This window comes from Canis lupus, chromosome 6, assembly GCF_048164855.1.
Source record: "Canis lupus baileyi chromosome 6, mCanLup2.hap1, whole genome shotgun sequence".
NCBI classification, from domain to species: Eukaryota; Metazoa; Chordata; class Mammalia; order Carnivora; family Canidae; genus Canis; species Canis lupus.
The window spans coordinates 79,471,755-79,591,895 of record NC_132843.1 but is presented as its reverse complement, the minus strand read 5'-3'; the positions used below and the strand labels follow the sequence as shown (position 1 = coordinate 79,591,895).

The following is a 120,141-nucleotide window of genomic DNA, read 5'->3' as shown; positions in this document are numbered from 1 at the left end:
ATTATGGACGTGTTCAGTTATCTGAAACATTTTTTTTTAAAGATTTTATTTATCTTTTTGAGAGAGAGAGAGAAAGAGAACGCGAGTGGGGAGGGGGGAGGTAGAGGGGAGGGGCAAGCAGATTCCTGAGATCATGACCCTTGAGATCATGATCTGAGCCAAAACCAAGAGTTGGGCCCTTAACCGACTGCTCCACCCAGGCGCCCCTCTGGGACATCTGCTCTCATGAGTCTTCCCTCGCTCTGTGTCCCGTATTCCACTGAAAGATCACCCCAACCCTCTCTCTTCCTGGGGGCTGGACACACGGAAATGATTCAGATCCCAGCCCCCGAGGGGCCCGGAATCGCCCTTAGTCCCCTCAGGCTTCGCACCCAGGCGGGTTGCATCCTGCCCCTTGGAGCCTCAGCAAATTCTCAAAAATGCTGTTGTAGCATAAGCATGTGTGGGCACCAGGAGAAGGGGCTCCCCCAGGGTCTAGGAGCGAGCCGGGGCTTCCGTAGCCATCCCCCTTCTTCCCCAGGCCTTCCAGGGAAAACAAGGAGCCTCTCGCACCTTTTTTTTTTTTTTTTCTCTCGCACCTTTGAGGCTGTTCCGGGGTGCCTGGCCAAAGAGTAGACGCAAGGGAAACTCAGGGGAAACCGAGAGGGGCCACGGGAGTCACTCTGGTAGTCAAGGAACACAAAACAGATCAGAAGCTAGTTGAAATATTTTTTTTTGAAAGATTAAATTTACTGATTCATGGCAGATACACAGAGAGGCAGACACACAGGCAGAGGGAGAAGCAGGCTCCTTGCAGGGAGCCCGAGGTGGGACTCGGTCCCGGAACCCCGGGGTCACTCCCTGAGCCCAAGGCAGACACCCAACCGCTGAGCCACCCGGATGCCCTTGAAATATTTTTTGAATCAAAAATCCAGCTGGCTCCACTTTCTGCTGTGTTCCCGGCTTGAGCTCTCGAGATGGTGGGTTTTCCTTTGCTTTGAGGACTTGCCAGCTCGTGAATTTTAGGGGGTGGTGCTTGAGATACAGACCTTTGGATCTGGGACTAGCCTGCCTGCCGCGCACGGTAGGATTTGGCCGTGACTTAACAAAATAATGAGTTCTCTGCCGCGCGGTGGACCGAGCTCCGTGGAGCGTGTGCCTTGCTTGCCGTGAATGGACTCCACCCGCCTCCCGCGGAGTAAGACCCTGTGGCCTAATGACTAAGAATGGGCTCTAAGTGGGTGACCCCAAGCCTGCAGGGTGGACCAGGCCGTGTCTCTTCCTCCAGGAGGGAGCGGGTGGTTTCTGTAAGCTCCGTCCTGGGCCCCCCCTCCCAGCAGGCGGCGCTTCCTTCAGGCAGACGGAACGTGCCCGCGCCAGGCGCTCCCGTGGGGCTTGCGGGCCTCTGGGTCCTGAGCAACCGGACGTGTCCACGGGCTCCCGGGGGCTCGTTCCCGGTGGGTGCGCGGGAGGAGTTTGAGGGCAGTGGGTCGCTTGCAGCGTACCCTTTGGGGCGCCCACAGGAGTCGGCCCGTTAGCGCCACTGAACGCTTCCCACGCGCCGGGTGAGCGCGGGTCCGTGGGCACCAGAGATCACCTGTCATCTCACCCGCGGGAGTGAGGATGGTCATGTCCGTTTTACGGACAAGGCGCCCGGGAAGCTGCTGAGAAGCGAATTGCCCAAGTGGCTCCGAGTGTTGCATCGGGCACTGGAGCTGGAGCTTGACCCCGAAGCCCACGCTCAGAGCCACGCGCCATCCCGCGCCCGTCCCTGTCCTGCTCCCAGACTAACCTGTCTCGCTTCTCCCCCCTGCTGCGGCCACTCCCTGACCCCCAGAAGAGGAGGACTGGAGAGAGCACGACGACGGTAGTACAGCTTTTCCTTTCCTGTGCTTTCTGCTCCCTGCTGTCTGGGGCCTGGCCCGGTGGTCGGGGCCCTGCTCTGCGCGAGCGGGGCGGGCGGGCCGGGGTCCGGGGGCGCGGGGCGGCTCCCTCACTCCCTGCCGGCCTCGGAGGGGCCCGGCCGCTGCTCCTTCCCCCGGGTCCTGACCTCTGTGCTGCGCTGGGTGGCGGGAAGGCCCCGGGCTGGCTCGTCCCCTAGCCTGGTCCGCATGTGGCCCAGAGGGGCACTACTGTCTGGAGCGGGTGGCCTCTCTCTGCCCCCGCGGCACCTACTGGGCCCTCCCTCTGAGCTGGACGGCACCCAGGCGCCGCGGCCGGGGCGTGAGGGGCCTGCGACGCAGTTATCCGAAGAGCAGCTGGGGGAACTGGAAATAGCCAGAGCAGAAAGGACATGACGTCAGCCTTCACATGTGCACTGCGGTGGGCGTGGGGGGGCCTGGACTCTTGCCAGCCCCCGGGGACGGGACTAGGGCAAGGGGGACACACTTGGGCTGAGTTTAGAAAGCTTTCTAATAGTGATGTCTCGAGCCACGGTGGGTGGTCTGGGCAGCCACGGAAGGTGGGGGGCGTTGCACAGAGAATTGGCACATGGGGTGGGGTTAATCAGGTGGCCTGAAGAGCACCCCCACACTGGCCATACTCTTGCTGCCAGCCGTCTACTCTCACCCCTTCTGGAAGGACCTTCTTTCAGAGAGGCACCCCCAGGCCCAGACGTGGGAACGGGGGACCCAGAGCACCAGGCAGGCTGATTGGTGGCCAGCCCTGAGGCTTTTTCGCCTCCCTCTGCCAGGAGGCCACCACTTGTCAGCCCGTCAGTCAGCGAGCATTACCAGGCACCTCCCACAGGCAGAGCCATGGGCCTGGCGTCATCCCGTCTTATCTGTCTTCTCCAAGTGCCTGACTTGGGTGGGGTCCATATCCTGCCAAGCCGAGGGGTGAAAATAGAAAAATCCTACTGACTCTCCAGACAGTACAAATGTCTACACGGTGGGCATCTCACCCACCCACCCATAGTCTTGCTGTTTTGGTTTCTCTTACATACACATGAAGGGTCCCTAGAGTTACTGAGTCCAGGACAGGCGCTTCTCCAGCAGTAGGATAAATCCCGTAGCTCCCGATCTTTGGGTAGAACATTCGGGGTGGGGTGAGGGGACTGGGGTGGAGTCGTGTGATTGCCAGGGAGGCTGTTGGGGAAAGGCGCTAAGTCAGGCAGCAGCAGCTGAGCCACCAGACCGTCCCCACCCCAGCGGGGTCTCGCCAGGCCTGCAAGCCCTCCTCTGCCGCTCCCCGCAGTGCCCACTACACCCTAACTACACCCTAACATGCTCCGACCCCAGACTTCCAGCCCTCCTAGTGGCTTTCAGGGGGAGCACAGGTCTCTAGGCCCCATTTCCAATTCCCAAACTCCGGCAGAGGCAGGTCTGGAACAGCAGGACTCTGCCCAAGCCACCTCAAGCCCTTCCATCGGGGCGCAGCAGGGTCGGCAAGCATTTCCCCTAAAGGAGAGCATAGTAAATGTCTTAGGCTTCGCGGGCCACATGGTATCTGCTGCAACGTCTGGACCTGCTGCAGGGGGGCAAAGGCAGCCGCCGGCAGGATATTGATGCGGCTGTGTTCCAATAAAACTTTATTTCCTGAAATAGTCTGGGGGCCACGTTCGGCCCTTGGGCCGTAGTTTGGCAGCTTCTGGTTCAGCCCCGGAAGTGAGCAGCCCCGTGTTGTTCATATCGGTGGCCCCAAAAGTCACCCAGATGGGGGAGGTGCCGACCTCCCTGCCCTTGGTCCCCGGCACGGGGCTGCCTCCCGGTGCAGGCCTGGGTACTCACGGTGTCTGGCTCGCCCTCCAGAGCAGGAAGAGGAGGCCGCAGAGGAGGCAGGAGGTGAGGCTGCGACGGAGGAGACCAACGCGGAAGGTAAAGCCTGCCTGCTGTGAGGGCTTGAGGGGTTTGTCGCGGTGCCTCGAGGCACGGCGGGGGCACCCAAGGGCACCCCTGTGGACGTAGGGCATCCGCCCGGAGCCCACCCTGCAGCCTGCGCACCAGTGCCACCTGCCCGGGCCGGGCCATGACCCTTGTCGGGGTGCTCCCTTGGGTCCAGGGCCATGTCTGTGACCCCAGGAGCCGGCAGGGTGCGCTTTGGTTTAGGCCCCATGTGGGGAGAAGCCTCTGGGCAAGAGCCTGAGCCTAGGACGAGGCTCTTACTGATTTCTCCTGTTCTGTGCAGGAGATGGCCAGGAAGGCGAGGCTAAAGAGGCCGAAGGTGAGGGCTTAAGGCCTCAGGAGGGACGTATCAGGATGTCAAGGGAACCCCTGCAAGCAGCTCTGGGGGAGATTGCCCACAGGACTCCCTCCGGGGAGGTGGGCAAGGAGGCCTTCGGGGGGGGGGGTGAGGTCAGAAGTTGGTGACCTCGCAGGTTTTGGGTGTTGGGCTGCAAACCCGTCTCCCTCATTCCAGAGAAGTTGCCCGGGTGGTGCCCCTGGGAGAGGGGACCACTGTCCTGCCCAGATTGGGGACCCACACCTTCCGGGCTCCTGGAGCTCAGGCAATATCATCTGTGAAGCGTGGCGTCTCTGGGATGAAACCCCAAGACACAGATGGGGGCTGTGGCACGTCGCCGCGGTGCTCACTGCCACGGGGGAGGCTTTACGGGGTGCCGTGGTCCTGGTCCCGTCTCTGCAGGGGAGGGGCAGCAACTGGGTCTTGGCATCATGCCTGTGTGCGTCCGGGCCCTGGTGGCCAGGGATCCAGGGAGCAACCGGGGAGGCAGAGACCTGGGCGGGGACTGAGGGGCCAGGACCCCCTGGGGCAGCCACGGGGTGGGGGGGGCCCTCCTCCCTGGGAAGCAAAGCTGCCTTGCCCAGAACTGGTGAACGAGGAAAGGCTGGGCATTTTTCTCTGGGCGTGTGTGCTTCCTGTGGGGACCCCGCTGTGCCCCGAGATGTCCCCCCGGGAGCTGCTATGGCACAGGGGGTGTGAGGTGTGACCTTTGTGACACTCCTGGAGCCAGGGATCTGCGGGGCTGGAAGGAATTCACTGTGCACATGGGGAAATGGAGGCCCATGGGGGACAGAGCTGGGGCCAGGTCTGGGGCCTCCTGACCCCGTGGCTTTGGGCTTCTCTCCTCTCCAGATGGCCCGGTGGAGGAGTCCAAACCAAAGCCCAGGTGAGTGGGCCGTACCTGTGAAGCCCTGTGGGCGGAGGGCCAGTGAGGAGGACTGACCAGGGCAGGCAGGAGGGCAGTATGGCACAGTGGGCATGGGCTGGGGGTGCAGCAAGCACAGGCTGCCATGTACGGTTATACGGGGTGTGTAACCACAAGAATGTGCCTGAGGGACGGTGGAGGCTGAAGTCCGCCCCGGGCCTACACAGCCAGCTGCGCACCCCGTCACGGGGGGGTGGTGGGGCGGACTAGTCATGGCCCTGGACAGAGACCCACCGCCCCCGTCCCTCAGCATGGCTGGAACACCTTCCTCTGTAGCTGAAGTGGGAACTGAGGGAGGAAAGAGGATCTGCGGGAGCCAAGCAATGAAACTGGGACGGCCTAGGGGGCTTCGAAGTGTGGCAGGGGGGTGGGGCGGGGCGGCGTGGTGCTGTGCATGCAGGGGTGCAGGGGGACTGGGGTGCTGGGCCCGCGGGCGCCTCCCCTGGGGTGGTGCTCAGCCTGTCCCAGCCCACACGGGTGGCCTCGCCCCATGGCCGTGGGTCCCCCTGAAACAGCCCCAGACACAGCCCCAGGTCCGCTCATCCGTCCAGCGCTGTCCGCTTTCCTGGCGATGGATGCTGTGGTACCTCAGTCCAGCCCTGCATAGACCTGAGGGCGAGCGGGGAAACTGAGGCCCGGCCCCACTGGACCGGGTGCCACCCGGCAAGCATGCGTTGGGGCGGGGACCACAGCACAGGCCTCCGGGCTCGTGGGGAGATGCCGTGGGGTCAGCCGCGTGTGCCGTTGAGCCTCTGTCCTGGTGGACAGGCCGGCACTGCCTACGTCGTGGGTGCACAGGGACGACGGAGGGGGGCACCTGGGACAGAGCTCGGTGTCCCGGCTGTGAGACCTGACGTGGGGTGCTAGCGCCATGGCGGCCGTGCCTCTGCAGGAAGGAGAGGGGCCCCGCTGCTCTGGGCACCCGTGGTCCCAGGGGGCCGGGGCGGGGGGGACATTCCCCAGTTTCCTCCTCTTCTGTCCCACAGGCCATTCATGCCCAACCTGGTGCCACCCAAGATCCCAGATGGAGAGAGAGTAGACTTTGACGTGAGCGTGCCTGTGGGGAGAGCGGGCCTGGGCTGGGAGTGCTTGCAGGGGCCCCGAGGGAGACACCCTGTGACCTGGGGGGGGGGCATGGCAGGCGGGGAGGCGCTCAGCACCCCCACTGGGCCTCCTCCTGGGCCTGGGCCACTGTGGCTCCTGCCGGCTGGGCGTCCAGCCTGCCCGTCCCGTCTGCTGCAGAGGGGGCGCCCCGCAGCCGCTTCCCCGGCCCGTGGGGGCCTCTGAGCCCGCCGTGCGTCCGCAGGACATCCACCGGAAGCGCATGGAGAAGGACCTGAACGAACTGCAGACGCTGATCGAGGCTCACTTTGAGAACAGGAAGAAAGAGGAGGAGGAGCTGATTTCACTCAAAGACAGGATTGTGAGTGTCCAGCCTCCCGTGGAATCGCCCCCAGAGGCCCCCGTGCCCGGGCAGCCCTCCCTGGGGCCCCTTCCCCACCCGGGGTGGGCTCTCTGTCAGGGTCCGGGTGCCCGGGAGCCCCCGGCCCGCACCTCCTGGGGCCCTGCTCACTCCACACCCCCTGGACGGTCTGGGCGGCTCGCCTCGGGTGGCCCGGGCTCCAGCTGCGCCCCCGCCCCCGCCTGCCTCCCCCTGGGCGGAGCTCCTGCGCCGACACGGGTGACGCTGTGGCCTCTGCGATCCCGAATCCTGCTGGGGGAGGGAGGTCATCTGGTTTGCTTTGTTTTCCTCTCCACCAAACTGGCCGCGCGGCGCTGGCTGGCAGCTGAGGATTTGGCCACCTGTTGGGGGACACAGAGCAGCTGCCAGGGCCGGGGTCAGGGGCACAGCCCTCGGGGAGACGGGACGAGCCGCCTGGCATTTTTCGAGTGGTTGAGGACAGCCCCATGACGAGTGCTGTTCGGTGTCGGCCCATCTTTATTTAGCAGGGCCCCGGGAGCTGGCCCACCTGTCCGCCGACTCTGCGTGCGTGCAGCTGGCGGGGCCGAAGCCCCGGGAGGAAGGGCATTCCTTGCCCTGAGGCTCGGGGGGCGGGGGATCCCGTGAGGGTTCTCTGGACGCCTGTCCCCTGGGCGGTCCCTGCACCTCTGCTGACACCTCGGCCTGTGCACGCCCTGGGCAGGCTTGGCCTCTCCCCCGTAGGAGAAGCGGCGGGCCGAGCGGGCCGAGCAGCAGCGCATCCGGAACGAGCGGGAGAAGGAGCGTCAGACTCGCCTGGCTGTGAGTGACCCTAGTGCAGGGCCCACCGAGCCCCCCACCCTGCTGCCAGCGCCTTCCAGCCCCCGCCCCCTCTGCCTTCACACACCCCGGTCCGGTCAGCGAGCCCCCGGTGAGTGCTGCGCCTTGTCTGGGTTCTGGCGATAAGCGGCCGGCAAGACACAAACGTCGGGGCCTCACGAACCTAGAATTTTATGAGACTCTCCGTCCAGCAGCTCCACCTCTGGGTGTTCACCCGAACACGAAACCCCCAGCAGCAACACATCTGCATCCCGGTCATTGTAGCCTTATTCACGGGAGCAAAGACCTGAAGGCAACCCATGTGTCCAGCGACGGAGGAGGGGATAAAGAAAATGTGCACACACACACACACACACACACACACACGGCACACGGACACATGCACACACGCACACACACACATGGACACACATGTACACCGACACATACACACGGACACAGGAATATTACTCAGCCATGAAACAAGAAGGAACCCTTGCTATTTGTGAGAACGTGGTTGGACCTAGAGGGTGTTACACTAAGTGGAATAAGTCGGACAGTGAAGGGCAAGTACCGTAGGATTTCACCCACTTTATTTTTTTGTTAAAGATTCTATGTGTTTATCTGAGACAGAGTGAGCTTGTGCAAGCATGAGCAAGGCAGGCGGTGGGAGGAGCAGAGGGAGCAGGAGAGGGAGAAGCAGACCCTTCACTGAGCGGGGAGCCCGACGTGGGCTGGACCCCAGGACCCGGGAGTTGAGGGCAGACGCTCAACGCGCTGAGCCCCCCTGGGCGCCCCCGCGTGATTTCACATATATATGGAATCTAAAACGAAACAAAAATGAAAACCAAAGCAAGCTCGTGGATGCAGAGAACAGATTGGTAGTCGCCAGAGGCAGGAGTGGGGGAGAAAGGTGAGCCACAGAGTGGGGGGGGGGCCAGGTGAGCCACAGCGTGGGGGAGCCAGGTGAGCTACAGGGTGGTGGGGCCAGGTGAGCCACAGGATGGAGGTGAGCCACAGCATGGGGGGGCCAGGTGAGCCACAGGGTGGGGGGGCCAGGTGAGCTACAGGATGGGGGGCCAGGTGAGCCACAGGGTGGGGGGGCCAGGTGAGCCACAGCGTGGGGGGGCCAGGTGAGCCACAGGATGGGGGGCCAGGTGAGCTACAGGATGGGGGGCCAGGTGAGCCACAGGGTGGGGGGGCCAGGTGAGCTACAGGGTGGGGCCAGGTGAGCTACAGGATGGGGGGCCAGGTGAGCCACAGAATGGGGGGGCCAGGTGAGCCACAGGGGCTGAAAGGCACAAACTCACTACAGGACGGCTGGTGTCTCCGGTGCCTCCGGGCCCCGTGCCAACTCCGCGGGAGCAGAAGTTCCCCTCCTTGTGCCCCCAGAGCAACAGGCCCCCTCGGGGGCTCCCCGCCTGACGGGAGCACGTGACCCTCACTTGGGGAACCCCCTCCCTGGTGCCAGGCCCTGTCCTGGGGGGTCCGTGCGGGGGGCTTCTTGCCTGGTGGAGAGAAAGCTCCACTCGTGGGACCGCGGGGACCCCAGTCTTCAGCCTGTGCGGGGGTTTGTGCCTCCACCCCTGATCTGCGCTCCTGCTCCCCCTGCTAACCAGGAGGAGAGAGCCCGACGAGAGGAGGAGGAGAACAGGAGGAAGGCTGAGGACGAGGCCCGGAAGAAGAAGGCGTTGTCCAACATGATGCACTTTGGGGGCTACATCCAGAAGGTGGGCCGGGAGCAGCTGGCTTCAGGGCACTGGAGTGGGAGGGGTGGGGTGTCCGCCGCCCTCGAGCTGGGTCCCCACCGTGTGAGACCCAAGCGTCCTCCTCCTCCTGCCTGGGCCTTCCCCAGGAGGGGCTGCTGGCGGTGGGGCTGCAGGCAGAGGCCCCGACCCTGTGTCAGCCGTGCCCGGGGCCCCGGGGGGGACAGTGCGTCTGGAAGAGCCCTGCGCCTAGGATAGGGGCCCTGGTGGGAGCCCCGGATGTGCCCCTTCCGGCCGTGGCCTCAGGCCGCTCAGAGCCCAGCCCGCTCACCTGGAGACAGGTGCGAGGCCCGCCCGCCTGCACCGAGGTCACGGGAGCGCCCGAGCACCCACAGAGGCTTTGCTCCTGCACACGTGCTCATGCCCCCTCCCGCTGGTACCCCGTTCTCAAGGGGGGACAGGAGCTACCAGATGGGTTTTCTCCAGGCAGTGGAGCCACCAGGACGGTTCCTTAGGCCTCCCACGTCCCCAGCTCAGAGCGGCCCCCCCCCCACCCCGGGGCCCTCCAGCCGCCCCGGCCGGCCCGCTCTCCAGGCAGCGCCTCCCGCCACCGCGGGGTCTGAATCGCCTTCTCCTTCTCCCCCTGTGTCTCCTGCCTTTGCCTTCGGCCCCGGGCCCTGCCCTCCCTCTGTGTCTCTGTCCGGGTCTCCTTCTTTCTCTCTGGGTCTTTCTCTCATGGTGTCCTGGCTCTGCAGGCCCAGGTGGGTACAGAAACCTCTAACCCTCTTCCTCCTCGTGGCCCTGGGGGCTCCCTGGGCGGAGGGGGCTGGCGGGGGGAGGAGCGTGGACAGTGGGCTAGTGGGAGGAGGGAGCCGCCAAGGAGTAAGGGACTGAAACGGCCCTCCTTGCCCCTGCCTCAGTTTCTCCGGGAAATCCAGGCAGTTGGTGGCGTGTGGGTGTCTCAGGAGAAAGAGGATAAGGGCCTGGTCCTGCTGGGGGCCTTGCCCTTCTCCCTATCGGGGTTTGGGAGGGGCGGGGGAGAGGCAGGAGGTGTTCTCTAGCCAACCCCCCACCGCTGCTCACCACCCTCTCCAGACCGAGCGGAAAAGTGGGAAGAGGCAGACGGAGCGGGAAAAGAAGAAGAAGATTCTGGCTGAGAGGAGGAAGGTGCTGGCCATCGACCACCTGAACGAGGACCAGCTGAGGTGGGGACTGAGGGTGCAGGGCAGCATCTGCGAGGGGAGGGCGGGGGGGGAGGGGAGGGTGGGGGAGCAGAGGGGAGGGGGTGGTGGTGGAGGGGAGGGTGGTGGAGGACAGTGGAGGGCAGGGGGGAAGGCAGGGGAGCAGAGGGGAGGGCAGGGGAGCAGAGGGGAGGGCAGGGGAGCAGAGGGGAGGGCAGGGGGGAGGGCAGGGGTGCAGAGGGGAGGGCAGGGGTGCAGAGGGGAGGGCAGAGGGGAGGGCAGGGGTGCAGAGGGGAGGGTGGGGGAGGACAGGGTGGTGGAGGGGGGAGAGAGGGGAGGGCAGGGATGAGGGCAGGGGAACAGAGGGGAGGGCAGGGGGGCAGAGGGGAGAGCAGGGGGGAGGGCGGGGGTGCAGAGGGGAGGGTGGTGGAGGGCAGGGGAACAGAGGGGAGGGCAGGAGGGCAAAGCGGGAGTAGGGGGGCAGAGGGAAGGGTGGGGAGGACAGGGGGCAGAAGGGGGGGAGCAGAGGGGAAGCGGGAGGGGAGGGCAGGGGGCGCATTCTCACCACCCACCTCCAGGGGGCGCGGTCACACCACATATTTTCCCAAAGACCGGCCTGGTGGACGGAGCTGGGCCTGAGCGGGTCAAGCCGGGTCTGCTTGGCCAACAGGGAGGGAGCACTGAGTAGACGCCCTCTGGGGGTGGGGGGGACACGGGGATCGGACTGTGCTCTGCGGTGCTGCAGGGCCTTGCCCCTCCCCAGACCTCGGTCCTCCGGCCTCTGGTTGTCTCCCCAAGCCCCGGGCACTGCCATCTGGGCGCCACACTGAGTGGGTGGGCTGGGGACCTAGGCCGGCCTGGGGTGCAGGAGGGCTGGGGCCTCTGGGGCCCGGGGCCCTTCGGGAGGAAGGCCCCCCCTTAGGGCCCCCACCCCGCCCCGCTCCGGCCGCGCAGGGAGAAGGCCAAGGAACTGTGGCAGAGCATCTACAACCTGGAGGCCGAGAAGTTCGACCTGCAGGAGAAGTTCAAGCAGCAGAAATACGAAGTGAGCTGCTCCCCCCAACCCTGACCCCACCACGCCCCTCCTGGGTCGGTGGGTCCCCTCGGCGCTGTCAGTCAGGCCCCTTCCCCGACCCTGTCACCCCGCACTCGGGGTCTCATCCCTGACAGTGCTCAGGGTCCACCACCGGCCACTGCTCGCTGCAGAGCTCTGATGGTTCACTGGCGGGGCCGGAGCAAAAACCCATGTTGGGGGGGCCTGCCCTGGGGGGTCCCCCTCCCCTCCTTTCTGAGGCCTCGAGGCAGCCGCCCAGACAGACAGGGGGAGCCGGGTGCACAGAGCAGGGCTCCGGGTGCAGAGGAGGCCCCTCGCCCCGGCAGCCGCATCTCCCGTCCCCACAGACTCTGGGCCCTGGGGTGCACCCAGCCCGCCGAGGGGTCCCAGTGTCCCGGCAGCAGGCTGGAGTCAGCTGGGCGGCGCGGGTCTCCACAGGCCCGTCGGCCCCAGGAGCGCAGCTTCCCCTTGGGGGCTGCCTCGGGCACCTCCTGCGCAGGGTCCCTCCTCTGGGCACCGCTCAGGCCCCCGTGGCTGCATGGATGTCCCCGTGTGGTGACGGAGCGTGCACGTGGTGGCTCCGCGTGACCCTCACCCGCGTGACCCGGGCCAGTCGCTTAGCTCTCCTCGTTTCTGTTTCCCATTGAAACGACGAGGATGCCCGCAGGCCACGGTGAGGGTTGGGGGGGCGGGGGGGAGTAACGGTGACAGTCGCAGTGATGGCTCTGCCGAGGCCCCTTGGAGCGCTTTCGCGTGGATGAGGTCATACCTCGTGATAATCCTGCGGGTGAACAGTTGGGAAGAGTGCTCATGACGGAACAGAAGGTGCCGGGCACCCCGCGGGCGCAGGAGGTGTTAGCTGCTCCCCAGCCCCCAGGCCCCGGCCTCCCTTCTCCCCTGGGGTCCAGGGCGGGACGGCTGGGGCCCTGGGGGCTGCGGCTGCCTGGGGGCTTCCTGAGGCCCGGCCTTGCACCGGGGCTCAGGCCTCTTTGTGCCACCCTGTCCCGAGCCCTCTGTGGCTCTGGGACCCCACAGCGACAGCCCCGTGGGGTGGCCGGGAAGCCTCTGCCTGGCTTCTGCTTGTGGCCCCGGGGCCCTCTGGATCTCACAGCGCTGCTGCTCGGCCCCCTCCCCTCCTCCCTCTCCTACCCCCTCCCTCATCTTTCCTCTTCCTCCTCCCCCTCCTCCCTCCTCCTTCCTCCTCCACAGCTGTGCTAAGCCAGCTTCCCCCTCATCCCCAGCCACCTGGGACCTGAGTCCCTGAGCTCCGAGGTTACTCTGTCTTTCTCACTTACAGATCAATGTTCTCCGGAACAGAATCAATGATAACCAGAAAGTGTAAGTTTCTAGGTCCTTCCTCCAGCCCGCCTGCCTCCTCCTGCCCCGGGTCCTAGCCATCCCGCTCCTCCTCTGAGGGCTCCGGCTCCCACCCCTGCCTCCTCCGCTTCAGGGCACAGGCTGCTTCCTCCTTGGGCTCCCCCGGGGTGACTGCTCTGCGGGGAACGGGGTGCAGGGCCCGTGGGGACTCACCCCAACCCGAGGCTCGGAGGCAGCTCCAGGCCACCCTGTCGACCCTCCCCGTCGGCCACCTGCGCCCCCTCCCTGTGGAGACCTGCTGCCCGGCCTGTGTCCCGCTTCTGACGGCGCCCCGCTTCTCTGGCAGCTCCAAGACCCGCGGGAAGGCCAAGGTCACCGGGCGCTGGAAGTAGGGGCAGCAGTCGCCTTGACCAAAGATCCTCGCCGGCGCCCCGTCCCGCTCGCCCCCAGTCCCTGGGGCCCCCCGGGTGCTGGAGGCAGGCTGGTGTCTGGAAACCAGGAGCTGGCCCGGCCAGAAGCTGCTGTGCACCTGTCCCCCCACGTGCCCACGCATGCACCCCACGTGCCACGCATGCCCATAATAAAAGCCAACACACACTGCGTGCCTTTTCTGTCAGCAACTCTTCAGAGGGAGGGAAGCTGAGGTGAGAGCCTGTCTCACAGGGAGTCAGGGCCGAGAGCAGCCCCTCAGGGACTCGGGCCCCTCGGGGACACACGCCCCTTGGGGACACGGGCCGCTGGTAACTGCCAAACTCAAAGGAGCCCCGTCCACCTGCTCGGGAGGCGAGAGGGTGCTGGCCCCGAACGCGAACGCGCGGGCTCACCCAGGGCCTGGGCCTCACACCCAGCAGGAGGCCTTGTGCCGGGGCTGCCGTGAGTCACCGCCGTGAGTCACCGTGAGGCCCGGGGGGACGTGCCGAGCGTCCTGAGCGTCAGGACAAGGGTTCCCGTGTGAGTCACTCCTTGGGAACAATGGAGGCCTTCTTGGATGGGCCTGTTTTCTTTCTCTTCCTGGCCGGGGCCTAGGAAGCAGGCGTCCGAGGGGAAGGAGGGCCGGTGTCGTCAGGTGGCCCTTCAGGCCGAGCTGAGCTGCTGAGAGGCGTGGGCTGCTCCGAGTGCTCGGCTTTCTCCCCTCCCGCCACTTGCGCGTCCTCTGGGGCGTGCGCGCGAACCAGGGACCACGGGCTCCCTGAGTTGAAGACGGCGTGGCGGCCTTGGGCCCCGTTGGCAGAAGGGGAACCACGTGAGATGGGAGAGCACCCGGCTCAACAGCTCCCTAGGGGAAGCCCCGAATGCGGCGCCCCCACGCCTCTGCTGCAGCTGCTCCCTCTGCCTGCAAGGCCTTCCCTCAGTTCTCCACTGGCCATCCACCAAAGGGAGCCCCACGGTCCCTGGGAAGGCTTCCCACGCGCTTCCACGCACAGTGATTCATTTTTCCTTACTCTGGGCACCCCGGGCCCTCCTGTAACTGCACCCACACTTCTACTTCTAGCACCACAGTGTCCCTGGTGTCTGTGCCTGCAGGCACCGTCCCCCGGCTCTCAAGAGACAGTAGAGACCCCCTTCCCCCGCACCACGGGCCAAGCGCAGTGATAGATGCCGAGACACAGAGATGAAAGGGGTATGGCCTCTGGGCAATGAACAAGGGCTTAGCCTGGGGTCTTGGCCTCCTTTCCTATCCATCCGTCCGACCGTCCATCCATCCATCCATCCATCCATCCGTCTGTCCATCCACCATCTATCCACCCATCCATCCATCCCTCCATCCATCCTTCTGTCCATCCATCTTTCCACCCATCAGTCCACTTGTCTGTCCATCCATCCATCCATCCGTCCGTCCATCTGTCTATCCGTCCATCCATCCGTCCCTCCATCCATCTATCCATCCATCCATCCATTCGTCTGTCCATCCATCCACCCATCCATCCACCCATCCGTCCACCCATCCGTCCATCCGTCCGTCCGCCCGTCTATCCGTCCATCCGTCCATGTCTCCTGAGCACCTCATATGTGCTAGGCGCTGTGTCAGGCATAGGTGATACTGTGACTTGAACAGGCACATGCCTGCCCTCGTGGAACTCACAGCCCAGTGGGAGAGAAGCAGCAAACAGAAGACTCCAGCTCTGAGTCACAGCAGGCAGGGCGGGGGTGCTGGGGCAGCACAGACAGGAGCCACCCCACCTGGCACTGGAGGGCAGGAGGGCTTTCTGGAGGAAAAGCGTTCTCCACTGAGTCTCCGAGGATGAGCAGAAGGTCAAGGACAGGGATTGGGGATGGAAAGACGGAGCAGCACAGACGGAGCCCTAGAGGGAGCACCGGCCCACTGTGCGTGAAGAGCCCTGTCATCCCAGATCCAGGGGCTTCTGGTGGGGAGCAGAAGAGCCTCTGGAAGGGCCCCAGACGAGGGAGGCGGGAGGCTGGGTCTTACGCCCAGAGAGGGCTCCCACTGTTGTCTCGGGGAGACGCACGGTAGCCCCACCCACCCTGCTACCCGCGAGAGGGGCGTTGGATCTAGCACTCCAGAATTTTCCAACTGCCAAATCCCCATGGGGGCTCCACGTCCTCTGTCCCTGCCTCTGGCAGGAGGGGATGACGCTGCAGTCCCGGGCCCTGCTCCCTGCACCTCCTTTCCCAGCAGGGTCCTCGTGATCATCCCTCCACCCTAGTCGGTGTTGTCTCTCCGTCAGTGACCCTACCCTGACCCTACCCTGAGGTGGCCTTGCTGACTTCCTCCTAGGGCCCCTGACGGCAGGTCCCACTTATCTCTTTTGTCCTGAAGTCACTCGGTGTTCAGGGAAGACCCTGTGAGTGCCCTGTACACCGTCCGCACCCAGCGCTTGCCGTGCTCTGGCTCCGTGGCGCCCCGTCTGGGTCCCTGTCACGGCACCTGGACAAGAACGCTGCGGGGTGACTCGCTGCCTCCAGACGGGACCCCTCCCCGGTCATTCCTAGGGAACGGAGGGACCACGGGGGTGTGCCCCGAAGCATACGGTGATGGACTCACATGGGAGGGGCGTGGGACAGCAGGGTGTGCACACGTGCCCCCTGGTTCATTCACGACGCTGTCACCCTCGTGCACAGTTACACCATGCAGCGGGAGCTGAACCAAATGCTGAGGGTGAGAGGATGGCCAAGAGTTGGCTGGGCCCCCTGAGCCCAGGGAGCTGGGTGAGGCTGCAGCAGGGTGGTGTGCCCCGGACCCCCGATGCCCCCTGCACCGTCCCCGGCAAAGCCCCAAGCACCACCGTCTCCACGAGGCTCCCACCTCCCCCTGCTTTGGGCACACCTGTCACCTGGCAGATCTCGGATCTCAGGGAAAACGTCCTCCAAGCTCTGCCCGACCCTGGGTCAGAGAGAGAGACGCCCCTGCCCCCCCCCCCCCCCCCCCCGCCCGCCATCCTCCTGTCATCAGATTTTCTCTCTAAACAAACTCAAGTCATGAAAGGCATTCACACGAGAAACCCGCTTCTGAGGAAGAGAAGCCAAGAGAGGCTGATGGGTCTCCAGGGGCTGCTGGCCTGGGGACCAGCCCCTCCAGCTGGGGACCCCAAGCTCCGAACCCACAGCCTCACTTTCTCCCGTCAAACTCAGGTCCTGCGCTTCCCAGCTCTGTGGCCTTGGCGAGTGACTCCCCTCCTGGTGCCTGAGCCCCCTGCGTGGTGTCAGGCCCCTTAGTGAGACAGTGGCTGGCAAGGGCTAGCGCGTGTGGGCCGCCGGCGCTGCTGTTTTGGTCGTAGCCCGTTGCCAGCCCCTTCCAAGGGCTCAAGGTGTGGGCAAGCTGAGTGGCCCATGTGGGTCCTAGCTGGCTCCTTGTCTGTGGCCTTTCACAGAGCCTCCGGGGGCTTCTCTTCCCTCCGTGTTCCAGGGTCAGGGCTTCTCCATGCCCAGACCACTGGGGACTGGGGTGACAAGAGCCTGCTGCTGCTGCTGACTGTCTCTCGGCTGTCCCAGGTCCGTGCCACTGCCTGGATGGAGATGAGCAGAACTTGCTCCCAGGTGCAAGCTGCTGACACCGCAGCCTGGTTTCTGGAAAGGGTGGAGCAGTACCCACCCTGGCTCTCCTCTGTGCTGGGCTCACCGACAGGCCTCAGGGCCAGGCTCTGGGATCAGCCCGAGCTGGGGTCCCTGCCAGCCAGGAGGGCAGGCCAGACCACTGTGGCGTCCATGTCGCCATGGGGTGGCTGTGGGTCATCACCATTCTGGGCTTGGCTTCTCCTCTGAAAGTCCAGCCTGCCCTGTTGGCCCTACAGGAGGAAGATAGAGTGGGAACTGGGGGGAAATGCTGCTGACTGGGGCAGTGGGAGGGTAAGTTCACCCCTTCTCCTCTGCGACATCCCCGCACATGCCTCCCTGTCCTCTGTGCCAGGCCTGTGCTGGCTACGTGACACGTGTTCTCTTTGGCCGATTCTGCCCCCCACAAGGCCCTCAGGTCTCCTCCCCATGTTCATAGGACACTGAGACTTGATGGCTTGAGCAACATGACAAGGGCCGTGCAGTTAGCAAGTGGAGAAGCTGGGATTTGAACCCAAGCTCATGGCTTTAGAGCCGGGACTCCTCCCAGCACACGCATGTTGCAGATGGAGGAGAACCTCGGATCTCCCGGAGTGCGGGGCCTGAGCTGCAGCCAGAGCTCCTGTGAGCCAGCTGGAGGTGGGCCCAGGGCCCAGGCCGTGAGGGAAGGGGCTGGTACTCTCTGCCCCTGCCCGGCCCTCCCCTCGCCCGCCCACCTGGGGAAACAGCAGCCCTCACAGCAGCACACCTGTGTGCTCTGCGCCTGTCAGCCTGCGAGGCTGGCCCTTCTCCCCACAGGGAGCCCCAGGACCCAGTCAGAGGACAGGTGACTTGTCCTGCATGGGAGGCTTTGCCCCGAGTTGGAAGAGCCGCTTCCTCCTTCTGGGGGGTGATTAGAGCCCACGCTCCTGGCCACAGGTGCTTAGGGGACCTGGGGATGGTGGAAGCACCTGTTGTTGCTTTGCCAACAGGTCACCCCTCAACCCTGCAAAGAGAGTGAGCCCGAGAGGGGGGGACGACAGAGACTTGGTGTAACAATCAGCAATAGGGTTGGGGTGGCGGGCCTGATCCAGGGACTGTCTGCCCGCCCCTTAGTCCAGCTGCGATCTTACTCTGCCGTGGGATGCAGCGAGTTGTCCTGTGAGCCCCAAATGCATGCCCTCCGCCTCTGCAGTGCTCTTGCTCCCTCTCTGCCCACCAACTGTTCCCCACCCCTCAGGACCGGGTTCAAGGTGCAGTTTCTCCCAGAAGTCTGGGGGCGTCCCCCTGGGCACCCCCGGCTTCCTCAGGCCATGCCCCCGTGCTCCCCTGAGAGCCCCCCACACAGGCCCTCGCGCCCCGGGACTTGTGATTCACAGAAACCAGGTCCCCGAGTCAGCATCAGCCGCTGTCCCTCCCTCCCTCCCAGGCGGGTGCCCAGCCCCACCCACTGCCCGGCCGTTCTCAGCCCCCACCCCGACAGCTACAGGAATTTCAACTGCTCAGGGCTGGAGGCTCAGGAAAAGGGTGTTTCCATCTTGTGCAAAGGCCCGGGGGAAGCAGCCCTGCCCGTGGCCCTGCCCTCCTGCCGCCTGGCCACCCAGCCATGCCGTCTGCCACCCAGGCCTGGGCGACAACGCAGCTCAGAGAGGGGCTGTGTAGCAGGGGCTGTGTAGCTGGGGCTGCACCTCAGGAAAGTGGGGGGTGGAGGGGGCAGGGACTCTGGATAGCATGAGCTGCCCTACCCCCCACCCCCCACCCCGACCTGGCCGATGCCCCAGAGAAGCCAGCGCCCTGGGGGGGAATGGGGGGCGGGCGAAGGAGGGGTTTGGGTGCTTGGGGGTAGTGGGCAAGCCGTGTTCTCCCCTCTGAGCTTGAGGGGGGACCCCTCTCTGGCCCCACATCTCTCACCTACGGGGGCCCAGGGTAGCCGGTGAGGACTGGACTCTACTGGGAGAGGCTGATCATACTAACGAATGATATTAGCCTCCACCTATTAGGCACCTGCTGCGTGCCAGCCGTGTGCAACACAGTTCACGTGCACTCGACAATTACAGCAACGTGCAGAGTGACGCCTTAAGAACTCTGTGTGTGGGGAAGCGGGGGCTCAAAGCAGTTGGGTGACTCACCCAAGGTCACTCAGGGCGGGATCCCGATTGTTCTGCTTAAGATTTTTTATTTGCGTGGTATGCTTTCTACCAGATAAAATTGGCTATCTCATAGAAACAAAGAAAAGCGTATCTTATTTTTATTTATTTATTTATTTTTAAGATTTTATTTATTTATTCATGAGAGACAGACAGAGAGAGAGAGAGGCAGAGACACAGGCAGAGGGAGAAGCAGGCTCCATGCACGGAGCCTGATGCAGGACTCGATCCCGGGTCTCCAGGATCAGGCCTTGGGCTGAAGGCAGGCACTAAACCACTGAGCCACCCGGCGATCCCGTATTTTATTTTATTTTTTAAAAGATTTAATTTATTTATTTGAGAGCGAGAGCAAGAGAGAGACAGAGCGAGAGGGCACAGCAGGGGGAGGGTCAGAGGGAGAAGCAGGCTCCCCGCCCAGCAGCTCCTGTCCTGGGATCTCGGCCTGAGCTGAAGGCGGCCCAGACACCCCCAAAGGTGCATTTTAAAGAAATGGCTTCTGTGTTTTAGCTAACATTTATTCGAATCCTTTCTGATACTACAATGCAGAATGCGCGTGCAACGGTCCTTGTAAGAGAACGCGTGTAAAATGCTGTTCTATCCCGTCTGTGGCAACTGTTGATGGCTCGCCGGCAGCCCTGGATGGCGACTGCGCGACCTTACCGACCACCTTGCCGCTGTCCCTTGTGCGGATAAAACGACTCGCTAACGAACACGGGCCTCTTGGGGCTCAGCTGTTGACTTCCTCACTGCCCTCGCTGTCTGGATGGGGTGCTTCGTGTGGCGGGGGGCCCTGGCTTGTTCACCCATGGGTCCCAGCGCCCCATACGGGTTGAATGACTGCAGGAGGAAACCACTCTCATTCAGCAGATCTTGTACAGGATTTCGTTGTTTGACCCTCAAATATTGACAGAGAGGGAAAGTGTGCTAAAATAGTTACGTTATCTTTGTATTGACTTTGATAGTTGTCAAACCACTGTGAATAAATCTAAAAAACAACCAATGGGACCTAGAAAAAGAAAAACTGATCTTAAAAGGTTCAGGTGCTTACTTCACTCGTGCGGTATCAGTGTTAGCCCTGAGTTAGCTTGGTGACTAAGGTGTCTCCTGGCAGGGCTCATGTGTTCATTGGTTCCGTCGTCCCATAAATCCGACACATAAATAGTGAGCACGTACTCTGGACCATGGTAGTGGCCAGCCAGTTGGATGTGGGCTCCTGGGCCCTGTCTGGGTCCCTCTGAGTTAACAGACAGCAAAGCAGAGTTGGGGCCTGTGCTCGGGGCGATGGTGTGACACACATGGGAACTAGTGAGCGTGGGCTCCTTTCCTTTCCCTGGCACCATCGCAGCCTGAGGGGGGCCCGACTGGAAAAGGGGGTGTATGAGAGAGCTCAGCCCCACCCTGCCTCCCCGAGTCTGGTCTGTGCTGGGTGAGGGGAGACAGGGAGCCAGCCGTGAGTCAAGGACGAGGGGGGGATTTGAAGTGGGGTGAGGTCAAAGTCGTAGTCACTATAATGGGGCTGTTGAAAGAATTTCCAGTCGGCATCAAGTTTTGGAAACTTTACTGGAGGAACCCACCATCCGGCGGGGAAGGAGCTTCCCCAGAGCACAGGTGGCAGCAGTGATGGAGAGAACATGGCGATTTTCTAGTCAAACCTCCCTTTGTCCAGGACTTTCCTCAGCCTCCTCGGGGAGGGGAGCAGGAGGTTTCCTTGGCCAAGAGGCAAACTTCCTTGCACCCTCCCTTCCACCTGGCACTTCCGGTCTCCTCCCCCTGGTCTCGGTTGTGGTGTGTCTCCTTACTGTAAGCTCCAGAAGACCCGGAGTTAGTCGGTTTTTGTTCACTGCCGAATCCCCAGCCCAAGAGCGTGACTGGGACCCCGGGGCACTCAGAAACTGCTGAATGAAGGACTGGCCGTGGATCCCCAAGGAGTCAAGGCTTCACCCTGGACAGGCGACACGTATACGGTATTTGAAAAAGGCCGGGGATGATCTCGCTGCTTGCAAAGAAAAACAGAGAGATATGGGAGCACTGCGGTGGGGGCTATTTGGCACCGAAGTTGGACACCGAGGAAACTGGCACTCCGAAAACTAGCAGCATTTTCAGCTCGTGGAGATGAAGAGGGCAGGGCTGCTGTGCCCTGCACAAGTGACCAGGGCTGAGGGGACAGGGGTGGGGAAGCACCAGTTGGAAAGGAGTTTTTCCCCCCGAGGAAGAATCAGGCTGCCTTACCACGGCTGACAGAGTGGTACTGGCGGTCTGGCCATCGACAACCCATTCTGCACCCTACTTGGCCAGACGAGGGGGTGGGGGGTGGTGGAGAGTGAAGCCATGTGTGCCCCAGAACCTGTTGTCTTCTGGAAAGTGTTTAAGGGCAGCAACTCTGAGGCCAGACTCCCCGGATTCCATCCCCATCCTACCATGTATTCGCTGAGTCATCTTGGCCAAGTTAGAGTCTCAGTTGTTGTTGTTGTTTTCTAAGGTGGGGATGATATTAGCAGCTGCCTCATTGGATTTTGGAGGATGAAATGAGCTTATATAAATATAAGTGCTTGGGGCGCCTGGGGGCTCAGCAGTTGAGCGCCTGCCTCGGCCCAGGGTGTGATCCCAGGGACCCAGTTAGAGTCCCGCATCCAGCTCCCCGCAGGGAGCCTTCTTCTCCCTCTGCCTGTGTCTCTGCCTCTCTCTCTCTCTCTGTGTCTCTCACAAATAAATAAAATCTTTACAAAAATAAATATAAGTGCTCAGAACAGTGCTTATCCCTGTGGCACAAGCCTGTGAGTGTCTGGGATATTGTGGCGATCAAAAGGCTCCCTTCCCCCTGTGTGTCTCCCTTGCCATTCCCCATCCCTGTGGTGTCTGCTCCCCCTCTTCCTCTGAGATGCCCCCAGTTTAGGTCGCCTGTCCCTTCCACCCTACACGCCTTAGAGCAGGCCTTGGGCGGCCCCTCCTTCCTGCCCTCTCCTTCCTGGGGGGACGTTGGACCCGTTGTCATGGGAAGATGGGCCTGGCCGGGTGAGTGAGCCCATCCTGCCTGGCCTGCAGCCACCAGTGACAGTGACGGTGACGGGAGGCCGGGGGAAGGTGCTGAAGACACTCCTACCTCCTGCCAGGACGTCAGAGATCTCTTATGCAGAGTGGGGAGACATGGAGCCCACATGGCCATGCTCCTCTTCTGGGGATTAGCGCTCACCCTGGGGTCCCTAGGCCCTGCGCCAGAATTATGGTCAACCTCCCCCGTGTGGCTCCAGGGCTGGGGGCTGCGATGGGGCGGGTGGAATTTGCCAGCAGCTGGACCTCGGTGTCCATCCCCCAGCTCTCGTCGGTGCCTCTCGTCCCACACCGCGCCCTAGAATCTGAGCGCCAGGCCGCACTGGTTTCCTTTCCACACATCCCTGTCTTACCTGCGGTCTCTCCCCACCTCCTCAGAGTTCACATCCCCAGCTCTGTGCTCTGCTAACTCCACCCTCGGGTCTCCCCTCTACCAGAGGCTGATCCTTCCAGAAAGCCTTCCTACACTGGCTAGCACCTTGCTGCTCAGAGTGGGGTCCGTGGGCCCCTGACTGGCAGCAAGAGCATCCACCTGGGAGCTCCCGGAAGTGCAAAAGCTCAGAATCTGCAGGTTAACCCGATCCCCAGGGATCCGCATGTGCCTTGCAACCCTTGCTCGGCAGACCCTCGGGATCCGCGTCAGCTGCTATCAGGCTGGCTGGAGGCAGAGGGAGTGCTTCATTCTGTAAACGCTGACCCGGGCCCTGCTCTGCTCCTTGACCCCCAAGCCGTCTTCTCCAATGGCCTCCCCGCCAGCCTGTCCAGCTGGCTGAAGGCCAGGCACACTGGGATGACCCTGAGCCTTGTTCAGCTGGGACAGAGGTCTCTCCCGGGCCATGCTCATCTGGTTTGCCATTTACTGTCCTAGAAGGGCCTTTGTCTGGGGTTCCAGAATCTCCCTTCAGAAGTCAGCGTAAGCGGTGTGAGCATCACCCAGGCTGGCACAGGTGCTCTGCCCAGAAGTGTTCCTCCTCCAAAGAAGCACAGGAGGGGCTTCCCGTCACCCCCACTTCCTCTCCCTTTCTCTCGTCCTCTCTCTGCTGTGACATGCAGCAGCACATTAAAGCTTCTGGGGAACATGAGTGGAACAAAGCTGTTTAATTTCATTTAGCCCAGAGTCCCTAAAACTTAGACTTCTTTTGTGGCACTTGGGGGGCTCAGTGGTTGAGCATCCACCTTTGGCTCAGGGTGTGCCCCTGGGGTCCTGGGATCGAGTCCCGCATCCGGCTCCCCGCAGGGAGCCTTCCTCTCCCTTGGCCTGTGTCTCTGCCTCTCTCTCTCTGGGTCTCTCATGAATAAACAAAATCTTAAAAAAAAAAAAAAAGAACCACTTAGACTTTTTTTTGTCACTTAGCGTTTATGAATGTCCTGTAGGAATAACTCCGGGAAATGCTAACCTAATTCCCTTCTACTGTCACATGCACACTCATGCACACTTGCACACACGCATAGACAGGCACCCCGACACTGAAATTTCTATGTGAGGCTCCCTGGTGCTAAGGGGTCCCTTGCCCCCGTTGCCCGAGGTGAGAAGCTGAGTCTGTGGTCTGGGGGGAGCTTCTGGAGGGGTGTCCGGTGGAGCTGCTGTCTCCAGGCCCTTCTGGGCCGTGGCTGAGCGGGTCCAGACAGCGTCCCCTCGCCCAGAGTCTATGGGCCTTTGTTTTGAGTCTGGAATGCTGGTGTCTCCCCAGATCTGCCAGCCCAGTGTGGAGTTGGCATCCCGTCCCATCCTGTCCCGTCCCTGCCAGCAGGGAAAAGGCTGTTCCCATGGCCTGATGACCATTATAAAAGAAGGTGTGACTCCCTCCTGAGGGAGAGGGAGGGAGGGAAGGGCTTTTGCAAATCCGGCAGCTGCTGGGCTTCTGCAGGAAAGCTCTATGCCTTGCCCACCTGGAGAATGCGCGACAGCAGCTGGAAGAGGTTTCGAGCCCAAACCTGGCCTGGGCTTTTGCTGACACTGTGGTTAGATGACACGTGGAACTGGCAGGGCCAGTTCTGACAGCCTGACTCACCAGCTTCCTCGGCTGCCTGCCTCCCTCCTGCCACCGGCACCGTGTGGGAATCTGTGTCAGAACAAGACTGTGGGCTCCCCAGCCCCTGCCGGGGCGCTCGGGCAGGCTACGGCCAAGGTCTGGGCTCCTGGAGACCCCAGAGGAGCAGGAGGGGCCGCGGGGAAAGGGGTCTTGGAGGTGTTCCGAGAGGCAGAACTCGGGGGACCCCACACACCTTATTTTAGCGGAAAGGAAGGGGGTGAGGAGGCTTTCCCAAGGCCGCCCACTGGCTCTGGGGCAGAGCGGACGTTGCCTCACAATTTTACTGAGACGTCACTTTTTGTGGCTTCCGACCGCTTCCCCAGCTGGAACGAAATTCCCTGAGAATAAATTTATCCCAAAGCCGGATCCGTCCACACTGGAGAGTTCCAGTTCTAAACACCAAGAGGCCCACGGCCAGTTTCCTTGCTCCTTTCGAGATCCCGCTCTCCGGGGAGGCTCAGAGTAGGAGCCGCCACAGGCCGGGGGCCCCTGCAGTCTGGACCTTTGCATGACGTCCAACGGGGGCTCAGAGAGGCCAGGAACCCAGCAATTTCAGGGCTGGATGACAGAGGAGACTAGACCCGTGTGCCCCAAATCGGAGAGGCCCCACTCCACGGGCTATGGTGCCATTCGGGCCACATCTGGTGTCCTAGGCCCCATTCAGAGCCCCAATTCTTAAGCGGGATGAGGACAACCTGAGATGCGTTCAAAACCCGGTGCCCCAGAGAGCGAAGGGGAGCTAACCCATGCCCAGTAAGGAAAGTCAGAAGGATCCAGAAGGTCTAGGCTGGGTATATGGCTGTTCAGGTACTGAGAGAACTGTCTGGAGGAGGACACATAGCCCCGTGCCCCAGGGCGCCGGTGGGTGAGCCGCGGGGTCCGACCCCGGGGGCTCAGGGGCCGCTGTGCAGAGAGCGACGAGGGAGGCCGGGGCCGCTTGTAGGGCCGGTGCAGCAGGAGACCGCCCCGGGGTCCCCTCAACTCCGCGTCCTTGCAACCGGAGCTCATGCTCCCTGCTGGACCCCGGCCGGTGCTGAGGAAGTTGCCGTTGGGCCCACAGGAGCTCCGCGTGCACCGAGGGCGAAGTAGACCTGCGCGCAGGTGCAGGACCCCGGGGCCCGCGGCCGGAGGGCACGTCGAGTTCGGGAGATGCCTCCAGGGGCGCAGAGGGAGTGGAGGGGCAGGGCCAGGGGGGCCTCGGGGCATCTGGGACACTCCAGCACGTGAGACCCAGGTTTCTCTGCAGAAAATTGGGAGCCGGGTGATGTTTGTGTGCAGAGGAAGGATGTTGTCGGGTCGCTCTCGGGGCACACCGTGGTGCCGGCAGGTGGGGGGAGCGGAGGCGGGGCCCGGAAGGCGCACCTTGAAACGGCCAAGGCCGGGCCTGGGGCGGTCCCGTGCAAGACTCTGGTTGTGGCTGTGGGGTCGAGGTGCCATCTCAGAGCTGGAAGGGCTTGGGGACCAAATGTGAAAGGAGATATGAAAGACGAGTTCTTGCTGGGATGACTGGGTCGGTGGTGACTTCATTGACCTTAGTCCTTTGTTTCTCAAAAGCAAACAACCCCAAATACGGGTGGCTCAGGTTGGCTTTAAGCTTGCGGAGCCCTGAGTAGAGAAAGGCAGGCCCCGGGAGGTGGCAGGCAGCTGGCAAGCAGCAATCTGGAGAGCCACCGGGGGCCTGAGGCTTGCTACCTGCTCTCTCCCGGCGTGGTGCCTCAGTTTCCTCTGCATGACAGACAGGCAGACCCAATCTCCTCACTTTTTAGCAAAGCCCCAGATCCTCTCCTCTGCCTCCCTCCTTCCCTCCTGCATCTCTTGCTCCATCCCACACCTGTCTGCCAATTGTCCCAAATGTCACAAACCTCCTCTCAAGATGACCTGGTAGGTTGACAACCAAGTGAATTGGCTCTGCTCCCTGGACCAGCCCCACCCCCATCCCAGCCGCTGTGAGTCAGCGTGACCACCAGCGCGCCTGTGGACCCGCACGGCTCCCACCCGCCGGCAGTGAAGGCGGGGGGGCCCTTCCCACTGTAATCCTAGTGGTTCGCTCTTGGGTCACCTTTGCCAATTTGGGAGAGAGCTCACCTTTATCACTGGAAAATATTTGTGCATTGACTAGAAGCTACTACAGGCAGAATCCAGGAAGAGAAGGTCTGGGGCCGCCCTGGAACTTCACTTCAGTGTAGACCATTGCAGTCATCTCCGGGTCTCCGGGCCACTCCCCTCATTTCCCTGCAGACTTTAGCTCCAGTCTGCCACCACTTTCTCCATGTGGGTTCTCTCCTAATTCTTGGTGATTTCAACGTCCAGGAGGACGATCCTTCCAACAGCCTGGCCTCTTGGTTCCTTGATCTCCCATCCACCACCGAATTTGCCTCTGTCCTAGCTCAGCTACTCACTCCCTCGGTCAGCTCATCCTACTGTTACCAAGGATGACAATTTTCCCATGTTTTCCATTTCAAGCGTCACGCTCCCTGACCACCACCTCCTCACGCGCGGCTCACTCTCTCAAGTCGTCTGCCTCTCATAATTCTTCAGACCCTATAATTTACTCATTCTGTCACCTTAATTTTAATCAGCTCTCAAACCCCTTGTTCTCTCCTTAGTTGCTGGGGTTAAAGTTCTCGGCCCATCTCTAAGCACTCCTTTGCACCCTGCCTTAACTCCCTTACTTTGCCTCGTCGTACCTTCTGGGAAAAGTCTCTGGTTAAAAACTCTCCACCCATTCTACACCTGCACCTGTGTGGTAGCGAAATGTGGGTGGAGAACCTCCAGGTCTATGCTGACCCCTTTTAAATTCCTGACACCAATTCGAAGAGGGATCTTAGTGCTGCCCAGCCTTCCTATTACATTGTTGGTTCTTTAGTTCTACTTTCCTAGAGGAAGGTTTCATGCCTCCTCCTCTATCCTCACTCTCAGATGATAATTGAGTTTCTTATCTCACTGAGAACATGGAAGCAAAACAAAGAGAACTCCAACCAGCCTGCTCCTCCCCACCTATCCACTCACCTGCCTCGTTGAGTGAGGATGAACCGTCCACGATCTATCCAAGGCTGAGCCTCCCCTTGTGCATGTCCTATCTTTTCTTGTCTTTCAAGAACATCATTCCAGCATCAAGAACATCCATCCATCATTCCCTCTTTTCCTGTGTTATCAGCTTTTCCTCCTCTCCTAGATTACTCTCATCAGCATAGAAGACATGCTTTTATCTTACTCTTGATACCACATCCACCTCCAGAAATCACTTCATTTCTCTTTCCCTTTACAACAAAACAACTCGTGAAACTGTCAATATTTACTATACATAATTTCATTTTTTCCCCATTTTCTCATGAACCCACTCTAGTCAAGTTTCTACTCTTACTATGTAAACATTGGTGCTCTTATCAAGGCACCAGTGACGTTCATGTCATTAAATTTGATGGTCAGAAGCTTCCATTTTCAGTGATGGTGGAATAGAGCCTATTAAGTCATCTTTCCTACAGATAATAGCTTAAAGCTGCACAAAAAATGAAAAGCAGCAACTGCATGAGGGCATTAAAGCATGACCAAAAAGCAGTCAGGAAATGAAGAGGCGTTGACTCTCAGAAGAATAACAATGCATTGGGTAAGTTTTCTATTTTCATAACTTCTCTCCCAATGGCCAGCTGCAGTTGGCTCTATGCAGACTGTCAAAAGCTTGAGTAAACGCTCCTAGTCTTACTGATTGAAGAACTAGAGGCAAGAGTCTGAGGCATTTGGAACGTGGAGGAGGGAAATATTGAAAAGAGAGTCACAGAGAGAGTTCCATAAATCCTGAATATAGACTCTGCTCAAACCTCTAGGTGACTTTTGAATTATGCATGTGTGGGAAAGGATCCAAACAGCCCAACACAACTAAATGAACTGAACGGAGACCTTAGCTGGTGCTCACCACAAAGGAAGTTTGATTTCAGCCAGTTAATTTCCTTGAAAAAGGAAAATACTAAAAAAAATTTAGTGTTCCTCAAAGAAATATAACACAATCTAGAGGCTGCACAACTTATCATTCATGGTGTCCAGGATGTAACCCAAGCTTACTAACAATAAGAAATAAGAAAATGTAACCCATACTTGAAAGAAAAAGCAATAGATGGAGACTGATCATGAATGCAGATAAAGATTTAATTTCATGAGTTTTAAAAAGGATTTATTATTGTTTTTTTATTTAGAGAGGGAGAGAGTTGGAGAGAAGGGGCAGAGGGAGAGGGAGAGAGAGAATCCCAAGCGGACTCTGCACTAAGCGTGGAGCCTGACATGTGACCCAGTCCTATGGTCCTGAGATCACAACCTGAGCCAAAATCAAGGTTGGACGCTCAAGCCACCGAGCCACCCAGGCATCCCAGCAAGACGGAGATTTTATTTTTTATTTTATTTTATTTTATTTTATTTATTTATTTTTAAGATTTTATTTATTTATTCATGAGCAACACAGCAGAGAGGAGAGAGAGAAAGAGGCAGAGGCACAGGCAGAGGGAGAAGCAGGCTCCATGCAGGGAGCCCGACGCGGAACTCGATCCCGGGTCTCCAGGATCACGCCCTGGGCTGAAGGTGGCGCTAAACCCCTGAGCCACCCGGGCCGCCCTAGACGGAGATTTTAAAGCAAAGATGGTAACTTTGCTCAAAGATAAAAAGGAGCTTTCTGCCCCTGGACGCCGCCGAGTAAGCATCATTACAGTCTCCCCTCCCACCGCCGTCATGTCTAAGTCAGAGTCTCCCAAAGAGCCCGAGCAGCTGCGGAAGCTCTTCATCGGAGGTTTGAGCTTCGAAACGACCGGTGAGAGTCTGAGGAGCCATTTTGAGCAATGGGGGATGCTTACGGACTGTGTGGTCATGAGAGAGCCCAACGCCAAGCGCTCCAGAGGCTTTGGGTTCGTCACGTAGGCCACCGTGGAGGAGGGGGACGCGGCCAGGAACGCCCGGCCGCACAAGGTGGACGGAAGGGTCGTGGAACCAAAGAGGGCTGTCTCCCGAGAAGATTCTCAAAGACCCGGTGCCCACTTAACTGTGAAAAAGATTTTTGTCGGTGGCATTAAAGAAGACACTGAAGAACATCATCTAAGAGATTATTTTGAACAGTATGGGAAAATTGAAGTGATTGAGATCATGACTGACCGAGGCAGTGGCAAAAAGAGAGGTTTCGCTTTTGTGACCTTTGACGACCACGACTCTGTAGACAAGATTGTCATTCAAAAACACCACACTGTGAATGGCCACAACTGTGAAGTAAGGAAAGCCCTATCGAAGCAAGAGATGGCTAGAGCTTCGTCCAGCCAAAGAGGCCCAAGTGGTTCTGGAAACTTTGGTGGTGGTCGTGGAGGTGGTTTTGGTGGGAATGACAACTTTGGTCGTGGAGGGAACTTCAGTGGTCGAGGTGGCTTCGGTGGCAGTCGAGGTGGCGGTGGATACGGTGGCAGTGGGGATGGCTATAACGGATTTGGTAATGACGGAAGCAACTTTGGAGGTGGCGGAAGCTATAACGATTTTGGCAATTACAACAATCAATCCTCAAATTTTGGACCCATGAAAGGAGGAAATTTTGGAGGCAGAAGCTCTGGCCCCTATGGTGGTGGAGGCCAATACTTTGCCAAACCACGAAACCAAGGTGGCTATGGCGGTTCCAGCAGCAGCAGCAGCTATGGCAGTGGCAGAAGGTTTTAATTACTGCCAGGAAACAAAGCTTAGCAGGAGAGGAGAGCCAGAGAAGTGACAGGGAAGCTACAGGTTACAACAGATTTGTGAACTCAGCCAAGCACAGTGGTGGCAGGACCTAGCTGCTACAAAGAAGACATGTTTTAGACAATACTCATGTGTATGGGCAAAAAACTCGAGGACTGTATTTGTGACTAATTGTATAACAGGTTATTTTAGTTTCTGTTCTGTGGAAAGTGTAAAGCATTCCAACAAAGGGTTTTAATGTAGATTTTTTTTTTTTGCACCCATGCTGTTGATTGCTAAATGTAATAGTCTGATCATGACGCTGAAAAAATGTTTTTGTTTTTTTTTAAAAAAAGATATAAAGGAAAATACACCTACAATTAATGAATAAATTGAAAATTATTATGAAATATTATCAAAGAAATACAGAGTATTAAATAGAGCCAAATGGAAATTCTAAGACTGAAAAAATTCATGTAAAATAGAAATTCACTGGATGAACTCAACAGCACATTTACAATGATGGAAAATTTGTCAGTGGACTTGAAGGAAGATCAATAAAAATGAATTAATCTGAAGAACAGAGAGAATAAAAATAAACATATTCAATGATCTGTGGGAAAATCTATAAAGTTGAAATCGGGGGGCCTGGGTGGCTCAGTTGGTTTAACACCCGACTCTTGATTTTGGCTCAGGTCCTGATCTCAGGGTTGTGAAGCTGGGGCTCTGTGCTCAGCAGGGAGTCTGCTTGAGAGTCTCTCTCTCCCTCTCCCATCCATGCCCCAACCCATGCAGGCACTCTCTCTAAATAAATAATTAATCTTAAAAAAAAAAAAAAGACCTGAGCTGAGATCAAGAGTCGAATGCTTAACGGATTGAGCCACCAGGTGCCCCACCTTTTCTCTTTTCTACTTACACGCACTTCCTTGGTCATCTTATCTAGTCTTATGATTTAAAAGCTCTCATATCCTTGCTCAAAGATGTCTGGCATCTGCCTCTTTAGGATGGGGGACACTTGGCCTCAGTTTGTCCCCTCCAGCATCCCGGTCACCAACACTGGGGTCATAAGAGGAGTCCTACTTAATCATACAGCAGCACTAACACTGAGCGTCTGCTCTGTGCCACATGTTGCCTGTGCTGTCACGGATCCTTCGACCAGCCACGCGGCTGTGTGTGCCTGTAGGGCACCTGGCCTCTTCTCTGCGCCAGGTGCTGCGGGGATCACTGCCCGGAGGTGCTCACCCTCTAGTGCAGGAAGAGACGATGGGCTGCCACCATTCCCTGGGGGCGAGTGTTGTGCTAGGCTCCAGCAGAGCCCCCAGAGAGCACCAGAAGGTGCCCTTGGTCCAGTGGGGGAGGCGAGAGCCCTGCAGGCAGACCTGGTCTGCAGTTCAAGAGGCCCGAGCTCCAGGCCTGGCTCTGCTGGTAGAGCTGCTTGCGACCCCACCTGGGTCTGTTTGCTCAGCGGCAAAACAGGGAGGCCGGGCTAGACCAGAGATTTTCCAACAGCTCCTTAGAGCCTGGCGTTCTGAGGGCCCCTCTCCTGGGAAGCAAAGGGGTGGGCAGCGGGAGCCCCTACCCCCAGACGCTTTCCCCAGGGCTGCTTTGATCTTACCTGTTTGGTGTTTCAGCCTTCCATGATAGGATTCCGGGGCTGAAAACGGTGCGAAGATCACCTGACAAGGGGAATCCTGAAGACGCTTCCAACGCTGACAGCCTGAGACTCTGATGTGGGCCAGTTCCCCAGGGTGGGCCCAGGATGCTGGAGGGTGAGGCCAGGGTGCCACGTCCGTCCTGCTCCCTGTCCGCCCGCCTTCCAGGCCCTGGCTCCGGGGCCTACAGCTCCCCATCCACAGGCCTGCTCTGGTCAGTGAGGTCGAGAACAGACTCTGCTCCCAGGAGGGCCCAAGCTCAGGCAGGGTGGGGGCCGGTGGGTCTGGCTCTGGGCTGGCAAAAGAAAACCGGATGGAGAGTTTGGGCAAGAAAGGTTTCTTTCAGAGTCAGGCCTGGCTTCTTGTCCATGAAACGGGCCTTTATCAGCTTGGAGGCTCCGCGAGGTGGTGGAGGGGGGTGCGGTTCACTCCTGGGTTTGTCTAGAGATCCTTTTCCAAGGACAATAATTTTTTTTTCCCCAGCAGTTTCTTGCTCCAAGAGGGCACGACAGTACAGGACGGTCACTCGAGGGCAGGGAGAAGTCAGCCTAACTGCTGGCAACTGCTGACTAAATGCAGGTACAGCGAAGGGGGAAGAGCAACAGCCTCGGCCTCAGACCTGGTCCAAATTCTGCGTCTATTGCTCACCGGCTGTGTGGCCTGAATAAGTGACTGAGCGTCTCTGAGCTGTAGTTTCACTGTCTGAGAAATGGGAATGGTCAAACCCGCCTTGTAGCATCGATATGAAGACTAAATGTAATTAATATATGCACCCTTAGGTGCACCCCTAGGTCTACACCTGGGCCCCACAGTGCAGCCATACCGTCCTCCAGGAAAACTCTGGGTCCCAGAACACAGGAGTGGAGCTTGGGAGGATCCCGAATGGCACATGGGGCACCGTGGGGGTTGGAGACCTGCTTGAAGGGTTCTTTCCTTCTTTCCTTCCTCCTTTCTTCTTTTCTTTCTTTCTTCCTCCCTTCCCTCCTTCTCCTCTTTCCCTTCCCTCCCTCCCTCCCTCTTTCCTTCCCTCCCTCCCTCCTTTCTTTCTTTCTTTCTCTCTCTCTCTTTCTTTCTTTCTTTCTTTCTTTCTTTCTTTCTTTCTTTCTTTCTTTTTTTCTTCTTTCTTCTTTCTTTCTTTCCTTCTTTCTTTCTTCCTAAGGTTTTATTCTTTATTTGAGGCAGAGAGAGAGCACGGGTGGAGGCGGGGGCACGATGGGCGGGCAGAGGCAGAGGGAGAAGCAGGCTCCCCGCCGGGGCCCAATGTGGGGCTCCATCCCAGGACCCCAGGGTCACGTCCTGAGCCGAAGGCAGGCGCTCACCCCCTGAGCCAGAGGCGCCCCAAAGCTTCCATTCTGAGCGAGGTGTATGGGGCAGGAATTTAATGGCCTTGTGTACAGGGGTGAGAATTAGGGCCCAGAGATTTGAACCGCCTGGTTAGCTTGGGGGTATTTTCTTAGGGAATCCACTGCCCGTGGAACCTGTCAGCAGCTGACTAGCGGGTCCGGGGCAGTGGGAGCACGCAGTCCTTTCGTGTCCGGGACGTGTCTGCTGATGTGCCAGTGCGGGGCGTCCGTTTGACAAAGTCCCCTGGGAGGCTGCCGTGGTGGCCTTTGTACCTGCTGGAGCCGTGTGGCCTCGGGGTGGGGGGTGGTGGCGGGGAGGACCAGTTGGGGAGCCGGTGCACCTGCGGGACACTGCAGCATCTTGGGGGCTCACTAGTCCCATGTTCTGACCAACCACGGGGTGATGTTGACCGCGGGTTCTGCTCAGCCCACGTGGTGCGAGTTGGAACTCTCCGGATGGCTTGTCCGCGGAGCATGTGACCCCCCCCCCCCACCGTAGGGCCCCGTGCAGCATGGCCTCCGCGTGGGGGTTGGCTTGCGCCCCAAGGCCCCGGCACTGGGCAGGCACCCACGCCCCCAGCGGCCCAGGGCACGGGGTGGGGATGGAGGACGCCGGGGCTGCTGCGCGCTGCTGGGGAAGCCGCTTTCTCTCTTCACTTCTGCCTCCGCCCGTGTGGCCCCGAGCTCTGCTCGGTCACTCGCCTGGGCCAGGGCTCAGAGCAGGAGACGAATCCGCCAAGGCTCTGAAAGGTAAAGGGATTATTATTTGGCCGCTCCAGGAAAAACACTACTGTTATTTTTAAAGACTTTATTTATTTATGAGAGACATGGAGAGAGGCAGAGACACAGGAGGAGGGAGAAGCAGGCTTCATGCAGGGAGCCTGATGCAGGACTCGATGCGGGGACCCCAAGGTCACGCCCTGGGCGGAAGGCAGCCCCTCCACCGCTGAGCCTCCAGGCTCCCCCAAGCACCACCAAGACTATTGTTATTGTTAACGACTTCTGTTCCCTCTTCCTCTGCATTTTCTTTTTTTTTTTTCTTTTTTTCTCTGCATTTTCACAAGTGATGCACAGAGCCTTTGTCTCTGCAGGAGCTTGGGCCCCCGGGGGGGGGGGGGTGGGAATCAGTGGGACAGGCCAGCTGCAAAGGGATAGAAGGAAATGGCTTCAAGGCTCAGGGACAGATGGACTCAGGCAGCCTGGCTGTGGGGTTGGGGAGACTCCGCCTCCAGGACCTTGGGACCCTTCCCTTGGCACCATCTAGGCTTCCAGCTGTTCCCACAAACAGGTGCCCCCCAGTTTGGTCCTGCCCTCTGCTGCTGGGGCCCAAGGCCCTCCCAGGCTCATAGGCTAGTCCTCTGAGGGGCCAGGAAGGCCTGTCACCCTCTTGGTCGGGGATGCCCCACTGAGGACCTCAGCAGCCCTTTGCCGCCCCTACACGTTAGAGGCACTTGAACCCGTGTCGGGTGAAATTTCTCTGCTGTTACTTTTAATTTCCCAGAGATCACACCACACGTGAGAACTTTTGGGACGTGAGACGGCTGATCTGTCTCGGTCCCGACTATTTGGAAATCCTAGATGTGCGGCGCCCGTGGGCTCAGTGGCGGAGCGTCTGCCTCTGGCTCAGGGCGTGACCCTGGGGTCCCCGGATCGAGTCCCACCACGGGCTCCCTGCATGGAGCCTGCTTCTCCCTCTGCCTGTGTCTCTGCCTCTCTCTGTGTGTCTCTCATGAATAAAGAAAGAAAATCTTAAAAAAAAAGAAAAAGAAAGAAAGAAATCCTGGCTGTAACCGTGATGGCGATGTCAGGTGCATGTTGCACTGTCCCGTGTTGGACGACCCCACGTTCCCAGCTGCGAGAACGTGGCGTGGACAGCAGGGGATGACCCAGGGGAGCCAGACACGAGCGAGCGACATCCCGACTCTGCTACACCAAGTGCAAAACAGGCAAGACCCCCGTGTGCTGTCATGAGCAGGATGGCGGTGACCCTCGAGAGGGGACAGTTAAGGCCGGGCCCCAGGGGGGTTGGTCCTCGGTCTGGGCGCCGCCTGTCGGGGGCATCAGAGGGCAGCGCGCCGTCGCGCCATGTGTTTCCCGCGTGACTGTGTGGTCCTGGAGGACGCTTAGCGTCAGACATTTCTTGATTTTGCATTTGTCATCCAAGCTCGCATATCGGAGCCACTGCATGTTTTCAGGTCTCAGGATGTCCCCAGGGGCCCCAGACCCAGCATGTTGACAATCTGGGCCGCAGACAGCCCCAGGCTGAGGAACAGGCTGGGAACAGCCCTTCCTCCCGGGTCACGCTCAGAGCCACCGAACCAGAGGCCCGGAGCGCGGGGGCCCCGAGGCCGGGAGTCAGCACGCGCCCCAGCTGGGAGCAGCGCGTCCGGCCCGGCCCTCCGGTTCGCAGCCCTCTGCCGCCGGGTGGCCCTGACGCGGGCGGATGTGCAGACCAGCGCCGGGAACCGTCCTCCTGGTCTTAGAGGGTTCCTCACGCCTCTCACCCTATAAGCCCGTGGCGGGCCCACGCACCCTCCGCCTCTGTGCGCCTGAGCACCTCGCGGGATGCAGGTGAGGTGCACCTCCGGGAAACGGGCTCCTCTCACGTCCTGAGCTTCATCTCCTAGAGCAGCCCCGGCCGCCGCCCTCACGGGGGCACACGGGGCATCCGGGCTCCCCTCTAAGCCTCGCGTGACTCATTCGTGGGACTGGGTAGTGATGCTGGCACCGCGGAGCCACCGTGGGGCTCAAGGGCACGGACGTGGCGCCGTCTCCCTCGCCCGGCGCAGGCTCAAGAAAGGAGTGAGCGGCTCCTCTTTCCTCAGCGGCACCCCCAAATAACTCACGGCTCACAAGGTTCAAAGAAATGCCAGCAATTTATTGATTTCCTATATTTCCAAAAAAAGCAAATACATAGTGCATCACACAGGGGCCCCGGGCCGGGCCAGCATGACGTTCTTACACAAGCAGGGCGCAGAGGGAGGGGTGTGCTCCGGGGGGTCCTGGGTGTTCCAGCATCATCCCCTGGGCTTCCCTCGCCCATCCATCACCCCGGCCTTCCCCCTCCCAGCCACCCCAGCCTTCCGCCGGGCTCTGAGGCGGGCAGGACGCAACAGCACCGTCTCCGCGTGTCCAGAGAGAGCCCTTCACTGCATCACAAGGGGAGGCGCGGGGGCGGCGGGGTCTGGCCCCCACTGGACAGGCTGCCGGTGGCCAGTGAGCGGCTCTGTCTCAAGCACAAGAGATCCTGGGGGCAGGGCAGGGCCAGGCAGAGACTGGGTGGTCTCCGTCCTGCCTCGCTGGCCCCAAATTGCAATGTCTTGTTTGGGGTGTCAACCGAGTCGCGTGAGGCTGCTGCGTGCTGAGGCTACTGAGCCGTCCTGGGCAAGCCCCGTCCTCCCCGTCTTTAGGAAATGCACCCTCAGGACCCTCTCCATTGTGCCTCTTCCAAGGTGACAGCCGTGGGTCAGAGGCCCAGACGACAGTCCCGAGAAAGCACAAGAGAGGCTACAACATCAGGCCTGGCCTGACCTTTGCCCTCGGCCCATGGCTCCCCGCCCGCCGCCACCCCCTGCCGTGGGCCCCCACACTCCCTGTTTCCCTCCCGCCCTGACAGGACTGGGGGTCCCCAAAGCCCAACAGCCCGCATCTCCTGCTTCCTCCCGGAGAACAGAAGCTGCGTGAGGACAGGGCCGGGGGCTGTTTTGTTCACTGACGGATGCTGAGTGCTGAGGACGCTGCCTGGCACCTCTGGGTGCTCCGTACATATTTTATTCTAAGGAGTGAATTCCTCTGAGCCCTGGTGGCGGGCAGAGGACCCTCCTGGAACCCGCGGCCAGGGCGGGAGCCAGGAGTAGGCCTTCCATCACCAGCAGGCAGGGCCCACAGCAGCCGGGGACACGGGGCAGGTGGCCTGTCATCCCACGTCTGGCCCCGGTCTGTCGCATGTCTTAACAGGCATGTCCTCAGTCCAGAAGGGGGCTTTCCGGGCCTGACTGCTGGGGTGAGGGGTGGGGCCGGATTAGGGGGGTAGCATGGGCCGGGGCGGGGGGGCACGGGGCCTGAGGGGAGAAGCAGAGAGGCCGTGGGCCACTCCGGGCTGAGGCCACCAGGGCGAGGGCAGGCGGTGGAGGCGGACAGCGGGGAGCCTTGGGAACCTGCTCGGCTCTGGCTCAGTGTGGACTGAGCATTGACAGCGAGCGCTCCCCGGAGGCCCTGACCCCAGGAGGCCCCGCTGCTGCTTCCCCTCTGCAGTGGGCAGCCGGCTGGGCGCCCGGGTGTGGCCGGCGCCCCTGACAAGCCTCTTATATCACATCCCCCGTGGTTTTCCCCAAAGACACGGTGGAGGCAGGGTGGCTGGGGGTTCGGGGAAGGTGGGGCTGGGGCTTGTAGGTGCCCGGAAGTGGTAGCTCCAGGGACCCAGAGCACACCCCCTCCCACTCCGCAGACCCTCCTGCCTCATTTCCCAGCGGCCACTGTCCCACCGGAGCCTGGGGCAGGTGTCTGTCTGTCCAGCCCCAGCCTGTCCCCTCTCCCCTGGGAATAGGAAGGCCAAACAGCCACTCCCCCAACAGCTCTTTGGCTCTGAGCACCGTGTCGCCTTCTTTCTCCTGAAACAAATAGGTGCCAGGCCCCTGACGGCAGATGCTTTCTAGACTGAGGCTCCTCTGACTGGTACCCACCCCGGAGAATGGCCAGCCCCGTCTGCTGCTTCCTGCTCCCCCGGAACAGGCGTCAGACAGCAAAGCAAGCGTGACTGTCCTTGCCCGTCCCCTGGAGCCCAACCCTGTCCAGCCCCAAGCCCCGTGGCGACGCAGGAGGCGCAGTCTCATCAGACAGCTGTGTCTTGCCAGCCTCCCTTCCTGCAAAGCTGCCTCTCGTAGGGGTAGGTGGGCCTTCCCCACCCCGGAGACGGCTCCCCTGTGATGCTTCCCTGCCCTGGGCGCCCGCCCCGGCCCCGGCATGACACATTTGGGAACCGCTCGAAAAGCACAGGTAGCGTAGAAACATGGGACAGTCCTTTTTCCCACCGCAGGACCTGAAGGAACAGCTTAGCTTTTTGCAGTTTGTGGTCATGCTCTCAGGCGCTCACACCAAGCGTGCACGCGTGCGCGCACACTTACATCGTACATACATATATATATATACCATTTCTCAGCGGAAGAAGTATTGACATGAAACATAAGCCCCTTTAACTCAAGAAAAGTCCCCCCCACCCTTCCCAACCCTCCCTCCTTGCTTGCCAGTTCCCCCAAGGAAAAAAAAATCTAAAAATATTTCCATCATCCACAGTTTTCAGGGTTGCTTTCCATTGCATTTGAACCTTTCCAAACACTGCACCGGGTGGACAGAGCCACCCCTCCAGCAAGGCCTGAGGTCTTCTCAGCTGGGTTGTATCATTTCTGGAAAAGGAGAAGGCGTCCGGTTAGCACGTGGAGGGAGACACCGCCACACCGGTAGGTCTGGCCCATCCTGCCACCCCCTCCACCCGCACCTGCCAGGAGAAGGTGTCTGACATCTTATTTATCTTCATCTGCGTCAAACTCACAGCCCTCTCCCCCACCAGGACCCTCCGCAGGTGCCGGGGTGCTGGCAGAGAGCCCCCTTCAGCTCAGGGGACGACCCTGTCCTCACGCCTGGCTCTCCGCAGATGGCTCCACACCAGGTCACATCTCTGGTGACCCTCTAGAGAAGCCTGATGATGTCACCCGCATCAGAAACGCTCTGGGTGCTGTAGTCTAAGGATGCACTTTCCACTCCAGAGCCACCGAGTCACAACGGCTGGGGTCGGGGCCCGGAGTGTGCACTTTAGGGAGCATCCCAGGCGATTCTAATGAAAGCTAGGGCTTGCATAGGCCTTTGTCGTAGGCACCGGTTCGGAGCTTTCGGCCCCTGCAATCAGCAGCTGGAAACAAGCTTATCCACGTTAGCCCTGTGTGGACTGGAAAGTGAATCATAAAAAGGATAAGGAAGTGAGCAGTAGGTGTGCAAAGCTGGAACGGCACCTCCCAGGTTGTGCAGTGCACAACCTACACAGCTGTACCTAGGAGTTCTGTGCAGACGTCTGGCCTGCTGACGCTCTCAGGACGTTGCACTCCCCTAATGGCCTGTGGTTGGGACGGCCCACGGCACCCTTGCCAAGTGGTCTATACGGCTGTCCTCACAGGCCCTGTGTCAGCTGTGGCCGGGCTGTCCCCAGGGAGCGCAGGCCCCGCCTCGCCCTCGGGTGTCCGGGAGGTGCCTCTGCCCTGGGGGGAGCCGATTCTTACCTGCAATCTGTACTTGCTCGGCGGCCCCTTAGAATCGGGAGGTGAAGTTCCTGAGGCTGTTGGGTCCGGTTAAGGCCCCCAGCATGTTCCTATCCAGGCCTTGCTGCGGGGTGGGGGTGGGGGGGGGCAGAAACAGCAGCTGCATGACATGCTCTAGGATGAAACGGTGGGACTTCCCGCGGGGCCGGCGACTGCCCTCCCAGGGTGCCTTGCACACGTGTGTCAGGGCTAAGCCCGGCCTAACCAGCCACCACCAAGGCCCCGGCTCCCCCGGGTAGTGAAGTGCGTCTGGGCCTCCAGCAGCGCCTCTGCGGTTCCCACGCGCACCCGCAAAAATCCTAGTGGAGGCACGCGGGCTTCAAGCTCACGGTCATTACTCTTTAAACACTACGATACCCACAAGCACATTAGAAAAGCTGTTTGTTTGTCTCCCTCTGACTCTCCCCGTCCGGGGTTTTGCTTTCCTTTCCCATCTTGACAAGAGCCCTTGGCAGGGAGGACGCGTCCGGTCCAGCGTTTCTCACTCGCCGCAGCGGCGGGGTGCCGGCCCTGGGAAGCTGCCGGGCGCGTGGGCTCCCTGGGCTCCCCTTGCCTGCCTGTCCTCCCCCCTTCGGCCCCGCCAGCCCTGCGCGCCTGCGGAGGAGTGACACGATCTCGTTTCTGTGGCCTCTCCCAGCATACAGCAGGCGCTCAATAAGTGCTTTGCAGTGAACGAGGACAGCGGAAGGGGCCCCTGGTGGCAGCCCGCCCTCAGTCCGGCCTGTGGGAACATGAGGGATCCAGATCCCGGGTGCCTGGGAGCCCGCGGCCCGCTGGGTCGGGGCGTGCACCACACGGTGCTGGTTTCTCCGCCGCCCATGCTTGCTCGCTCCTGTTTGCCTGGACTCGGTGGAGGGAGCCCAGGTGCGCGTTCCTGGGTCCCGGGCGCTCCTGCGTGACTCCCTCATCACGGCAAACTCCTACTCTGCAGGGTGCACAGAAGCCACCGGCGGCTTCTCTAGAGGGTCACCCCCCCCCACCTGCTGCGGCTGACAGGACTCGACGGAGGTGGAGCCCGGGCGCAGGCAGCCCCGCTGTCAGGTGTCGGGGAGCCGTGGGGGCCCAATGGCGAGCTGGTTCCTGCTGGCTCCGTCCGGAAGGGTGCTAACTAGGCAGGGGACTGTCCGCGTGCCTCGCCTTGGGTGTGGTCTCGGGATCCCCGGGTGGGCCGAACCTTCTGGACCCCATGGAAGGGCTTAGGGCCTTCTCACCAGGGTCCTCCCCCGCCTCCCTTCCGCTGTGTCTCCCGGGCGGCTGCAGGCGGGTGGGGGGCCGGGGAGGAGCGCTACGTTGTCCACCAGGGGACAGGGTTCCCCCCGGCCCGGGCCTTCCGACGTGCCCGTCGACTCTGACCTCCACGGGCCTCCCTCCAGTCTCCTCCCTGCAGGGCGGCTGTCCCCACATCTCCCTCTACCCCCTGCGCCCCCTGGGTCCTGTGGTCTCCTCGTCCTCCCGCTGCCCCTTCACCGTCTCCTGCTCTGTCCACTCCTCCGCATCCCACGACAAACACGCCTGGGTCCCCTCTGCCATGGAACAGGGCTCTTTTCTTCCCCATCCCTTTGTCTTCCTCCTTCCTGGGCCAAACTGAGGGGCGCAGCTCTGCCTTGTTCCATCCTCCCCACCCCTCCTCGCCCATGCAGGGGCCCCAGGGCTCCCCTCGAGTCGCCAGCAGGGCCCTCACAGGCGGCGCTTTGGGATCCCCGCGTCTGGGTCCTCCCTGCGGCCTCAGCAGCCCTGGAGCTGCCGCCCACTCTCCAGTGCTGCCCCCCATGGGCTTCGGGCCCCTCCTGGCCACCTTGCACAGCCCCTCCGGCTCCCTGGCCCCAGAGGAGGCTCCTGTCCTGCTTCTGCCCTATTCCCCCGGGCGACCCCACACCTGTGCCCCGTGATGGGCCTGCCGCTCCCGTGGCTTCGCCCGCCCAGCGCTCCTGCCTGCGTGGCAGCCTGGCCTCTCTCCTCGGGTCCCGCACCCGCACCCGCACCCAGTCCCATCCCTTCGGACTCCTGATATCGGGACTGCTCTCCCTCTTCCCACAGGGCTACCCGGCCTCTCCGACACCCACCCGTTTCTGCAGTGTGGCCACAGCGTCTCCAGGCTTGCGCCGGGCACCTCCCAGTCCCTCTGACTGTCCCTGCCGACCAGGGGGGCTTCCAGGTTTGCTTTAATCATGAAACTCTCTACTTCAACCCCCCCAGGGCCCCCGGGCTCTGGCCCACACTGACCTGTGCAGCTACACCAGGCCCTCGGGTGAATTCTGTGCCTTTTGTTCCCCCACTTTTCAGTTTGCTCCTAAAGGATCCTACCCCGGGCCCCTCGCACACTTCCTTGATTCCCTCTGCCCTCCGCGTGCCCAGCAGCCTCCCGGGATTCCAGCCCAGAGACTTGTTCAGAGTGTGATCACGTTCATTGTTGCGCAGGCTCCCCCGGGGGCAGGCTGGCCATGCTGCCTCCCTCTTCTCGCCCCACTGGCTTTGCTTCAGCGCAGGGGGTGCGCAGGAGAGCCTTCGGGGCAGGGGGCAGGGGTGGAGGGTGGTGCGCGGTGGGATGGTGGGACGGTGGGACGGCGCGGGCCCTTACCTGTCTGAGGACACCCTGCAGTTCCTTGCTGGACCACATGTCAGACAGGAGGAGGCGGGCAGCTTCCGCAGCCTTGGGTGAGGCACTGGGCAGGCGGGAAGTTCATTTGTGGGGTGAGACTTGGGGAGGCATGAGAATGAGCACCCTCCTGCCTCCTCCCCTCCCCTTCGGGCCTTAGAGATGTGGGGCGGCCCCGGGCATGCATGAGAGAGGAGCCCCACTGGGCCGGTCACTCTGTACCCTGGGCACGACCCTGTGGCCCTGCCCACTTAGAAGTACCTTAGGATTGTCTCGGGGGCCGTGAGGGGGAAGTGCCCCCCATTCTGGTCCCCCGGCCCTCGTCCTGGGAGGAAGAAGCCTCACGGAGCAGAAAAAAGTTCCCACCCAGCGGGGTCCGCTGCTCCGTGTCTCCTGCTGACCCTCTGGGGACCTTCCCGTGTGGCCCGCAGCTGAGGATGCACTGCCTCTGTCTCCTCTGCGCAGCCCGGAGGCCTGGCTGCTGGACTCCGCCCCGCAGTGCTCTTGGCTTCTGGACCTTCTCTGCGTCCAAGCCTCCCCCTGTCTGCACGAGGCGCTGCTGCTCCCCTGGCCCCCCCCCCCCCGCCCGGGCCTTCTCAGGGAGCTGCCTGCTTTGCCTGGGGAGCGGGCAGGGTGGGGTGGAGGTGTGTGGGCAGGAGGCCAGCCCCTTCCCGGCCCACCTGCTGCGGCACAGGTTGATGATGTTGTTGACCATGCTGCTGGTGAAGTACTGCTTGGCCATCTGCGGCTGGGAGGCCATCAGGTTCCTCACCGTGTAGCAGGCCGAGGACAGGATGTCTTCCGAGTTGCTGGTGTTCCCAGTGTGACTGGTGAGGAGCCTGGTCACCTCGGGGAATACCTGGTTCCCTGAGAGAGAAAGGAGCAGAGGGCACGGGGTCAGAGGGCCCAGGGACGGAGGGGCCGAGGGGCTCCCCCTGGGGCCACAGTCCCCGACTGTCCTTGCCAGGGTCCTGGAAAGGGGACCCCTCAGAGCAGCAACGCAGGGGGGGACCCAGCTGCGACCTCTGCACACCTGCTCCCCATCTCGGGGTGACCTGCCCTTGCTGCCTCCCAGCCTCTGTCGTGGAATGCCCGCCCTCGGGTGGGCTGAGAGGGTGGCCTTGCAGCCGGCTCTGGAAAGTGGCGCGTCTGCCAAGTCCTAGCTGGAGGCCCCAGGGGCACGCGGCGGTCTGGGGCTGGGGGGGGCACTTACCCATCGCTCTGTGCAGCACGGGGTGGCGGGACATGTTGCTCAGGAGGGAGGCTCCAGACCGCACCACATCAGAGTTGCCTGATTGCAGGAGGCGAGCGATCTGGGGCAGGCCTTTCTCCTTGAGCCCGATCAGCTGGCTCATGCCACTGGACATCTGAGAAAGAAGGGCCGGGTGAGGGCCTTCCCCGCCTGGGGCTCCCCGGGGGCCGCGGTGGAACTGGGCCCGGAAATCCCAAACAAGGGAGCCCCAGCACCTTTTTCTCTTTCGTGTTGGAAGCACGGGCAAAGACAGACAGATGTGCTGGCGCCCCAGGAGCCAACGGAGCTCCCGGGCAAAAATGCACCACCTTCCTGACCTTGACCTCTACTCCCAGACCCGCCTGGGGCCCAGAGGGTGATGAGAGCCACGTCTCGGGCCCCTCGCTGCAGCGGCCCTGATGCCTGGGCAGATGCCGCTGCCCACCCAGGAAGCCAGCCCGCCTCCCTGACGGTTCCCAGCCGGTCCACTCACGCATCCGTGGTGTTTGTCAGTTAAGGGGGCACCGACCACCCTTCGGCTTCCACGCCTCGGTAGAACCCAATACGTTATGTGTTGGGTCCCACCCAGGATGGACCCTCTTCTGGGGGGGCTCCTCTCTCATGGATGCCCGGGACGCCCCACATCTCTAAGGCCCGAAGGGGAGGGGAGGCGCAGGTGCAGCTACAGCCCAGGGCCCCCTGCAAGCAGGTCCGCTCATCTGTGTCTCTAGCGACAAAGCCACCCTGGCGGTCACCTGCTCCCAGACTGGCCTGCAGTTCTTGCAGACCCCCAGCCGCATCCTCTCATAGTCAGGAAAGTTCCTGAGGAGGGATTGCCGGCTGCCTCCCCACCCGAACGCTTGCAGACCGCAGCGGGCCCCTGTGCTCCGTGCCACGCCGCCCGCCAGGTCCTCCAGACTCGATTTGGCCTCTCCATCTACTGAGTCGGCCCGGCTTTCCTTAGACCTGCCCATGCCCCCAACCCTCCATCTCCCCTCTGTCGGTTCCACACACGGGAGACCCCTCCTGCCACAAATATATGCTCCATCCCCATGTCCCCGCCCCCCTCCCCAGGCAGGGCCCAGCGCGGGGTCGGGAGTCACGAGGCACAGGGGACTCTGCGGGCACATAGGGAATCCCACCGGTGTGGGTCCCCCCCCAGCCCCCGCCTGCGAGTTCCTAGAGGGGCCTGGGCCGCTTCTCCTTCCTCATCGCTCCCCCCAGCACATGTGACGCTGCCTCTGTGCGTGTCTGTAGGAGCGAGCTCCGAAGCCCACGGGTGTCCGACAGGACTCAGACCCTGGACACGCTTGTGGGAGGGCAGAGAAGGGAGGCGAGCCAGGCCTTGGCTGGAGCGATGGGGGCGCGGCGGGCGGGAGGGAGGAGGCCGCTCCTCACCAGCCCCTTGCTGGCCGTCAGGTTCTGCAGGGCGCCGGCGCAGGCCTCCAAGGTGGCGTCTTTCTTGCTCTTGCCCATGAGGTTCAGGTAGGTGCGGATGGCATCCGAATGGTACAGCCAGCTGCTGCCCTTGGGGTTGGCCTCTTCCTCCGGGAGGGGGCAGTCGTAGTTGTTGTTCTGGGGACAGAGGGCAGGTCAGCAGGGAGCATCTGGGTGCCCCCCACCTCAGGGTGCTGCTTCTGATGGGAGGCTCCGCAGAAGTGAGCGGGGCTGTCTCTGAGGGGGGCAGAGACCATCTCGGGATCCCGGGACGGGTGCCACAGGCCAGCTCTGCCCAGACCTTCCGGGCGGCTTTTGGGTCTCATACCGCAGTGCTTCCTCCCCTCCCGGAGTCAGATCCCGAGCCTGACCCACCCGGGTCCTGGGCCCAGTTTCCACAGCTGCACCCAGTGGGGGGAGCCTGACCCTGCCTCCACAGCCCCCTCCTGCTTCTGGGGGGGAACCTGGGAGGCTTGGGAGTTGGTGGCAACCGGGCTGGGGGGCTCGGAGGGCTGGCTAGCCCAAACCTTCCCGGGTCGTGGGGAGGCCAGGCCAGACTTGCCAAGCACGCGGTAAGAGGGGAAAGCTCTGCAAACAGGGGGCTGGAGCTTTTGATCTCTGAGTGGTCGGAGCTCCCAGAGCGTGGAGAGCACAGATCCCCCCTGTGTGCAGGACGGAAGGCCAGTCCCCAGCTCCCAGAGAGCAGAGCCGCCCGGGGCTCGGGCTCTGGCCTGCGCTTGGGCCCTCTGGCTGCGTTCAGGCTTCAGGGGTGGGCATGGGGACAGAGGGGAAAGGGTGGGCCGGGCAGCGGGCCAGCGGGGTGCGTGGCGGGCAGGGGCCCTGGCTCCGCGAGTGGGCCGTGCTCACCATCATCTTATCGCTCTTGTTGCTGAAGCAGCCGGTGGAGGACTTCTCCGTGTAGGCGTTGCGCGCGTTGTACTCCAGCTGGCGGTAGCGCGTGGGCACCTCCGCGTCCAGGCGGTAGGAGAGGTTGTGCAGGATGCACATGCAGTTCTCCACGGACTAGGGGCCAAGCAGAAGCAGGGCGGCTGAGCCTGGCCCTGCCCGGAGGGCTTCCCGGGCGCACGCCTGCCCGAGCCAACGAGCCAGGGGCCCCAGGAGGGACGGGCACGGGCAGCCGCCACCGTCTGCAGCGACCCCCCGGACGTCCCCGAGCCTGGATTTGAATCCAGTTCTATCATTTCCCAGCCGGGGGAGCTTGCGTGGCTTGCTTCCCCTCCCGGCCCCGGGTTCTCAGTCGTAAAACAGGACTGTAGCACCTACTTCACTGGGCTACTGGGCAGATCAGAAGCGCCTGGAAGCGCCCGCCATGGGGCAGCACATAGTAGGACACGACTGGCAGCGGCCACTGCTTCTACCGCTACAGCCACTGTGCCGGCGGTCGGGCCGGGCTCCTGAGAACACACCTGTCCCGGCAGGTATCCCAGGACTGGCCTTGACGTATTTAGGCTCCAAAGCCCTGGAGCCCCCATGTCCCTGTGATTCCCCTTTCACGGCTGGCTGGTCCTCAGCTCCCCAAACCACAGGTGCCTGACCTACCCCACGTCCGCACGGGCTGTGAGACTTGGGATCCCGACCCATTTGTCCCCTGGGGACAGGCTGAGGCTTGGGCCAGCAGACCCCCCATCCCAGTGATGCCTGGCCCCGCTAGGGCTTGAGGGGCTCAGGGCTGCAGGGTCCGGGTTACACAGGACACGGGGTGTCGCTTCCAGAGCAGAAAAACATGATGCCCCTCGGGACCTGGCTGAGCTGCTGACTGAGTCTCTCCTGAGGCCCCGCTGTCACTTCCAGTGGAGGAGGCAAAGACAAAATCTCTCCACAAGGAGACCGTGTGCGGGACCCAGTGCCCGTGATGCCCCGACAGTCCCCGGTCACCTGGGGACCACGGAACCTCGCTGTCCTCCCGAGTCGCTGTCCTGCCGTGCTACAAACATCTCAGCCCTCAGTTTCTCTTCCCTCGTGGTTTTTCCTTTCTGTCTCTTTGTGACAGTGTGTCCAGAAGTCCAGAGGGGACAGGAGGGTGGCTTTGCCAATGGCCTCCTTGGGAGGCAGCGGGAAACGGTGGGGGGGCCAGAGCCCCAGTGCAGGGAGGGTCCCTGGGGGCACGAGCGTGGGTCCTCAGGACCACGGGAGCCGTGGAGGTCGCAGAGAGCTCACCCGGTGCCCGGCCCTCTTCGTGCTTTGCTTATTACGTCATTGAGCCCTTCAAGCAGCCCATGAGGCAGCTGGGACCACGGTCACCTCCGGGTGCGCCAAGCGCAGGACAGCACAGAAGGACAAACAGACGTCACGGGGGTGTCTCTAAGCGAGGGACGGGGACCTGCCCCTGCCCCCCGTGCCCCGGCCAACAGAGCTGTCTGCACCCAGCCCTCCCCCTCACTGGCCAGTCCCTGAGCCTCTGTCCTGTCACCAGGCCGTGCCTAAGGACCCCGACAGTGCAGGCCTGCCTCGTGGAGCTGGGGATAGGAGCGAGTCCAGGGCGCCACCCTCACGGGTCTGGGGGAGGCCCTGGGCCTGGGAGCTCGGGACAGAGAGGAGGACGGAGGCCCGGGACCAGCGTGGGGTGCCAGCTGGGCGCGCTCACCTTGTCATCACAGCGGCTGGCGGCCACGCAGTTCTGGACGTAGGCCATGAGGGAGTCAATGAGCCCCGTGTAGTTCCGCATGGTCTGGCGGCCGGCATCGGCCGAGCTCAGGTTCCTGGGGGAGAGAACAGGGAGGGTGTGAGGAGGCAGGGGAGCAGGGGAGGGCGTAGAGAGGAGGCTTGTCGGGGGCACGCAGGTGGGGGCGCAGGGGCAGAGGGGATGGGGAGAGGCTGGAGGCTGGGGAGGAGAAGAGGAAGCCAGAGAAACGAGGACGAGGGAAGGGAACGTCATCCGGCCAGTTCTGCGGCGCCTTCCTGCCTGAGGCTGGGTGGGCTCTCATTTGAGCTCAGCTCTGCGCACCCCCCTGTCTGCCCACCTGGGCCCCAGGCCTGGAACTTTATGACTGTCACGGGCTCCGGGGCAGCTGGCAGGCCAAGGCACATGTCCTCCCACCTGTGGGCACCTGCTGAACGGGGGCTGGAAGCTTCGGCCTGCCCAGTTTCTCTCTGGGGGCAGGAGAAGTGCTGGGGGGTGCCTGGGCCAGGGGCCGGGTCTCAGGATGGAGCCGAGGGGTGGGGGCCACGTGCTGCTTCCCCATGGAAGCTCTGGTCTGTCCCAGCCGTGGGCTCCTTCCCAAGCAGCCTGGGCCTATTCGCTTGGTGCGGGTGCCCCATTGAGTCCTTAGTCCCCTGGCTTTGCTCACTGGAGGCCACCGATGGAGGCTGAGCCACAGGAGCCCAGGCCGACTGCAGCCCTCATTCTGGGGCTCCCAGGAGCTGGGGACCAGGAGCACCATCAGAGCAAGGCGTGGCCCTTCAGGGGACCCATTCTCCGCTTCACCTCCACACCGGCACCCACGAGCCAGCTTCTAACCCCTCTCCGGGTCCCTCCACCAACAGCCCGGGGCCTTGCCTCACTCCCGCGTGGGACGCAGGAGACTTTGCGCAGAGCAGTGCCGCCTTCGTGCCGATGAATATGGCAGCTGGTTTTAGCACCACAGCTGGGAAGTGACTCATTAGGAGCCAATCCACAGACTTTTGCCCAAAAGAACACTCTTCAGGACAGTCCATGAAAGGCATTTTGGGGGGGACGGGGGCGGGGTGGGGACATGGTTGAACCAGTTTGGCGATTCAGATCTGGCATTTCCACTCAGATTTCTACCTAAGTCGGCCGTGGTCCCTTAAGGGGGTTCGGAGTCCCGATCTTTATCGGGGGGTCAGGGACGCCTGGAGTCTGCCATGAGGACCAGTGTGGGCCAGCCCACCTTGCATGCTCTCGGCCCAGGCTGAGTCCTGGCCGAGATGGGGCGGCCTGGGAAAGGCCCAGGGCCGGGGACAAAGAGCCCCGGGGACCTGCTCTCCTCTCACCTCAAGCAGCCGGTGGCATTGAAGAAGACTTCGGGGTCCACCATTTCCCGGGTCACGTTGCTGTTGCCGTCACACCAGCCGGAGAAGGGGATGATGACCCGGTCGGCCAGCACAGGCAGGGCGTCGGCGATGAGCTCCTCCTTCAGCTCGTCAGTGGACGACAGGTTCCAGAGCAGCCCTGCAGGGTGGGGACGGTCAGCTCCACACAGGCCAGGCTCGGGAAGGGCCCAGGCAACGGGGTGCCTCCCCAGCCTGCTCCGGCAACGGAGCCCTGCGGAAAGGTCACCCTCCAAGCGGGCCTGCTTTACTACATCTGGCCCCCTCAGCCTGCTTCCCAGCAGCGTCCCAAGGAGACTGCGGGTTCTAGAGGGCGGGGAGCACCTCGACTTCTTTATCTAGGTTAAAATTAGGAATATGGAAAGTGATCCCGACACACTTGACTGCTCCACGGCTCTTAATATGAATGTGAGCACTCAGAGTTGCCTAATGTTCTCTGGTTTCCACCTGAGAGTCACCCCAGAAATACTTCTCATGTCACTCCACGCACGGTCTCCTCTTCCCCGTCCAGTCTGAGGGCTTCAGAGCTCCTTCTGTCTCTCGAGCCCCGGCCTGAGCACGGGAAGGCGCTTGAGACCCCGTTAGTCTGTCTCATCGACGCCCCTCCTCCCTTCACCTGCAGATCGCAGGCTCCGCTGAGTTTGGATCTTGCCTGGACCTGGCCTTCCACCCTTCGCCTTCTATCTTTAGAAAGATCTCGGTCCCTCGTGGGTGCGCACCATGTGGACACCACTATTCTGGCTGGGGCCGGTACGCGGGGCTCCCGGGGTGTTAGCCTAGGGCCGATTCTGCAGCCCAGCCTGGAGGGGCTGCCCCACACCCCACCTGGGGGCTGCAGCCAGCGGCCCCGGAACCCCGCCAGCCCTCCAGGCCTCGGGCTCCCTACCGGTCAGTTGTTTCTGGATCTCAGTGCTCCCGGTTCTCCTCAGGAGGCTGACAGCCTCTCGGATCCCGCTCTGCCTCCGGGTCTCCAGCTTGTTCGTGACACTCCGGAACACCAGGTTACGCAGGGCCCCAGCCGCAGCCTGCTGCACGTTCTGGTTGGGGCTCCGGAGGAGGTCCACCAGCTTGCAGATGCCTCCCAGCTGATACACCTGTTGGGACAGGGGGGCCGCCTCGCCCGGTCAAGGACGTGAGGCTGATCTAAGGACTCTACTCAAAGCGATTTTTCTCAGACCCGGGAGTCTACCATCAGTTCCGAAATATTCAAGTCAACCCAAATAAATACACAGCGTGGCGTAATGGCAACCGACCAGACCAGACGGCAAGATGGACTCAGATGCTTGCTCCCCCACGTCCGCGCAGGAGACCCCAGGAAGGCACTCCTCTGCTCGGAGCCCCGCTTCCCTCCTCGGAAGCACGGCGGCGAGGACCAGGGGAGGGAATGCATACAGAGCTGCGTCAGAGTCCTAAAGCAGGACAGACCCTCCCCCGGGAACTCTCTCTCCTGTGGCAGGAACGTTGATGCGGATGGATCCTGGAATCTCTAGGAAACCCGTCTAGGACCCTACACCCTTGCGCTGCACTGCGGAGCCCCACAGGTGTCCTTCCCGCCACCCAAACTCGGGAGATGGTGAGATCTCCCATGGGTGCTGGGTGCGAAAGAGGATCAAGCTATGGAGAGCAGAGGGAGGGGGGAGACAGAGAGGCAGAGAGACGAGACAGAAAGAGGGAAAGGGGGTGGGGAGGGAGTTGAAGGGTAGAAAGTAGTCACATTCTCTGGTGGCAGTTGGGAAAGGGGATTTCTGTTGAACCCACGGCTGTTCCTTCCACGACCAGTGGAGGAAACACGCCTGACTAATGTCCACCCAGCTAGAGGGCTAAGCTGCCCAGCTGTGATCTTAGGCAATGCCCAGCAGACTCCTCGCCCCAGGCGGCCAGGCAGGGCGAAGGGGAGCAATTGCCACTGCCCTCCCCACCCTTCCAAATGGGCTCAGGCTGACAGGCCCAGTCCCTGCCCCGGCCTCCGGGGGAGGAAGGTATGCAGTTACCTGTTGTTTGGCCGATTCGTCCTGGAAACAGGTGTGCTGGATGTAATAGGCCCCGATGGCCTGGTACTTCTCGTCCTGGGAGCTCAGGTACTGCACAGCCTTGGGGATGGTCAGCCCACTGCACTCAATATCCTCACTGCAGATCCTGTGGGCAATGGGCCGAGGGCGGTCACAGGGCAGGCTGGCGGCCCCGGGCTGGGGGCTCAGAAATCCCCCTGGATGCCCAAGCGGCCACGGCCTCATCAAAGCAGAACAAGGCAGCCCCGGGCCCACTTGGAGAACGCTCCGTGGAGCAGCTCTGCCAGAGGGAAGAGGCTCGGTGCGATGACGCCCTGGTCATGGGTCTGCATCCAGACAGATAAATTAGCTGTGCACTGAGGACAAACTGCCCTATTTCTGCGGGGAAGCTCCCCACCCACTCGCCATCTCTCATGTCTATGTCGGATGCTGGGAAAATGGAAGAGAATGCTGCGAGCCTGTCCATGCATCCATCCATCCATGCATCCATCTTCCCTCCCTTCTGTCTCTATCCATCGATGCCTCCATCTCTCCCAAAGTCCAGCTAATTCTTCTTCTTTTTTTAAGATTTTATTTATTTATTCATGAGAGACACAGAGAGAGAGAGAGAGACAGAGGGAGAGGCAGAGACATAGGCAGAGGGAGAAGCAAGCTCCATGCAGGGAGCCCGACGTGGGATTCGATCCCGGGACCCCAGGATCACGCCCTGGGCTGAAGGCGGCGCTAAACCGCTGAGCTCCCCGGGCTGCCCCAACTTCTTACATAAAAATTCTCACACCCGCTCCATCCTCACGGCACTGCCTTCCTCGTGACCATGAGCACTCTCACTGGCCCACAGCAGGAGACCCCCAGAACTGCCTCTCTCCTCCAAGCTCCCCCATCCAGAGCTTTGCTCCCTTTTGCCAGACTAGCCGTCCTGAAACCTGCTCACTGTGGTGTTCCCGACAGTGGCTTCCCCAGGCTGCAGGTTCAGGTGCAGACCACTGACAGCAATAGCCAAGGGCCCGGGTTAAGTTGGACCGCATGAAATGGCGGAGAGCCAGCTTTTTGGAGACACAGACCTAAACATCGCATATTTCAAACCAAGGCTCTGGCTCTGCTCTGCCCTGCCGCACGCTCTCCAGCCGCCTACGAGGTCCACTCCAGAGTCTTCTCATCGCCGAGTCCACATCAGGGCTCAGGTGTGCCTGACTGCCAGGCTGCCTTTCCACCTGTGTGTGTCCTGGTTCCCCACAGAGATGGAAACTTCCCGAGGGCAGGGGCAGCCCCTTCTGGGGCCCCAGCCCCACCCCACTAGACGTCTCCCCAGCATTTCTGGAGGGAGCCTTCTCCTCGTTTGTACTAGCCTCAGCCTTGCCATAGTAAATGCTCAGTAAATATTTGTGGTTTTAGTGTGGCATCCTAGCTCCATTTCTGGAAAAATCACCCAAGGGGCAGAGCTCTCTGATGTTTCTGGTATCAGTAGCACTCGTACCCTGCATTGAGAAAATGTCACATCATCTCTACGTGGCTTGCCATACATCCCCTTCCATGTCCTACCCAGGCCTTGTCCTCTCAGGGCCTCTGGTTTGGGGGCAATAAGCCCGGGCTAGATGCCGCCGCCACCCCTGCTCCACGAGAGAGGGCTTCTTAGTCCTTCTCCAAATCATCCTAAGTCCACCTGATGGCCTTTGAGTAGTTGGGAGAGGTCCAGCTTCACAGCGGGGCTCAGCTTATTATGAAAACACTGTGACACAGTGGGGACAAGCACAGGATGCTCTATCAGCTGTGTGACCCTGAGTTCACTTTGCCGTGCACGTTTCCACCTCGGGAGTTCCAGCATCTGCCTGGAAGGGGCCTTGAGGATCAGAGATGAGGCCTGAGAGGCTCCTGGAGCTCTGGGACAAGCGGTTAATCAGCTGATGCTGTCGCCCTAGGGTAGCTCTGGGCCGTGTCCCAGACCTTACCACAGACCCTGGAGCAGTGTAGATGCCGCGTTAATGTTTGTCAAATGAAGGCATCAATGTAGGTGGTGATAAGGAGCAGTTTGGAGGCTTATGGAGCTCTGAGCCCCGGAGTGCAGGCCCAACGTCCCCCGTGCCCGAGACGCTGTGGCTGTGCCCAAGCCACCCTGTGCCTGTGGCTCTTTACAGGACACCCCACTTCGTCTCTTTCCTGATGGTCCCTGGGTGTTGAGACAAGGTGTCCTCTGTTCCTCAGCACTAGCTCCAGTTCCTCGGTTTTTACGACTGTCTGTCCTGGTTGACTTTTGTCCTGTGAGGTGGACCGCGGCCCCCTCTCCCATGGCCTACATCAGGGCGCACGGCTTTGCTCTTTCGGGACACGGGCAGAGAGTTGCCCGCCCAAGATCACAGATGCCCAGTCCCCTGGAGGCCTTGTTAAAGCACACGTTGCTGCCCTCCCCCTCCCCCCCCCCGAGAGTTTCTGAGTCCATAGGTCTGGGCACGACCCAGAAATTAGCATTTCTCACATGTTCCCAGGTGCTGCTGCTGTCTGGAGGCGCACGCTTGGATCCCCGCTGGCCTGGCCAGCTCCTCTCATTAGCCCCGCTCTGTTCACAGCCTGAGACCCTGTAGAACCTCCAGGTTCCTGCATTCGTGTTGCTGTCGGGGTTCGGTCTCCCCGCTTCACGGAGAGTGTCCCAAGGCCAGGAACACCCCCTGGCGGGGACGGTGAACGTCCTGGGGACCGAGGTGGTCCTTCCTATTGTGAGTAGCTGCCTCGCAGAGTGCAGCCTGGCCCCCAGCCTGGCCCCCAGCCCGCCCGCCGCCCCCCACGCAGCCTGGTGGCACTTACTTGGAGCTGGCCCTCGAGTGGCCAAAGGACAGGTCCTTGTTGCAGGAGATGGGTGGGACGTACACGGGGTCCGGCTTGGAGGTGCAGGAGGACGGGCGCACGGGACACTTCTTGACCGCCTTCTGGCCGCTGCAGGTGCTGTAGAAGCTGTAGCGGTTCTGGGTGGTCTTCTGGCCCCGGTTGCCCAGCGTGCCCTTGCGCAGGGTGCCGCGAGGGTCACAGTAGAGGTCCGGCTCGCTGCGGCTCGCCTTGATCTTCTGCATGAAGCAGATGTCGCTGCCGGCGCCAGTGGTGGTACAGGTGCCCCGTGGGTAGTGCCGGCCCCAGTTCTCCATCTGGCTGTAGGAGCTGAAGCGCCTGTTGTCATTCTCCCGCTTGAGGGTCCCGTTGTAGATCTGCTCAGAGAAAGGGAGAAAGGCTCAGTCCAGGTTCCTGACCGGGGATCCTGGATCCAGCGGGCCACGGGACGCGGTCCTGCCCTGGCCTGTGTCACGATGATCGTGGGATCCCGGGATGTTTGTGGTGGAAGGCACCTTGGCCGTCATCTCATACATCATTATTTTTCAAACTGACATCGATTTAGCCGATTGTGACTCTCATTTAAAAAAAAAACAGAAAAAAATTTTTAAAAAATTTAAAAAAAATGGGACAGGGACGCCTGGGTGGCTCAGGGGTTTAGTGCCTGCCTTCGGCCCGGGGTGTGACCCTGGGGTCCCGGGATCGAGTCCCACATCGTGCTCCCGGCAGGGAGCCTGCTTCTCCCTCTGCCTGTGTCTCTGCCTCTTTCTCAGTGTCTGCCATGAATAAATAAATAAAATCTTTAAAAATAAAATAAAATAAAAATTTTTAAAAGGAACAGAATAGCATACGCTGGCACGTAAGCTCTCAGAGTTCGATGCAGGGAGCAGAGACACATGTGGTGCTGTGAAACAGCACAGGGATGCTGGGCTGCGATGTGTTTCTTACTGTGGGGGGAAGCCACTCATCCAGCCCTACCTGGGAGTCAGAGGCCCAGAGAAGACAGGGGACTTCCAACTCAGAGAGGAATGGGCATGTGCTCAGGTCCCCACGTCCCCGCTCAGCCCCCTGTGCCATCCCCAGATACCGGCAGCCTCCAACACAGCCAGCCTTCCTGGGTCATCAGTACGCAGCGTGGGGAAATTCCTCCTTTTTTGGCCAGAACTGTTTTGCACTGTTATTATTATTATTATTATTATTATTATTATTATTATTATTATTTTTTTTTTTTTGCTGAACTGTTGCCTCTCCTCTGCCAGGGCAAGAAGCAAATGGTAACAGGCCCTCCAGGGGAACCCCTCACAGGCCAAAGGGAGCAAACGCTTCTGCTCTTGGGCTCTCTTTTACAAGGGCTCTGGCCCAGGGGCTTAGGGTGGGGTATAAGGGGCGGGGGTCTTCTGGCTTTGTTGTCAGGCTGGCAGGAGGGAGAGGTTGGGCAGAGGCTCCATCTGGCAGGAAAACATGGGGCGACCCCCAGGGCTCTGTGTGAGCTCACCTGGGGAGGCAGCCCCCCCGCCCCCCCCCCCCCCCCCCCCCCCGGGGAAGAGCCTGCAAAGCTGGAGACTGGGTGAGGACGGGCTCGGAACAGATCTGTGGAAGGGGGACTTTCCCAGGAGCTCACAGGCTGGTGGTGGGTCTGCGTGCTCCGACTTGTCCTCAGACTAGAGGGCAACACCGAGTCTGCGGAGATAAAGTGTCTCCACACAGGTGCTGACTTGGATCTCACCTTTGCTGGGATGAGCCAAGGCCAAGTCTAGCAGCCCAGAGCCTGCCTGCCCCACCCCATGAGTGTGAGTGCGTGTGTGCACGCGTGTAGGGGACGTGGTTGGGAAACTGGCTCACTGTCCTTCACACCAGCTGTAGCCACAAAAGCCTGGGAAGGGGCCTTGTCTTGGCCAGTTGCCTTTCATCTCTGTGGGGGAAATCCCCCGTGGGTCAAGGTCCCAGTCACAAGTGGCACCCAAAGTCAGCAGCCACACACTGTTAACCTCGGCAATGACACTCCCACCTCGTCCACCCACATGCTTGGCTGGGCATTCAGGCGGGCAGTTTTCTTCCCCAAACTGGGTCAAACCAACCTACCGCAAAGGGAACAGGTGTGCAGGTGCCGGGGAGGCCTAAGTGGACAATAACAGGCAGAGCGAAGAGGAGTGGGGGCAATTTTCTGAGCATTTTTGACATGGAATGTGCACCTCGCACAAAATATGCAATTAGGCCTCCCCTGCTTTAGGCCAGTGGCCACACCCCTCTGCACTCCATCCTCCCTGGGTGGGAAAGGTGATGATGGCACTTGCGAGAGCAAGCTGAGCACTCCCATGGGGCCGGCTAAGCCGCACATGGAAATGCAACAAGGAACTCTCTTGTTCTCAGTAAATGACGCTCCTGGACGTCATCTCAGACACCTGATGAGGAGCCCAAAGGCTCATCCTGGACCAAACCCAGTGAAAATGTGATCATGCTGATTAAGCCTGACAGAGGCTTTGGGCTCTGCTCTCCTGTGCTGGGAAAAGGAGCAGCGGGCGGCCCTGCCAAGTCTCGGCGAGGGTGGGCAGCCCCGGGGAAGGGCGCTGTGCGCGGTGGGGAGCAGCTGTGGCGGAGGAGGCAGGCTGACCCGGTGGGACTGCATTTCCTGACCCCCGCCAGCCACACCCCAGCGGCGTCACCCAGGCCCTGGGGTTACGGTGGCTGGGGGCTGAGGACAGCCGTGGGTGCCTCCCGCCGTCATGACCCTGTGCTGTCCTTGGACGGGTGGGAGCCAGGCTTCCTCCTTGCCCGACCCTTTCCCGTCCCCATATGGCAGGGGGTCCGGTCTCCCTCCCAGGCTCAGACCAATGGCCCGTGACCTTTCCAGGTTTCTATCAGGCTGGAATCCTGGGACCCCAGCTACATTGCTCCAGCCCCCTGGGCAGAGGGAGACCCGATGGTCAACACCAGGGATTCTGGAGCCGCTCCGCCTGGGCTGAGCCCTGGCAGAGTCGACGACCCGATGGGTGGCCTTGGCTACCTTAATTAAACACAGCACGCCTTAGTTTTGTTTTGTTTTTGAATCTATAAAACCGGGATTATAATTGTACCCAGTGTGGGAAGAATGCAGTGAATGGATGTTTGTAAAGTGCTTGGGACAGCGCATGATGTAAATGTTTGTTCAGTAGGGACATCTGTGGCCCTCCGGTGCTCAGGCTGGAGACAGACGGTGGCCTCTAGGACCTGGCCAAGGGCTTTATATGACCCGAGCCATAGGAAAGGGGGAGCAGGGTGGCACATGGATGAGCCCATGCAGGCTAGTGCGGGAGAGGGGCCGCCCTCCTCTGGGCTCACCCCGCTGCAGAACGGGGCTCAGAAGGGTTCCGGGGAGCGTGATTAGCGGGCTCGGCTTTATGACAGAGCGACGCGGTGTTCCTGACGTGGGTGCCGGCTGCATGTGGGGCAGGACATTTCTTCACCGGGCAGGTTGCCCCCAGCACTGCGGGAGGGTTAGCTGCCTCTGGCCCCCAGGCCCTGGACGCCGGTCGGCCTCGCCGTCATCGCGCCCCGCGAGATGCCCGCCCCCCCCGCCCCCCAGGTCCTGAGCAAGCCGCCGCAGCTGGGCCGGAATCCGAGCAGCGTGCACATGTGCCCCCAGCAGCGAGGAGCGAGCGCTCCATTGCCCAGGCCGGGGCTCCCAGGCCCACCCCCACACTCAGATAGTGATCTGCTGGCAGCGTCCTCTGCTTTGAATACAAAGGACAGTGAGACACACACACCCCCCGCCCCCCCCCCCACCCCGTCTGGTTATCTCAGGCTTCCTTGGGAAACTCCAGCCTCGATGGATGGCCCATGCATCAGAACATTCCAGAGGCTGGAAGCTCAACTTCCCGGGTGGTGGGGTGGGCAGAGCTGACCCTCAACCAGAGACCAGGCTGGGCCCGACACTAGGGGAAGCCCAGGGTGTGTCCAGAGAGACATGTTTCTCCACCTGGGAGAAAGCGCACGGGGTCTCGGGAGGTCGGCACTTGGATGGCACTTCCAGATGCCCTGGACAGAGCTGTCCTTTGCAAGAAGCCCCTCCCGCCCAGGCCCTGCTCTGCCCCCACTTCTGCTGATGACTTAGGTCTTGGCACTCCCTTTCTCCCCTTCTCCCCTTCGTTCTTGGAAAACCTGTCATTTATGTCCTGCTGAGTCCTGCCCCCTCTTCCGGCTCCTCCTCACGTCAGGAAGGCTCAGAGGCCAACCCTCTCACTTTGCAGGCAAGGAAACTGAGTCTGGGAGGGTGACCAGACTAACACGGACAAGGCCCAGGGCCTCAAAGAACTGACTAGAGTCAGTTTCTCCCTGAGACAGTCCGAAGAGGCCCCCGACCTGGAGGAGCTCCAGTTGGCCCAAGGTCCTAGGACGCGACAGTGTCCAGCCATTCAGGAAGAGATGGCATCCTTCTGTCCTTCCAACTGAGAATCCCTTCTGACTCCTCCTTCCCCCTCCCACCGCCCAGGCCGCGGCCCCAGCAGGCCTCAGATTGCTGCTCAACAGTTTCAGGGACTCCCGCCAGCCCCCGACTGGCCTCTGGGACCCGGGGGCCTTCCTGGTGGTGCCATCCACTTGACCTTCCTCAGACAGCTTTCCTTGCTTGACAAGCCCGCTGCCTCTTGCAAGACAAACTCACCAGCCTGGGCCCTTGTCTATCCGGTCACCCCTGCCCCCCCCCAACATATGGCTTGATGCCGTCTGATGACACAGGCCGTGGCCTGCGTCTGCCAGCCTCTCCTCCATCCTGCATCGCTTCCCTTGCCCCTCCTCCCAAATCCTGTTTCTCCAAGGCTTCTTCTCCAGTCACCTGCACAAAGCCTGCTCTGACCCAGCCAAGGCCCCTTCTCTGGATCCCCATTGTGCCCAGAGCCAGACTGACCCATCTGCACACCCCCACTGGCTGTGACCTCATGCGTTCTTTGGTTGGCGATGGTCATTTTCCCCAAGTCCTCCGGGGTAAAGACGCCCTTCGCCGTGCCTAGAACAGGGCTGGCCTCATCGCAAGCGCCCAAAGGAGTGCCTTGACTTGCCATGGGAATGTGTGCCAGGGACGGGAATTCGGGCCTCCGTGGGCACAGGGGATCCTTGGCAACGAAATGAGCCGCCAGGAAGGCGGAGGGGTTCCGGAGGAGGCAAGCCCGCTTGTGGGGGTGGCCCCACGTGTGGCTTCCGGCCATGGGGGACCAGGATTCCTCCCCTAACCTCTTGACCTGGGCCTCCCGAGCTGGTTGGCGGAGTCTGGAGAGTTCTCCTCCAGCCGCAGCTGACCAGACAGAGGGAGGCAAGCATGTGCTGGGCAGACCGAGATGAAAAGAGTGTCTGTGTCCCCAGCTATTAGCCCATTTTGAAAGCACGCTTCTGCCAGCAAGGTGGGGCTGGCCAAACCGGCTCCCAGCAGGACACACCCTGCTCTTCCCCAGCGAGTCACACACCCAGCGGGTGCCGGCAGGGCCACCTTCAGCAGTGGAATCCCCACGCCCTCCTCGTGAGAGCCAGAGCACACGCGCGGGGCCCGGCGAAGCCACGACAAAGCACCTGTATGGAAAACGCCTCGAGGACGGACCCCCTTTGCCTCCTGCTCCCCCTCTGTGCCCGGCATGCAGGGGCTCTCTTTCGCCTTCCTGGGATTTTAGCCAGGACCAGGCACAGGCGCCGCTGGCTCGTCCCCGGGGGCAGAGGGGGCCTCACGGTGCAGTGCGGCAGCTCTGCTCCACTTTTTTGGGGGGTCTGGGGAGCATGGCCTCGCTCAGCAGGGGGCAATCAGGGCCCCAGGGCGCGGGGAGTTCTCTGGGTGAGAGGAGCTGCTTACTGAGCAGTTTGAGTCAGAGAGAGAGAGAGAGAGAGAGAGAGAGGGAGGGAGGGAGGGAGGGAGGGAGGGAGAGACGAGAGCCTCTGGGCCTGAGTCACTCAAGGTGGGACTTCAGCAGCAGGAGTGCCGATCCTGGTCTCCTCCTGGGCCCCACTCCCTCTCTGGCGGGGAGCAGGGGGTCCCACCCCGGGCTGGTCCTCCTTTCCTTTCTCTGGCACGTAGCTTCGTGTGGAGTGTGGAGAGCAGAGGCCCCCCCCCTCCCCCCGCAAGCCAAAGCCCTGACATCCAGGCAAAGAGCTAGCCCGTTCTGTTTGGAGGTGGCTGTGGTGGTGGTGGGTCTGCTGGGGCATCCTAAGGCCAGGGAGGCACGGCCCCATGATTCCATCCCAGCACCCTGAGGCCAGCAGCACCTACTCAGGAGGGAATCCCAGTTTGCAAACCGAAGGACAGAGGCTGGTAGATCGGTCTACTCGGTCAGGTGAGGCACAACAGGCACAACCTGATGTCAGGTGTTGGGCATCTTCTATCACCTGAATTTTTAAAATGTAAAAAAACCCCAACTCAAACCCATGAAAGTTTTGATGCCCATCCTGGGAGTGCAGAGTCCCTCAGAGATCTGGTTAATAACGGTTAGCGTCCCTCGTCGCCTCTGAGAGGTGGAAACTGGGGGCCTGCATCAATCAGGGCAATAGTAAGAAATGTGGGTAATTCAGATCCAGTTTCTGGTTCCAAAGCATCTGGACAACTGCAGCCCAATTAGAAAAGACCATAAAAACCCCAGGCTGTAGCTTGTGGGTCTTTCAAGATGGTGCTACATCCTCCAGGGAGCTCACAGCTCCGGTGAAGGAGGCATCTTGCCCTGTTGGGCTTGAGGCTCCAAGTCTGAGTCCCAGGCTGGTGGGAGGGTCAGGCCCCCGCGGCTCCCGGCGTTATCGGGCACCAGGGTGCAAAATGTCTTGTGTACCCCAGCACCCTGCCACGGGCGGGCGCTCCATGACATCTGCCGTGGGAACAAACCACTGTGGCCCTTGGGAAGCCAGCTCCGTCTCCACGCCCTGCTCTCTGCCTCACTGCTAACCTGCAGGAAAACGTGGATTTTCTGAAAATCTTCTCTGGAATCTCCTCCCCCTTCACATCTGACAAGTGGGTTTTCTTAGCTTCTTAGGACAGGTTTGGGGAGCAAGGACCTAAAGTTTCATGTGTACACATCTCTGTTACATTTTGGAAAGGAAATCCCCGGCAGGTGTTAACCTCTTGTGAGGACAGACCCCGTGGCAAAGGACACCCCTCAGACCTTGGCCATCTCTCTTTCATGTCAGACAAGTCAGAGGCATGACTATCCTGCCCTCTGAGCCCCCTGTTCTGTGGTCACAGCTTTTGAACCCAGAGGCTGACCCCACTGTCCCTGAAACTGTTCATCCTGGGAAGGAGCCTTATAAGGTTTCAACATGAAATAATCCCAGAATCTCAGAGGATACACCAGTTCCTGGAAGAGCATAGTCGAGGGTCAGGACGATCCCGCTAAGTTCAGCACCCCGCACCCCATGCTGGAAGTCCGAGGGCAGCTCAGTGGCCCCTTTGACCACCTCCCACATACTGGCCCAGGAGGTGCTTCCAGACATAAGAAGAAGAGGGCCTTTGGGCTGTGAAGTGGGGACATCCTCAGGGGCAGATGCTTACGTGGCCCAGAACAGAGCTCCTTGGAGACACCGACCATGGAAGGAAAGTACTCCCGCTGATGAGGAAGCAGAGAATTTCACATGAAAGGAGGATCCTCCAGGGCTTGGGTGCTGGATCTCCACTCTGGAAGAGGAGCCCGTGTGCCTGTGGCCACACACTCCCATATGCACACCTGCCTACATGGAGCACTTCCCTGAAGTTCCTTGAGCAGACTGTAAGAACATCTCAGCCGGCGTGGCGCTTTACAGTGTGCCAACAGCTCCCCAGTCGTCATCTTGTTGGAGACTCCTGTTGACAGCATGCCCATCGTCTCCTGCCTCCAGTGAAGCGTCAGGGCAGACGGCAGCAACCGCATGCTCTCTGGGAGCATTTATTAAGTTCATAGAGCTCAAGGCCACATGGCTGGCTAAGGCCACATGGCTAAGATGAGGCAGACGGTGAACCAGAACTCAGGTCTCCAACTTCCCTCCTGGTGTCTGTCCTCCAGCCGCTGGGCCACGGAGGTCTGGTGACTTGAACGGAGCCTAAATGGCGAAGAGCACCTGCAGCTAGGGGGCACCTGCAGGGGCTCCGCCTGCATCTGGCTAGTTGCTGGCCCTGACTCCTAGGAAGCCCCTTCCCCAGGGGCTAAAGACATAGGAGGAATCTGCCCCCCACCCCCATTTTTGGCCTATTTTGGGAGATCCTTAGAGACATTTAGGAAGACGGTAGCTCCTCGGCTGTGTGATGCAACACCACTGCCCAAAGACCTGGGCTAGAAGACCTTTTGCTCCAAGGGACACCGGTGGGCAAGGAGACATTGTGGTTATGACAACTGGTCTGTCTGGGCCAGGACCGTGAGAGTGAAGGTGCAGAAAAGTGACTGTACCCTTTCAACCACGCCTTATTCCAAATGCACCATGGAGCACACCTAGATTGGGCTGGGAAAGCAGGGAGTCATGTCAAGACTGGTGCCTGAGGCTGGGCCTGGAGTTTCTGGAATTAGCCAAGTCTTGCTGAGCTTCTTCATGCTCAGGGAGTTGGGCCACCCTGCTCCAAGCCTCGGGGACAGTCAGGAGGATGGAGAAGAGGGGGCTGGGCCACTGGCTGGCCCTGAGCTCCCCTACTTTCCTCAGGCTTCCTCCCGCAGCACCCCCACTCTGCTCCCAGCACCATGGGGCCTCCAAGAGTGGATGAGGGCTCCAGACAGATGTGGAAGAGGCCTAGAATCTCCTGTGGACCCTCTCCAGGCTGGCCCCCGGGAGCCCTCCCACAGAGTTCAGCACTCAGCAGGCCATCAACAGACACTCAGTCAGAGACCTCATCTAGGGGCACCTGGGTGGCTCAGTCGGTTAAGCAGCCAACTCTTGATTTTAGTTTGGATCATAATCCCAGGGTCCAGGGGTTGAGCCCCGTGCCAGGCTCTGCCCACAGCTCAGAATCTGCTTGGGCTTCTCTCCCTCTCCCTCTGCTCCTCCCCACGTGTGTGTATGCTCTCTCTCTGAAATAAATACATAAAATACTAAAAAAAAGAAACATCACCTTTACCTGAAACCATAAAACTGCTAGAAAAAAACATAGTAAGCTCCTTGACATAACTCTTGGTGATGGATTTTTGAATCTGACACCAAAGCAAAAACAAAAACAAAAACAAAAAACAAAAGCAAAAATAAATAAGTGGGACTCCAGCTTATTGAGCCCTTCTGCAGAGCAAAGGAAATCATCACCAAAACGAAAAGGCAACCTACTGAATGGGAGAAAATATTTGTAAATCCTATTATCTGATAAGTGGCTAATACCCAAAATACATAAAGAACTCCTACAACTCAATAGAAAAAAAAAAAACAAACAAAAATCTGATTTAAAAATGGACAGATCTGAATAGACGTTTTTCCAAAGAAGATATATGCAAATGGCCAACAGGTACATGAGAAGTTGCTCAACAGCATTAGCTATCAGGGAAATACAAATCAAAACCACAACAAGATATGACCTCACACCCGTTAGAATGGCTAGAAAGAGGAGAAATAACAAATGCTGGCGAGGAAGCAGAGAGGAGACCCTTGTGCCCTGTTGGTGGGGATGCAAACTGGTGCAGCCTCTGCGGAAGACAGGATGGAGTTCCCTTGAATAATTAAAAATAAAACTACTGTGTGATCCATTTATCCGAAGAAAAGGAAAACACTAACTTGAAAAGATACGTGCATTCCCACGTTCGCTGAAGCACTGTTTACGTGGCCAAGACATGGGCGTGATCGAAGTGTCCACCGGCAGATGAATGGATAAAGAAATCGTGGTGTATAGGCACATACAATGGAATATTACTAAGCCATAAAAACGACGAAGCCTTGTCATTCGTGACACTATGGACAGACCTTGAGTGCTTTACACTAAGTGAAATGAGTCAGACAGAGAAAGACAATGATCACATGGTCTCTCTTACATGTAGAATCTAAAACCCATCCTCCCTGAACCCCAAACCCCAAGAACAAATACACAAAACCCATGCTTATAGACGCAGAGCACAGACTGGTGGCTGCCAGAAATGGGGGTGGGGGGCGGCTGGAGAAATGGGTGAAGGGAGTCAGAGGGTTAAAAAATATATATCATCTTTAAAGGCTCCGTTAAAGAAACAAAACTATTCCGTCGGGTGTATGGCTGGTCACCTCGGGGAGGGGGCTTCACTCTGGCGATTTTCTCCTTGGTTCTCAGCTTCACCTGACCTGCTGGACCAGCTTTAGGACAATTATCCTGCGTGATGACTTTGCGACCCAGAATCTCCCCAAGAGTGGGACACGCATCGCAGGTGATTGAGAGGTGACATCAGAGCATTTAACGCACCTCAACAGCCAACATTGAAGCACACAGAAAGCTCTTCCTTCTTCCATTTGATTACCATAAGGAGAAAGTCTAGGTTGGCGGCAGTAAGGTTTTTTAGTACTTGCCAGCCTCCCTTACAGAGCAGAAAGAAAAAAAAAAGGGTGGGGGGAAGGAAAAAAAAAAAAAGGAAAAAAAAAAAAAAGCTTTATCTACCGGGAACTAAATGATTTGTTTGTTTCTATTCATTAGTATTGGTTATAAGTTATAGTTAGCTTTCATCCAGGGCAAAGCATCCTGTTTTTCTGTTTGTTTGTTTATTTTTTCTCACTTCTGAGTTAGTGATATACATTTTCCTTTCAAAATTTCCTTTGAAATTTAAAATGAAGTACATCAGAAATAAATCACAGCTGGTCACTGATTCCATAAAAATCGTGACAGCAGACTGCCAGTGACGCACGTAGGCTTGGGGAACAGTCGCCCACAGTGGCGAGGGTCCCCGGATGTAACAGTGTGACGAGGTGCTCCGGGCAAGGAGTCGGGGAGACCGGGGGTTCCAGTCTGGGTTTTTCCTCGTCCGGCTGTGCGGCCTTGGGCACTCATCTCACCTTTCTGATCCTGTTTCTCCAGCTATAGAGTGCCCTAGAAGCTTCTTCGGACTTGGGCGCTCTATGATTCAGCCCCCGCTGGAGTCACAAACGCCTGCTTCCCAACCTAGCTGGGTGCTTCTGAACAAACCCCACCTTCATCCCCTTGGGGCTGTGCGCTGTGCGCCCTGCAGGAGAGTAGGACGGGGTGGGTGGGGGTCTAGGGCCCCAGAGCTGCTTCTCTTCCCGCCCAGCTCATCTCTACCCCTCGCCCCCACCCCCCACCCCATTTGATTTTGTTTTTCAGCTGAGCTTGCTCTCCCGGGGCAGGACGGCCTCCGTAGAGACTTGCCAGGGCCCTGGGGGAGAATGCTGAGCCTCACCCCAGCGGAGGGTGGGGATGGCTCTTCCACCCACTTGGGAAATGCCGCCCCATTGGTCTCGCTGAGCTCTGTGACAAGAGGAAAACTCTGACACCAGAAAAGAGGCATCAGGAGATTTACCCAGGGCTTTGTTTTCGCGGACCTCCTTCCCGTCCCCCTGCTTCCTGGCTTTGGAGCATGTGCAGCTGGCGGGGCAGGACAGGAGATCCTGACTCACCCCGGCCCACTGGGCTCTGGACTGGGTTTTGCCAAGTCTAGCAGAGGCACCGGGCAAGTCCCTGCATTTGCCTGCGGCCTGACTTCCCTGCACGGAAAATCAGAAGACGAGCGATGGTTCCCGCCGATCTCACAGAGACGGAGGATCGGGCGGGGGAATAACCCGTGAGCCTTTGTGTAGATTCAGAATGCTGCACCGGCCCAATTACTAAATGACGGGGATGCTCGAGATCGGGCGCTTCCCCCGGGAGGCCCGGCCGCAGACGAGGGCGCCGGGGCGCTGGCGGCCTGGCAAGCTGCCACCCGCATGCTCACCCCAGAACCTGGGGGGGCCCTGCCCAAAGCGCCTGCTCCTTCCGGGGACTGGGGCCGGAGCTGAGGCAGGACCCCCGCCCCGCCACAGATGAGGGAACGGAGGCCAGGGTCTAGGTCAGCTTGTGCTACGCACGGTCGCTTTTAATTATATCCCCTCTACGGCGGCTGTTCCCTCCTTCGGTTGTTTTTAACTACAGCGTTAGGACTTTCAAGACTTGTTGGTTGAGTACAGTGGTTCCTGTCCGGACCAAGAAAATACCAAACCAACCGACCAAGCAACCAAACAAACACCAGGCCCCGGACAAAACTCCACTAATTTTTTTTTTCTGGTGTAAAATAAAGAAGTTTACAATTATCCCCAACTCTTCAAATCTTCCCTCTGAAGTCTCGGGGGCTCTACTGTGAATGCGGGCTTGAGGAGGAAGGGGGGACAGTGACCAAGTCCCCCCCCCCCCCCCCCCGCCCCGAGCATCCCAGCCAGATTGCCCGGCCTCCTGCCCCCGTGGCCGTCCTCCCTGCCTCCTCCGGGGTCTGGCGCTCCTCAGGACCCGAAGGGAGCGGTGAGCAGCAGGCTGGCTCAGCTCTGACGGCATCCCGGGTCCTGGCCTCCAGGAATCGGAGGCGGAGGCCAGGGAGGCTTGCGAGAGCTCTGGAGCTGGCACTCCTTGGGGGCGATCGGTCAGGAAAGAGGGCCCAGGTGCTATTGCCGGACTGAGCCCCAGCCTGGGGGGTCCTGCTCTGCCCAGATCCTCTGCGAGGGCACCCCATCTCCTTTCACGCCCCACTCCAAGCGCAGCTCTTCCAGGGGCCGGGCCTCGTTTGCTCCCCTGGAGCCCACCCTCGGGTGCCCGGGGCACGCACTTGCCGGAAGCACGTCCCCAGCCCTCTGCAAGGCCAAGCTGTGGGCCTGGGAGGCATCCCCTGAGGAAAGACACAGCATCTGGGCCATCAGAGCCGGAGGCGGGCTGAGCCACCGTCTGGTCTGTGGCCGGGCAGCTGAGGGCCAGCGCGGGGTCCCGGCGACAATCAGGGCCAGTGGTGCAGAGGCCCGTCCCGGCCTCCACAGAGGCCTCCCTGGCTCCCGACCTCAGCAGGAGGAGGGGCCTCCCTGAGGACAGGATCAAACGCCAAAGGACGCCCCGCTAGGGGCCCATCCCTGAGGGACACCGGACGCAGGTGTCGGCCACGGGCTTCTTCCAGGGGGTGTCCGAGGTCTGGCCCGGCGTCCGTGAAATCACGCCGCGGGCCAAGCCCCCTCGCCTCGCGGGCACCTCCTGTCCCTCAGCCAGCAGGCTCACTGACTCCTTTTGCGGGGGGTACCCTGGGGCCCCGCAGACCCTTGCAGCAGGATGGAAAGGCGGCAGGACTCATTCACTTTAGCTTTACGGACAGGAAACAGGCACAGCGACGCTCCAGCTGGCCGCTCCCCTGACTCAAAACCTCTGGCTTCGCCTCCTCCCTGCTCCCATTCCTCAGCTCCGAATGGCCCTGCCCTCCGCGCCAGCGGGGTTCCTCAGGCAGGGCCCGCTGGGCCTCTGTTCTCGAAAAGTCCAGGACAGGCAAGGTGGAGCGGTCCAGGCTCCCTGTCCCGGCAGCCAGGGCTCCTGCTCCGACGCGTGTGCCAACTCCGGGTCCCTACTGCCAGCCAGTGACTCACGCCCTCAGCCCGGGAGGTGAATGAAACTGCTGTTCTGCTCGTGCTTGGAAATGTTCAGATGAAAGCAGGGAGGACGTGCAGAAGCCATCACCCACCATAGGCCGGAAGCGGGGTCCCAGCGGGAGAAGTGGGGTCTCAGCCGGAGGATGTGCCCCTCCCCTGCCCCCAGGGAGACCACCGTGCAGGCTGTGGCTGGCGCCCTGTAGCCTCTCGCCCTCGGCTCCCACGTCCCACAGAGACCCCGAGAGGTCCGAGCCAGCCGGTCCTTGTCTAGGATCTGACCCAAATGCCTTGCCCCATGGATGGGAAAGCCAAGGTCTGGAGAGGGGAAGACCACCCCAGATCCCGCAGCCTGTCGCAGCTGAGATTAGAATCCAGCCTCCCCCTGCGGATCCGCCACGCCGGATCCACAACCCTTACTGCCTTTCAGAATAGGAATCGGAATTCTCACCCATTTCAGAGATGGGCAAGCTGAGGCTCAGTCGGGTTAAGAACATGCCTGGGTCATACAGCTGGTGAAGGGGCAAAGCCAGGATCTGGATCCAGTGTCTCCTCCACACCGGGGTGTTTTGGGGAACAGACGGTGTTAACTCTGGGTTGGCAAAGATGGTCTCTCTGTGTCAAGGGCAAGGATCCCATCATGTCTCTTTCTGGCAGCTCCTCTGAAGTACCAGGTCCAGGGCCTGGCCTTTGGGGACACTCCGGCCACATGGCTAACTGGAGAACACTGTGCTTGGGCTTCCCGTCCCCTATGGAAGCTTCATGCAACCCAACCCCAGCGCTCTCATCTGTAAAAGGGGGCCACCCGGTGGCTTCAGGTTTGGGCTGGGCAGGATCAGTTCTTCTCAGGATGAGGGTCCCTAGCACGTTGTCCACAAAACTCTGTCATGGGTGTGTCATCAAATATTGACGTGTGTGTTAGGCAAGTTCAGCTAAGCAGGGTTTGGGAGAAAGATTTGCCAGTGAATCCTGGATTACAGTAGACAAATGGGGTCAACAAGCAGGACAAAGGCAGGATTTTCCCTGGTTATGCTGCTGGAGACTCCCACCCTCGGGAGCACGGGGCTGGATTTCAGTGAGCACAGTTGAGTGATTCAATATGACGGCCCCAGGTGTCCCCCAGCCCAGACCTCCCGGCTGACGATGCCCAGGTGGACCGGACGGTCCAGGTCAGTCCGTCACCCGAGAGCATCACTTGATGTGACTCCTGGAAGACCTGAGTGTTCAAGGTGTGCCTCTGGATTTGTAAGCAGGAACATCTATCGGAGCTGGAGATGACAGAAAAGGAGATAAAGCCATTCCCTGGAAATCAAAATTGTCCACCTGCCTCAGCTTCGTCTTGGACGAACCCCTGTGGTAGGAACCCGTCTCCAGCTTTGGAACAGAAGGGCTGTGCCTTCCAGTGCTTCGAGCTCTCTCGTCGCCCCAGTTGGTCTCAGCTGACCCAGAGGCAGGTGTTCAAGGGACCCATTACAAGGTCCCCTAACGGGACTCAAACACCTTCCACTTTTTCACCAGAAGTGGGGATGGCCTGGAGTAACCCTGTTTGGGTCCCCAGCCCGGGAGGGGAGCACTTCAAGGGGTCCTGTATTTGATTACAGAGAGTGCTGTGGGGAGATGCCCTGACCTAGGCTTGCCACGTTTGGCAAATAAAAATACAAGACTGGAATTTTGGGTAAATGACAAATGACTTTTTAGTGTAAATGTGTCCCAAACATTGATTGCATTTTATCTGGCCTCTCTGCCCCGACCCCCATTAACCCTTATAGCCCAGTGAATCCGGCTTGAGTTTAAGAAGGAAAAAAATGGCTGCTTTCCCGCTTCGTTTGAACGAGGCTGGCTCCTCAAGGGAAGAGTAGGCTTGGTTGGGGGACAGGAGGAGGGAGGAGATGAAGAGATGCAAACTCGCAGATCTCATGCGGGTCCCCAAAACACGGTTGTGGTATTAAAATATTAAGGTGCAAAAATAGAAGACAATGCAAAAACCCCACATACCAGGGCCGTCGAAAGTCTGGAGTACCGAGAGCAGAACTCCACTAGACTGGGAGTTGGGTGGCGGGGCTCTGGGTGCTGTCCTCGTGAGCAGCCCTGTGACCCTGCGGAGTGATCTACCCTCTGGGAACCTGCCCGTCCTCAGCTGTGCGGTGTCAACCCCACTGGGGCCCGAGCGTCTCACTAGTGTGCTTCTGAGAACCGGAAGGGAACGGCAGAAGCTCAACCCGAGAAACTGAGCAGGGGCGCTGGAAACTGCCCCCACCCGTTGCCCCCCCACCCTGGCTCCTCCCTGAGATCTGCACCACCCTGGAGGAGGAGGAGGTTGGCACGGCCAGCAGGGAGCTGACTGGGCCAATGACTGGTCTTGGGATCCATCTTTTCTTTCCCTTAAGCCCCCCGATGCCTCTTGTGTGTCAGGCTAACTCTGTTTGAGGTTTTATTTGATGATGAGACTCTCTGTTCAGTTTCCCTAATTTGCGACATGGGCGGCGGCGGCCTAGAAGTGGCACAGTTAGAGGCATATTCAAACTAGAAGGCTGCTGCCGACACAGAGCACAAGGCAAAATCGTAAGGTAGCATCACGGCTTTTTAAGGATTTTTAGAACTTTCCTTTTGGAATTGCCTGCAGATTCTCTGCATATTTAATGACATACAGACTTCACGGTGACAGATCTTGGCTCTTGGGATGTTCGTTGGAGCCAGATCTAAGGAGTGAGGCGGTCAGGGCGGCTAATACTGTCCCTGCTCAAACACAGGTCATGACAGCAAAGGAACAAGGCTGGCTTTCCTACATCATATAGCTCCTAAATGACACGGATAGTTGGGTCTAAAAAAATTTTTTTTAGAGGGTCGCAGGATCCTGGGAGTGACGGCAGAGGGGCGCAGACCCCAGGACAGCAAGGAAGTCCGGCCCGGGTCGTCCTCTGACCCTGGCTCTCCGGCTCCCCTGCCAGGGCACGGAGGGCGAGAGGACCCCGCCGGCTGGGTGTCTGCGGGGCACTTGTCCCCTGCCCGGCCCGACCTGCCCCACACGGGCTGGCTGACGGGACAAACGTGAAGGCAGCGGGAATCATTCTCCGGCAGCTTCGGGCCACCCCGGCCCCCGTGCTGCCTTCAGCCGAAGGGGGAGACGAGAGGGCCACCAGCCCCGGGAGAGCCCGCGGCATAGGTCGCCGACCCTGAGCCTGCTCCCGGCCGTCCCTCTCGCCCCCTCCCCAGTCCTGGCCCTGTCGGGCTTGCCCCGGCCTTGGCTGGCTGCAGGCCTGGCTCCAATATCCATCATTCCACTTCCTCGCCACCTCGCCCCCTTCCCTCTGCCAAAACCTCATGTGTGCCGCGCTCTTCGCCGTTCCCATAGCCGCTCCTGAGCAGAGAGGAGACAGGACGTGCCTCAGCAGCTACCCTGACGTGAGTCATGTCTGAAGTCCCGCCAGCGAAGAAGGAGGAAGGAGGGTTGGGCCTTGGGCGCGTGAAAGGAAGGCATTTTCATGGACTGTCAGAAGACAGGCGCGGGGAGGGGTGGGGGAGCCTGGGAGCATCAGGAGCTGCCGAGATTACTGAGGACGGAGTTGATGAACCAGAAGAAATGCCCAACGTGGGCCAGGTCGAGATTTTTTTTTTCTTTTTAAAGGAAAGACCTCTGAAAGAGGTGCTTTGCAGTTCTTGGCTGCCAGTTTCCAGGGCAATGACCCCGCGCTGCCCCTCTGATAACACTCCCTGTTAATGTAACATCGACCTGTGGGTGAAGTCCACACACACAGATCCTCATTCCCACTTCCCAGACGCTAAACCGATCCCCAGAGAAGGTAAGAGGTTTATCCGAAGTCTCAGAGCCACGGAGTGATAGAGCCTGAAAGGACCTGACTAAGCTTTCCCGGCTCTGATCTGTAGCAGAATAGATGAAAAGACGAGTAACATCCACACAGGCGGCAGGATTGCTCATTCCGCCTGCTGGTCCAGTCCAGTGATCGGCCTTCCCGGGGTCTCACAGGAGCCTTTATACTGCGTTACTAAGCCGTTTTCTCTAAGTCAGATTCTCTCTGGTCATCACGCGTGATGTCAAAGCACTTTATCCACGTCTGTGCCACATATGGGCTCAGTCAACTGTCTATATGTTGCACTGAGGGTATCAGTTGCCATAAAAAAAAAAATAAGAAAAATGGGAGGGGAATAGATTTGCAGGAGGGAAGTTAATTCTTCCCTTTGGTCCCTACCCTGTAACATGCAAGAAAGGCAAATATTCCCAAATTAGCCCCAAGAAGAGCTTAGGAAGGAAGGCTCAAACTGACAGCAAAAATAAGACCTGACTCATAAACCACCTACCTTGTCCCTTGCCCAGGACCCCAAAACCCCAAAACCCAGAGGTGACATCTGTAAACAACGAGGACTCCAAGCAAATGCCACTGACACCTGGAGTCCCAAGAAGACAGTGCCCCGGGCCCCCTGGAAAAACAGCCTTTCACTCCAGCTGCATATTGTCTCACAAAAGAATTCCTAAGAGCCACACAGGCTAATGTTGAAACTGGCAAAAAAATAAATGGAAGTCATAGAATTTAGAGACAGGGTGTCATTGAGCCCAATATCCCTGATTTTCGAGTAGAAGAAACCCCCTACACTGGTTTGTATGGTTGCACCGGAGCATTTACCACAGACTTTGGCGCAGGGGTAGGGCTAAATAAATATTTGTTCAGTAATGGATGGATGGGCATAGTGGTTGGAAATCACACAGAAAGGCAGTGACAGGGTCAGGATTAAAGGATTTAGGATCATCTCTACCTATGTTAATAAAAAAAAAATACCTTAAGACTGATTGTCATCAGTTTTTTTTTCCATGCACATTATTTCATTTAATCCTGACAACAAACACCATGAGATAGACTTTGTTATATCCATTTTAGATGTGAGGAGACTTAGGCCCAGAGGTAGAAATATCTTGCCCATGGCCACATGCTCAGTGAGTAGCAGAGATAGAATTTGGATCCAGGTTTGTCCAACTTATAGACACAGACACTCCAAGCCCAACGTAGGACTCAAACTCATGACCCTGAGATCAATAATCACATGCTCCACCGACTGAGCCAGCCAGGTGCCCCTGCCCAACTTATAAACTCAAGCAACACTCCAGTCCAGCATGCACCCTCTTATCTAAGAATCACTGCAGGGGACATGCTCTTCCAGCCCCAGGGGACTTCTAGAGCATTCTCCATGGTCATCAGCACACACGGAACAGGGAGGTCTCCTCAGTTAATCCACAAATGGAACTCAAGAATTCAAACTTCTCTCAAATCCATGATCATATCAGACATTTAGGAAAATAGGCTGTTTTCTTTATGTTTTTCTAAAACACTCTCATTTGAGACACTTGGCAATATCCAATCAGCCCGAACAGGAGATGACACTAACAGCCATCCATGAAATAATGGCCAAGCCTATGGCCCCGGTCAGGGCTGTTGGGCCTCACTTCATGGACCAAAGCAGCCCCTTCCCACCCGGTGTCACTCTTCTCAGGAACCAGTGCAGGTTTGCCCGACCGTAAAGTCTAAGCCATCCCCCTCAACATTCCAGGTCTTTTGGAATGGAAGCAGCTTCTTACCGGATATCCCCATGAGCCATTCGCCGCCTGCATCTTGGAGTAGTAGCTGCTCCGGCTGGTGGTCCCATAGTTGTTGTAATTGTCGGCCAGGCCATCGTACATGGAACCTTGGGGGCAAAGGCAGGGGGTTAGGACAATGATGGCCATGCTGATCACTCGCCTCTCCTCCCCACAGCATCCAGGTCCACCGCGCCCCGTGGAGGAGACCAGGTCTGAGCTCTTGAAGGAGGAGGGTAGGAAATACATCATCCGCTCGCCACCTCTCTCTCTACCCCCTCCACAGCCAGGGCCAAGGAAGGGCGCACGCAGGCTGCTGCAGGGACAGCTCTGCAAATCTCAGCTGAGTCCTCCCTGGGCTGACGGAAGGACTCCCTGCTGCTTGGGCTAAGTTGACACCTACAAGTCAGGAGTTGGCCTGGAGGGCCGTGGAGCACCGCCAGTCCACTCCAGGGAATCACGACTCCACGGTCCACGAGGATAAGCTCCCCACTGGGGGACGGCTGGCAGGATCTCAGCATTCCAGGTCCAGAGCCCCGGGGTCAGAGCCACAGAGCAGGGAAGGCTGATTAGAGGCCAATTCGGGGCGAGCCTCTGGTTTCAAACCTCAGTCCGGCCCCCCGCTAGTGACGATGTGATCTTTTGTCCCTTCCTTCATCTCCTAGGTGTTCTAGATGGTGAAGGGGGGGTGGCCACCAACCTCAAAGGCCCCAGTGAGGATTAATTAATGTTTTCAGAGTGCTTGGAGACCCACAAATGACAGGCTCTGCAAGAGGACAGAGTGTCATTAGGGCTATTAGGGGCAAAATGGCTTTGAATCCCAGAAATCCAAACTGGATTTTGGGCTCCTGGTGGGGCTACCTTCCCTTCTCCTCTTCACCAGATGGTAGGTGGACCCTAAAGAACAGTCCCAACCGGCAAAAGCTGGTCTGTTGGCTGTCTTACTGTCCTTGAAGCACAGCTGACGGGACATGCCTACGACTTTGCTCATACCAGGCCCCTTGCCAACTCTGCCTTCCCTTCTCGGCCACAACATTCAGATCTCGCCCATCTTTCAAGGTCAAGTCCAAGATCTCATCCCTTTGGAGAAGCCTCTTCTGACCAGCCCTGCCCAAGGTGATCTCTCCTACCTCTAAACACATACTGTCCTGCTGTCTGTACCCGAGCCACATCCTGCCTGCTGTCCCATTCCCGACACTGGGCTCTGCGTGAGGGGAATGCCATCGCTCTGCGGCCTGGACATCTGGAGCAAAGCTTGCCCCACACTCGTTAAATGATGAGCCCTCTGGGGGGGGGAGGGGGAGGAAAGTGGGATCCAGTGAGAGCCTCCTAAGGGGGATGCGCACTTCTTTTCTCTGAAGTGATGGTCAGACTCCAGCATCAGAAACCCTGTGTAGGGGGAAGGGCTTGACAGTGATCTTGCCCAGCCAAATTAGCTCCTTCCCCACCCGCCACACCCGCTCAGATTCCCAAGCCTTTTGGGGGCAGTAAGATGACTGGAGTATTTGGGCTAAGAGAAGGAACAGCAGAGGGGCAGCTCTGGAATGTGGCAGGTGTCTCTGCCTGGGGCCACTTCCTCTGGCCGAAGCCAGCCAAAGGACCACCCCATAGCACATAGGAGGGGGCACTGCCCTGATTCCCACCCTGCCATCACGGAGGATCAACAGGCCATTAGGGTGATCGCCCATGGCAGAGGTAACTTGCCCTGGGAGCCTAGAGGTGTTGACATTGGCTCTGATATTTGGGCAAGTCACCTGCTCTCCCTGGGCCTCAGCTTCTTCTTCTGTGAAATGAAGGGGTTGGCCTCTGTATACCCCAAAGGCCCAACACAGCCCCAGCATTCCATGGCTGTGTGATTATAGTAACTCATGCCCCATGGCATTCAGAGAAGCTTGCAAGGAAGATGGGGTGACATCAAAGGCTGCGCCACCACCTCCTTGCTGCCCGCCTCGGGGGCCTCCCAGAGAGAGGTGTCTTGCGGGCCCAGGCCTGACTCCTGAGCCTCTGACTTCATCCAAGCTCCCCTACTGAGTGCAGGCAGCTTGTTCCTCTTCCTTTCTTGGGAAGCTGCCCCCCACCCCCGAAAGGCGGCCTCTGTCAGGAGGAGCCTGGAGGCAATCTCATGGGCTCAGACACCCAGAACCAGCCCATACCAGGGAAGGGACTGCAGCCAGGACCCTAGGCACGCACGGTCAGGTCCCGAGGCAGCTGACAGCCTGGTCTCGTCTGACTCCCTTCCATCCAGCCTACTTCTATCATCTCTTCCAGGGTTTGACAGGCCAGAGTTCACTTGGCTGTTGCCCCAAGAGCAGGGATATCTCACCCAAGGGCAGGTGTGGGTCAGCCAGCTGCTTTCAGGTGGAAAATCTAGGGTGGTGACAGACAAAGGGTTCTATGGCTCCCCAGCGAGGCTTTCTGCTAGGGGAGGCATCCCCAGGAGGCTCAGTGGAGGGCAGGCTCCCATGGGGCCTCCACTTCTTCTCAAAAGGCAACCTGTCAGCAGTGACATCACTCACCCTCTCAGTCATCAGATGAAGCATCTCCGCCCTCCATGCCCTGCACCTGCCTGCCTCCCTCTCACATAATTTTCTCCATGTGGGAGGTAGGGAGTTCTCTGTCATGGAGGCAGGGGTGAATAAGACCTCTGGAATGCCCTAGGCTTCCAAAAGCCAGTCTCTGTGTCCCAGTGGTGACTTTAGTGATGACAGGTGTGGGTTATAACACTCACTTCTGGTGGGGCCACGGCCGCCAGGCCCTTCCAGGTGGCTCCTGAAGGCACTCCCTAAGATCCATCTGCAATCGGGGACCAGAGCACCTGACTCCCACCCTAAGATGCTTTGCTTCTTTCCTTGTGAGAATGAGGCTGCCATCATGCCAGCCAGTGCGGCTTTTCTGGCAGAATGGCAGCTGCACTTGGGGCCCAAGGTTCTGAGGTAGAGGAGGAGTCCAGAGAAGTTGCCTACTTGAAGTCACACTTTGCGTTGTGCCCGATGACCAAAGAGGTGCAGGTAGGAGGTGAGCTCTGTTAATAAGAGTGCTGCTCCCCTCTCCTGACCCTAGGGTGTCCGGCTGGTGCATGTGACCCTTGGAAAGTCAGATTCGACAGCAAGAACACGGGGGCTCTCAGTGACAGTGATGGTAATGGCTCTGACAGTGTCCCCTTCCCCAGCTAGTCCCTCGTTTCTAGGGAGCTTCTCCTGATCGACTCCACCCTGTCCCGTGGCCACTGGCTGACTGCGCCCTCGGAACAGTGCTAGGACCTCATGACCGTGCCAGCATCCATCATCATGTACCTCGGGCACCCACTGCAGCAAGCGCCGTGTCTCTTCCTTCCCTGGGACCTGGGGCACAGGGCATGGCTCTGGCTGGGATGTGGCCACACCTGGCCTGCGCAGGCCCTTTCTTTCAACTAGTTGTCCCTACCCACCCCTCATGGTGGAGGGGCTTAGGAGCCTGGAGGCTCCATATCCCCCAAATCGCAGCCCAGGCCCAGAGTCTTTGAAGGCCACTCAACCAGGCCCTCTTCCCACCAAAAAACGTCCCTGGTCGGGTGGGGGTAATGGAGGAAGACAGAGGATCTGAGAGCAGCTCTAGGACAGGCACAGCCCCCTCCTTGAGGAGCACGCTTGGTATCAGCGGCGGTAAGGGGAGGAGATCCCAGCACCCAGCTCACCCCACAGAATCACCCCCACTCTTGTAGCTGAGCACCTGCATTCCCACTGTTTCTCTCCAGAAGGGTGCACAGGCTAGACTCAAAGGATGGTGGCTTCTCAGTGGAACCGGCCGCCAGCCCAGCTTGTGCATTGTCCCCGGGAGGCATCTGCCCACCCACAGAATCCCAAGGTCAAGGGCAAGTGTCCAGAGAAGGCACAGCTCTCTCCAGTGCACACTCAATTCCAGCTAGCTCGGCCCACACAGCTTGTCTCATCCGTGTCAGTGTTCCAGGGTGTAAAGCCATCTCCCAAAATCCACCACTCGGACCATCAGCGTCCCTGGATGCTGCTTCCCTTTGGTGCCCGAGACAATGATCTGATTCTCCCCTGTGTCATAGGGCCAACACGAGCTTCCTCGCCTACCAAAGCTTTGAAAGGGAGGCAGCTTCTTTGTGAGCATATGCGGACGGCTCTCTCCGACCGGACCGGACAGCCAGACCTTTGCAGGGGGTGACTCATCCCCTTCCAACTCCAAGCCTTCAAATAGGTCACACCCACTGCACCTGAAACATTCTCTTCGTCTCGGCCTAACCCTCTCCCTGCATTCAAAACCTTGCACAAAAATCAGCTTCTTCTAGAGGTGAGACCCCACCCAGCCCTGGGCACTCCAAACCCTCCAGCGTAACCCTGTCAGCTTTCTGGTCAGCTGCTCTGCTCACTGTGCTGGCTGTGGCTTCCGTACTGTGTGTGTGTGTGTGTGTACACACGCGCATGCACTTATGGGCCCTTCTCCCCGAAAGCAGGGAGGCTGGGGACTCCCTGAAGCAAGGGATCCGCTTGCACTAGATCCCCACCCCACTCCTGAGCCCAGGACCAGGGTCCTGCCGGGACAAGGCACTCCGGATGTCCGCCTGCCTGACCAACAGGCTGCAACAGGGCCGAGGTCCCCCGCAGTGCGTGTTCCCCCCCATCCCCCAGCGCCCTCTCCCTGGCTCCTCGGGAGGCCTGGCCGTGGGGCATCTGCACCAGCTGTGCCTCCACGGCCTGATCTGTGCCCCCCAGGGCCCGTGTCTCTCCGGCTTCTATGCTGAGAACCCGTGAGGGCCACTGGTTGCAAGGAGGAGCCTTCGGGAAGGACAGCTCCAGGCGGCTCGGGGAGCGGTGCGCAGGGCAGGGAGCGACACAATCTACCTCCGATGATCACCACCACAGCACACTTGGGAGGTGACCTAACCCCATGTCGCACAGTTGCAGAAGCCGGAGGGGGCCGTGCCTCGCCCACCATCACACAGCAGCCGGCAATCTGTGCAGGCAGCGCTCAGCGTCCGGGCCGCAGGCTGGACTCCTGCCCCAGCACCACTGCGAGGCGGCGGAGAGCGTGTGCGTCTGTGCAGGGGCGCGGGTGTGCATGTGCCCGTGGGAGCCTCGGGAGGATGCCTAATGTTCTCGCACCTTGTTTTGTCCAAAGATCACACACCCTCTAGGGGTCGTAGCCCACGACAGAAGCAGTTCCCCGAGTTTTAGACCTGGAGCGATTGGCTTATTGGTATTTACAATTTGGTGCGTGGGGAGAAATATTTGTTGGTTTTCTTTCTTCTTTTCTTCTTCTTCTTTTTTTTTTTCCAACCTCTGCCAATGAGCTTTATTTAGCAAAGGAGCAGGATCCAGGGAAACAAACTCTGCTGTGAAACATTCTGGAATACCTGGCATTTTTGTATGCGTTGTAACAGGCAAACGGAAATTCTGGTAAAACCTTCGCTTCAAGCCAAGGTACATTGTAAAGAAACAGGAATTGGTTCATTTGAAGTTTAATTAGGGCGTTTTGTTCCTGGAACAAGGTAAAGCGAAGACACCCTTTACTCTCTCCCGTGCCAGATTCGGGCCCCAGAAACCCACCCCAGAAGTGACATCTGGAAGGGACAGCTGTCAAGAAAATAGACTGAGCTGACCCTCACTCCGGCAGAGGTTTATGCAGCGACAAGGCCGATGGCAAATACAGAAAAGCCAACAAAGGTGGGGTCCGAGGCGGGGGCCTTCCCCTGTGCAGGCCGGGCCACCAAGCCAGCACAAGCCTGCCCCCTAGGAAGGCCTCGACTAGTCACTGCCCCGTGAGGGACAGATGCAGCCTGACGCACCAGGGGACAGGCACCTTCCCTAGCCCTAGGGGGCCCCAACCCTATCTCCTACCATGGAGAAATACAGGTTTGGCCATTTTACATAAGAAATGGTAGTTATGAGAAGGTTGAAAGTAAAAAAAACAAAAAAAACAACAACAAAAAAAACAACACATCACAGCTGTCTATGCAGGTAGTGAGACAAACAAGGACAAGGACGCTGGTAGCGTCGGGATTTCCCTGGAATGAGAAGTGATCCGAGAAAGAAAGGCGGTGTCCTTAGACTCCGCGCGTGATGTGTATTCACGGTGACGGCAGCGTTCAAGTTGGACCAAATGAGATTCGGGATAAGCGTTAGGAAGAGATTCCAAGTGAAGTTCTAGAGAACCTGAAGGTGGGAAAGTATTCCTTTTGGGCTGCCTAACGGGTGCTCCTGGCCCCCAGCAGGGCGGCTCATGGGGAGCTCCTGCGAGGGCCTCCCTGCTCAGGCAGGCCGAGTTTCCCCAGCCAAGATCTCAGGCTGGGCAGCCCCAGCCCCTGGGTTTCCTCCTGCTTCCCACACGGTGGGAGAAGGCACCCTGACGCACGCACATGAGGACACCCTTGATGCACAGGAGAGCAATACTTAGCAGCCAGTTCAGAAAAAGACCCAGAAGGTCAGGCAGGTTGAGAGGCGCCTCTTCCCGCAGGGTCTCCCGACCCTGGAGCCCCCCCTCCACGGGGACGTCCTGACCAGGGCCAGGCACCTATCTCCTCTGCTGTGTTTTGGGGAAGGCAGGGGTGGAAATAGGTACTGGGTGTCAGGCTCCTTCTGTGGGGCTCCTCTCCCAACCCCTGGTGACTCAATTCCCCCTCACCAATAAGACAGAAGAAAACCCTAGCGGGGTGGACCCTGGAGAAAAGCTGGATCTATGGCTGGGACCACCAGTCGCTGATTCCTGACTGTCCTTTGTGGGGTACAAGGCGTGGTGGCTACCTGCCAGGCAGCCTGTGAGGTGTGGCCAGCCTTCTTTGGAGCAGGTGTTCTTAACCAGAGGGGCCCTGGTAGGATTCAGGGGCCCCCAGAGAACCAGACACCCTCGAGAATGGGACTCTTCTCTCTTGGAGAATTCCGGTGTATCCAGGAGGAGTTAAGGCAATGAGGTGGGCCTGGTCCTTCCACAACGGCCAGCTCGCCCCTCCTAGCAGCCAGAGCAGGTGCATGAGATAGAAACCAACACAAAAAGAGACAGCAGAGTTGGGAGGAATGGCCACTGAGCAAATAGGGAATGCTTGGGCGGTTCTGATGAAGAGAAGGGGGAATCTGATGAAAACAAAGCCAGATAAACCAGAAACACCAGCTCCAAGTGACCTAACCGCCTCTTCCACATAGGACGCCTCTGGGGAAACTGCCCCTGTGGGAACCTGGCCAGAGCCGAGGGCAGAGGGGACACACCTACAGGGTCAGTCCTTGGAGAGGCCTGTTTCCGGAGAGGTACGCATTCGCCAGGGAGGTCACCCCTCACCTGGCTGAAGCCCCCTGGAGGACCCCGGGACGGAGAGAAGGAGATCCCATCAGAGGGATATTACCCACGAAGGGCAGAGCCAGAAAGGGCACCGCATGATGACGGACACTCACCGCATCCCCATTGGTGGGAAGAAGAAGGGGTGTTCGGGGCACCCGGGATTTTTGAGATTTTTCTGGAGCTGTGAGCCTGCAGCTCAGGCCAGGGATGACATGGGAGCGGGAGGGGGACAGGTAAGTCTTGCGCAGAGATGAGAGTAGGTTGTCTCGAGCTGTGACTGGGCTGTGGCCAGAAATGGGGACACCTTTTTTTTTTTTTTAATGATCTCAAACCTACTTCCAGAAAAGGATAGCGAGCAGCTACCAAAGCACTAAATAAAAGAGGCGGCAAATGCCCTGGAGTCTGTGCGACCTTGAGGAGAAGTCTGGCAAGAGGGGGACCAGGAGCCCAGGCCAGGGTGAAGGGCACACACAGCAGCAAAGAGCTTTTAAGTTCGGGGTCCAGGGAAGCGCTCAACCAGCCATTCTCCCTCCCTCAGCTCAACACAGGGGTCGCTCAGGAGTGAGGGGGAGAGGGAGAGAGGCCAAGCCCAGGAGGAAATGTGAGCTGGCGTGAGTGCAAGGGTGTGGCGGGAGGTGCGCAGGGCTCCATGCTTCCTTCCTCTTAGCTACCCCCGCTGCTCCCCTTACCCTCTCTTAGGGGCCCGACTCCCTAAATAACTCTTGGTGGGCCTGTACTGGTTTGGGCTGTAGAATCTTTCATCAGTATTTATTAAATTTAACTAAACACACAAATAAACAGAACATTGGCTAGTTGGCATGTAATTCTTCCTGGGAAGCCTTTGTATTAAGGTTCGTGGTCTAAAAATTCTCCACAAATGTCCCTGTCAGATGCCGCCCCTTCCTCCTGGAGTTTCAAGGATGCTTTCTCTGAGCCCCCGGCTTGGGGGACCTCAGCACCAGCGGGGGGCATGGGACCGGGCACCTAAACTGGACAAGTGCTCACGGTGAGCGCTCAGCCCCGGCGCCTCCTGGCATTTGCAGCCTTGCCAACCTGCTGATGCTTGCTCCTTCCCGCTCAAGCCAAGTGAGGGGTATGGGGAGGAGGGCACTTCTGCGGTGGCCACTGAGGACAGAGGCACCTGCAGACGCCCTTGCCGGGCCTGCGGGGCGGGGGGCGCACGGCCCAGGGGCGTCCTGGGTCTGCAGCCTCTGTGCGCCCTGGGCCTCCTGCACCCGGAGCCTGCGGGCCTGGGCGCCCCAGGTCGGGGCGCGGGGTGAGGGGCCGCACTGGGGAGCCCCGGCGAGCCCAGGGGCGGGGTGGGCAGGGGGGTGGTCCCGGGGCAGGCGGGGCGGCGCGCTCTGGGCTCTGAGCCGGTGCACCTGCGGCCGCCCTCAGTCCCGGCCGCCCTCCCGCGCCCCTGCGCCCCCGCCCGCAGCCCGGGAGGCGCCTCCTGGGTCCCGCCGCAGGCCCAGGGGAGGCCGGGGCGCAGGGGCGCGCGGGGGCGCAGGGGCGCGCGCGGGGGCTCAGGGGCGCACGGGCGCACGGGCGCAGAGCCCTTACCTCGGTTGGAGTGGCTCAGGGTGGACGACTGCGAGGACTTGGACTTCTGCCGCTTGACGGTCATCATCACCTGCTCCTGCACGCGCTGGCGGCCCGACGTGCCCGTCTTCATCTTCTGGTCCGACGGCAGGGCCAGCGTGGAGTTGTCCTGGTCGGGGAAGCACTCGTAGGCCAGGGCGGTCTTGAGCGGCGAGGGGTTCATGGCTGCGGCTGCGTCGGCGGCTCCCCAGGCCCATAGAGCGAGCGGTGCGCTCCTGCCTGGCCGCGGGTCCCCGCGCTGCGCTCGCTCGCACTGGCGGGCCCGCCCTCCGTCCGACTGGATATACCGCCCCCGCCCTGCGCCACCCACCGCCGGCTCGGCCCGCGGTGCTCCTGGGGGCAGGGCCCAGGCCCTGCGCCCTCGGCTCCCTCTCCTGCCGCCCTCCCCCGTGACGTGCAGGGGCGAGGCCGGGAGACGCCCCTCCATCCTGTCCCTGCTCGTTCAGGGACAAAGTATGCGCTCGCTCGGCTGGGGAACCCAGGGAGACGTCTCTCTCTCGAGGAACAGGCCGGTCTGGAGCAGGCCCCCGGGGAGAGCTGGGCGGCCACCTGCTGCCCTGGGTCCTGGCGAGACCAGCCCCGTGCTGGGGCTCCCAGGCCAAGCGCTGAAGCACAGCCCCTGTCCCAAGGCGCGCTCAACCCTATGGGGACAACCGCCCTACTCTCTAAGGTGGCTTCCTCCCCAAGGGGCTGGGGTGGGGGCATGAAGCCTCAAGGACCCCACTTGAGACACAAAGGAAACAGTACACTTGCCGTGTCCGGGCACGCCGGAGGAAAGCGCCGTGTGAACAGTGTGTCCTCTAAGACTCCACACGTCGGGCGTAAAATGGGGCTGGCCCGCATTAGGGGCTCAATAAAAATATTGTTGAATGGGTGAATGAGCAGGAAAGCTAGCCAACTTAAAGTCAAGTCTAACTTGTATCCTCCTCAGATCCTTCCTGGCAGCCTGGAAGGCTGCCTGCCCCATAAAGCTGCCCCACTCTGGACTTACTATTCCGGGACTTATGGGTGCATTCTCCTAGACACGCAAACCCCTGGGGACACATGTATAGTGATGTACGTGGAGTATGGTCCCAGCCACAAAGCTAGCTGAGGGTTTTAAAAGAGGCTGAGAATTCTTAAAAACTGTGTTGATGGAAATCTTTCTAAATGGCATCACGCCCTGCCTTCCCTCCTTAAGCAGAGGATGGTCACATAAGTCATGCTCTTCTTGATGACTCAGGATTCATATTCCAGACATCCTTTTTGAACTGCGGAGTGTGCCATCCCGTCAGCTCCTCACTCTTGGGGAGTCCTCCAGCTGTGTTACGCGATCACAGCTGCCTCTTTAGCTGCCCTTTGTATTTCACGCTCCCAGCTCGCTTAGTTCATTTTTCGTTCACCCTTCTGATCTGCAGAGGAAGGGGCCATCAGTCTATGCTAGTTGGGAATCGTATGACAAAGGATTGCAAAACCTGAGCGACAGTCTCAGGGACCTCGTGAAGGTCACTTGCCCATTCCCCGAGAAGTGGGTGTTATATGGAGGGAGCCCCTGCTTTTCCCCATCATGCATGGGGTAGCCATGTGGAGAGCGGAGTATTGTAAAGCAGATCGTAGTTTCCAAGAGAAATAGTTTTAAAATCGAGGGTTGTCTTCCTAAGAGCTTAGCATCAAATAAATCAGAGATGTGACCAACAACATGTCATAGGTACAGAAGTCCAACACCCATAGACCTCTATCATCGCTTGAAATTTTAAGATCCTGCTTCCAGCCATGGGCCGTCAGTGCTGGGTGGATCCTTGGACATCATCCAGCCCAGCCTCCCAATTTTTCCGATGAGGAGAGGAGATAGCTTGCCCTAGTGTCACCCAGTTAATATGAGGCAAAGCCTTCATTCCATTCAGGCCTGGTGACTCCTGGGTCACTGCTCTTCCCTCCATACTATCTGACCTCCCTTATAAAAGTCCTATAAAATGGGCATTAAAGTACAGTGCTCACTGATTATATAAAGGCCCCAGTGTACTATAAAGTATACATAACAGCACATAAAAATACAACTGCATTGTATCACACATTTGCCCTATCTAAAACCTAATATGCTAGCTACAATAAATGTTAATTACGTCTTTATATAATGATAATTTTGCTACCTCAAGCAGGTGGAAGAGCCCTGACGAAGGTGACTGCACAGCCTCTACTGCTATGAAAGGCCGTACTGTAGCCCCTGCAAGTTGAAACTGATCATCTTTAAAATTGTTCCCAGATACAAAGTTTAGTTTCTCGGTTATTTCGATCTTGACATTCCTTTGACATATTGATAGCAATATCCAACATTTGCTATGCTCCTTCAAGCAGTCAGCCTACAAACCAGGTACGGTTCTGGGCCCTTTGCATGGACCATCTCATCCGAATCCTTACAGTGATCCTACAAGGTGAGTATCAGTGTCAAGGCCATCATCTTTCTTTTTGAGATGAGGAAACAGGCTCAGTGGGGCCACTGAGCTGGTGAGTGGCAGAGACAGGGCCAAACACAGGCACACTGGATCCAGAGTGTGGGCACCCCATGGTAGTGCCAGGCTGCCTCCTTGTGATTTCCCGGTGACAAGCAGAAGGCTCAAAAGCCTTTCATGGATCAATCTTTTACCAGGATCTGTTTCTATCACGTGGCATGAAAGTCCAGCAACCCGTGTACCGGTTCCAGTTGTGTCACTAACTACCTTCATGATGCCAGACCAGTCCCTGCCTCTCGCCTGGCACCAGATCTGTAAGGAGTGGAGGTAGATTTGATAGCTCACCAAATCCACCCTCGCCCTAACACTCCGGGATTCGGATGTCACCCATGGGGCTACGTAAGAAGGGGAATCTTGAAGCACCTCCTCTGGATGACATTTTCTTTGTCTCTCCTACCCCACATCAGAGTGAAGGGAAGCCTGGCAGTGGACTGAGGGAGTGCTAATATCTGCAGAGCCAGTAGCAAGTCTGCTTGGCCTATATTATTTGATGTCATCCTCCCAATAACCCCTGAGGAGGTATTATGCTGCAGAACTGGAAACACAGAAAGGTTAAGTCAATGGTGAAGCCTTTATTTGGACCAAGGTCAGACTTCCCACCTGGGAGAAGGGAAGGAAGAGGGTCGGCCACACATTCTAGCCCAAGATGAGCGAGGTATATTCAGGCTGGACGGATTGGTTTGGGACTCAAGTGCATGGCTTTGAGCCAGCAGGCCGGAGCTTTTTCCATCACCTCTCTCTTCTGCCTGCCTGAGCCCCACCCCGTGTGAGGCCCTGCCTCAGAGACAGGACTGGGACGAGGGTAACACTCCTAAGGGGGAAGGATTAGATGTCCGTGAGACTCTGCCCCATGAGCTGAGCTCTGAAATGCTTTCAGGCAAGTCGCAGAACATATTTTTAGATGGCTACAAAACTCTAAGGGGTATGAGTTCATCTGAGTTAGTGCATGTGGAGCATGTGGGAAAAGCCTCTTGAAAGAAATTAATTTCGGTTTGATTCTGAAACAAGATGAGGAAATTATCATCCTCAAAGGTGTTAGCATGAATGAGCATTGAATGGTGCTCTAATTCTCTCTGCTGCCTTCCCGCCAGCAATACCTGTGACCCAGATTTCACTTTCAACACCCAGGGCTTGCCGTGCTCTTGGAAGTCAAACACCCTGTGACCTGAAGTTTCATTCATTAAGAAACAGAATACGGATTTACTTATTCAACAAGTATTTATTGATTGATTGATAAGGAGGCTCCAGGCCCAGCATGGAGCCCAGTGTGGGGCTTGAACTCACAACTCTTGAGATCCAGACCCAAGCTGAGATCAAGAGTCGGACGCTTAGCCGACAGGTATTTGTTGAACATCTACGACGTGACAGGCCCAGTCCTCGGCACGGTGTGAAGGAGGCGAAGTGCTGCCTCAATAGAAGTTACACTCTAGAGATGGGAAGAGGAGGGGCAGCTGGGCCAGCGGGGAGGCCCGGCCCAGGTGAAGGCTGAGAGGAGGCCTCTGGTGCTCCTACTGCTTCTCAGTGATTGGGCCGAAGCTTCTCCTTGCTCAGTTTCCAGTCCCCCAGGTGACTGGTCTGTGCCCCCCTCTACCCCAGACTGATGCAGATACCCCTAGGGAATTGAAAGAGTTAACCCTCCTTTATGGACCTCTAGGCTTGCCATCATGGCCCCCCGTCTTACCTAGCCCTGTTCTTCTGCAACTGACCCCTGTTCCAGGCACCTTCGGACTTCATAGACAGCGACGGCGGCCAAGGGGCCCGCTCCCTGCTGTCCAGCCGTTCCTGGCTGAGTTCCTTTGGTCATCGAGCAGGCTCCTCGGTGGCTTCCTGACTCAGGCACCACCTCCCCTGATAAACCACACTGTCACGTCCCCAATCTTGAAACCGTCTCCCTACCAGCCCTCCACCGACCGGCCCCACGCAGATGCCGGCCTCTGCCTTTGCACACGTGTTACTTCCCCTGCGTGGAGCACTGACAGTCGCTTCCGGGTGTGCTGAGTGCCTAAATGGGCTGTGCACCATGCCAGTCCCTGGGAATACAACCAGGGAAAAAAAATCCGGGTCCTGCTCTCTCTGGGCTTACATTCTAAGGGGGCAAAGAGTAAGCTTGTAAATGAGCTGGCAAAATGATTACAAGTGATATTAGGTGTTGTGAAGGACACAAATGAGAGGCTGGTGCAGAATAGAGAGGGGTACTTAGGTGGAGCCCCAAAGCATGAGAGGAGCACCCATGTCAGGAGTGGGGGGACGGGGCTCCAGGCAGAAGGAAGAGTGGGTGTGGGCCTGGGCCTGGCATGTTCTCTGGTCCAGCAGACCAGTGTGGCCCCATAAGGGGAGGGAGAGGAGGTGCTCACAAGATGGACACGGAGGCAGGTGGGCTGTCCCGTCCTGTACAGCTTGCTGGGATGATGGAAACGTTCCGTATCTGCGCAGGCTATTGAAGTCTGTTACAATGAAATGAAATAAGAAATTCAGTTCTCCGCTGAAACACCAGCCATGTGTCAAATGCTTGATAGCCGCGTGTCCCTAGCGGCCCCTGTACGGGACAGCACAGGATCGTGCTGGACCTTCCAGTCCTCTGTCTGGGTTTGAATTTCACTCTGTGAGGCCATTGAGAAGCCTTAAGCAAGGAGGGGACCAGACACTCCCACCTCCTGCCTCCCTGCTGCTTGTCAACATGTCAATCCTCTCTAATCTCACTGAGGATCCCTAAACTGAACTCAGTACCATCCCCTGGGACCCTTTGTACCTGGTGCCTTCCCGCACTAAAGCTCTGGTCCCACGCTGCCGTTTTCACCTGTCTATGTGACTCTGAGCAGCCGGAGGGAGGGGATGGGTGCCAGGAACTTCTTCCCAGGCGGCCACATCACGGGCACCCGTGAGTGCCCAGTGGATGTTGGCTTTGTTGAACTACATTTACCCTCCTGCTCTGGAGCAAGCTCTTCCCTGGGTCTCTGGGATAATTCAGGCTCGGGGCCTCCAGGTCAAGCCTTTGCTTTTTCCTAAAGGCCAATTTCTCCTACGAGGGCTGTCATCCTCTGCAGGTAGGGACTCTCGGAATGCGCGTGCAGCCCTGTGACAGCGCAGGGAAACTTGGCCCTGTCCCGGTCACCTTGGGGGAAACCAATCCTGGAAGCCATCTTCCCAAGCGTGTGAATGGACAGGGCTCCAGGGAGCTCTTTCAGAGGCCTGGCCCCTCGCTGTCCTTGGGGGCCCCGGGCAGGAAAGGACGGGAAGGTCCACCTGAGTCCTCGCGTGACCTGATGACACCCGGGAGGGGGTGCCGCAGATCCCTTGTACAGGGCCCTGTGCCTGAAAGGTACAGAGGGTGCCCCAGAGCCTCCCGGGTCTGGACAGGGACTCAGGGGAAAGGGATGGAGGGGACCACCTGATGGCGGAGGCCCCGCCCACCCCTGGCCGCAGCCTGTTGGCCCCGCCCACCCCTGGCCGCAGCCTGGTTGGCGGATCGAGGCAGGTGGCGCTGGATGGTGCCTCCGCAGCGGGGAGGAGGGGCTGGTGCCCGGGAGGAGGAGGACGGGCTGGCGGCCCGACTGGGAGCAGGGGAGCAGGGAGGGCGGGTGCGGAGGCCGGGAGAGCAGGGCGGGGGGTGGGGGGTCCGAGGCGGGCGGGGCCGGCCCTGCGGGCGAGGCCGGGGCGTGCACCTCGCCGCCCCACGGGCCAAAACTCACGGTCCGGGTCTCTGGGCGCGGTGGGTGGAGGCGCGGCCCGAGCGGAGGGAAGGTGATGAGTAACAAGCCGTGTCCCAACTGGCTGCTGTCAGCACTGGATTTGCTCCACATCCCACCCCTCTGCCAACCCCAGATTCCAGTTGTGTGCTCCGACGCCAGCGTCCTGGGACCTGCCTTTCCACCTGGCCTCTCCCCCAAGGCCGGCGCTGCTGTTTTGCAAACCCTTGGCAGGACTAGGGAAGGCCCCGGGGCGGGGCGGGGCGGGGCGGGGCCGGGGGGGAGGGGCTCGGCTCTCTGCAGGAGCAGAAGCCACCTGAGCAGAGGCCCCAGGGCCTTCCTGGGACGCACCCCAGCAAAAACAAGGAGGGGGCTTTGCAGTGAACAGAGCAACTTCTGCACCCCAGCTTTGGAACTGTTAGCTGTGTGGCCTCGAACAAGCCACTTAACCTCTGGTACCTCAGTTTCTTCATTTGTAACATGAGGTTAATGACACTGATCTCTCAGAGTTCTTAGGGCCATAAAGGGATATGAAATAGCTCACACAGTGCTTGGTACCCGCAGGTGTGTAATAATAAACAGAATTTCCTTCCTTCCTTCCTCCTGCAGCACCTCTGGCCTTTTATGTGGCTGCCCTCTTCCGCTCCCCCCTTTACATTCCCATCGGGTTCCCAGCGCGGGCCTCTCCTCCTTCATCTCAGAGACCCACACGTTCCCCCCACTCCTGGGAGCTGGGCCATGCCTCCGTGCAGGCTCTGCTCGACCTCTCTCCCATTGCCCCCGTCTCTCCTCCCCTCCTGGCAGCGCAGTACTGCGGTCTAGGTGTGGCTCTGCCGTGATTGCCTTTGGAAACATCAGAACTTCAGAGGTGGAGGGGACCTCGGAGACCGTCTGCTCTGGCCCGTTGATTTGTCAGAAGAGGCAGCCAAGTGCACAGAGGCACGGAGACGTGTCAGAAGAGGCAGCCAAGTGCACAGAGGCACGGAGACGTGGCTCTGTGAAGGCCTGGGCGTATGGGCCCCGCTCCCCTCCCCCCAGGAGGGCATGGTCCCTTCCTCCCTTTGGGGAAGAATGGGGGTAGGGGACTGGGTGATAGGCCTCAGGTTTGAAGGGAGGCCACGGCAGGAGAGGAGCCCAGGAAGTGGCGTTTCCTGGAGGCGCCACTCCTGCCCCATGCTGGGAGAATCGATAGCACTTGGAAGGCAGGGCAGCAGCCAGGGAAAGGCTGTGGGAGCCACAAAGCTGGCAGCCGCGTGGGGTGTGTGCCCAAAAAGCTGGGCAGCCATGCAACCCATCTCTGTCTCACAGTCACCTGCCCAGCCCCAACCCCAGTCTCGCACAGCCTCGATGGTAATTTGATGAGTCACCCGCCCGCGCCCACAGGCAGGGCAGCCACACCTAGGGCAGCTGGCACCCCGACAGTGTTCCTGCTCTGAGCTGCTGGGCCAGCAGCCTGCCAGGCTATGGATGGGCACTGATGGGGAGCCCTGGCGCTCCAGGCCCTTGGGCCAGGCCGAGAACCTGCTGAGAGGCAGAGCCTCCGGTTGCCATTGCCCCGTGGCCAGGGCCTCCCATGAACAGCCCAGCCCGGTGCCTCCTTATTGGGAGCACCAGTCACGAGCTGTGGGCCAGGTGTCTCCCAGGTCTGTGCTCAGGAGGGCCGCGGCCACTCCCAGGTCTGTGGCTGCCACCCGCGGGACCTGAGTTAGGAGCCGCGACGCGTCACTCATGCTGCTCCCTCTGCCTGGCAGCCTGCTGTTTCATCCCTGCCCATCCAGTCCCCTCGTACTCCTGCCCACCTAGCCCATGCCAGATGTTCCCACCTACCCCCACTGGCTCTCCAGATGTTTTGGGCCAAAAGTCCTCCTGTCCCCCCCCCCGCAACTTTTGGTGTAATTTGTACTTCTCTTGTGTCTCTTAGCACAGCGTGCTTTCCCTCCAGGAACACTGTGAGCTCTTTGCATCACCAGCAGGCCTACTGCAGGGCCTCGGGTACTGCAATGGCTCAGTAAACGTTTGTCTGGTCGATCTGCATTCCACCCGCATCCTCTGTGATGACATCCCTGTGACCAGACACCCCTTTCGGCACTTTTCTGCTCCCACCTACCCCTCCCTCTTTCCAGTTTCATATCTTACCAGAGGCCTTGACTTTAGGCCCCACTGGAGTTGGGGCTGCACCCAGGCCCAATTTGGCAAAGCGCTCTTGAGGAATTGTGGGGTCAGTCACTGGACACCTGGCCCCTCCAACCGTCTCAGGCCTTAGCTGTCCACTGGCGCCACAGTTGCTGAAGGGGAAGGGCAAGGTGGCTAGGCCGGGGGAATCGGTACCCCTCACTCCTTTCCAAAGGGGTCTGTAGACATGCTGGCATCTGCTGGTCTTGGACAGTGACGGTCTGCCCTGGGAGTCCCTCCTGCCCCAAGAAAGACCCTGAGGGGCCTCTGTGACAGAGGATTCTTGCTTCCACCCCCCTGTCTTGGAAGTTGGTCAGCCAAGCAGGAATCACTGGGATTGGGTTGGCAAGAGGGGTAGTGCAGGATTCCCCTGGTGACTCCCCAACTCCCACTCCCACACTCTGGCTTGGGTGAGGATGGGCCTGGGGAGGGTGGGCAATTGGGAGAGCAGACACGGAGTGTGGAGACCTTCCGGAAAACAGGTAACATTGGACACCACAGGCTGTGGAGGGCAGCTCTGTAGTCCAGGACGGAGAGTTTCTGCTCTTAGTACGGCAAAGGGAAATCAGTCGATGACTCAAAGAGGCTGAATGCTTTTGATGACCTGCTGGCTGGCTGGGGTTTGCATCTGCTCTCCTCTGTTTGCGAGAAGAATCATGATAGTGCTTCACAACCTCCTCGTTCTCTACAAAGTGGTTTCCTGCCCCTTGCCCCTGGGGATCTGGCTGTCCGCTCTTTGAGAGGAGTGTTGGCCCCTGTTGTCACCCAACCCGAAGGATGACAAGACCGGGCTCAGGCTCACGGAGGCTGAGCGACTGGGCCCGAGTCACTGCTGGTGCGCAGCAGAGCAGAGGGCTTCCTGGGGGCCCCAGCTTCCTCTTCCTCCACCCCACACCACATCACATGTACCACAAGCCTCTCCTGTGGAGGAGGAAGCTGCCGAAGCACAGCCTTTGGGGGATACTGTAGTAGGCTGAATGGTGGCCTCCTCCCCGAATCTAAGTCCGTGTTCTAACTCCCGGAACCCGTGAGTGCAAACTTGTTTGGAAAAAGGGTCCCTGCAAGTGTAATTAGGTAAGGAATCTTGAGAGGACATCACCCTACAGTGTCCCTCCAGGAGAAAGGGGGGTGGCTGTTGAGACAGTGCGGAGGCCCCAGTGACGTTGCGTGGCCAGGGAGCGCAGGGCTGGAGCGAGCGAGCGTGGGGTGGATTCCGGCTTCCAGGACTGTGGGGACAAGTTCTGTTGTTTCAGTGACTTGTGTGGCCGCCCTGGGGAAACAGGCCCTACTGGGGACTCTGGCCGCGGGCATGAGCCGTCAGCTGCCCTCAGCAAACCCACTCGGCGCGTGGCTCCCCAGGTGAGTGCGACCCAGGACCAGCCCTGGGCTGGGGGGGGGACACCCTGCAGGACGCAGCCCCCCGCAGCGGCACCGCACAGCGCCCCGAGGCCCACCTCTCGCCCCCCTGCTCTGGCCCCTTGGCCACCGACTTTTGGTTCGGTTTCGCTCCGTGCAGAGGACAGATGGTGTACCAAGGGCTCTGGGAAAAGAGAGGCAGCCTCAGACGATGTCACTTCTCCCCCGGGAAGAATTTATGAAGCCAGTTACGCCTCTGCCAGGAAGTCGGAAGGGCCCAGCCTCTAATAACTGCCAACCCCTCAGCCCTGGCAGCCCGTCATTTCCATACTTCCCACATAATGGGGTGTCTTTAGGCAGTCAATGCAACACAGCCACAGTTAAACACAGGGACACATAATGGGACTTTGTCTTTCCACAGGGCTTTCATTCTGAAAGCTCGAGCAGTTTTATGAGCCTTGGGAGGCCCCCTATACTCCCTTTTAGACAGGTAAACTGAGGTCCTGTGGAGGAAGATAGCCAGCCCCAGGATCCTGGGCAGGAACTTGTTTCTGAAAGTCCACCTGGTTCTCTCCTTGCTTCCGTCTACCAGGTTCAGCAAGACACTTAGTTTTTTGTTTTTTCAGAAAAGTCTTCATGATTCGCTGCACCTTTTTCGAGGTGGCCAGCGTGGGGCTCAGCCAGTCTGCCCAGCTTAGTGAGAAGGGGAGCGGGCTGGGGCCCCACCGCATGGAAGGGGAGGTGGAAGGAGCACTTGCACTGCCAGTACCTCAGTTCCTCGCGCCACCTGGGACAAAGCAGGGTTCCGGGCCTGGCTTGGCCGCCGACTTGCTGTGCAGCTTTGCAGAAGTCGTTTGCCCTCTCTGGGTTTCAGTTTCCCTGCTTGTAAAATGAGGGGGCTGGGGTAGATGCTCAAAGTCAGTCCCTCTCAAATCTTACTGTGCGTTGAATCACCTGAGGATCTTGTTAAAATGCGGATTCTGATCCAGCAGGTGGGGGGAGGGGCGTGAGGGTAGGGGGAGGCTGAGGTTCCACATTGCTGGCCAGCAGCCAGGTGAGGCTGACGCTGTGGGTCCTCAGACCACAGGTGATGTCACAAGTCTCAGGGCGGGTCACCTAAGCATGATCTGTCAGATGCCACCATCTGTGTCCCTGCCTTCCCCAGGGTGCTGTCGGAAGAAGGATCCCCCCTGTTTTATGCGGGAACACTTGGCCAGCTCTGAAGTGATGTACAAATTCGTTTTTAAAAAAGAATCACTGGGACTCCTGGGTGGCTCAGTGGTTGAGCATCTGCCTTTGGCTCAGGGCATGATTTTAGGGTCCTGAGATCAAATCCTGCATCAGGCATCCTGCAGGGAGCCTGCTTCTCCCTCTGCCTGTGTCTCTGCCTCTCTCTCTCTGTGTCTCTCATGAATAAATAAATTAAATATTTTTTAAAAATAAGTTTAAAAAATAAAAAAAATAAAAAAGAATCACCAAAACTACGACCAAGACTTGTATGCGGAGCCAAGAGGCTTGGCTGAAGAGCAGCACCTGTCACGGCTAAGGGCCTGTTAGGTGGACGCTTCATTCCCCGGAGCCTGTGAGATGGGGGTGGAAGCTCCGACCTCACAGGCTTGTCATGAAGATGAAATAAAACAAGATCCTGGAGAGAAGCAACAGCGCAGAAGAGCCACGCAGGGAAGGCCCTTGGTCCTCCTTCCTCCTCTTGGCCCTTCTCCCATCTACAGGATGGAAACGGGGGGGGGGGGGGGGGGCTGCTTCTCCGTCACCTGTTCTTTCCTCTCCTATCCTGGAACCCCCTCCCCCACCAGACCAGGTCAAATGTCCAGTTAGTCGGCAGAGTCCCCCGGGGTCCCACCCAACCTCTGTGCCTTCCCGCAGCCCTGAGGTGGTCCCCCTGCTCCTCCAGGTGCCCAGACGGTGTCTCCACGGGGGGCTGAGGGGAGCCTGAGTGAGGCCTGGAGCTGGGCGCCGGGCTGGACGGAGGCCAGTTGGCTCAGGTCTGGGGGATCCGCATTTCACTTCCCCTGGGAAACCGCCTGCGGCCTGCAGGTGCGTGGGTTTGGCGGGAGCAGTGCTTGGTCTCCATGGTGATAAGGTTTGTGGGTGTCGGCGGGAGGCACCCAGGCTGCTGGATGCTGGCGGGTGCTCAGAGCCCCGGCCCACCTGCTGGGGTGGAAAACGCCCCCCCCCCGCCCCCAGCGGCTCTTCCTCTCCTGGCCCCTCCTCGGCGTCCCCCCCCCACCGTCCCCGAGCCTGGGCGCCCTGCAGGGTGGGCGCTGTGACGGCCAGGGTAGGTCTCTCCTGACCCATGCAGTGGAGTCTGGTTATGTCTAAACAGAACCATCACCCTAATTGCTGTTTGGGCTGATTATCCCCTCCTCGTCGCCTGACCGTGGGAGAGGCGCTGCTCACCCCGACCGGCCACGGGGCAGCAGCCTGCTGCCAGCCAGCCCCCGGACCCCGGGGTCCCTGGCCCAGCCCGCGTGAGGAGCCAGACACGCTGCTCCATGCTCTGGGCCTTTGGGGGCCCCTGACCCTGAGCGGGAGACTCCTTAGTTTTAGGTGTGAAGCTGTAGGTTTGTGAATGTGTAATGTTTACGTGATTTACTCAAGTGTGCAAAAAAAGGGAAAAAAGTAAACTACCTTACTGTTCTATACTTGAGCCTCTGGAACTCCCAGGCCCCTTTCGGATTCTCATCATGATGGGAAATTAGTAACAGAAACTAAACCAAATTGTCCGTGTAAGGCAACCGGGGCACTTACTTATAAGCTCTTCTGTATTTATTCAAAGTTATTTGAGAGAGTGATCCACTCAGAATCAAAACTCCTCGTCGGGGCTGTTCCTGTGCACCTCAAGGGTGCTCGAGAGGTACCCGTGAGATGCTGGAGAGTGAGGGTGTGCACACTGCGCTCTGCCCTCAGCTTGTAGATCCCCCTGCCCTGTCCGAGGCGAAGCCCTGGGGTTTCTCCTGAGGAGTGCGGCCAACCCCCTGCTGCCCGGATCCCATCCTATGCCAGCCCCCACTGGCCCTGAAGATGCTCTGAGCCCTGGCCATGCCGAAAACCCCACCCCAGCCTGGAGGTGCCACCCTGCTGCCTTGGGCCGCTTTGCCCACTCCAGTGGTGACTCCCGGCAAGCCTGCCGGTCAACACTCCGAGATCCTTTGGCAGGACCTTCTGGATGAGCCCCATGCCTCATAGAGGCGGTAGGGAGCCAGGGCAAGAACACCGGGCCAGCTCTCTAGATGCCTCCCTGGGTCCTCCGTATCGGCTGTCCTACCCCTTTTCAGATGTGGTCCCGTGGGGATCACTAGGCTTCCCCGACAGGCTTGCAATTTTTCGAGGCCTCTGTGTTAAGAAGCTAAGAGCAAGGCTCCTGCATGGCGTGGCGATCCCCACCAAACCTCCCTGGGTGTTCACGGCCCTGACCTGCACTTCTTCCCTCCCCTGTCTGAACCTGAAGGTGGGAGGAGGGCAGGACTTTCATGTCTCCCTGCCCCGCTCCCCCTCCCAGGCCACGGAAGGGTTTTCTCCTTTCTCCTCCAGTTGGGTGGAAGCGTCTTTACATCATCCCCTTTTCTATATTCTCCTCTGGGCAATAAGCCTTCTGGATTTGCCTAATTACAGAAGAACTACAGGGAAAGGAAGGAAAAAAAAGCCCGGGATTACATGAGGAGAGATTTGAAATCCAGCAACAAGATGACACACAAAACCCCTAGCAGCCAGAGCTAGAGGAACGGCTGAGACTGGGAGCCGGAGCGACTGGTTTGGGACTCAGCACCGCTTCTTCCTTACTCTGCTTTTTGTAGGCAGAAAGAGCACTGAAGGACAGGGCTGTGGGAGCGGTCTGGAGAGACTGGGGGCGGAGGTGGAGCTGGGCATCTCTTGAGAGTTCTCATGTGCCACACAGCGGCACCCAGGAGTCACGGGAGAGTATTGGGACCGTGGCAGTTCCGGCCCTTTTGTGAGGACGGTTCCCCCTCCTCTAGTTCACATGGGGGCAGAGCAGCAGCGGGGTCCCCGGCACCCTGCTGCTAAGGCATGATGTGGCTCTGCCCTGGGCCCTGACCGCTTGCCGCAGCCTCACCTCCACTGCTCCAAACATAGTAGCCCTGACAGTGAGCGCTCTGGGTGGCGCGGAGGCACGTGTCCACCGTGTAGACCAGCAAGCAGAGAAGCCCAGGGTACCAGAGACACGGAGGAGAGTAGACGGGAGAAGTGAGCATCTCGGCGGACTCCTGGCCCCTGATGCCGGCGGCCTGGTAGTGGCCTCCTGTTGGGATCCATGACAACTAACAGTGGGCTGTTTTGAGCAGGGGAGGGGCCTGGTCCCTGGAGAATCAAAACAATGATGCCAGCACCCCCATTTACTGGTGACGCCACACGCTCTGGCTCGCAGCCAGTGTCCACCCTCTGACAGACGCTTCCTGCGGACACTTCCTTGGGAATAAAGCTCTGTGAGTCATGAATCATCCTGGGATCCAGGCTTGGGGGTACAGGGCGGTACAGGGGAGTCTGACAGTGATGGGAGGAAGGACCAGGTGACCTGTTAGGCCCTTCTCACCCCAGAGCCTCCCATCCTAAAGGAACAGCTCTGCCAGTCAGATCGCAGCAGACGCGGATTGGCTCTCTGTGATCCAATCTTGGACCTTCCACTGCGGAGGCTGCAGGATCATTACTCTGTAGGGAAGACAGGCTTCTCACGGAGACAGGCGGATGCCAAGGAGGTGGTCATGTACCAGCAGAAAGAGGAAAATGGTGCAGGGTTCCTAAGGTTCCTGGATGTGCCCTAGCCCGGGCCTCTGGTCAGTCCATAGACTCCTCTTGTCATTTAGGCCCAGCTAATATTTTGTGTACGTTTTAAAAATTGCAATAAAATATACATAATGTGAAATTTGCCACTTGAACCATTTTTAAATGCTCAGGTCAATGGCAGTAAGTGCATCACGTTGCTGTGTAACCATCATCATCATCCATCTCCAGGACCGCTTCATCATCCCAAACAGAAACTCTGTGCCCGTTAAACACTAGCTCCCTTTCCCCCTCACCCCGGGCAACCACCTTTCTACTGCCTGTCTCTACCACTTTGACTATTCTAGGTCCTGTAAGTGGAATCCTACAATATTTGTTCTTTTGCTACTGGCTCATTTCACTTAGCATAATGTCTTCAGGTTCATCCATGTTGGAGCAGGTGTTGGAATTTCCTTCCTTACTAAGGCTGAATACTATTCCACGTATATACTACCTTTTGTTTATCCATGTGTCTGTGGATGGACAGGTGAGTTGCTTCCACCTTTTGGATTGTAGATAACGTGACTTTAAGCGTGGGTGTGCAAATATCCATGGGAGTTCCTGCTTTCAATTCCTTTGGGCCTCTACCCAGGTCCTTCACTCACTCTAAGTCTGCCATTTCATCCTTTTTGTTTCTATTTCCTAGAACATCTGTTTGATTTCTGTCTTCCAAGTCCCATCGTATTTCTCTTGCCTCTTCTAAACCTACTCACACTTCTTGGAAGCCAACTTGGGAGGCAGGAGACAAGCATAGACTTTGGGGCTGGACTGGATGGCTTTGTGCTCTTGTCTCAGAAGTTCACCAGGCTGTGTCCTTGGCCTAGTTACCTAACTTCTCTGAACTTCAGTTTTCTCATCTATAAAAGGAAACTAATGAAAACTAACTTGCAGGATAGTTTTGAGAGGATTACATGTAAAGGTAAGTGTAAAGTGCCTGGCACAGAGTAGGTATTTAATAAATGGTGGCTTTTGTTGGAATTATTCAAGAAAGCCTTTCCCGACAGGGTGGATCTGGGTGGAGGAACTTTGCAAAGAAAACTCTGCACCTAGGGAAGATGGGATAAGCAAAATCCCTCCCTACACTGAAATAACCCCAAGATTTATGCTCATGTAAGATTAATTAGTGGCAGGCAAACTCTTGGAACTTAGCAGGCTATGTTTTCTGAATAACCTCAATTTCTCTCGCAGTCATTAAACACATTTTCTGTAGTTTTGTACCCAGTAAACTTCCAGAACTGCCATGGAGAATCCTCTGCCATTATTAAAAAAACAAAACAAAACAAAACAAAACCCCGAAAACCAAAAAGAACCTCTTTCAGGACTTGAGAACTTAATATAGTCCCAACCCCTAATCATTCTAGTCAGAGCTCAGACATCCAATTGTGTGTGCCGGGATTCAGCAGTATAGCAGGGAACAGAGAGGAATGAAATATGGTCCCTGTCTCTGGGACGCCGCGGGCACGAGAGCAAGATTCACATGCATGAGGCAATCCAGGGAGCCATACAAGACTAATGTGATTCATCTGTTTTATATCAAAGCTAATAGAGGGTGTGGACAGAGCTGCTCATGTTAGCATAAGCAATATGAAAAAGAAATAGCACAGCAACTCTGAAAATCTACTATGGGGGCAGGGAGATGGGAAGGAAGGAACACAGCATGAAAAATGTAGCTGAAGAATCCTTCTGGAAGAAAATCTAAACTAAAAACAGAAACAAAGTCCTCACTAGTGTTTCATGTTTGGGGAGCATGTTAACACAACATTCAAAGGCTAGATAATAATAAAACTGAATGAGATGAAAAGAGGTTGCAGGGTTAGGAAAACAAAGTGAAGATGAAATACAATTACTAATCTAAGGAACGATTTAGAAACAATAACACAGAAGGCTAAAAATAGAATGGCACAAAGAAAAGGCTTGAACCCATCGTAATCAATGCAAAGAAAAAGACAGAGATAAAAACAATTAGAGAGAAGATAATAGGTTTGGAGGACAAAAAAAGAAATACATGAAGATCAATTAATATAAGAATAATTAATATCCCTACAGTAGAGAACTATACAAAAGAAACAGAAAAGATATTTAGGGATATTGTACAGAAAAGTTTTCCTTTAAATAAAAGAAGGACTGAGTTTACTGAGAGAAAAGGCATATGGCGTACCAGAAAAAAAATAGATTGAATGAACAGTCAACACGGAGACACATCCTGTTTAAGTTACTGAACTTCAAAGCAAAAGAATTTTTCAGGCATTCAGGGAGAAAAAAAAAACAAAAAACAAAACCCAAGTCATTACAAGAGAGAAAACACAGGTTAGCCTCTGACTTCTCCACTTTTAATGCCAGAAGACCAGGAAGTAATGGTCACAAAATCCGGGACGGAAAGCAGGACTCACAGCCACTATACCAAGAAGGCCTAAAGGTAACAGATATCTTCAGATGTGAGGGCCTGTTGTGAAAATCTGACAATAAGAGGCAGAAAACCAACGAACGATTCAGGCTAAAGAACTCGAAAGTAAAGAAGCCAAAGAAAGGACGGGTGGTGAGCATCATATCCAGTTAAATATAGAGATGCAGAACATAAGCATTTAAAATTTCCAACAAAATGAAAATTGTGTGCGCGACAAAAATCAGGATATGGGAGGAGCAGAGGGATGAAGTGCAGGGTACTTATCATCTCGTCTTTCATAGCAGAATCAGCCACACTGTCTCTAACGAAAGCATGATTTAAAAAAAAAAAAGTCAATGACTACAACCTTTTTAAATGATTTTGAAAAATAGCTCATATTCTTATATGTAGAGGCAGTTTATGGGTATAAATGTCTCTTGTGCTTAAGAAACATTTATCCAAGATACAAAAATGCTTTCAGGTTTTTTTTTAAGGTTTTATTTATTTATTCATGAAAGATAGATAGATAGATAGATAGATAGATAGATAGATAGATAGATAGATATAGAGAGAGGCAGAGGGAGAAGCAGGCTCCATGCAGGGAGCCCGACGTGGGACCCGATCCCGGGTCTCCAGGATCACACCCTGGGCCGAAGGCAGGCGCTAAACTAATGCTTTCAGTTTTATATTTCATTTTATTTCCTGTCATATGTGAGTACACGTAGACTTAACATTTCTATATTTTGAAAGCACGTACTATAGGATCCCATTCTTAGGTAATTATCTCCTTTTGTCTGTCATCCACCTACCATTCTATCGGTACCTATGCTTAGAGATATGTCAGGACTGATGTTCAGCAGATATTTATGTTGGTTATTTCTGGGTGATAGGATCTGGGGTGAGTGATTATTTTCTTCTATGCAGATGTCTGTGCTGTTTGAATGTTTATAACAGGCTTATGCCATTTGGGCAGAAATCCTCTCAGGCATTAGAAACGCTGAAGGAAAGCTGAAGGGGACTGTGGCCAAAAATCAGTCCAAGAGCAGAAGGGGTAGGTCCTCAGGCTGCCGTGGGATGGATGCACTGGCTCCTTCCGTGACCTCCGTCTACCTCCCTGATGGCAGGATGGGCAGGAGATAGGGGAAGCTTTCTTGGAGGAGGTCGTCTTCGAGAGCCACACCTTGAAGAACGGCAGGATCGGAGAGCGTCTGTTTTTCCAGACGCATCATGGATTATCTCACTTACCCGCCCTGGGCCTATGCAGGAGGTAGTATCGTCTCCATTTTTGGGTGAGGAAACAGACCAGGCAGACGAAGCGAGCGAACAGCCTGGTAGACAGAGTACAAAGCACAAACACAAAGCACGGGGTCGACTGGGGACTCCAGTGCAGCCAAGAAGCCAGCTGGCGGTGCTCGGACCTGGCGTCCCCGGGGCGGAAGTGGAGCAGAGCTCTGAGGGACAGTGTGTCCTGGGCAGAGTGAGGAAGGTCCCATAGAAAGGCTCCGAGGAAGGACCGTGTGACTGTGTGTGTGAACGCACCTGGAAGTACCCTCAAAGCATAAGGGCAGTGAGACTGGAGGGAGAAGAGAACAATGATCAGTGCCATCCCATGTCACTACACACAGGGCCGCGAGCACAGGGACCAGCTCCCAGGAGCAGTGGGCAGTGCCTGGCTTAGGCCGCGTCCTCCACGGAGATGCCCCAGGCCCAGGAGAGGAAGGGACCAGGAAGACTGAAGCCACAAAGCAAGCAAAGGTCAGGGTGGTGACTCCACCCACCGGAACCTGCAGGGCATGGAGACTCAGCTCTCAACTGGGGTCATGCTCTCAGAGACCGTAAATGGCTCCTTTGCCGCCCAAAAGGTCGTTAAGTCATTAATTACATAGCAAGTGGCAATAAAATGGTCTCGGGCTTCCTCATCTTCCCCAGAGCCCAGGGCCTTGGGATCTGAAACTCAAGGGCTCTGTTTTGAGCCAGCTGCCTTGTATATCTGGGCTTCAGCAGCCCAATTGAAACTGGTCATCACCTGGATGGCAGGACAGTCATGGCCTGGGACTCTTGGCTTCTAGGTCCAGCCCCACTACTCACTGCTAGACAACCATGGTGAAGCCGTTCAGCTTCTCCCCATAAGTAGCAGAGGGACTCAGACTGTCCTCTGAGAAGAGCAGTCCTACCCCTAGTATCACTTTGACCTTCGAAGCTCATCCGTCCCTTCCCAAGGATGGAATTAGCAAACCCCACTCCCACCTCCAGGACTCTGAAGCCACCGCATGAGACCAGCTAGAGGGTACGAGTACAGGCTTTGAAGTCCAGTAAATTTTATTTGAATCATGGCTCTGCCACATACTAACCGTGTGACCTGGGCTGGCTTCATCAACCTTGTCACAGCTTCGGTTTCCTGACATAAAATAGAGATAATATTATCTACCCATAAAATGTCACGAGCATCCAATGGGATGGCACAGATAATGTGCCTGATGCACGGTGGCCGCATGACCCTATTGCTGGGCCTTTTCTCCGTGTCACGCTTGCTGATTTCCTTGCCACTCCTCACCCCTACTCAGATCTGCGTTCCAGCTGGTGGCCTCGGATCGTCAAGTGTTCTCCTGGGCCGTTTCCTCACCAGCACCCATAGGCTGCCTGGCTAGTACGAGGACTGGGCCTCTGACCATTGGACCTCCTTGGCAGGCCTGCAGGGCAGCGCTGGGCTGTACACCGCTCAGAGCCTGGGGCTCCAGGCAGGGCAGAGAACCACCAAGAGACGCATCGAGATCACGGCTGTCCAACAGAGACCATGCAGACCACATAAGCAATTAAAATTCTTCTAGTGATTGTATTTCAAAAAGTAAAATGACAAGCGAAATTAATTTTAAGAATACATTATATTTGACATGATGTATGCAAAATATTATTTCAGCATGTGATTGACATAATGGTTATTGAGCTGTTATAGCCTTGTCTTGCCCACGGGAAGTGCTTGAGATATGCACGCTGTGACCGGCTGTGGCACTGGGCAGCACAGATCTCAAGCTAGAGACACAAAGAGGGTTGGGGCCAGGAGACTGGTCTGGACAAAGGAGACAATAAAATATGCATTTATTCATCCACCCATTCATGCAACAAGCGTGAGTTCTTCCTTCCGACCTTAGCCAGCGTCCATGCAGGAGGCCCCGGCCAGTGTGATTCCTCCGGGCCCTACTTCTCCATTCCCAGGAGCAGCTCTAGGCTGAACGGTGAGGCATCCAGCCCCACTGCCGGTCCCATTCCTGCCAACTCGGCTCTCTGCAGGTCTCCCACCTGGGGGAAGCAATAGGGGGAGGAGGAACAAAGAAGCGGCCCCTCTGGATCTCTGTCCCTGAGTGGATTTGGGAACAACAGGATCCAGCCCCATATTTTTTCCCTGCATCCTTACTTACCACATTTAATGGGGCAGCCCAGAGGTAGGCCTCAGGAAGGGCAGTAAGTGGGCTGGAGCAGCCTCTGCCCTAACAGAGCTTCCACTTCGGGGAGCAACAGACTCGCTTGGTGCTCAGGAGGCTTCATGCTTGTCTGGAAAGAGCTGGAGACCCAGACCCCCAGGGCCCCTGAAGAGACTCTTGCCTCCTGGCTTGTCTTGCTCAATGAGCGGCAGCTCCGAGCTTCTTACCCGCCACTCTTGATGGCCCAGGCCCCAGGCCCCACTCCCCTCCATGGCCACTGGCTGTCCAGCCTAAGGCAGCCCATCTGACTGGTCACAGAAGGCCTGAAAGAAGCCACATTCCCACCTTCTGCTGCCCCGAGGATGGGGAAACACAACAGTCAAACTTCCCGGTGACCATAGTCCCGGGGCAAAGAACTCCCCCATTCCTGCCATGACACAGACTCTCTGCCTCATGCCTGGCATGTTTGCTGAGTGACTGTTGAGTGACTTAAATCTCCCAGCACAACAGAGATGACCATCTGGCCCGGGATTCTTCTACCCTGCTGGACTCCTCATCGTGACCCGACATTCCTGGAGGGAAGCCGTTGTGTAATCCCAGGCAGGTTCCTCTGTACTTTCTGAGCATATGTCTGTAAAACGGGGTAGTAACCACCCCTTTGTGGGATGGTCATGAGAAATCAATGAGGTCATGGATATAAAGACTTAGGCACACAGTAAGTGCTTAATCAATAGTTGGTCACTTCCTCTCCCACTTTTCACTCCTCGAGGGAGAGTCACACCTCCTGCTTCACAGTAAAGGGGTGTCATAGGGTGACCTGGGATCCGTGTGTCTCTGCCCAGAGCAGACCCTATCACCAGAGACTTCAGAGTGTGAAAGGAGCCCAAGGGTCTTGCCGGGGCCACCTGGAGCTTCTGCGGGAAGCAGGGAGGGCTTTACTTGGTGGCTGGGGTTCTGAACCCCTCATGCCCAATTCTGAGTGGCTCCACTTCTATCTGCTTCGTGTATTATGATTTCAAATACCATTTTCCGAAAAGACTTTTTTGGAGCCGCAAACGGTTGAGGTCCCTTCTCTCTAACCTCTTCATTTTATACATTAGGGAATTAGGCCTCGGCCCGATCTTAGCAAGAATAAGGTACACGGTCTAGTACTGGAGTCAAAGCAGTTATGGCTACAAGGGGGCCAACTCCGGCTCTGGAGCAGGCGGCTGCTCACACTGGAGCCTTGCTGCCTCCCCAGGCCAGAGCGGGCTGGCCTCCCTGGGCAGTGCTCGAACTCAAGCCTTGGCTGCCAATTCCCCCCCAGCAGAGGCCGGGCAGTCAGCTCCCCAGCTCCCCACCCTCCTGGATCCTGTGGGCCCGGGCAGGCACCACACGAGGAGTGAGGAGACCCTGGAGTGGTGGACGGAGCTCAGACGCTGGGAGCAAAGAGACCATGGGGAGTGCATTTAGCCCAGATCCTAGGAGCTCCGTGGGGCTACTCCAAGCCCAAGGAAGGCTCTGGACACAACCAGGTCACCCAGAGACCTTTACTAGGGAGAGAGTGTGAGGCGTCCCCGTGTACAAGGAAGACAAGCCAATGCAGGAACCTGTTTCCATGTACAAGTGGGTACTGGTGCTGGGTGCTGGAGACACAGAAGATGATCACGACACAGGTCTTGCCCACAGCTCTCAGCGGGGCTGGCGATGTGCTGTATCTTGACTTGTATACATGTGTCAAAACTCATCCAATGTACCCTTGAGGTCTGTGCATTTGACTGGGAATAAAGCACACCTCAAAAAATGCCTTGAGAGACACAGAATCAGAGGGGCAACGAGGCGTACAGAGGCAGCCTGAGACAGGCCAGCATGGGCGGCGGTGTGGCTCGGCCTGGAGCGGGGCCCGGAGGGGGAGGCCCAGGCTCTGCCCGGGACGCAGGCCCTGACACACCCACCGCCGCGCGCATATTTTTCCCGGAATCTGCTCTGCACAGGCCTTGCTCCGAGGCCCCACGGAGACGTGCATGGCAGCCAGGTCCAGGCTAGATCACTCCCGGTCCCTTTGGGTCCTCAGCCCTGCCCTCAAGGCTTGGTTGGGGGAAGTGGCCGGAGCCCTAAGCAGGGGACCCGGCTCCATGGCCCTAAGCCACGCTGGTCCTCCCCTGCAGAGGGCCAGGGTCCCAGGCCTACTGCCCCCGGCGGAGGGGCTCTGGGCGCGCTCTGGGGACAGCGGCAGCCCAGGTGAGGGGCGTGAGCCGCCAGCGGCTTGGGGAGGCAGCTGGGAGCCGTGTCTCATCGCTTGGGAAGCCGGGTGCAAGCGCCGACAGCTCCCGTGACGCAGGGGCTGGTGGGGGGGCGGGCGCTGCTGCCAGGGGAACAGTGGGCTGCTGAGCCAGCCCCCACCGTGGCCTGCCTCCCCAGACCTGGGGGTGCAGGAGGGCCCCCAGTAAGTGGTGCATGCACCCAGTGTCCTACGCCTGGGCCCGGCCTCCCAGCGGGGTGGGGGGCAAGCTTTCCTGGCTCCGGAGTAGGCGGACTCCTGGGTGACAGCAGCTCCCTGGGCCTGGCTAGGTCTGGGGGACGGGGGTCTGCCAGGTGTAGGCCAAGAAACAGCCAACAGGTGCGAGGGCCTGCACCCTCCCTGAGCCTGCACCCAGCCTCTGCCCCACATCCCAGGGAAGAGGGCTGCCCCACTTCCTTGGGCCAAACCTGTCCCCTCCCTTCCCCGGCTTCTAGGAACTGCCGTGCTGTGGCCCGAGCAGCCCCTGCTGTCCGGTGGCATCACACACCGGCTGCCCCAGCCAATGTCCCTTCAAGAGGAACAGAGGGCCCCAGGCAGCCCCCAGCTCCAGGGGCTCCAAGAGAGCGGCGGCGCCCGCGCTGCTGCCAGGGCGAGCCACCTGGTCCAACTCCCTGATCCTTAAAAAACAAAACACCTCTCAGGACCGAGTTTGAAAACTGTGAGGTCAGCAGAACTGTGGACCTTTCCTCTCCCCCGAACTAAGAGGCAGAGGGAGGGGCTCCCCGAGGCCTGGGGGAGCATTGCAATGAGGCCCCCTCGCCCACCTGCGGCCTCCCTGTGCTCCCCGCGGCTGCCAAGTTCTGCTGCGCCCAGGCCGTTCCGCCCTTAGGTCAAGCACACGCGTACATCCCAGCTTCTGGACTCAGATGGGCTGTGCTGGCTCGTGTTGCCAGGGGAGCAGGGGTAGGACAGCAGGCGGTGTTTGGGGGGCCCCCCAAGCCCCTGCCCTGTGGGGGTAACAACAGCTCCTCTGCTGGGATCCCCGTCAGCCCTCGGAGCTGGACATGGTTGAGGCGGGGCGGCCCCCCCGCTGCGCTCCCGGGCACGGATGCATCTCCCCGTGGTCCAGCCATGAGCCGAGAGTGTGCCCGTGGGACCCCGAGGCTGGAGGACGGGCCCTGAGCGTGAGGACCGTTCGTGGGGTTGAGGAGAGGCGGCGAGGGGGACAGAGGGACAGGGCTGGGTTCCTGGGGCGGGAGTCGGCTCCAGGAACCCTCGGGGCTGGTGTGCAGGCTGCGAGGGCTTCCAGCCGGCCGTAGGGCCTGGGGCTTTGCTGGGGACCAAAGGCTCCCGTGCAGGGGGAAGTCGGAGCTCGCAGCATCACCCAAAGCAGATGGGAGGCTCACTGCTCCCCGGGAGGGGCCCGTCCCCCCAGCGCCTCGCGGGCAGCGCCCAGCCAGGCTGCTCCTGCAGCATCACATGCAGCCAAGTGCTGAGGAGGAGCGCCTGTCTCCTAAGCCGTGGGGACCCCACCCTCCCTGAGAACTGCGCCCAGCCTCTGCCCCACATCCCAGGCACCTCACCCAGGACGCCGTGTCCTAGGAGTGCGACAGAGCTGTCACAGCAAAGCTGCACCCTTGAGGTGCCTCCCTCCTGGGCCACCAGGCAGCTCTTGGGCCGAGGGGGCAGGGACGGAGGGAAACGGCCCCCCCTTGTCCGGGGAGGACATGTCACCAGGCTGCCAAGTGTCAACTCTGGGTCTGGGCCCCTGGTGAGGCCTGGTGTCCATTTTCTCAGGTATTCTTCCTTGGCTGTGGCCGTACCCTGTCCTTGGTGGGACACCCTGCAGCCCTGTGCAGGCCATGGGAGCCTGGGCCCCCCGGGGGCTCCACCCTGGCCCGGCCCCTGCCCCCTTTGGCCCTCAGGGAGACCCCCAGCTTTGGACTCAGGAAGAAGAGAGGAGGGTCTGCTGAGTGGGCCTGGCTTCCGCGCTGGCCCCGTCCTCTCCAGGGTCCAGCAGGGGGAGAGGAGGAAGCAGGCTGGAATCCTTCCGGGGAGGGGGGACCCAGGAGGGAAGGCGCTAAAGAGAAGTCAACCTGAGGACAGGTAAGAAGGCCAAGCAGGCCTAGGCCGCAGCAGGAGATGGAGGATGGTGTCCGGCTGGGTCCCACTGTCCTCCCTACAGTCCCCACCCGAGGACCCGTGCAGCGTCTGTTCACCCACAGGCCCTGTGGGACCCCCAGGGGTCCTGCCTCCTGGCCTCCACTCAGAAGCTCTTCTCCGTGACACCCAGGGCCCTGGCCCTGACCCCCAGGAGGGCCCAGGCTGAGGGTCTGCTCAAGCTGAGGGGGGCCAGGCTGAGGCTCACGGAGAGTGGCCAGAGGCGGGGTCGGGGCAAGGAGTCATCGCCACCCAGGATGGTGTACCCCTTAGTACAGGGGTCCTGGCTCCAGCATGTTCTCAGAGAGAGACCCAGGAGAGAGCAGAAGGGGCAGGAGAGGCTGCTGGTGCCCACCACCTCCTCCCCCTCCTCCCCACACAGCTTCCCTCCCATCCTGCCCCCTATCCTGTCCCCCCCATCCTGCTCCCTCACCCCAGGCTGTCTGTCCCCCATTCTGTCCCCCCCATCCTGCTCCCTCACCCCAGGCTGTCACCCAGTCTCTCAAAGCGGCTCCAGCCCCGCTGCAAGGCCTGCGGTGCTACCTGCTGGCCAGGTGTGGGATGGCAGGTCGGGTGATCCAGGTGACACGGGGACTCGGAAGAAGGCATGGAGGGACGTCCCTTTCTCACAAAAGGCCCCCCAGGCCTGGCCACCTCCCCGCCCCAGCCCTCGGCACCCCCCCACCCCGCGTGCGAGGGGATTTAGAGGCAACAGCCTCACTCTGGGTCGGGGGCTGGGCAGGTCCCGGGCCTGGACCGCAGGGCGTCCCAAGGACAGAGTAGGGCCGCGCCAAGGGGTACGGCACCCTGGGGGGCGACAGCTTCTAGGGTGGTCTCCTCCATACACGGCAGGAGCCGGACTCAGGGAGCCGACCTACCAAGTGACCGGCGCAGGATGGTGATGGGATTGAAGCTTCCCGGACGCTGTGCCACCTGCAGCCTCAGTCCCAGGAGCTGGATTTAGCCCCAGCGGCGCTGGGCCGGGCTGTGGTGGGAGGGGGGAGTCGGGAGTCCAGCCTGCAGGGACGGGGTCCGGGCTGCCCTCCCAGGGCCTTCCGGGTCGCCGGCGCCCAGCAGTCGGGGACTGAGGAGTGTGTCGTGTGTCGGAGGTGGGCCTCGCCAGGTGGAGCGACCCCGTCTGCCAGGTCCCGTGCTGCCCCCTCCGGGAAGCCCTCTGCCTCCCACACACCAAGGCCTCCGTGGGCTCCTTTCCTGGGGCCTGGAAGGTGTGCTCGGGCTCCCCTCCCTGCAGAGTGCTCCCGCCCAGAACATTCTGCTCTCCAGCCCCCACGCAGCCCTGCAAGGCTGCAGGGCAGCCTGTGGGACCCAGAGCCTGACCTATTCCCAGGCCCGGCAGACTTAGAAGCCCTGCGAACACCCGAGCACAGCATCAGGCCCCACACGACGCTTGCCACTGACCCGCACGGCCCCTGGCCCTTGGCCTCCTGTGTGTCTGCTCATCTCGTCCTGTCCCCAGACCCTCCCGTCCGTGTAGGGGCAGCAGCAGGGCCTCCCCTCTTCACACAGGGCTTGAGGAGATGCTGCCCTGGGGTCTCCTCAAACCCCAACTCCAGCCTGACCTCTGGCGCCCAGGAGTGCATGTCACGGGGATCCCCGGGAAAGTGCTGGACCCCTCGTCCTGTTGTCGCCTAAGGCCAGTTCCCCTCCCCTGGGCAGGGAGATGCACCCAGAACCCGGGCTGGGGGGGGTGGGGGAGTGGGGAGGGGAGTTGGGGGGTGAGCATGGGGGAGGGAGACACAGCCCCCATCGGGCTGAGACCATCAGAAACACAGAGCTGGAAGGCACTTTGGGGGCACGGACAGGGGAGAGGCTCCCCGAGGTCCCCCGGGGCTCCTCCACTGCCGGTGGTCTGGGAGCCTGAGAGGGTCTCGGGGCAATGAGGGGTCCCCGCTTCCCAGTGTTGGGTGGGGGTGGAAGGGGCAATCAGAGGGCTCCTGGAGGAGGAGGCAGGAGCAGAGCTCCCTCCCCAGCGTCCCACTGTCCCCGCTGCCCCTGCTCCCTGGGCCTCTTCAGTCCCAGCGACCTAGCAACGACCTAGCAACGAGGCCTGGGGCTGTTGCAGCCCCCCCCGCCCCCCCCCCCACGCAAGTCTAAGGGCCTAAGTGCAGGCCTTCTGAGGCTCCCATGGCAGCCCGGAAAGCGGGAAAGCGAGGCTTGGAGAGGGACGGCAGGCGCTGGCTGGGCAGCTTCTCTGCAGCCTCTCAGGACGGCTCCCGCCTGGCTCCCCGGGCCCTCCAGGGCCTGCCTCCACGTCCAGGCGGCCCTGCCTCCGGGGGGCAGGCACAGGGGGCACAGGGAGCACAGAGGTGGGGGGCTCTGCCTCGGGGGGGAAGCCACAGAGGGCGGGGGGGGGCAGCCCTGCCGCCCAGGTGTCCAGTGTGCGCCCGAGGCTCTGAAGGCCTCGCTGCAGCCGCTGTGCCCCAGGTCGCTGGCGTCTAGCCTGCACCTGCCACGGGGGAGCAGGACTCTCTGCTCAGGGCTGGATGTCAGTCTGGAAAGTGGGACCCCACGGGGGCACGGGGCTCCCCTGAGCCTGCTCGGGAGAGGCCGCGTCTCCCCCCGTCCGCCTGGGGTTGCCAGACTGTCCCGCAGAAGACCCCACCCCCCTTCCCACTGGGTCAGGACGGAGCGGGTGGTGCACCTGCTGCGACCTCCGAGCATCTCCTGTAAGAGGCGGCCGTTCACCCTCAGGGTGGGGCTCGAGGAGAAGGGGGGGGACTGTCGTCCTGGCAGCACCCACCCCCTGGGGCCTGCGGCCTGCCTGCAGCTTCTGTGTCTAGGATCTCCTCCAGTCCTCGAGGGGTGCAGCAGGAGGGCGCAGCCCGAGCTTGCGTTACTGCTTCGCACAAGGAGCAAGTGGCCAAGCTGGAACGGGAACCGGGTCCCTTCCTGGGGAAACCATTCAGCAGGCGACCCACAAATTGACCAAAGGATGAGAGCCCGGCCCCTTAGGGTGCATTCAAGCCTCTCCTGCTGCCGCCACTCCAGATTCACCCCCAGGGCCCCCCAAGGATGCCGCGTCATCCCCTTCTGGGCCTTGGTCCGTGTTTTTCCTCTGCCGACCCCTCACCCATTGAAGGCCGGCCGAAATGTCACCTCCTCCAGGAAGCGCCCCCAGCACAAGGTGCTCTCCTGGTCACGCCCCTACTAGGGAGGCCCGTTCCCACCGACATCCTCAGCTCTGTGACCTCCACCTCGGGGTCCACCCTGACGCCGTACCCTGGAGCGACCGCATCCCCGCCCGCCTTTCCCTGACCTAAGGGACAGACAGGTCTCGAGGGCCCACCTCCAGCCCCATCCCGTCCCCGAGCCCCTGGGCGAGCCGGGCACTCAGCGTGCTGCCTCCCCTCTCAGGACGCAGCACTGCCGCCCCCCTCGGCTGACAGCCAGCACCCAAGCCTCAAGATTCGACTTCACTTCTGTTCTCTCTCCCACGCGCGCCGCTGTTCACCGGCACCTCCCTCTGGCAGCTCCTCCTCCGACTCTCGTTGCTATTTGTCCTGGGCATGCTGTTCAGGTGCCGCTCCCTCCAGGAAGCCCGTCTCGGCGGCCCGGGCTGGGCCCCTGGGTGCTCCCACGGCACCTGTGCTTACCTGCACGCTCCCACTGAGTCAGCGGCGTGCACCTGCCTGGTCACCGGCCAGCGCGCTCCTAGGCCAGGGGCAACCACGGGGAACAGGCCGTGTTTTGTTCTGCTGGTACCGCGGGGGCCTGGCACGTAATAAGTGCTTGGGAACCACGGGATGAAGGGATGGAGAGATTAATGAGGATCATGCTTGGGAAACCCGGAGGCTCTGGGGCTAGGGAAAGATCCACAGGCGGAGGCGAGGCGGCCCACGAGGTCCCCTGGGCCCCAGCCGCTCCGCCCCCGGGGGCCTGCTGCCGTCACCAGGCCGTGAGGCTGCCCGCGGCCGCGGTGCCACCACCACCGGGTACGAGCGAGGGGGCGCCCTTCCTCAGGGCCGGGCCAAGCAGCAGGACGGCGGCGTCAGCCCCTGGGGGCAAGGCCAAGACGCGGGGAGGTTAGGTGCGGTGCGCTCCGCCCGGTGGTGGCAGCCTTCTGACAGTAGCTTGTCCCCCCCCAGCTGTGCTCCAGCTGCTGCGCCCTGGGGCCCCGTTGGCTGTCTCGCCCTCCCTCGCCTGCCTCCCCCAGGCCCCGCCGCCTCCTGCCCGCTGCAGTCGCAGAGCCACGACGGCCCCGCCTGCCTCTGGGGGTCCCTGCGTTACACCCCAGCCTCCGCTCCGGCTCCCAGGGGGTCCCATACTTCCTTCCCCCAGAGCCGGGGCACCCACGGTGGGTCTTCCGGAGGCTGGTGGCCAGGGAAGGGACGAGACCCCGCAGGCCGGAGCCTGGGGCCTGGACGCAGTGGAGCCCAGGGCCGAGCCGCCTCAGTTGGGGGGGTCCCCGCTCCACGTGGGCCCTGCACCCCGACCTGCTGCTCCTCCCCAGCCCCGAGCCCCTGCGCCAGTCTCTCCACTCGGCCCCCCGCGGCTTCTGGGAACTTGGGCGGCAGCCTGCCCTGTGCACCGAAGCCCCGTAAGCCCGCTCCAGAAGCCTCGGGCTCCGGCTCCAGAACCAACGTAGCACTCAGTCACCCCTCTCCTAAGCTTTATTGCATTTCATTTTCTTCTCCCGTCTGTCCTGCTGTTGGTGGGTATCGGGCTGTGTCCAGTCTGTGGTGACGGTTCGAGCCGCGGGGCTGCCTCCAGCGCTCCTCCAGGCCATGCAGACGCCAGTTCTGCCCTAGGGGTCCCACGCCTGGCCGTGCGGGGCTGCGTCAAGGCATCCTCTCCGTGTGGCCAGGTGTCCCCGCCGAGCCGGGGGATGCCCGGAGAGCTAGTAGAACCCGGCGTCCGGGTGCGCGGCGGCGGGTGCCGGTGGTTCCAGAAGAGACGAGCACCTGCCTCTGTAGCCTGAGTAAAGAAGATGGTCCTCCCCGCGCGTGGGCACCACTGAATCCGCCGAGGGCCTGGAAGACAGAGGCGGGTGCAGGGCTAATTTGCTCGCTGCTTGAAACTTGACAAGCGGCTTCCACTCGTGGCGGCTGATGCCCCCGAGGCGCAGACCAGGGCGCACAGCGCTGACCCCCCCTCGATCCTGGGGCCACCGTGCTGGCTTTCCCCGGCTTGCACCGCCGCACGGCGGGCCGGACCTCTGAGTATCCTCTTGGCGCTGTTTCTCCAGGGACCGTCGCCGACACAACTGCCATGGTCAACCCCACGCGGTCACGGCGCCGCCTCCAGCTACACCCCGACCAGCAGTGGGGGACGGTTCCCGGGCGTCAGGTCTTACCCGTGCCTGAGCAGAGGCCTGATTTTCGCCAGTCCCACCGCGGTGAAGTGTCGCACAATCGTGGGTTTGACATTAATCGTGTGTTTAAGTGTCGCAGGTTAGGCCTTAGGCTTTAGGGTGACAGAGGAAGTCGAACATTTTCCCAGATATTTATGAACCGATACTCACACTACCTCCTTCCTGAAGGGGTCTGGTTGTGCCTTTTGCTCGTTCTTCTCTTGAAATGTTTATCTTTTTCTCATTGATTTCAAGGGGCTTTATGGACACTAATAATGAACAATAAGTCTTTGACGGATGTATGTGCAACAAATCTTTCTCCCACTTTGCGGCTTATTCTTTCATACACTTTGTTGTCTTTGGATGAAAACACAGGCCTTACTTTTAATATAGTCAAATCAATACTCTATTCCTTTATGGCTTTGTGTTTGGCATTTTGTGTAAGGAATCCTTCCCTACCTCAAAATGGTATAGACATTTGCCTACAGTATCTTCTAAGATTTATAGTTTCACCACCGACATATACATTTTTAATAAACCTGGAACTCATTTTCATATGTAGTAGAAGGTAGCAATTTGACTTCACTTGGGTAACCGATTGCCCTAGAACAACATATTAAAGAGTTGAGTCTTTCTTATTGATTTATAATGCCCACTGCGTCATAAATCGAGTTTCCAAATAGACATGTGTCTACTTGTTCTGCTATTTCTATATGTCTATTGATACACCTAAACCACACTGTTTTAATGTCTCTGGAAATAATAAATCTTGATACCAATAAGGCAAATTTCCTCCTTTCTTCTTTGTTATTCTTCTTCAGGAAGAATGGGGTGTTTTTGAGCTCTGTTCATCCACATAAATTTCAGAATCGCTTTATTAATTTGTATGAAAAACCCTGTGGGGATTTTTTTTTTAATTGAAAATGCATTGAATTAGAGGTGGCTTTGGGGAGAGCTGACATCTTGGTAAAATTATCTTCCTATCCAGGAACACAGTATGTCCACCTACCTATGCCTTTCAAAATTTTTCAATAAAATCTTATAATTTCTCCATCTATGTTTTGCATATCAGTTAGGTCTATTCCTAGGTATTTCATAAAAGTTTTTATGAAATTTTAAAATGGTCTATTGCTATTCTAAATGATCTCTTTTCATTTATTTTTTAAAAAATATTTTATTTATTTATTCATGAGAGACAGAGAGAGAGAGAGAGGTAGAGACACAGGCAGAGGGAGAAGCAAGCTCCATGCAGGGAGCCGGATGTGGGACTCGATCCCAGGACACTGGGGTCATGCCCTGAGCCAAAGGCAGATGCCCAACCGCTGAACCACTCAGGGGCCCCTAAATGATCGATTTTTAAAGTTACATTTTCTAATGTAACTGTAGCTGTTTCTTAAAATGCAAATTATTTTTGTATATTATTTATTTTACCCAGAACTTTCGTTAAATTCCCTTCTTGTTGTGTATTAACTCGTAGATTATTTTGCATTTTGTATGCGGGCAATCCTGCTGTCTGTAAGTAATGCTAGCTTTGTTTCTTTCTTCGCAATTATGATTTATTTGTTTTTCTTGCACTGGCTAGGAGCCCCAGTACAATGTTAACTATAAATGATGACAGCAGGCATTTTGTCTTTCTTCAGATTTTAAAGAGAATAATTTCAACAATAATTATGATACTTGCTGCAGGTTATTGTCGGTGCCCTTTATGCATTATGGATGTTTACTTCTTTTCCTAGTTTGCTAAGCATTTTTTTAAATCACTAATATAATAAGAGTGAACATGTATTACCACATGCAAGGACTTTTCTAGATGCTTTACATATATAAAATTATTTTAATCCTCACAACAAATGTATGAAGAAAGTACGATTATTATCTTCATCTTACAGATGAAGTTTGGAGAGATAAAATTACTTGCTGAAGGTTCCAAAGCTCCTAATGGTACAGTCAGCGTTCAAAACCAGGAAGCCCGGCTCAGAGTCCATGTTTTCTCTCCTACCGATCAGAGATGTTGAGTTATCAAACCCTTCTTGCACATCTGCTGAAATGATTTATGGCTTCTCTTTTATTTTATCAATGTGCTGAATTACCTGAATCATTTTTCTCAGAGGAATCCAATGTTGCAAGTCTGATATAAACCTATCTTGGTCATGACGTATAAACGTTTTTCCTCCTTGCTGGATTCAGTTTGCTAATATTTGTGAAGGATTTAGCATCTATGCTAATGAGTTAGACCGGCCTACAGTTTTCCTCCTTTGTGCTGTCCTTTTGGTTCTGGCATCAGGTGTAGGCTAATCTCTCACCAAGTTGGAGAGAACTCCTTTTTCTAATATCTGGAGAAGTTTTAAAAATTGTAAATGTTCCTCAAATACTTGGAAGAACTTTTCACCTATCAGACTGCTGGACCATGTTTTCTCTGTGGGAAAAATGCTTAGCCACCGAAGGAATTCTTTTCAGTGATATAGGACTATTCAGGTTTTCTATCTCTTCTTGAGTCTGTTTTGGTAAACGATCTTTTTTCTATGAATTCACACATTCCATCAAAATTTTCAGATGTATTAACATATAGTTTTAAATAGTATCCTTTGTTTCTGCTCAGCCTGTAATGCATCCTTTTTCATTCTTAGTGTTTATTTTTGCCATTTCTTTTTCCCCATGATTAATCATGACAAGGGTCGGTCCATATTATTAACCATTGCAAAAAGATAATCTTTGAATTTCATTATCCTCTCTATATTTTACTTCATTAATTCTTGCCCTTCATTGTTTTCTTCTAACTTTTTAAACATTATTCTACTTTTTTCTTTCATTCTTGAAAAGTTATTTGGCGTTATTAGTCAGGTTGGGCTAACCGCCATAACAACCTCCAAACCTCGGTAGCCTAATGTGGTACAGTTCAGTGGACCGGCATGCATGACTTGGCGCTACTTAAAGTCATTGAGGAGCTTGAGTCCCTTTCATCGGTTGGCTCCACCGCGCTCTAGAGCCAGGGGGGTTCTACAAAGGATCCTTTGCATCTAGAAAGTAGATTCTCGCAAAGGAAGTTTTAAGGGTTAGATCTAGAAGCTGGTTACATTTCATCTGCCCATACACTATAGCCCATAACTCAGCCTCATGATCATATCAACTGCAGGAGGCTGGGTAATCTCTGACATGAATCCTCCTCTTGTTGATTTTGAGCCTTTTTTTTTTCTTTTTCAGAGTAAGCATAAGGCTGATAATTTCCTTCTACATTTGATCTGAAGTGTACAAGTTTTTATATACAGTTTTATTATTAATTCTAACTATTTTTCTCTTTTCCATTATGCTTTTTGTGGTTGTTGTTTAATCATTAATTGTCTAAGAGAGTATTTTAAAATTTCCAAGTGTAATATATATATATATATATATATATATATATATGTATGTATGTATGTATCTTATTATTGAGTTCCAACTTAACTGCATTGTGGTCAGTGTGGTCAACATGATGCCATTCGTTTAAAGTCTGTTCAGGCTAGCTTCATGGCCTAGTATGTAGCAATTTTCATAAATGTTTCATGTGTACCTTAAAACAATGCTATTGTCCATCTGTTGGGCACAATGGTCTATGTGTATCCATTATACCAAGCTCATGAATAGTGCTATTCATAGCTTCTATATCCTTGTTACTTCTTTGCCTGCTTGATATATTAACTGCTGAAAGAAGAATGGTACACTATCACAATGATTTTTTTTTTAAATAATTCTATCAATTCCTGCTTTAGATGTTTTGCAGCTATGTTTAAAATATATTTGGGGGCTCTGTGTTTAGGTACGTACCGGCTCAGAATGGTTATATTTTCCTAGTGAAGTAAACATTCTAACCTTTTGTAATTATTCTATTTATAATTAATAATGGTGTTCTTAAAGATTTTATACGTTACCAATACAGTTATATTAAGGGTTATTTTTTATTTGTTTATTTTAGTTTTAGTTTTTTTTTTTTTTTTTTTTTTTTGGTTTTGACTAGTATTTACTCAGAATATCTTTACTCTGTTCTTCAACTTTCTACCTTTTGGGGTCCTGTATTTAAGTGTGTCTTTACTAAAGAAGACATAGCTGGTTTTTTAAAAATCTAGTCTGATGATTTTGTCTTTTAACTGGAGCACTTGAGTTAAATTACTTGTGATTATTGATAATTTCTACTTATTCATACTTGTCCCAGTATTTCTGTTTCTCCTCTGCCTTCCTCCACCTCTCCCCACCTTTTCTCACTCTTCTTCTTCCTTTCCTCCTCCTCCCCTGGTACTTACCCTCTTTTGGATTGATTGAAGTTATTTTTCTCTTTCTGTATTTTGTTTGAAAGTTATATATCTTTAAAAAAAAAAAGAAAGAAAGTTATATATTCTGAGTGTATTATTTTAGGCCTTACTCTAGTTATTCCCTGTATGAACACTTAAAGTTTAAAGATAATAAATATCTTTCTATATTTTATCTCTGATCACTCCTTTCCCAAATTACATCTAGTTTTTTCCCAGGATTGTAGTCTTTTATTAAATATTATCATGCTTATTATTACTTGCAGCCAGTGGTTTTTACCTACCCAAATATTTAAAAATATCTTTACAGGGCAGCCCCGTGGCTCAGCGGTTTAGCGCCGCTGTCAGCCCAGGGCCCGATCCTGGAGACCTGGGATCAAGTCCCACATCGGGCTCCCTGCATAGAGCCTGCTTCTTCCTCTGCCTGTGTCTCCACCTCTCTCTCTCTCTCTGTATCTCTCATGAATAAATATATAAAATCTTTAAAAAAATAAAAAATAAAAATATCTTTACTGATCATTCTTTCATGCATCTCAGAACCTATTTATAGTATCATTTTTCTTCTATCTGAAGTATAGGATGGAAATTATTCACTTTGTTCATAGTAAATTCTCTGTTTTTCTGAAGAAGTCTCTTTTGACCTCATAGTAATAAATGCAGAAAAGTAAAATTACTGTATCACTGAGAGGTTTATGCATGTTAAGGCTTTTGATACATGTTAATTCATTTTTCTGCAGAGATATTAATTCAACTTATAGACCAACAGTGTATGCGTGTGAGAGAGAGGGTGCATGTGAGCAGGAGAAGGGGCAGGAGAGGGAGAATGAGAATCTCAAGTAGACTCCCCACTGAGTGCGAGACCCAGTGGGGGATTTGATCTCAGGACTCTAAGATCATGACCTGAGCTGAAACCAAGAGTTGAAAGCTCAACTGACTGAGTCACCCAGGAGCCCCTAAATAAATTCTTTAAAATTATTTATTTATTTATTTATTTGAGAGAAAGAGTAAGAGAGAGAAAGAGAGGGAGAGAGTACACACAAGCCAAGGAAGAGTAGAGAAGCAGATTCCCCACCTAGCGGAGAGCCTGACTCAGAACTCAATCCCAGGACTCTAGGATCATGCCCTGAGCCGAAAGCAGGTGATTAACTGGCTGAGCCACACAGGTGCCCTAGATAATTCTTTTTAATGCTTGCTAAATTGAGAGGTAGTAATTGTCATGTAATTGTAAAGTCTGCTTCATATTTTTAAAATAAACTACCTGTTCCCTTTTTGTGCAATTGCCTATTACAGTGTATTTTTCTTATTGACTTATAAGAACTCTATTGTTAAATTTTTAACTGTCATATATGCTGTAAATTTTTTAAAGATTTATTTCTTTATTTATTTGAGAGTGAGAGAGCACATACCAGTGGGTGGGGCAGAGGGAGAGGGAGAAAGAATCTCAAGGGGACTCCATGCTGAGCACAGAGCCGAAAGTGGGGCTCGATCTCACGACTTTATCTGAAACCAAGTGTCAGACTCCTAACCGACCAAGCCATCCCAGGGCCCCTGTGCTGTAAAATTTTAAAACTAATTTGCCATTTGCCTTTTAACTTTGTGTATGGTCTTTGGAAAACTCAAAATTGTTTTGTTGTATAATCAACTCTATACAAAGTTTTCATCTTTGATGAAGGCTTAGCAAGTAATTTTTTCCAGCACCGAGATGAAATGGATAACAACTCATTATTTTTCCTACTGTTTTTACATGCGTGCTCTATTACTGTCTCTTTAGTTCATTGAAAATGTATTTTGGTGTATGAGGTAAGCCTTGACTTACCTTTTCCTGAATAGTTTATTAGTTATCCAAGCACCATTTCCCTACTTATTGAAAAAGTCATTATTTGTTGTAAGTAACACTATGTCTTTCATTTTTAATTCGTTCAGATAAAGTCTTTCTCCCCATCCCCATAGAATTAGGTCAATGGCCTCAGTTCGGTACGGCTGGAGGTCACATTTAAATCAAGCATTTACTTCCAATTCTGTACGATTGCCTCCTAGTCCCCCCTTCTTTGATTTTTATTAATTGAGTCGAGAGAAGAAAAGATATGTGTGTGGGTGAGTCTCTGTGTGTGGGCCTTTTGAGAAATTGGAAGAGACATTAACATCTCGAGGAATAATCAATACATATTTGAGCTCTCTACAAGCCAGGGACTGAATGAGGAGAAGAGGATCCAGGAATGGATAAGGGCCAGTCCCTGCTTCCATGGAATCGATATTCCAGTTGGAGAGGAAACAGATGCACACGTACAGGGACACAGATAAAAATGATAGCTGACTTCTCAACAAAGCTGTAAGTCAAAAAATAACAGTGACATCTCTGGAACATTGGAATGGAAACAGAGAACTGCCACCCTAGGATTCTAGATGACCCCCAATTTTTTTTTTTTCAAAAATTAACGATTGGGATAATGCAGTGTTGGCTTAAGCTGAATCTCCTGGGGCACATGTGGAAACAGTTTTCCAGGGGAAACAGTTTTCCAGGGGAAATCTATGTTTTTATTTTTTTTAAGTCTTATTTTTGTAACACACAACAACTCCCTCTCCCCCCTCGCCCTCAGAAAACTTAGTGGACTGCTCAGGATTTCTGAAGGGGAAGTTACATTTTAGAACTTTTTCCGTTTTATAATGTAACAGTAGCTATTACATTACATAACTATTTTGAATCCTATTACATTTAAAAGTAGACTTGTTTTAATTTTTATCGGTAATAACATTCAACGTATAGTTATTGTATTTGGAATTAAGTACTTGAATTCACTCATTATCTCAGTAAATATTTAGTGAGCACTAGTACGTGCCTGAGTTCTATCTAGGTGCTGGGGATAAGAGATAAATTACATCTCTGCCCTCAGGGAGAGTAATAATCAGTAAATCAAATTAAATTAACATTTAATTCATTTTATCAGCTCATTTCCCTAAATATAACACCCTGACTTCATCAAGTTTTCTGAGATTCTGATCCAAAGAACTGCTATCTTTAATAGCACAAATCACCTAAAAGAAAGTGGTCAATGATGTATTTTCTCTTTTTACAGTTAAAATAACTGTAAAAAGAGGAGGGGGGTTCTGAGGGTAGAGATAAAAGGTGTTCCAGTCTTCTTGCTCATTGCAGATGGAGTCTCTCCCTCTAAACGATGCCATTTACACTTTGTAGAACCTCTTCCTTCGACCTTCCCCAGAACAGGACACTTTCAGGAGTGTGGACTCTTAGACCTTCTACAGCTTTTGATGGCACTTGGCAGCCCCCTCGTGGCCAAATCCTGCATCTGACAAAAGTCTTCCATCTGGCGGAGGCGGTCAGGTGTGAAGTGTACTCCCTGTTTGTAACCTACTTTGAAATGTATTTTTAAAAAGCCAATAGGATGGATTTATGGGTGAATAGAGAGATGTGTCGGTGGTTAGATACGTGACAAAGCAGACACAGCTATGCTAATTGCTGAATCCAGGCGATGGGCATACAGGTCACCGTATAAATATTTCAGCTTTTCTGTGAACATTTATAAAACATTGAATAAAAATCTCTCTGGTAGGCTCTGACAAAAATGGAGGAGAAGTAACAACTTCTTCCCCCATGAATAGTAGCTGAGAAAATGCACTGTCAAGAGACCTGCAGTACAAGAAATGTTCAAAGAAGTTCTTTAGGCGGAAGCAAGATGATGCCAAATGAAAACCTGGATCTACACGAAAGAATAGAGAGCATGGCAAATGGTAAATGTAAACTTTTTTTTCCTTATTAAAAATATCTTTAAGGGCACGTGGGTGGCTCAGTAGTTGAGCATCTGCCTCTGGCTCAGGTCGTGACCCCGGGGTCCCGGGATCAAGTCCCACATCAGGATCCCCACAGGGAACCTGCAGCTCCTTCTGCCTGTGTCTCTGCCTCTCTCTGTGTGTCTCTCATAAATAAATAAATAAAATATTTAAATAAATAAATAAATAAATAAATATCTTTAAAAGATAATTGAGTTTTTAAAGCAGAAATAATCATGTATTTGGGGTTTATAACTTATGTAGAGGGGAAAGGCATGGCAGCCCAGATGAGAGGAGAAAATGCAAGGTGGGGTTCTTGTTCTGGATGGGAAGAGGCATGTTATTTGAATTGTAACTGTGACAAATTAAAGATATATAGTATACACCCTGGACAAATCCACAATTTTGTTGGCCATGTCAACACTCCATTTTCAGTAATTGAAAGACCAAATGGAAAGAAAATCAGTAAGGATGTAGAAGGTTCGAGCACCATCAACCAACTCCACGTAATCGACATTTATGTAACACTCCCCGCAGCGACAGCAGAGTGCACATCCTTTCCAGTGCACAGGGAATATTTTACACAATAGGCCATATTTGGGGCCATGAAACATCTTTCATTAGATTTTAAAAAGATAAAATCATAATAGTGTGTTACCTAACTGCAGTAGAATTAAGCAGAAGTCAAGAAAATCTCACCTCTTTCACAATCACACAGCACATTTCTAAATAATCCACGGGGCAATGAAGAAATCATAATGTAACTTAGAAGATAACTTGAACTGAATGCAAATGAAGATGTGTATCAAAGCTTGTGGATATAGTTAAAACAGTGTTTAAAGGGAAATTGACAGTATTAAATACTGATGGGTTATAAGTGAACACAGTTTGAAAATCTGTGATCTCGAGAAGCCATCAGGAGTTAGGGTCTTTTGTCCTTGTACCTTCTTGGAAGGTCAGGCCCGCACTCGGCCCTTAGAAATGCAGAAAGGGCTCTTGGCCCATCTCTGTTTGGGGTGGTGGGCCTCTGCGGTCTGGGCTGAAGCCCTGCCCTCCCCGCCGACTGCAGGACCCTACAGCAGAAAAAGTCCTCAGGAGAACAGTTGCTACAGGCCGAGGTGTCCAGCCACTGCCTCACAGTTTCTAAGAACTTCTTTCTTTGCTCATGGCTCCGGTTTGGCCTGCTGCCGCAGCAAGGCAAAGACAGCAAAGGAGAAAACCCAAGGGAAACAGCTCTCGGTAGGTTCTCCTGGTGGGGGCAGGAGAGGACCGTGGCCTGTACAA

General features: G+C 57.6%; 2 protein-coding genes, 2 long non-coding RNA genes and 1 pseudogene across 29 annotated transcripts in view; 3 read left to right on the top strand and 2 right to left on the bottom strand.

Moving 5' to 3' along the window:
• The window catches only part of LOC140635991 (troponin T, cardiac muscle), a 39,646-nt gene extending 26,469 nt beyond the window's left edge, over window positions 1–13,177 (top strand). For 7 of the 24 annotated variants that reach the window (XM_072831377.1, XM_072831383.1, XM_072831400.1 and 4 more), the window contains 12 exons: window positions 1,817–1,846; window positions 3,729–3,794; window positions 4,105–4,140; window positions 5,011–5,044; window positions 6,070–6,130; window positions 6,390–6,506; window positions 7,248–7,325; window positions 8,942–9,052; window positions 10,124–10,233; window positions 11,164–11,254; window positions 12,561–12,601; window positions 12,927–13,177. In XM_072831377.1, the coding sequence (XP_072687478.1) occupies window positions 1,817–1,846; window positions 3,729–3,794; window positions 4,105–4,140; window positions 5,011–5,044; window positions 6,070–6,130; window positions 6,390–6,506; window positions 7,248–7,325; window positions 8,942–9,052; window positions 10,124–10,233; window positions 11,164–11,254; window positions 12,561–12,601; window positions 12,927–12,972 (821 nt within the window). In that variant the 3' untranslated portion in view covers window positions 12,973–13,177. Of the gene's footprint in view, window positions 1,178–1,816; window positions 1,847–3,693; window positions 3,795–4,104; window positions 4,141–5,010; window positions 5,045–6,069; window positions 6,131–6,389; window positions 6,507–7,247; window positions 7,326–8,941; window positions 9,053–10,123; window positions 10,234–11,163; window positions 11,255–12,560; window positions 12,602–12,926 lie in introns of all 24 variants that reach the window. The other 17 variants (XM_072831391.1, XM_072831393.1, XM_072831394.1 and 14 more) reach the window with 9 other exon arrangements.
• Window positions 13,178–28,499: 15,322 nt separating this feature from the next.
• LOC140635989 (heterogeneous nuclear ribonucleoprotein A1-like) lies at window positions 28,500–29,727 on the top strand (annotated as a pseudogene).
• Window positions 29,728–35,326: 5,599 nt separating this feature from the next.
• Window positions 35,327–81,107, bottom strand: PKP1 (plakophilin 1). The gene is made up of 14 exons (XM_072831372.1): window positions 80,759–81,107; window positions 71,927–72,033; window positions 52,876–53,270; window positions 50,062–50,206; window positions 48,957–49,164; window positions 48,014–48,191; window positions 46,647–46,761; window positions 44,909–45,064; window positions 44,003–44,179; window positions 42,587–42,740; window positions 42,054–42,240; window positions 41,356–41,440; window positions 38,739–38,841; window positions 35,327–37,871 (listed from the first exon to the last, which is right to left on the bottom strand). Exons 1-13 carry the CDS (start codon window positions 80,958–80,960, stop codon window positions 38,767–38,769), a joined length of 2,184 nt encoding a protein of 727 aa, XP_072687473.1. The 5' UTR covers window positions 80,961–81,107; the 3' UTR covers window positions 35,327–37,871; window positions 38,739–38,766.
• Window positions 81,108–84,517: 3,410 nt separating this feature from the next.
• LOC140634812 (uncharacterized) lies at window positions 84,518–87,194 on the bottom strand. Of its 3 annotated transcripts, none has more exons than XR_012032191.1 (4): window positions 86,976–87,194; window positions 85,641–85,730; window positions 84,968–85,372; window positions 84,518–84,712 (listed from the first exon to the last, which is right to left on the bottom strand). It is a non-coding gene; the product is annotated as an uncharacterized lncRNA (long non-coding RNA). The 3 variants fall into 3 exon arrangements; XR_012032192.1 differs by having other exon boundaries at window positions 84,968–85,134; XR_012032189.1 differs by having other exon boundaries at window positions 84,968–85,730.
• Window positions 87,195–89,961: 2,767 nt separating this feature from the next.
• Window positions 89,962–91,970, top strand: LOC140634811 (uncharacterized). Its single transcript, XR_012032188.1, has 3 exons — window positions 89,962–90,218; window positions 90,398–90,503; window positions 91,666–91,970. It is a non-coding gene; the product is annotated as an uncharacterized lncRNA (long non-coding RNA).
• Window positions 91,971–120,141: the final 28,171 nt, after the last annotated feature.

Coding starts and splice junctions, on each gene's coding strand:
- PKP1 (XM_072831372.1), bottom strand. CDS start 80,960: ATGAACCCCTCGCCGCTCAAGACCGCCCTGGCCTACGAGTGCTTCCCC. Junction 41,441..42,053: donor ATCAACCTGTGCCGCAGCAG/GTGGGCCGGGAA, acceptor CCGCCTGCCCAG/TGCCTCACCCAAGGCTGCGG. Junction 38,842..41,355: donor TGCAGGGTGTCCTCAGACAG/GTAAGGGCCCGC, acceptor CCCACCCCGCAG/CAAGGCCTGGATAGGAACAT.